Here is a 110,919-nt window from a genome sequence, read left to right on the forward strand (position 1 = left end):
GCATATTAAATTCTAGGAAATGCATTCTCACCTATAGTTGCAGAAAGCCAAGCAGTGGTTGCTTAAGGAAGAAGTAAGGTGGGAAGGGTGGCTATGGTCATAATTTGATTGTGATGATGGTTACACAGTTGAGTACATATGCCAAAGCTAATCCAATTGAACGCTTTAAATATGTGTCATTTATTGAATGTCAATGATACATCAATAAAGCTGTTATTTTAAAAGAAGAAGAAGGAGGAATCCAATAGATTTGAATATAGAGGGAAAAGTCAGAGGGTAGGGATTAAAATGAGGCCACAAAAACTTCTTGCTGATTCTCACAGCAGTTCTGCTAATGAAATCAGGGTGAAAGCTAGAGTGCCAGAGTAAAGGAGCAAGACGGGGCTGATAGATGTGTAGAAGAGTGTGTGTTTATTGCTCTTGTATGAGTCTGCTAGGGCTGTCATAACAAAATACCATGGACTAAGTGGTAGAAATTTATTTTCTCCCAGTTCTGGAGGCTGGAGGTCTGAGATCAGGGTGCCAGCATGGTTGTTTTCTGGTGAGGGCTCTCTTTCTGGCCTGTACATGGCTGCTTTACACTGTGTGCTCACACTAAAGGATGGATGGGTGGGAAGCAAGTGAAGGAGAGCCCCAGTGTCTCTTCCTCTTTTATAAGCGCAGTGCCATGTCAGACTAAGGCCCTACCCTTACGACCTCATTTCAACTTTATTACTTCCCAAAGGCCCCATCTCCAAACGCTATCACTTTGGGGTTAGAACTTCAACATATGACTTTTGGAGGGACACAAACATTCAGGCCATAGTAGCTCTTTAAGAATTGAGGAAGAAACTTGAAGGGGTAGGAAGATTAAAGAATAAAAAACGAAGTGAACACATTTGTAGGAAGGGACTTGGACAAGAGGAAGCAACTGAGGATAGAGGTGAGTATGAATACTGGGCATGGTTGGAATGGAGAGTGTAGGTGGGGGGTCAGGGAGTTAATGATTTAATTCAGCAGCTTCTGTGGCCCAGGCAGGCAGGAAGCTAGGCAATAGAAGTAGGTGGACTCATCGAGTCCTCTCACAGCCCCATGTGATTGGTGTGGGATGGGGGGGCGTTACCTTCTTTTTCCGGGTGAGGAAACAGGTTCTGAGAGGTTAAGAAAAAGAGACAAGATGAGCAGCTCAGTGTCAGCATCAGGATCTGATTGCAGAGCGTGTGCTTTCTTCCTTCTCCCTTCACTCATGACCTTGCAAGACCTCCCTGATCCCCTGAACTACAGATGCTCTTATTTCCAAGAGACTGGGATACCTCAAGGGTCTTCAGAAAAAAATCTGGTTGAAAACTTTAGATTTTTTTACCTAGGATCTTTTTTCTTTTTCTCCTTATGTCTCCTGTGGTAATTCTGCTATGGGTAACTCCTTGTGTCTTTCATTGAAGAATGATCTTTCCTTCAAAGCTTTAACCTTTTTCTTTTAGTTAGTAGTTTAGAAAAATATAAATGAGTTCCATCCATCATGCCCTGCAGCTCCATAGCCAATGGAGCTGGAGTATTGGAAGACATGAATTTCCCTTTTATTTCCCCATTCCTCATTCCCTTTTCCCTCCTTCTCCTCTTTTTCTCCCTCTCCCTTCTCCCTCCCTTCTTTGTCATTATTTTGTGCATGGCAGCATATACAACCCACCTCCCTCTGCCTAGGTGCCCTGTGGGAACTTTTCAGATCTTATAGCCATGAAAACTATTATTGGTATTCCTTGAAAGACCGCTATATACAGAGCACACTATCTAGCCACTTTGTAGAATGGAGATTTTTTTCTCAGAGCGTTTTAGACAACTGCACTCTCTTCTGAAAATAATCACACTTAGTGCCTCACCTCTTATTTGAGCAAAATGGTCTCTCTCCTCCTCCACTCCACTCTTTTCCCTTTCCGTCTTCTCTCCTCCTCTTCTCTTCTTTCTACTCCCCTGTCACATGTACCCAGGTCTTTTCTTGCGCTGGGGATCAGTTGTAGCTGTGAGATCATTTTACAGCAGTACTTCAGGACTTACATGTCCAACAAATTTTATTTACTTTGTTTTAAAATATTTTAGGAAATAAGTTCAAATCTGAGAAATCATGGTGGAATGGGCCCAACCAGAAGAAGACATTCCAGAATTGTGAATGGCATAGACGGCTCACTGATAGCCCCAACTCCGGAAGTCCCAGATACTCTTACTCATTCTCCAGAAAGATTTCAGGCTACCAAAAGGTACTGTACCTGGTGAGATGGAAGGAGGGATACTGCTTAGAATAACAAAAGTGTTCTCTTTTAAGTCAATTAATAAATAGTATTGGGGGGATTGAAGGAGTCTAAACTCTCGGAGTGACTAGCATCTTATATAAAGATCTTGTATAAATACTGAGAGGGCTCAACTCCTTCCAATATACTCCAGTCAATAAAGGACAGTGAACAGTTCCTCAATTTAACCACTTCTCTTTTTCCTCCCCTCTTCTCTTTTCTCTTTCACTTCCATTCTTCTCTCTCTGTATATTTTTTAGACTCCAAAGAGTGTATATCACAAGGAAGGCCTTCCCAAATTTTCCAAATCTATTTAAATTGAGAAGCACAGAACTGTCCTCACTATTTTTTTTTTTTTTTTTTTTTTGGAGTCTCGCTCTGTCGCCAGGCTGGAGTGTGCAGTGGTGTGTTCTCAGCTCACTGCAACCTCCACCTCCTGGGTTCAAGTGATTCTCCTGCCTCAGCCTCCCAAGTAGCTGGGATAATAGGCAAGTGTCACCACACCCAGCTAAATTTTTTGTGTTTTTATTAGAGATGGGGTTTCACCATGTTGGCCAGGATGATCTCGTTCTCCTGACCTCATGATCCACCAGGCTAGGCCTCCCAAAGTGCTGGGATTATAGGTATGAGCCACCACACCTGGCCTTTTTTTTTTTTAGATGGAGTCTTGCTCTGTCACCTAGGCTGGAAGGCTGGAGTGCAGTGGCCTGATCTCAGTGCACTGCATCCTCCACCTCCCGTGTTCAAACAGTTCTCCTGCCTCAGCCTCCCGAGTAGCTAGGACTATAGTCATGCACCATCACACCTGGCTAATTTTTGCATTTTTAGTAGAGATGGCGTTTCACCATGTTGGCCAGGCTGGTCTTGAACTCCTGACCTCAAGTAATCTGCCTGCCTCAGCCTCCCAAAGGGCTAGGATTACAGGCACGAGCCACTGTGCCCAGCCTGTCCTCACTGTTCTAACAAAGGTTCTAACATTGCTTAGAATAATAGGATGGTGAATTGTTGTCAGAGAAGCACGGCCTCTCCAGAGACATGTCTATAAATCAGAGATACCCTATTCTGTGTGGATCTCTTTTCACCATGACAGAGAAAGAGAGACATTCATACTCTATAGTATGAATTACTTTGTAATACTCTGTATGATACTCTGTCTGAATATTCTGTAAATCATACTCTGTAGTACGATTAGTCTGAGTATTTTATCACGGCCTACCAATGATACTCTAATTGAATTCTGGCAAATTTAGAATAAAAAATAATAACAGGCAAAGCAGCTCTGCTACTCAAGATGCTGTTAATCTGATACATGGCCAGAGTTCAAGTGCATTAAAGTCCACATTTCCAACGAGTAGATGGAAGATTTAAGACCAATATGTCAAGTCAAGAGGACCCTTGGGAGTTCACTTCAATCTAAATATCCCTACAGTCAAGGCTAGGAGAATGCAAAGGGAGATGGGTAGTACAAACACTGGGCTTAGGACTGAGAAAGGACTGCTGAAGCACGTTTCAGGCACATGGGGTCCCCAAGCAGGATGTGACACATCTGCATCCCTGGTGAATAATCAGAAACACCTCAAGAAGGCAAGAACCATGGAGACACAGCCACCTGCCCTCCTGCTGCAATGCCCGGTATACACATTGTCTTTCTGATTCATGTCCACATACCTCCTGCCTTGGGCTCCCATGTTTCTGTTCACTTGTCAGGGCTCCAGAGGCCTTTGTGTCTATTCAACTGGAAAAGGTGGGGCTGCGGGACATGATGCTGAATGCCTTCCTCCTGAGGAAACAAGCCATGGCTGACAGAATGAAGATTGCTGTGAGTGTGGAGTGACAAATGCTGCCTAAAGCTCCGGTCCTCTTGTATTTGAGCAAATGAAAATTCTTCACTTGGAATCTGTTGATCTGATGCTTTCAACCTATTTGACTAGGACCATTAAAAATATATCGTAAAGAAGTGAAAAGGGAAGTTGAATAAGGAGTAGAAAGGAATCAGTTCAAGTGGATTACAGTCATGCTTTAAAAATGTATGCATTTTCCCAATGCCACATTTTGTTTTGTCACTTTCTAAATGAACTAGTTTCAGCACCTGCACTGGAACGTTAGCCTACTCTTGAGTGAACCACAGTGGTTCGGGGATTAGACAAGGTAAACAATGGCTCTTACCCATCTGGTCACCTGATAACCATATGGTTATCTTGATTTTTCAGACACTACCACAATGTTTGTGTTTAAAGGTTTTTATATTAGCCTAATCTATTGAAAAATACTAAAACTAAAAACTTCAATCAGTAAAAAGTCTTCCTTAATTCTGCAAATATCATTTCATTATTAATTTTTTGATAAGAAAATCATTATGGTAATACATAGTTATTTAGGAGGAAAATGACAAGATTTATAATTCTAGACTTTCTTCCCTACTTGTGACTTTAAAGGAAAAACTTAAATTTACCTAATCTAGTTCTACAGATGGGGTATGACAAGGGTCAGCAATTACTGCTCAGCCATAATAGAAGCAAAGGGTCCCTTCTAATAAGCAATTCTCAAAAAATATTGACCAAGTGGAAAAAATATAATCATTCATGAACTGACCTTCAGGATTGTTCAACACCTATCAGATCAGAAAGAGCTCAGGCAATATAATTACCTGTATTAATTTTGTCAGGGTCTGGGGACTACTTACTGGCTAATAAGTTAACCTGTTACTGTTCCATGGATGCTGGCAGAAGGCATACAAGACTCTTTTGTCAGAGACAAAGAATTTTATTATGCACAGCAGAGTAGGCAATATGATCTTCATGTTTGTGTCAGTCCCACGGGGACAGTGTGGAGGAGCCTACATGCAGGTAGTGGCTTGTGTCACAGTGAAAATCAGTGAGCTTGGGGAACCTACCGCTTTTATAATAAGCCGGCTCTTTTTCCTGGAGAGAGACATTACCTTATCACTCAAGACTGCTCTCTGCAAACACAACCCTGAGAAATGGTTGTGAGGTAAAGTGTGATCAGAGCCTTGCATCCTTGGTATACTCAGCAAGATGGGTAGGAGTGGGAGAGAGACACAGAGCAGTGCCTCCCAACAAGCTTAACCTAGAAAGAATGTCTCAGCTCTGTAGCCTTTTCCTGCTTGAAATTTGCTTTAAGTTTGTACACATGTACTAGGGTGGGGAGTTCTTATAGCCAACTGTCTACTAAGAATATCATTCTCCTTTATCACAGGATGAAATTGGAAAAGTCAAGAGAGATGTTATAGTTGAATATTGTCAGAAGTAAGTATACTATATGTGAATAACACATGCTGATTTCTCTGACTCTGAATGTAATAACTAGCAGTTTTATTGGGTAAAAGCAAGTTAAACTGTCCTTTGACATGCATAAAAGCATCGAAAGTGAAGGATGGGGTCATTATGAAGGGGTTCATGCCTCTGCCTTCAGGCCATAGCCACCTGACCCAAATGGAAATTTCTTCTTGATAGAAGTACTCTTTCTCTTTGAAAAGTCCTCCAGGGATGTAGATCCTGGAGCTTCTGTGAGAGGTGGAAGAATTTGGATTCTCCTTCTGGACATCCTGTCTTCTGACTTTCAGGTTTAACCACCGCATGTCTCACTATGCTCTTCGGGGTCAGATCATGGCATACTGCAATAGCCTGAGAGATCTTCTGGAAGATTTTCCTACCATCAGGGACACCTTTTTCATGGGAGGGCAACCACAAGAGAAGAAGGGGTTGAGCGACTCCAAGGAGGGCCTCAAGGCTGACCCCAGGTGCGTAATTTCCTTCAGTGTTTATTACTCTCCTTCCCTGGCCCTACTTCTCCCTGGGGAGAGGCATGTTAAGTTTAATATTAAACCTTTGCTCCCTTTACTGCACTTGACCTTGATCTTCTTGTCCAAAAGGGTAAAAGGAAGAGTTAATACTTCAAGAATAAGAGTACCTTTGTATTTGAACCCAGAAGGGGTTCCTTGTTTATGGGCTGTTTGACTGCTTTTTCAATCTATGCAGTTTTGTTTTCACTGGGGAGCCCAGAGATTTTAATCAGTCACAACCCTTTACATAGCCAGCATCTAAAATAATCAAACAAATAAGTAAACTTGATCTTGAGCTGTCCTGGCTTCAAATATTCTGCTCAACGGAGTAGAAGAAATATTCAGAAAAAAATGATATACCAATGCTTTGGATAAATCAGTCCTTCTGTTTATAATGTGTGTGTGTATATATATATAATGTATATATTATATATATATACACACACACATTATATTAGTGATATTAAGAGCAGAGCTGCTTCCATACATACCATGCATTATCCAGTTTTCCAGATTTTCTGAACTCAGCCTACCTAGAGTTCACCTACCTGGATGGAGGAGTTAGCATATCTGTGCAATCAGTAACCACACTTTCTTAAAAAAAAAAAAAAAGAGAGGCTGCTATATGGTTATGTAGCCTCCAAACAGAAGCAAAAACACCCTGTAGGGTGAGCTTACCTCATTCCTCACTCTTCCCCTTGTAGCATGGAACTTGAGTAACAGTAATACTTAATACATATGATCATAAACTGGATAGATGGAAGGGAATTGAAAGATCATTTGTATCAGACCACTTTCCCTCATTCATTCATGCAGGTTTTACTCAACCATCATTTATTCAATGCCTAGTTAGCATTAGGCACTTTGTTATGTGCTAGATTTACAAAGGTAAATAAGTCATTGACTCTGGAAATAAATTCAGTCTAGTGGGGGAGAAAGCTCTATAAACAAACACGTAACTTCAAGAATAACATGTGAGAGGTATGCGAAGAGGTCTGTGAGGACACAAAAGAGGCAGTGTTTTATTCTACCCCAGGGTTACAGAGAGGAATTCAAAGACAAAGTGATAGGAAAGTTGGAGTTCACCAGGAAAATGGGGCTGATAGAACAGGTTAGGGAATGCAAGAAGTCCTTATGCCCTTGACTGACTGATGGCTAACTACCAAAATAGTGGCCAGTCCCACCTTGATACTTATGAAATGCCAAGTTTATGGATACCAGTGTTTGGTTTCATGAGCTCAGCCATGCTTTCACTTGGGTAGATGTCAGTATTTGCCGAATGGAAAAATGCATCTGAGAGAAGAGTGGAGGCAAAGGTACTTCAGTAGACTATTTTGCTGAAGGGCTTGACTGGACACCTGTTGCCCAGTGAGGCCACAGTGTATCCTTCTCTCATCACAGGAGAATCCTCTAAGACTTCTTAGTGCCATTTTGTCACCCATCCTCTAGCCAAGTTAACTATTTATTAGCCCATTCTACAGTTGAGATTGAACTTTAAAAATAGTTTAGCCAGGCGCTGGAGCGCATTCCTGTGGTCCCACCTAGTTGGGAGGCTGAGGTGGGAGGATCAGTTGAGCCCAGAAATTCAGGGCTGTACCACACTATGATCATGCCTGTGAATTGTGACTGCAGTCTAGCCTGGGCAACATAGGAGACACCATCTCTAAAAAATTCAATAAATAAGTTTTTAAAATTAAAATAAGTTTCCAGAAGTCTAACCATGAACTTGCCAACATTTGTGTTTTGGATAAAATGTATTCAGGGAGTCCATTTTTATTTCTGATCTGTTTCATTTGCAGCAACCAAGTAAGTTGATCCGGATATAGAGAGGAGGGAAAAATCTAACTTACAGGTCTTGCTCTATTCCTTTATTATTTCTTGTAGATGCTGTGTGTTTTCTAAAGATTAAGGGAAACGGTGAAGCCTAGACCCCTCAATCATCTTGTCAGTTAATGTGTGATAACTTCAGGGTAGGGTTTTGGGCCAGTAAAGTATGAGCAAAGTGAGTGCCCAATGAGAGCCTGAGTCACACAGTCAGCCAGCAGATGAGCTGCAACTGATATAGGCTCAGTGTTTCTCTCCTACACGAATCTCCTGCTTCCTAAACTCTCTAGATGTTAACATAACCCTTTTAAAACACTCATGTAAAAGGGAGTGTAGAGAAAGGAAATTCTATCTTATGTGAAAGTTTGGAAAAGTACTGTATAAGACTCTTCTAACTCCAAAGTCAGTGGTTCCATGCACTGAGGAATGACTAATGAAAATTAAATATCAGCCACAAGAAGATGTGGTGGAGAGAGACATGGTCTGGGAGTCAGAATATTTGGACTTTGCCCAGCTCAGTCATACGTTGCCCTGAGGTCTTGGGCAAATCACTTGTCTTCAATTTCTGGTCCTCAATCTCTTCATCTAATGACTGAGGAAATTGAAGAAGCAGCTCTCTGAAGTTAAACATGTTATGATTCTTGGTGGTAAGTTATCTAGAGCATGATTCCAAGGAATAGGACTGCTGAAGAAATACTTTATGGAAAGTGACCATTTTTAAGACTGCTCAGGACATGGCAAATAGGAATCTTCCCAAGCCAGAGTTAACTAGAGATGAAGGGACAGAGTTGAGGAGTGAGGACCATAGAGGAAAGAGGTCCTCATCTGATTCATAAAATAAGGGGTTGAGTTAGAATGAGGATAAGAAATAAGGTTTATTCTAAATGTCAGTTCAAACAATGCATTAATGGCCCTGCTGAGGATTCTGAGGCATCTCAAGTTTGTGAGAGTAATTGTAATTGATTGGCAATGTCTGCCATGCTCAAGGAAAGGCAGAAAGGTAATTTCCATGCTATGGGTTTACCATATTTGACTAGAAGAACCCGTAAAATTCTACAATCCTACTTAATTCTGCAAAGGCTGTAATGTACTGTGTTTGGTTTAGCAAAGACACCCCTGTCCCAGTAGAGGAGGAGCCAAGGGGAACCCTCTTCCTAAGCAGGAAGTCCCTTGAGGCTTCCATTCCCTTCATGGCCCTAGAGGAGACTGGAGTCTGGAGCCTAGGATGACACTCCAATCCACTCCAGGAGCAGCTGCATTTGCTGATGAGCACAGAGAGGATGCTAACATTAATTCAGCCCTTACTTTGTGACAAGTAGAGCCACTGTCATCCCATACAGCTACTTTATGCAAATTAGAAGGCAGCACCCCTTCATCTGGGCAGCTGTAGTCTCATACCAGGGAAAAGCATCTAGTAAGTAAAGTACAGGTTGGATCTTGGCCATCGCTTGTTGCCTCAGGGTACAACCTGAACAACAGTATATGGCAGCCTTGGTATCAAGTGCTGGTCCTTCCCCAGCAACAGGAAATAGGTAATTACAGTACACTGTGATAAAGAATAAAGTAAAATAAATGTTTAATGAAAGCACCCACCAAGAAATAGTATTATCTGAAGGATTGGGTTCATGGGAATGGGGAGCAAAAAAGGCTCCAGGGAAGAGGGGATGCTTAACCTGGGTCTTGAATGACAACTAGTGCTCCAGGGAGACAGGGAAAAGAAATTCAGCTCAAGCTGGGACAATCGCATGTACAAAGGAACAGAGGTGTGAGACAGCATGTGGACTTGTGTGGGACTCATATCCAGAGTTTGTGAGGGCAGCAATGGGAAGTAGAATGTATCAAGGGGTGAGGAAAGGGCCAGAAGTCTGTGTTTGTCCTTCAGGTCATTGGGAAAAGTGGAGCAAGATGATTGTCAGTGACATTATGTAGGAAGCTACTAAAATTGTAGAGACAAGAGATGTTTAGAAGGTGAAATCAGCTAGGCCAGATGGTGGATATAATATGAAGCTGAGTGAGACGGAGGAATCTAAGATGTCACTCAGAATCTGTGGCTTGGGTGAATGAGAAGACAGCAGTGCCCTTATTGCTAATGGACACAGACTTTCAGTTTTCGAAGACGAAAAAAGCTCTGGAGATGGATGGTAGTGACAGTTGCACAACACTGTGAATGCACTCAGTTCCACGGAACTATACACTTAAAAATGGCTAAAATGACTGAGAGGTGGGCCCTGGGGTGGCCAGTTGGGCTCGGAGCCAAGGAGGGTCAGGATGGACGAGGACGTGCTGACCACCCTGAAGATCCTCATCATCGGCGAGAGTGGGGTGGGCCAGTTCAGCCTCCACTTGAGGCTCACAGATGATACTTTTGATCCAGAACTTGCAGCAACAATAATATGATTAGCCAACAGTATAATTAGAACGTATGCCAGGTGAAACAAAGGGATCATTGTCATAGAAGTTGCCTCAAATTCCAGTTGTCTGGAAAGCAATGTAAAGTGGGCCACCTGCCACAAAAATATACTCAGTGAGCTACAAGCAAGTTTTGGGGACTTCCCAAAACCAGTGAAAACTTCAACTAAAAGTAGAATTTCAAAGTACTGTAATTTGGTTGGAAACCAACCCTCCAAATCAAACATGAACATCAATGTTTATACTGAACAGCCTCATGTAGTAGACACAAGATGTATGTTATCGACTTGAATGTCACCAAGGGTTCACGATTTCTGGCATCCGTTGGTGTTATTTATTTATTTACTTATTTATTTATTTATTTTGAGATGGAGTTTCGCTCTTGTTCCCAAGCTGGAGTGCAATGGTACGATCTCGGCTCGCTGCAACATATACCTCCTGGGTTCAAGCAATTCTTCTGCCTCAGCCTCCAGAATAGCTGAGATTACAGGCATGCGACACCATGCCTGGCTAATTTTTTTTTTAATTTTTAGTAGAAACAGGGTTTCACCATGTTAGCCAGGCTGGTCTCGAACTCCTGACCTCAGATAATCCACCTGCCTTGGCCTCCCAAAGTGCTGGGACTACTGTGTGAGGTACCATGCCCGGCCCCAATAGTGTTAATTTAAGGAAGTTCGATTGGCCAGGTGTGGTGACTCATGTCTGTAATCTCAGCACGTTGGGAGGCCATGGCAGGTGGATCACCTGAGGTCAGGAGTTCGAGACCAGCCTGGTCAACATGGTGAAACTCTGTCTCTACTAAAAATGCAAAAATTAGCTGGGCATGGTTGTGGGCACCTGTAATCCCAGCTGCTTGGGAGGCTGAGGCAGGAGAACAGCTTGAACCTGGGAGGCGGAGGTTGCAGTGAGCCGAGATCATGCCACTACACTGCAGCCTGGGTGACAGAGCAAAACTCGCCTTAAAAAAAAAAAAAAAAAAAAAAAAAAGAAAAGAAAGAAAAAAAAAGAGAGAGTCGGATTAAGTAGAGCAAACCCAGCTGTGAGGCAAGGACCCCGTCAAGTAGTCATGCAGTGCTTTTGTTTGGGTTCTCGGAGCAAGTCTTCCTCATCCCTCCCACCTTCTCCTGACCTCCCTGTAAACCTGAACTACCAGGTACCTCAATTTGCTTCAAGGCCAGAGTGTTCTTAATGTTGCTAAATTGGTTGAGGAAATGGGTTGAGCCACTCTTGCTCTGCATGTTGTCCTTAGGGTGCTCTTCAGGCAGTTCAGCAGCCACTTGGCTTTGGCCTGCAGGAGTAACTGGCCCATTACCTAGGCCAGTTACATTTCAAAATGTGTCCTCCAAAGAAGCCGATCAGACAGAGGGATGCTCACTGTGGTTGTAACTCAGGTCGAATGTTTTGTCCACTTGCCAGGCATCCGGGAACGGGTTGGGGGGCACACAGAGCCTCTTGTACCTCACGCACACCTACTCGAACTGGATCTGGCTTCCATTTCCCTGTGCCACACGTAGATCCTGCATCGTGCTGTCCAATTTACTGACTTCGCAAAGATGTCCGGTTCCGGCAGTGGGTTGCTGTGGGAGCCCACCAGAATCCAGGTGAAACTGGCCTGGGTGCACCTCCTGGAGGCGGAGAGGCGGTAGGAATCGTTGGTGGTGAAATAGCCCCTGCACAAAGCGTCTCTCCGCCTTGGCCCGGCTCCGCACCGGTGCATTGCTCCTCCAGATCTTCCTCTTCGTCCTTGGGCAGGTGAAGGAAGCCGGTGCCCAGCGCGGCCATCAGCATCATGGGCGCCAGCAGGACGATCCAGTGGTGCGCGTCCACCTGCCACCCCGGCCACTGGAAGAAGAGCGGCGCCTCCGGGCAGTCAGTGTGGTCGCCAGCAGACCGGATCCCCGGGGTTTCCACCTCTGGCAGGGGAGCGTCGTCCCCCTCCAACGCCCGGGATGGCTACGGCCCCTGCCCCTGCACCAGCGACGGTCACCGCTCTGAGGGCTGCCCTGAAGCCCCGCCCAGCAGCGATTCCGGTTCCTGATCCGACTCCGGGACCTCCCTGGCCCGGAACCTTGTGGCGTCGAGCTCTGTCTGGGACCCCTGCAGCCCCTTGGAGCCTGGCCCCGGCTTCCCCTCTGACTCGGACCCCGGTTTCGGCTCTGACCCCGGCCAGACCCCAGCCTTGTTGCCCAGTCCCGCTTCCTGGGCGGCCGACTCAGTCTCGGGGTCCAGCTGCGCCACGACCTTAGAGGAGCTCAAGCCTATTTCCGGGAAGCACAGGCGGCGCTCTCACTCGGCACAGCGGGTGAAGAAGCAGCCGTCGGCGGAGCTGCCACCTCTGGCCTACCCAACGGCTTCCTGGAGAAATTCTAGGGGAGCCTGTGTGAGTGCCCCTGGAGCGCAGGCGGCGTGGGGAGCACATGGTTGGCCCTGTCGCCCAACTAATCTGAAATGTATTGGTGGCGTGCCTGGCCTCTCAGGAGGTTCAGCAAATACAACGAACACTTCCTCAAGGCCATCAAATGCGTGCCTGTCCTACGGGACTTGCAATGTATTGAGAGAATTTGAATGTTTCTCCCCCCAACACATAAACAGCACAGAAATTCCACGTGTCCTGAGTTACAGATTTTACCTTTCTTGGAGTTCACCCAGTAGCAGTTTGAGGTCAGACAGGTTGTGTGATGACGTTGTACCAAGGTTCGAGAGTAGCACATCTCACACACATGTGTGAACACCCAATTGTCAGGCTCATGAACTACAAAAGAATCCTAAAATCTTTTAAATAAACTTCCACTCCTGTTCTGAAAAAAAAACAAAAACAAAAAAAGGCTAAAATGGTAAATTTTGTGTGATGTATATTTTACCACAATTTTTTTAATGGAGGGGAAAAGATGGCGATGTCATTGGGACAAAGAGATGTGGAGGGAGATAAGAAGTCATAGCTCAGAAGCCTCAGCTGTGAATTTCTTCCACCAGCCTCTCAACAAGGCTCAGGTGCTTCTTGTTGGACATCCTCTGCACTATGGTACACTTCCATTAGCCGTGCTGCTACCACAGTGTCATGGTTCCCAGCTGCCTCTGGAAGGTAAGAGCATGGAGGGCAGAGGATGTCTTCATTTTGTATCCCAGGTGTGCACCTCTGACTTTGACACTGGTTGAAAGGGAGGGTGTATGTGTATTAGGGGTGAGGGTTGGGGAAATAGGCCATCAGGAAGGGGAGGGAGTTCCAGCAGTGGCCTTTAATTTGATCATGAAATAGCAGACCGTGTCATCATCTGCTGGCAGGAATTTGGTATGGGGGCCTTAAAGAAGGCTTGGAAATATGAAACAAGAAAATGGGCACTAGAGCTGATCAAAGGAAAGGAAAAGGATTGTTCCAGGGTGACATAGCTCAGGCTGGAAACCATTTCCATCAGTATAATTAGCAGTGTGATTTCCTCCAGCTGTGCTCAGCGGTATGCCATCAGAAACAGCAAGCTGAGTAGTTGGAGGGACCCAGAACTGGGGCTTTGATAGGTAGATGGGTTGTGAGTACAAAGCAGCAGAGAATTGAAGGTGCGGGGGAGAGAGTGCTTCGTGTGCTTGACTGTGAGATCCAGTCTGGGTAGGGAAGGGAGTGAGGTCAGAAAGGAGCTGACAGATGGAAGGGGAGACCAGAGGACTGGATGATGTCAAGGAACCTATTTTGGAATAAAGGAAGGAAAGTTTAGTGAGAGTGGATGACTCAGAAAACTGTAGGAATAAAATATGGGACTGGGAAAGTTAAGACTTTGGAGGTGATATGGTTTCAGAAGATAATAAAGTCTTGGGTGTGGCCCAGAAGTGGTCAGCTGAAGGGGAATTAAAGGGGACAATGTTGAACAGGTTGGGGAACTGCCAGGCCAGATAATTGGCAGGCCATCCACAAGGGGCAGGGGCAAGTCTCCTTGTGGGTCTGAGAACCAGGCTATGCTTCATGTACTGAGTACCTAAAGCTTTCTGCAGTCATCTCTGCTCTTCTCAGCCAATGGCTGCTCACTGCAGGCAGGACTGGAAATGGCAGGAAATAACAGGTAAGAAGTAAAGGATAGCACTTGGTAGAGGGCCCAGTGGCTCCAGGGACACATGTGCTTCTCAGAGGCCAAGGAAGGAGATGCAGACCCTGCAACTTTTTAGTTTTGATATTCATTGTTACCTCTAGGCAGGAATGAGCACGGTGAACTGAATAATAGAGATGAGACTGGATTACGCTGGTTTTGGTCTGTTTCAGGACAGGAATTGTTTGACTTTGTGGTTGCTAAAAGACAGGCAATTCTCCAAACTAAGACCATACTTTATTCCTGAGCTGAGAATTAACTGATTAAAATCCTGAGACTTATGTTTATTGTAGCACTATTCACAACAACCAAGATATGGAATCAACCTAATAACCCACAAATCAGTCACTTGCAGCAGCACAGATGCACCAAGGATTTTCCATCAGAAAAAACAAGGCATTGATTGATGTAAAATTCAGGATGGAGGTTCATCTAGGGGCCACCAGGGAAGTGCACATCAGGCTTCAACATTCCTTTTCACAGGCCAGGTGGTGGGTACCTGGGCTTGTGTGAATCCTTAAACCAGACATATATGGACAATACGTTTGTATATAAACCTGCAACAAAGAGCCGACTAAACGAAGAGATGACTAACCTTATTAAGAAATAATAAGGTATTTGGAGGAGGAGGAGAAAGGAGGAAAAGAAGACCAGAAGCTGGAGAACCTGGCAAGAAATGTGGTGGCAAGGCAAGAGAAACAGAGCCTGGTTCTGGAGCCCAGATTCTACAGCTGGACAGATAGATGTGCATTTGAATTCTCTCTTTTTCTGAGACGGAGTCTCACTCTGTCGCCCAGACTGGAGTGCAGTGGTGCGATCTCTGCTCACTGCAAGCTCCGCCTCCCAGGTTCAGGTTCATGCTGTTCTCCTGCCTCAGCCTCCCAAGTAGCTGGGACTACAGGTGCCCGTCACTGCGCCTGGCTAATTTTTTGTATTTTTAGTAGAGATGGGGTTTCACCATGTTAGTCAGGATGGTCTTGATCTCCTGACCCTCATGATCCACCTCCTCGGCCTCCCAAAGAGATGTGCATTTGAATTCTAACTTCATCTTTTAGGAGCTGGGTAGATCTCCATAACCTCTCAGGGCATCAATTTCCTCAGCTGTGAAAGAGGAACAAAAATAGATCCATCCTGAGGTTGCCAGATGAATTAAGTGACATAAAATATGTACCACCTAGTGTGGTGCTGGCCATCTAATTCATGGCCTTCCTGTCTTTTCTCACCACGCCTTTCCCTCCCTCCACCCCCACTCCTTCCCCCACACAGCTCTGGCTAAAATCAGACTAACTGCTCTTCTTCCTGTTGAGTTATTTATGAACTGGCCACCTGGGAGCGACATGAAAAGGGCTGCTGCCCTGGGGCGTGGATGCTGGGCCTGTGGTGACAGGCCTGTGTGACAGAGGGCAGTGATTCAACAGGGTCATTCATGACGCCTCTTGTTTAGAGGGAAATGCGTGCTATGGGTCCTTTTTTCTAACACTTGCAGAAGATTTCAGCCCCGGCCACGATGTTTGCTGTCAGCGGATAGAAAAGTCTTCCTCAATTTATGGTTCATACCCCATTCTTCTGAAGTGCTGATTATGTTCAAAACTCTGCCAAAAAAGGTTTGTATTTTTTTGTATGTGTGCCAGAATGGAAACTGGCTGGGTTTTGTCTCACAGTTAAACGTATCAATTCCAGAGAACATCCCTTGTTTTATTCAGACATCTAACTACAGAAATCTTTTTCACAGCAGCCTTTTCTGCTTTATTATAATTTGTCTTGGGCCTCACTATGCTATGATTTCTCTCTCTCGCTGGTCACTAATAAACCCTAATTCAAGCCTCTGACATTTCTTATTAATCTTCAATATCCTTCCAACCCTTCCAAAAAACCCCACTGATGCTCTGAAGCTAATGAGAGGTTGAGATCCCACTTGTAACTCAGGGTTACTGTTTTCTGAGGGGTGCTCTGTGTACCTCACTTACTGATCAAGGGCAATGTTGGTAACAATTTTTTAAAAAAGAAAACATAGAAACACATAAAACATAAGTATTTGCTAAAGAAATAAATTGCAATGTTGAAAATGGCATTTGGGGAATATTCTGATTTTTCTTTGTAAGTGAAATCCTGTTTAGCAACCTTGGTTTCTTACCCCTACTTTCACTGAAGAAGTTTCAGATTTTTATTTTTAAAAATATGGAAATACTACCTTCTGCAGTTAGATCATAATTTTTCACTTTTCCTCCACTTGGACATTGATATATAAGATCCATGGTTTAATTTTCGGTCATGTGTTGGTTTAAACAATGTTGATAAATATCTATACCTTGCTTACAGGTATTCCCTCAAGATAATGTTGTCTGAATATGAGTCTCTTCTATGAATTGATTTGTGACCCTTGTAATTCATTGGTGGCCATACAAACATTTTGATGTGTTCATGGCCTTCAGTGACTTTAAACAAAGAAACACTTTGCTTTAACCCCTCACAGGCGCTCCGTTGTCCAAGGGCATGTAACCCTGGTTCATGAATAGATTTATTGTTCCTTTTCTGATATTATCCGGTATATACTGTGCCAATGTTTATTGAAATATTCTTGTTTAAAGATATCATCCCCATTCAGTGTTCATATGTTTTTATATGCCTCTTAGAAATGTCCTAAAATGTATTTCCTTGTATTGATTTTATCCACAGGCAGCTTTTAAAGCCTTAAAGTGAACTCTACAGCTGATAGCTCCTCTGCATGATATCGTGGCCTACACTGTCAGTTTTGCTAAGCTTGGCAATTGTGCAGCATGTTTTGAATTTCCTCTAAGTCCCAACCCTTTGAGAGGAGACTGGGGAGGAACTAAGGGCATTGGTGAGTGATTAAAGGTGATTCAAATCACCTTCAGTATTCACTGGAAGTTCTATGAAGCTCTTAATAGTCGGAAAGACAGAACTACAATATACTCTCACAAATGAGAGCAATCAGAAGGGCGAAGGAAAAGTCCGGACTGTCTTATAGACTGTCTCCACACTGCACAGCTATCTGCTTGATTCCACATTCACGGGCTATACCACAAAGTGCACCAAGTCAGGAGTCGGGAGGCCTGGGTCTTACTCTGCCTCTGCCACTTGGTTACTGAAAGCTGGGTACTTTACTCTCTGGGTCTCTGCTTGTCTATCTATAAAATGGGGTGATAGTATCTGTCTCATATAGATGTTCTGTGGATTGAAATTTATGTCAAAATTCTAGGATATACAAGCCCCCATTAAATATTAGTTTTCTTTTGTTCCCATTTCCTTCCTGGCCTTCATAAACTCACATGGCAAGGTCAGAGCCAATCACTCCCTATTAAGAATCTTGTAAACAGTCCTTGGTTAGCTATCAATGACCTAAAAGTCTTTGTGGTAAGAATGATTGAGGCTTTAGATTTATACGCCCAGTGCTCATCAGCACGGGTTATATTATAAGATAAACACATGAGGTGAATTAAAAACACAGAAATGAAATGTTTACTAAGCTATGTTTATCAGAATCAGGGAAAGTAATCTTGCCTTAATAACATGACTACCATCCAAATAATGTCACTGGTCATGTAAATATCAATTAATAGCAAAATACTATAGTAGCCAGGGATTTAAAAGAACAAGAAGAGCCTACGAAATGAGGCAACGTGCCTGTTTAAACCTAATGCTCTTAAAACAAATGTCAGAGAATCTGAGGATATTCCCCTGTGGCTGGTTGGTGCATAAAGGAAACACATTTGTAGGAGACCTTGGAGCTGGTGGCAGGTATACTTGCATTGTGCTAAGGAACACTGAAGGGCTCTGTAAACATTTAGATGTGGACATAGGGAAGGGCATGCATGCTGATCTGGGAGGAGGATAATACTTGTGTCTAGGAGCAGCAGGATAAAGACAGAGTGGTAGTGGTGCCACCTCAGCAGAAGGCACAGAATTGTTGCAGAGTAATGAGCTCTCAGGGTGACTCACAAGTCTTCAACATAAGCATCCGATTAGAGAAGCTCCAAGCACTCTTAGGTCCTTTCCTGTTACTAGTTTGGGGACTGTTGTAAGTGGGGCTTACTCAGAAAATAAGCTAACACACTCTTAGCAGAGCTGTTGGATGTCGGGAGGGTGTGGGGGCTGAGCTTTAGCTAAGGCACAGGAAGAAGGAGTGTGGCCAAGAGAAATGTTCTGCCTGCCCTTGAGATGGGGAGGCAGTTGTTACATGGAGATGAGATAGAAACCGAGAGAGCCAGAGCCATATTTCCTGGTGAAGTCACTACACAGGCAGTCCTATAGCAGCTGGGAGTAAAGGGTGCCCCCGGGCAAAACCTCCCCAGATCAGGGAAGTGATCTAGGGTGCTTCCCAGACTGGAGAGGAGCGGACTTGGATCAGTGTAGAAAATAGGAGGGACAGTCCTAGCAACATAAGAAAAGGACACTGGCAAAAGCAGCAGGCAGAACTGCACGTGGCCAGTCCAGAGAAGTGAACCTGCCCATGAACGAACCCATGAGTATGGCTCTGAGGAATAATGGGAAACGAGGCCCAAGTTGAGGACCTAGAATTCAGGAAGAAGGAAATTGTTTTCTTGCCATTTCTGCACTGTGAACCCAGAAACCATTGAGATATGTGGGGCCCAGGCTTTCTGAAGCATGCAGAGAGGCACGCATTGTCATGTTGCACATTTGTGCTCCAGGGAGAATGTACAGTTTTGCATGCCCTGCTTTGCTCAAAATAAAGAACAAACTTAAAAAAAAAAAAAAAAGATCCCCTCCAAGATAATCATCTTTTTAAAAAGACTAGGCCGTTTAGTTCCTGGCCTGTTTCCCAGAGGAGGCAAGAAGAACTAAGGGGAAAGATGAAATGAGAGTCTGTTCCTTTAAGCCATCTCAGAACAATTTAGAGTTAGTTCTAAATTGTTAGTTCTAATTGTTAGTTCAAATTACTTTTGTGGACTTATATGCTTTAAAGTATTTTTAAAACAAATCTTGAGGGAAATTCAAGATTTCAGCTTTTGGTCCTCCCCTTGACTGAAGAAAACAGCTCTTAGATACTGTGGACCAGCTCTGTGGATGCAGCCAAATTCTCTTCTTCCCCAAAAGCCAGTAACTCCCTTTGAAGTCCCCGTGAAGCAGAGGATGTAATCAGAATGTGAACGTTTACATTGTGACTGCCTTTGTAAAGGATAAGTAGGCCAATTAAAGCCCAAATACTTCACACTGAACTCAGGGAAACCAGGAATGAAGTGTATGAGCTCTGAGTCTTCATGCAGAGACGGGGCCACTGTGACTCCTCTCTCTCTCCCTCTCTCTCTGGCTGTCTGTCTGTCTGTCTTCTCTGATTTCCCAACGGGACCCTCCTGGGAAAGGCATAAGCAAAGGCTCCTTTCCTGATGTTTCCTGGCACAGGGTTCACCCCAGCCTCACCACCATCGCTGCCTGCACAACCCTCTGCCCTTTCCCCACCGCCAGGCCACCTGTCCTGCCACCTCCCCTCCCACCAAGCCTCTTGACTCTATAAAGGAAGGAAAGTCAGAACGAGGATTTAAAGATCAGTAAAATAACAAAGGAAAGGCAGTCTTGCCTCCACATCTGTATTTTAATGATAATACTACATATCAACATACAACAATTTTGCTGGGAAGTGATCACATGCCAAGTGTACAACCAGTAGTATATAAACGATGGAAATGACAGAAAAAAAATCCTCTGTAAGCCAGCCACTCTAACAAGTGAAATAATTTTATTTATCTTTACTCCCTTCTAGCCCCTGCCCAAATATATTCCATATTTATATTTTACAGAGCTTTAACCATAGGGTATGTGTAATTTTATATTCTCCTTTTTTCATTGTCATTGCAGAGGATTAGAAAATTTTCCTCTGGTTACAGCATAGCCTGATAGAGTATATTGCTTGTAGACCGAACACACTAGGCCTTGAACAAATGAGGCTCCCTGACCACCTCTCCTCCCTCCAATCACCACAAAGGTTCTTGTACAATTCGCTCTAATATGACTCATCTTCTGGTGAACTCTTCAGCCCAGTAGGACTATCACATTTAGAGGAGTCATAAAAAGTTTGCTGATTGGACTCAATTATTTGGGGCTGGAAACAAAAATAAAACAAATTTTGTATTGTATAAAACAGCAAATGGATATGAAATCTGGACTGCTCATCTGTTCTTAAAGCCAAGAGCACATATTACACATGTTAGCAACTATTCTCAGCCCTGGATCTGCCTGATCAAGCTCTCATGGACAGCTTCCCCCTCCCACAACTCTCTGCTTTCTCAGTCAGTAGATGCTGGAGCCCAGTACTGGGCTAGGGAGGAAAGAAGGCTGCTTGCATGTGGACCAGCTGTCAAGATACAGCATCTCCAGAAATGCCCTGTGGGCTTCCTGTCTCACTCCTGCCTTGGACTGTATCAGTTTTCACAATCCTTCTTCTAATAATAGAGATGTCCTCTCAGGATAGAAAACCATCACTATGTTCACAGGGATATTTCAGACCAGCTGACATTCTGGTAGCCCCGAAAGTGTGAGCCCAAGCATGTTCCCCAAAGGCTCATCACTTTCCACTGTGCTATCCTGTTCTGACTAGCTCCTTCTCTATGCCAATAACTAGGATATATATACCTAGATGCTAGGATGGTCATCCAGACTCAGGCTGGGTTCCACATCCTGGCACTGAGTGCCCCACAGGGCCCCAAGTTGAATTTTCACCCAAAATGAATATGAACCTGTGTATACGTAGCCTACTCTTACAGTAAGGGTCTAAGAAATAAAGCAAATATGGATCCTCCACATTTACTCCTAAAATGACTAGAATCTCCTAGAAGGATATGTATGCATATGTATACACATATGTGTATGTATACATATGTTGCATATCTTTATATATACATATATGCACTTGTGCTTTTTACTTGCTTTAGATGGTCTTGAATCTTCTTTAATCCATGAGCCAGTGACAGGCAGGGCTGATTTGGATATAACATGGCAATAAGAGATGAGTGCTGATTCATAATCTCTGATCGCTTCAAGTACCTAACAGATATACTGAGAACTAGACTTTCCTATTCCTTGTCATTTCTCCTTTTTGTTCTATTTCAAGACCATAGCTTTATAAATTTTAAAACTTTCTTTCCTGGCCTGTTCTTATTGTACTGAAAAGCAAAGCAAATTTTTATCTTCCTGAGGAAGAAAGGAGACATAAATCAGACCTTAGATTCTAGAGCATAAGACTTTGCTGGTCTTGCAAAACATATAATTAGTATACCCACAAACAAAACACGGGAAGTCTGATTAGGTGATAAGTATGGGACAAAATGTTGGTTTACTGGTTTAGCTATAGTAGCCTATATTTCACATTGTCAGACTAAAATATTGTCCATCTTCTAGGATCTGAGCTTCAAGAGCTGCAGAACATGATTGACAGCCTCCAGAGCCCCCAAGACCCTACCCAGGTGGCCCAGGCACTTCTCCTCCGGAGGGAGGTTATATTCTTGCAGTTTGACTCTGCAGTGAGGCATCTCATCCGGTAAGGGCTGGAGCACTAATCCTGTCTAGTAAATTCTGCTGTGGAGGTGTTTGCTGAGTGACCATCTAGGGAGGCCACTCTTGGCAAGGTTAGATAATGAGCTTAAAATAGTCATGGGCACAAGCAGATCCAGAACGCCATGGCTACCAAACATGACCTGTCACAAAAGCTGTCTGTGAGAATATGTTCTTGCTGGCTAATAACACTCTTGATTTTAGCAAATGTAATTTCAGAACAGTTCATGTAATGATTGCTGCTTTCAATGTACAGGGGGTTCTGCTGGGAATAACATTTTTATACTTCTAAAGATGATTATTTCTAGGGTTTTTTTTTTCAACATTTGTTTACCTTTCAAAAAGACAGAATTTTTACTGAACTTCTCAAGCTAACAGAATTGGCTACCAGCGTTAAATTTATAAATAAATCAATCTACATCTAGCCTTGTAGGTACCATTGTATTAAGTGCTCCACATGCAAAAGGAATGTTTTATTTGGGTAATTAATCATGATGCTGATGGGAAAATTAGCTTGGATTAAGATTCATAATGTTTCCAGAATAAGTTTTGTATGAGAGGGAAAGAGGGTTAGCCCTGAAGATCTCTGCTTACTTTTTAATTGTCAAAATTAATTTTTTTAGGTTAGTTCCCCATGTAATTAGTTAGTTCCCCATGTAATTAATTCCTCAATTTAGCCACTGAGAGGGCCTCAGAGGGCTGTGCTCTTACCTGTAGGTTGCAGTTGCTTTCCACTGCACTTGCAGGCATCCATGGAGAATGAAAAGGTGGGGGCTGCACTGAACTGTCTTGTTCGTTTTCTACTGTCAATCTTCTTTACTCTGACATCAGAGGACTCTTGGATTTAGAATGTAAATTCAGCAGGACAAAAATCAGGCTAATTTATTTTCTTTATATTGACAAATAGCTTCCTGAGCTGTAGCTTAGTCAAGCAGGTAAGATGTAAAGCCTCAGACAATTGTCAGGATGGCCATTTGTTAGTCCTCTGGGCTCTGAAAGCCCAAGGTCAGAATTTGCAAGGATTTTACATACTGGTGAAGAAACAGAAATATCCCCCAGAAGTCCTTCTTGAATTTCAGCTATGAAGGATTCCATTTGGTACTGCTCTCCCAGGGGAACCACTCTGCTTCCAGGAAACCCCCTGGAATTGCTTTGCCAGGGCTTTCTTTGTCCTCACACTCCATCTGCAGGAATGGAGGGCATTGTGTCCTATTTCTAGTTTTATATATTTTTCTGCGACCCTCTGGAGAGAATCACCCAGATGGTTCACCCCACTGTGTCCTCCACTGGTTACATTTCTCCAGCCTTTTTTCTTCAGAGCTGTTCAGGTTGTGTATGTTTGGAATTATACAGCTAGTAAGTGGCAGACCAGATTTAGAACCTAGGTGTGTTTGACTCCAAAACCCAAGAGCTGTTATGGAGACCAAGTGGCAGCGTGGACAGAGAAGAGGATGCTAAAGAGAAGGCAAGATCATCTTGGGTAGTGGCTATGTGTGTGCTTCTAGGCACAAAACATTTCACTCTGCCCCTCTCAACCCCCCTCCAGTAGCCAAAGGGTTGATGGAAATTGGTAGCTGTCCTCTGATGGGTTGGATCATGCTGACCAGGGCCCAGCATTCATCTCTGGACATGTCCACCAACTTGCAGGAGTTATTGATTAGCCAATTCAAGAAATGCCCGAGGATTAAGCTTATCTTTAATGCCAGGTGAATTAATCATGTGCATTGAAGGTAAACGTTTGGGCGACAAAGCAGTTCTATCCAATCTCATCTATTTAAGTCAGGAGTTGGCAAACTACTGCTGGAGGTCTCTGCCGATTTTTGTATGGCCTGCGGGCCAAGGATGGCCTTCCTATCTTTAAATGGTTGGGAAAAAAAATGTATAGAAGAATAGTATTTTGTGACCCATGAATATGATATGGAGTTCATATTTCCATGTCCATAAATGAAACACTGTTGGAACACAGTCATGCCCATTCACTTAGGGATTGCCACCCCTTTCACACTACAACCATGGAGCTGAACAGTTGCCACAGAGTCCGTGGGGTCTGCAAAGATGAAAACATTTACTGTCTGGTCCTTTACGAAAAAGTTGAGTTTTTCACCCCCTGATTTAAAGAATAGAATTCCTTTGCACTTCAGGTTTGGAAGGAAGCAAAGAAGTCCCTCAAAGGTGCTCTATAGCACAGTATAAAATATATAACATGAAAAGTGCCGCTAGTCTGAATGTATTGTTGATGTTCAGGGTGATTAGGGTAAAAAGGAGAAAGCTGAAGAGATATCTTGATGATACAGCCCTTCCTGCAGCAAGCCTGCTTTAGGGATACATCAAGGAATTTCTAAAGAAAGCAACTCCAGCCTCTCATTCCTTGAATGTTTGTTGGTTTTCTCTTCATTTTTGTTTTTGAGACAGAGTCTCACTCTGTCTCCCAGGCTGGAGTGCAGTGGTATGACCTCAGCTCACTGCAACCTCTGCCTCCCAGATTTAAGTGACTCTCATGCCTCAGCCTCCCGAGTTGCTGGGATTACAGATGTGTGCAACCACACCCAGCTAATTTTTGTATTTTTCATAGAGACAGGGTTTCACCATGTTGGCCAGGCTAGTCTCGAACTCCTGACCTCAAGAGATCTGAGTGCTGGGAGTATAGGTGTGAGCCACTGCACCTGGCCTTCTGTTCATTTTTGAATGTATTTTTATTTTCATGATCACCTACTTAACTCTCTCTAAACATGCAGATATTTAAGTGTGCTTTGATAGCTGGGTGTGGTGGCTCACTCCTTTCATCCCAGCACTTTGGGAGGCCTATGTGGGAGGATCCCCTGAGCCCAGGAATTTGAGACTGTTGTGAGCTATGGTTGCACTGCTGCACTCCATCCTGGGCAACAGGGATCCTGTCTGTAAAAACAAAAAGAAATAAAAATTTAAAAATAAATTGTGCTTTGGGTTGTCTGGGGATTCCTGGGAGACACATAGGAGCCTGGGCCCTCACGTGAGCAGTGCTGAACGAGGCCACGGCCCTCATTTTTGGCATCTGAGAAGCAAAGAGCTTTTGTCTGGCCTCCTCCGGGCCACTTTGCAGGTTTCATTATGTTCTTACCTGGAGGAAAACTCTAGCATGTGCCCTGCGAGTTCCCTGTGGTTCAAAATAGCTTTTACTGATGGCAAGAAGATTAAACTTTCTAATGCCACATTACTGAGTCACACTTGGAGTTTAAAAGTGATCCATTTGAGATTTAAAATCAGTTAATTCAAGATTCTCCCTCTTCCCCTTTGTTTTAATCACCTCCTCTTCACTTGCTGGAGAGGGAAGGGTCCTGCCCTAGGGTCATGGGGATGGCCAAACACCTGACCCTGGACAGATGGGGTGAATGACAGATGGGGTGAGTGATAATTCATTACTCATAGACACAATCCAGAGGAAGAGGACACTGTCCCCCCATACAGGGCCACTTGGGAACAGAGTGAATAAGCAAGGGCTGTGGGAGGCAGGTTTTGTAATATCAGGAGGGAGTGATGTTCCGTGCTTCACACAGGAAGGGGTGATTGATTTGAATAATGCTGTGGTCTGGCAGGGAACTGAAACCGCTACTCAGGGATAAGCAGGAATTGCACCTGGTTCCTTTGATAAGGAGGGTCGTTAAACCTGGAGACCTTATCTGTGAGAACAGAGTGGGGAGTGGGGGACCTTGTGGCTAAGCTATTTAAGGCCTCCCGATTTTGCCAGAAGTCAAGGCAGCACAAATTTTGGGTTTTAAGTTTAGGCCTCACACAACACTCTTCTCATTCTTCCATCCTCTCAGAGGTGATCTAAGTTTCTATCAGTGCTTTCAAATCTTCCTGGCAGCTGGGAAGACATAGCCACTTCCTTTATCTCTGCTGTGGGTGAGCTGGCCCACCCCAGGCCTCTTCTGTTTAGCCTGCTGTTCAGCATCTCTCCGGATACCCACGTGTGAGGGTCTTTCTCCCCACTTTGAGGGGCTGCTAGTCTTCCTGGGAGGCCACCTCACAGAGAATCCAAGCAAAAGGGACCTTCTGCTCTGGGATACCCTCCTCCAACTTATCCAGCATCTTTCCTTAGGCATCCACTAGAACTAAGCTCTAGTAGTCTTTCCTTGTTTAACTCTTATTTCCTTTTAGGCAAGAAAAATCATTCTAATTTATCATGCATACTTCCTTCTCTCTGACTTATGGTATAAATTTCATGCTCCAGTCTTCAGGGTTTGTGGTTCTTGATATACAAAGCCAAGTTTTGTTTAAAACCAAACAAGAACTTTTCTCCTCCAAACCCCCAGGAGGCTTAAAATTTTAAATTTAGTTTTTATAAAGAAATGTTGTCTCAGCTTTTGGTCTTAAAATAATTCATTCAATAAACAATTGATAGCTTTTTTTCTAGAGCTACAGCTGCACTATTCAGTTCAGTAGCCACATGTGGCTATTTAATTTAATTAAAATTATTATTAATTTAAATGAAAGAAAATTAAAAATTCAGGCTGGTCTGAGTGCAGTCGTTTTTACAACTAATTGATCACAACCAGTTACAAATTGCTTTATTCTTTCTTCACTCACACTGCTTCGCTTGACTAGCCTTTAAAAAAAGAAAAAGAAGAAAAAGAAAATTAAAAATTCATTCCCTCAGTCACAGTAGTCACATTTCAAGTGTACAACGCCACACATGGCCAGAGGCTACTCTATTGGATAGTGCAGATATAGGACATTTCCACCATTGCAGACTGTTCTGCTAGACAGTGCTAGTCGAGAGTATGCCAACCCTCCCCATGAGGGCTACGAACTGTGAAAGTCAAGGGTAATGGGCACGGGGGTTGATGTGGCTGAAGAAGGAACCTGTTAATATCTCAAAATGTTTTCTTGCTTCTGTAACTTTGAGGAAAGTTTTGAACTTTAGAAATGTAAGTAACTGCTTTTAATGAAATGCCCCCCCGACCCCATGTTTTGGTAGAAGAACGTTTTTGGCAGCTGGAAATATTCCTGCCTACCAGTCTGTCACAGACGGCATGTGCCATGGGCTACCAGCACTGAGCAACTGTCTCAGGAAGAGCATTTTTGCCTCGCAGCTCAGCCTGCCCCAGCCACTGAATCCACGGAGCCTCCAGGTGTGTTTCCGACGTATTTTTATACTGTAAATGGTGTACTGTGTGTAGGGAATTTAGTCTGTTTGTTTCCATTTGGTTTAGATTCTGCAGGGACTTTCAAGACTTTAATGCCCTCTGTCTTCACTGGCTCTGCTTCACTTGCACAGTGGAACAGTCTGGGCCCCAGGGCCAGCTGTGATTCCCAGTCAGGGTCTTGACCTCCAAACACTCAACAGGCTGATCGGGGCAACAGCTTGTCTGTTCACAGTTGATAGCAAAACAAACACTTAATCTTCTCCACGTAATAAATAGTCGTGATAGCAATTGCAATGCATAAATGAAGTCAGCAGCTGGGTTTTCAATAGCCCTGGGTATAGCACCTGTTGTTGAAGGTAATCCTGGCAACTATTGTTGCTCCTAGGCAGGAACAATATTACCCACCTTCTACAACCAAAGAGTTCAAGATTCAGGAAGGCCAGAGATCGGACTATTCCAGAGTCATGGCAGCACCAGGTTGCAAGCTGTATTAATTACTTATTGATGCATAATGATTTACCCTAAAGTTTGGCAGATTAAAGCAATAGACATTCATTATCTCACATAGTTTCTGAGGATCAGGAATCTGGGAGCAGCTTAGGTGGGTAGTTCTGGCTCAGGGTCTCTCATGAGTCAAGATGTTGGCCAGGACTGTAATCATCTCAAGGTTCGACTGGAGGACAACCTGCCTCCAAGCCCACTCCTATGGCTGCTGGTGGGCACCAGAAGATCCACTTCCAGGCTTATTCACATATGCTTCTCCACCGAGCTTCCTTGCAACACAGTAGATGGCTTCCCCCAGCACAAACAGTCCAAGAGAGAACCCAAGATGGAAGTCACAGTGTTTTTATTACCAGATTTCAGAAGTGACTCTCATCACTTCTGTCATATTCTTTTCATTGGAAGTGAGTCACTAAGTCCAGCACACATTCAAGTGGGGGGGATGGTACGGAATTAAGCTCCACCTCTTTACAGGAGGAGTATCAAAGAACTAGTGGATATCTCTTTCAAACTACCTCACAATCCCTGGTCTTTCGACTCCAAAATTTCCAACTTAATATTCTGATCTTATAATGCTAAGCCAAGGGACACTAACATTTCTACCTACAGTGGCTGCAAGACAGTGACTTTTAGCCCAAGCCTTGGCCCTCATTTAGACCCAGAAGACAGGGCTGGACCGTGACTCTTGCTACCTTTGGGTGTTGCCTGGGGTTAGGTGGATACAGGAGTCCTGGCTCCTTGCTGTCAGAATCAACTGCAACTCCAGGACTTGACTAAAACCAGAACCAGGTCTGGAAGTGTAGAATGGGGTCAGATAGGCAGGCTCACTGGTTCCAGGGCTGCACATGGTATCACAAGGGACAGAGGATGCCTTAGCTATTGGTTAGTGATATGGAGGAGACAGAGACTCACATGTAATAATTTGTGACGCTGGTCTTGAGTTGTTACCTAGAACTGGAGCACAATAGTGATGAAGGACAACTTTTTAAGGTTCGTGATATGGAGAGCATTTGAGTAAATGTATTTTTATTGATTTTAAATGCGTACCATTGGTGTTATACTGCTCTGGAACTTCTGAACACTGGTGCTGATTAATTACACTGAAATCTTAAGTACTCTTCTGTGTTTCACCATCTGCTGAGAAAACTATTTAAAAAATAGATTGGCCGGGCGCGGTGGCTCAAGCCTGTAATCCCAGCACTTTGGGAGGCCGAGACAGGTGGATCACGAGGTCAGAAGATCAAGACCATTCTGGCTAACACGGTGAAACCCCGTCTCTACTAAAATATACAAAAAATTAGCCGGGCGAGATGGCGGGCGCCTGTAGTCCCAGCTACTCGGGAGGCTGAGGCGAGAGAATGGCGTAAACCCGGGAGGCGGAGCTTGCAGTGAGCTGAGATCCGGCCACTGCACTCCAGCCTGGGCGACAGAGCGAGACTCCGTCTCAAAAAAAATAAAAAAATAAAAATAAAAAAATAAAAAAATAAAAAATAGATTATTACTCTCTCCTATATCACTAGGAAGTTTCAAGAAATACTTCCATGTAATAAATAAGTCATCCAAAATTGTTTTGGGGTGCAGACACAGATATCCTATTCATATACAGATATCTATTAATTTTGAACACAAAGTACAGCATTATCATGTTTATTATTTTGTTCTCTTAGGCACTTGAACTGTTTCCTTGGAGAGCATTTCTGGAAGATGGAGGACTATTCCCAGTTATGAGTAGCAGCCCAGATACCCTAGAATATAATATGCAGGTAGGATAGGTCTTCTCCATTGTTACAGAGAGAACTGAGTGCAGACTGCAAAGATGGTTGCCATTGGGTCCACAGGTCAGATCCTCCTACTCTCACCCATGATGAATAATGTGTGAGATAAGCGGGGTGTTTGATTTTGAAGCTGTAAACCTGGGGCCACTAGGTGAGTCACATTTTCTTATGATAGAAGGGAAGCATGCTCCCAACTGGCATGGGCCTGGGTTGTAGACTCAGCTGCAGTTCTCGTAACAGTAGTGATCTGGGAGAATGGACAGTCATCTTCAGTCATGGGCTGGGCCTCCTGGAGAAACTCTGTGGTTCAGAGATGTGTGACTCCTGACCTGTCCATAAACAGTGGTGGGAAGGGAACTTTTTAAAGCAGGACTCATAGGGAGAATTTCTTTTCATTGTTTTCCTTTCCGCTATTAACTTCTTTTAAATTGTTAGATTCTTTTCATTATTAAATGTTTTCCCCTGATTAAGTAAATATTGTTTTTATTTAAAAAATAGAAAGCATAGAAAAGTATTAAGAACAACATGAAAATTAACCATAAATATACTTCAAAACAATATGGAGGTGGGGAGTGGGTGGGATGGGGTGGGACTGGCCATGGGTTGATGGTTCTTGGGGCTGTGTGATAGGAACTTTTCTGTTTGATTTTTATATATTCAAAATTATCCATAAGTAGAACAGGTTTTTTAAGTAAAATAGTAAAAATGGTCTTAAAAAATTAACCATATGGCTGGGTGTGGCTCACACCTGTAATCCCAGCACTTTGGGAGGCCAAGGTGGGCAGATCACTTGAGCTCAGGAGTTCAAGACCAGCCTGGGCAACAAGGTGAAAGCCCATCTCTACTGAAAATACAAAAATTATCTGGGTGTGATGGCACACACCTATAGTCCCAGCTACTCAGGAGGCTGAAGCATGAGAATCACTTGAACCCAGGAGATGGAGGTTGCAGTGAGCTGAGATCGTACCACTGCACTCCAGCCTGGTGACAGTGTGAGACTCTCTTAAAAAATAAAATAAATAAAATAAAATGGTAAAATAAAAATCAACCATCGTCCCACAACTAAGAGACAATTACAGTTCACATTTTATTTCCCTGGTATTTTCTCTCTGCATATGTGTGTTTATATCTGTACTTTTAAGGAAAAATTGATATCACACTATACATTCACCATGTCAGATCTGCTGTAAGGGCTGGAAACTTGGCATTTTCATACAGAGCCAAAAGTTTGATGTGCTCAAAGAAAACTTTAAGTTAGAAATATTACTCTCGTTTTTATGAATTTTCTAGCAGTTGAGAGAATGGGTTCTTGTAAATACAGTTACTCCTAGTTCTCTTCCTGAAAACCATATGTAAAATATATATATGGTCTTCAAATGGAAGGTTTTTTTGTTTTTTTAGCTGTGCCTCTGTGGGTTGAGTGACTGTGACCGCAAGGTGGCTCATGGAGAACTGGTGGGTGTGCAACTGCTACTGGAAGATGTTCTGAGTAGCTATCATGTGACCATGGAGGCCCCCCCCAAGACAGCAAGCCACACTGGGCAAAAATGCACAGGTATTCTTGGGGAATCGTTTCCATATTGACCAGTACTGTATTGGGCTGAAGGACCTCTCTGCTGGGGAGATGGTCCAGGGAGCCACATGTTCCCATAGCCTCTCTCAGTAGGTCCCAGGACTGTGCCAACACCACCTGGGAGCAACAGTGGAGCAGGGATAGCCACTGCAAAGCATTTTCTAAGTTCCATGATTATGGTCTATCCAACTATTTTAATTTTAAAAATGGGACAAAAGTTGTAGGAGGTCTATTGAAACAAACGAAACAAAAACGCCAACTGAATGCTTTCTTTGTGAGTCACACATCTAGGACTAGAGTTGGAAGGGCCAGAGGGGTCTGATAGAAGCCCCAGGTGGACATCTCAGGCCTGGGCTCTTGTCCTCACACTCAACTACTGGCCTATGGACTACTGGGCAGACACTGCCTCCTCTGGATTTATCACTCTGAAGCTCTAAGGTGCAAGAGCCACTAGCTCTCCTAGCATCATGACTTTAAACAATTTTGCATGTATCCGGGAACCAGGCAGAGACATGTTTGGATGCCAGACAAACTAGCTGGTGTCCCCACTTGAAGACTTTTTCTGTCTGAGCCAAACTTTCTGAGCAATGCCTAAATCCGTCATCTTCATTTTCTTACCTTCCTGCCACCCCTTGCAGCACTACAGTCTGTCTTCCCAATCTTGCTACTGAAACGTGTCTCATCAAGAGATGGTCCTTGTCACTAAATCCCCTGGGTACTTTCAGTCACCTTCCTACCTAACCCCTTGGCAGCATTTGACACACAGTCCTTCTCAAAGCCTTTCTGCCCTTGGCTTCCACAGCATGAGTCTCTCCTACCTCTCCTCTGACATTGCTGAGCCCTCCTTCTCAGACCCTTCTGTAGGGTCCTCTACCTCTGCCAACCTTAAAATGTTTTTTATAATCTATCCTACCACTGCTACCAGGGCCACATTTTGACTTCCACAGGCCCTAACACTTTTGCCTTTGTGGGCTCCTCCCTCTGCCATGAAAAACCATTAAAAGCTATATTTTAACATGGTGCTAGTACAAAGAAAAAGATATTAAAATCATATATTAAAGTATTTTCTTTAGCCTAAAAGGTCTTTTTTTCTGATTAAAAAAAATAAGGCATTTTGTGAGCCCTAGGCACTGTGCCTCCTCTGCCCAAGCCATTAAGTCAGCCCTGAATGCTACTAATACCACTACTATTATTGCCTACAAGTTGAGGTCTGTTCAGATTGCTTTTGATGTATTCATTTATTTAGTCCTCACAATAATTCCATGAGATAGGTGGTTTCATTGTTCTCATTTTATAGTTAAGAATACTAAGGCTTAAAAAAATTAAGTAACATGGCCAAAGTCACATGGGTAATGAGGAGACAAGCTCAGATTCCAACCCAACGTTCTGGTCCTAGAGCTCCCTCATCCTCTTCTCTACTAGGTTGCTCCATTCCTCACCCTCTCCCTAGGAAAACCCATCCACTTTCACAACTTTGATGACGTTCACATGCCATGATCCAAATCTATATGTCTAGCCCAAATATCAATCCTATCAGACTCACATGTTCAATTGCCTGCTGGATATCTCCACTTATTCCATCTCAGAGACAGCGTGTCCTAAGCTAAGGTCATCTTACGCCCTAAATCTTGCCTCTCCCCCGTAGTCTCTGTCAGTTTACCACTACCTGCCCAGATGGTCAAGCCAAAAACTCTGGGCACCATCTTTGACTTCTGTCCCACACCCCACAACCGGTCACCAAGTTTTACTATCAATTATTTTAATGTCTTTCAAGTTTGTCTTCTTTCTCCATTCCCCCACAGTACCCACTTCTACGAGTCCAAACCATCATCATCCCTGATCACTAGGCTATGATCATGACCTCCAGTTGGATTCCGTACACTTACTCTCACCTCTTTCCAATCCATTCACCAGGGTAATATTTTTAAATGCAAGCCTGATTATGTCACTTCCTTCATTACAACTCTTCAATGGATTCCAGATGCCCTAAGAAAAGTCCAAATGCTTTCATCAGCCCCTCGTGACTTGACTCCTGCCAATATTTCTACCCTCAGTGTCTTTCGATTTGTCAAATGCACCATGCTCTCCTCTGTACTTCTCCCAAGCTGGTCCCTCTAGTGGAAAACTTCCCTCTCCTTCCTTTTTCTGCTTCATCACCTGATTAACTCTTATCCTTACTTAGTTATCCTTCAGATTTCCAATTCAAAATCACTCTCTTTAGGAAGCTTTTTCTAATCATCCACCCTTACCCCCGATGCTTCTCTGTGCCAATTAGAGTGCTTCTGGTGCAAGTAACAGGTTGTCCCATTAGCTATAACTTAAATTAGGGAAGCATATTAATTCTCCATAATAAGAAGTCTAGAAGGAGACAGTTCAGGTTGGTGTAGCCCCTCAACAGTGACTTCAAGGACTCAGCTGCCGTGTAGCTGTGTCGGCAAACATCCCCCTCATTTTTGTAAGATAAAAACAGGAGCAAAAAAGCTTTCTCCTTGGAGATCTATCTTTTTATCAAGGAGGGGAATATTTTCTAGAAGCCCCCCAGTAGATTTTCCTTGTGTCTTTTTGGCTAAACTGAGTCACAAGTCCACTTCAGGCCAATTGTAGAAAAAGAAGTGGTTTTATATGTGCCATCTACATTTCCACAACATAGTTAGATCTTCACCCAGTGTGATCATTTGCAAAGTTGGGTATAGACCAAATTGTGCCAAGATCAAAAAACATGCTGGGCCCTCAGGTCCTTCTGTTTGCCATTTTTTGGCCCTGTCTGTGATGGATTACCATCTTTTCCTGACATTCCCCACCATCCTCCACCGTGTTATTTATCTTGGTTCCTGTTCCTTCTTTTGTCTTTTAAATTAAAGCACGTAGGTAGAAAAGACTTCTCATCATATGAACATATAAACAAACAAGTTTGCTTTAAAATTATTATTTAATTTTATTTCATGTGTTTTTATTTAGGAGTATTTAGCTGTTCATAGACAATAGGAAGCAGCAGAATTTATACTGCCCTGAGAGTCAGGACTCCTGAGTTCCTGCCCCAGTTATGCCACAAGTTTTTTGATCTCACTAGGCCTCAGTCTCCAAAGCTCCAAAGTAAAGGTGATGAATTGGCTCAGGGCTTTTAAAATTGTAGTCCAAGAAGCCCTGGGGTTCCTAAGAGACACCTTGGGGCTTCTTGAGCTGGGGGTGGGGTGCAATTACATGGCCTCCAGGCTGTCCCCTTCATGTCACCATGCTTGTCCTTGGTCTGTTGAATATTTGGGCCAGTGCATAAGAGTTCATTTGATGAAAGAGCTCTGAGAATAAAATGAAATCTGGAAATCCATGCACTAGCTGATTGTTGGGGGGGCAGGCTACAAGACTGAGGAGTTACCAGCAATCTACAGGAACTCACTCTCCCCTGGGTCTTGCTTATCAATTCTTCCTTGGACAATTTGACCAACGCTCTTCCTGGCAGGCAGGCTTTTCCTTATGTATGTTAATACCACTGCTCTAGGATCCAATTATACCAGGTTGTTCTTCCTGTTTCTAGCCAGGAAACTTGAGTGTCTCGGGTGCTGTCACCTAAATGCTCTTTAAGCCCCTTTTTATCATAACATCATGGGATTTGCCATCCTGGTCTGCCAAGAAGAGCTCCTTTTTCTATGACTGAGACACTGTGGACAGGCAGTGGGCCTGAATCTGGTCCTCATTTTGTTCCTCACTCTGGGTGACCTTGGCCCTCAAGACTGCTGGCTGCAGGACAGCAGGACAAACAAGGACCTGAATACCTTGTTTCCTCTATGTCCTGCAGGGTTCATAGCAGCCCCTCCACAATTATTTACTTAAGGAAAGCACCAATGAATAAATGAAGAAATCATAATTTTAAAGTAATCTTTCTTATTAAATGATAAAAATTCTAATTAAGAGAAATGTTTCCTGCCTAACTTCTAAAAGATGAGAAGAAACAGGAGGTAGGATAAATTTAAATTTCCATGTCTTTACCCATAAGATGGGTAAAATCCTCAAAGGAAAGTTACTTCATGGCTCCACCATGATGGGAACCTTTAATCTCAGGTGTATTGAAGAGTACTTTCCAGAATGCAGAGGGAAAACACAAAAGGCTCAGTTTTTCAAAGGTGGATAAAATGTTAGTATGCAAGTAAGAGAGTTTTCAAAATGAATGGTTCCAGACCCAAGCAGAAAGCTGCAGTTGATACATTCCTATCCTTTCCATAAACTGTTCATGAAGGATGGTCAACCTCCCTCAACTCTCCATGTGCTGTAGGCCTGTAAACCATTCCTCCTGGGGAAAAAGTTAAGTCTCCAAAGACTTTGTTTTGCACAAGCTGCATGTAAAATGTTAGCCTGTGTCGGTTCATGATCAATAAAGAAGGATTTCCATAATGCTTTCAGCAAGATTTTTCCAAAGTGCCAGGATTCAGAAGTCAGTTCCGAAACAGCCCAAAGGTCTCCAAGTTGCTGGAGGGCCCGTGCGATGCGGTGATGTCCCTTGCTTTGCTGAGATCATTTCTGATACTGTGGAAGCAGCTGGAAGTGCTAAAGGAGCACTGGGGCCGACTCAAGCTGCAAGGCCAGGATATCAACTCTGTCTCTCTCCACAAACAGTTTTCAGAGCTCTACGAGTGAGTGTTGCTGAGGCTGAAATTCATGGCCATGACTAGAACCTTGGGGATGGCAGATTCCTGCCCCTTTATCTGAGGGCGAGATTTGGTCCATGAATCCTAACATGACCCATTAGACCCATGGGCTGAATCTCTGAGTGCTTGTGGCATTGCAGCCAGAGATATACAGATGGCACATGGGGCACAGGTCTGGGGAATGGGAGGCATACTAGCAGCTGCAGGCCCTGGCTCGAATGACGTAGCTGGCTGGGAAGGCGTGTTGCTTCTGCCTTGTGTCTGTTAACAAACATTTACTAAGCACCCCCATACACCCTGGGCCTTACCAAGCTTAAGAATGTTTGCTTTAGGCCGGCGTGGTGGCTCACGGCTGTAATCCCAGCACTTTGGGAGGTTGAGGTGGGTGGATTACCTGAGGTCAGAAGTTTGAGACCAGCCTGGCCAACATGGTGAAACCCTGTCTCTACTGAAAATACAAAAAATTAGCCGGGTGTGATGGTGGGTACCTGTAATCCTAGCTACTCGGGAGGCTGAGGCAGGAGAATGGTTTGAACCCAGGAGGCAGAGGTTGCAGTGAGCTGAGATCGAACCATTGCATTCCAGCCTGGGCAACAAGAATGAAACTCTTTCTCAAAAAACAGAAACAACAACAGAAAGTTCACTTTGGTATAGCCATATTGTTTATCTTGTGAAATTATTATAGTCAGTGTCCCTGATAACTAGAAAATGTGAAGACTTGTCAATATTTTGAAGAGTGAGGACTGAGATTGTATGCACCCAATGGGAAAAAGCCTCACGATTTCACGTGGCTAAGAAATGATAACTGTGGTGAATTTAGATGTTGATATATCTGTGAATGGGTTAGGATACTGATGATAGGAAAGATAAAATGAATGAAAATAATTATCAAAGAATTAAAATGAGAAAAAATATGTTTGCTAATTTCTGTCTTTCTTCTTTAATAGAACTGACATTCTCTACCCCAGCATGAAAGATATAGCTAGGCAGATGGGGAAAGAAGATGAATTTAAAGGATTTATAGTAAATAATCAGTCTGTTCTTCCCCCCAGTGGAGCCTCAGAAATTGAAATAAAAACTCACCAGGTATGCAGGATATATTTTAAATTTGCCTTTGAAAATGTCCTTTATGGCATTAGCATGAAAACTACAGACATACCCAAATGGTATTTTTTCTAAGAAGCTAAGTGTAAATTGCAGGGTTACAAATCATTGAATGGGCTGGAGGGAGGGCAGGACTAAGGGTTTAAAGGCATGCGGGGCTTTGATGAAGCAAATTACTACCCTTAATATCCCAGTTCTATAAGTTTGGATTTTTATCATTTTGATTTTCCTCAAATTGATGTGTACCTTCATAAGAATGATGATAGAAAACATAACCACTGTCTTAAGCATAAAATTTAGCGTGCAGGTAGCCACATGGAAATAAAATATTTTTAAAAGCTCCCTGTAATTGTTTTTCTGAGAATAAGAAAATGCCCACTCGATATGTGTAAGATGATCTGTGCGGAGAAGTTGTTTTCTTGAGTCTTTGTTCAGCTTGGTCCTTCCTGGGACTCAAGCTTTCTGTGGCTGGGCTTATTGTACCAGGCAAGCAAAGCCTCGGCTGTTTGGTTGTCAATGCAGAGATGCTCATCCACTGAACAACAAAGAGAAGTCAGCCCCTGTCAGGCCCCAGTGCCAAGCTCACTGCTTACCCTTCTACGCCCTATTCCTTTCCAGCACCTGGGTGTCCGGAGCCATGAGGCCCGGAATTAGCCGACCTCTGTTGTTGATCTCCGCAAAGCGGAAACAAGATGGCACATTTCCGGGTTCTTCATTAACAACCTTTCCCGCGCACGCCTAAACTGTTCCCGCGCGCGCACCAACCTTTCCGGCGCGCGCGCAAACTTTTTCGCGCCCAGGAAGATATGCAGCCTACTGCGCAGGCACGATCCCGCGCCCGGGAACATTACCAACCAACGGCGCATGCGCGATTGTAATTTGAGAAAACCTGGCCCCCCGTTAACACCCAGGCCCAACCTCTTCCCCTGCCAGCCTATATAAGGCATTGCACTGCCACCATTAAACGAGACTTGATCAGGCTATTTGTCTTGTCTCCATTTCTCGTGTTTTCTTGTCTCCTCCATTCCCACTCCCCCTTCCAGGGCCCGTTCGACTGTCCTGCGGGTCGGGACACCTGGGGGCCTTCCACGGGGAGAAACATGCACTCTGCAAGTGTAATAGATTGAGTAAGGGCTCACAGTTTTTGGAAGACTTTTCTGTTGGTCCTACATGGAGTTTTAAATCTTGTGAAATCTTCCTTGGTATCTAAATCAAGTTTTATACCTGAGGGCTTCTTCTTTCTTTCTTTTCTTTTTTTTTTTTTTGAGATGGAGGCCTGCTCTGTTGCTCAGGCTAGAGTGCAGTGGCACGATCTCGGCTCACTGCAACCTCTGCCTCTCAGGTTCAAGCAATTCTGCCTCAGCCTCCCAAGTAGCTGGGATTATAGGCGCCCAGCTAATTTTTTTATTTTTAGTAGAGATGGGGTTTCACCATCTTGGCTAGGCTGGTCTTGAATTCCTGACCTTGTGATCCACCCGCCTTGGCCTCCCAAACTCCTGACCTCGTGATCTAACCGTCTCGGCCTCCCAAAGTACTGGGATTACAGGCGTGAGATATCGCGCCCAGCTGAGAGCTTCTCTTAAAATGAGAACTCAAAATCCTAGCCACATTTAGAGACTCCAAAAGACATGAGGTCACCCCAGGTATTGAACACTTTGCAATTTAGCAAAACTTGGTTTGAAAAAAAGATTATATTTTATCAATGAGGATGTGAACCAGGAAGAACAGGTGTTGTTCTCCAGAGAGGTACATCTGTGCCCCTAGAAGCACTTGGGAGACCTAGAAGGGAAGTGTTCCTTCTTTCTTGGGAGAGTGGCTGAGGGGCAGGCCCTAGCTCAAAGCCCTTCTGCAGGAATGTGACACGGGACCCAAAATATAAGCTGAATGTAGAGAGTGACCCTCAACCTATGCTTACTCTAGCTTCAAAAACTTCTGGAAAATTTTGAAATTCATATGATCCAAGAGGTACTAAGAAAAGTTAACAGAGAGATGACACTGCTTTTATCAGAAAAGTCCAAGAAGGAGTGTTCTCTCCCTACAGGTAAAGTACATTTATTTTGTTACTTCACAAAATAATTTCCTATTTACGAAAGCAATTCATGTATTGACATTTGTTGTAAAAACAAGCAAAAACCAAAAAATCAGTGCAATGCCCAGAAAATGATATAAAAATGACTTTTTATACCTTGACCCTGTGCAATGAAAGGGCAAGCCTCTCCCCAGCTGGACGTCTGTAAATGCTGCCAGAGAGCTGAGTGTGGCTGAGCTCTAGTTATAGAACTTGCAACAAGACACAAAGCACTTTGGTATATTTCTTTCCCTGTACAAAGGCTTTTTTAAAAAAAAATAGAAAACATAGTTTCAACTGTACTGATTAACTCGTAACTGAAATAAAGTTGAAATGAAGGGAAAACCCAAAGCCTTTCTTATTTGTAACATACATAAGTTATGATGTGTCAAATTCGTAAATTTAGGGTGTGAAGGCAATCAGAATGGTTTCCTTCCATCTGAGGCCCAAACTTGAGGCCACTGCATGGGCATGTGATGCGCAGGATGCAGAGGGGCACTTGGGGTTTCATGTTCTGTGGTCACCGTCCTGAAACTTTTAATGGTTTAACTTTGAATTTGTTCAAAGTTACAATTCCAGGTACCTAAGGTAGGCAGGAGGCTTGTCCTCACTGAGCTACCCGTTGAACACATGGTGTTGCTACCAGCCTGGGACCCCTGAGATGCTGCTGGGTGCACAGGCCTGACCTTGACCCTCCCCGCACCCAGAGGGGAGGGGAACCTTGGCACCGGGAGGGTCAAGGTCAGGCCTGTACACCCAGCAGCATCTCAGGGGTCTTAGGCTGGCAGCACTGCCATATGTTCAATGGGTAGCTCAGTGAGGGCAAGCCTCCTGCCCACCTTGGGTACCTAGAATCTCCCAGGACAGAGGTTGCAGTACTCTTGGGGGTTACCTTTCCACGGTGGATTGGGGTGGTGGGAAGGGGAGATGCCTGACTCAACCTCTCATCCCCAGGCAGGGCCTAGTGCCTCAGTCTGGTAACTGGTGGGTCATGCATATTCACACACTGAGTCACAGGCGGGGCCACTGGATGCTTATGGGGGTCTCATTTGCCCTGCACGTATTCCCATGACCAAGAGATCGCAATGTTAAAAGCGAATAAAAACACCATGACAGGTGAAGAGAGAGACTGCAGAAGAAAGGGAAAAGGTTTATCTTTTAATATCTGTGTGACACTTTTTCCTGCTTTTTGAACAAGAGGTCCTACATTTTTATTTTGCACCAGGCCCCTGCATTATGTAGCTAGTCCTGTCTGAACTATAATATCTATTCCTAACTTTGAATATTCTGTAGGAAATTCATAACCTTTGAGCTAGGGAGGAGTTGTCTGACTACGAACTTAAATTAGGTTTTCCTTTTGAGACAAAGTCCACAGACATTGTAATGTTAATTAATAACCTCTGTCCTCACCTAAGATACAGTCATTTTATTAGTGCTTCGAGTAACTGAATTCTGTAAACAGGGCACTGTGCAATGAAAATGCGAGCCCCTCCCCAGCTGGGTGTCTCTAATGCCACCAGAGAGCTGAGTGTGGTTGAGCTCTAGTTACAGAACATTCAACAAGACACAAAGTGCCTGTTGTTTGTGCTGTGTTTGCTGCATCCAGGCGGCTCCCTTCCGATTCCTTGGAGAAAATCTACAAGCCTGCAGCAGGTGCAACCATCTGCACATGTTGGAGCCATGGTTCCTATGAGACACCCGGGGTGAGGGGCTGTGGGGAAGCATCTTTGCTTTGTGGTTGTGCTGCCATGTGCAGGGTGCCTGTCAGCTGTGCTTGCAAAAGGGCCTTCAATGCAGTGGGGGGGAGGCAGAGGGGAGGGGTAGAGTTATTTTTAACAGTGGCAAGGTTGATATTACAAAGCCTCACCTTGGATGGAGTGCACTGGCCAATTCTAAACTCTTGTTTGATTCTATACTTATAAAACTTTTAAACTCCATGCCAATATCGAAGGGGAAGGGTTGTTGTTTCTGGTTCCATTTTGTTTTGTTCTTTGGTCTGTCAGGCATGACTTGGTGTGGAGACCTGGATCTCCACCTCTACTGAGTTCTCCTAATTCAAGCGATTGAGTCCTCACTGTGTGCCAAGGTGCTTTGGTATACATTTCTTCAGTGTCATCTTCCTGAGACCGCCGTGGGCTTGGTGCCTTCAAAGAAGGCAATAACATATTGGAATCCCCACCTACCTACTGTTTATCTTGGCAGCAAGAAGTAGCCATAGTGAGCAGGGCTTCCAAGCAGGGGCCGCCTCTTCATGCAGAGATCACCCTTTGTGGTCAGGGTTAGCTTGGGACTGGAGGTTTCTCCAGAGGAAGTTAGGAATGGAGAGTATTGAGAACCAGGGGGACAGCAAAAGCCCTTATCCTTTTCCTCAGGGTCTTCTCCTTCCCTATAGGCTGACTGACTGTAGTGTTGACATTTATATCTGCCAAAAAGAAACCCTGAGCCAGGTATGGTGGCACACTCCTGGAGCCCAGAAGCACCTGGGAGGCCGAGGCAGGTGGATCACTTGAGCTCAGGAATTTGAGACCAGCCTGAGCAACATGGTAAAACCCTGACTCTACAAAAAATGAAAAAAAATTAGCTGGGTGTGGCGGTGCACACCTGTAGTCCCAGCTACTCGGGATGCTGAGGTGGGAGGATTGCTTGAGCCTGGGATGTTGAGGCTGCAGTGAGCCAAGATTGTGCCACTATACTCCAGCCTGAGTGACAGAGCAAGACTCTGTACAAAAAGAAAAAAAAAAAAGGAACCTGGAATACTTCTCTCCCTCTCCCTCCTTCCTTCCCCCTCACCTTGTTTTGGAGCTTGATCATACAGCTTCTGAATGAGTTTCCGGTTTGTCATTGAGCCTCTGAGGATGTGGCATCCAGACCTGGCCCTGGTGCTAGGTCTCGGTAGCTGAACTAGTAGCCCCCTGAAAACTATCTAAAGTAGCTCCAGACATCTTTGTTCAGCCCTGGGGCTTATCTTAGCAGAGATGGCCCCATTGGTTCACAAAGATTCTGCCATCCCTCATCTTTGATGTTTTGGCATTGAAGTGATTTTTAGTTGATTTTCTAATTTTCTCTGAGCAGTTATAAGGCCAACAGTCTCCAAAGTGGAGTGCATATATCACAGGGGTGTGGGAAGAAAATACTAGAACTTCTAAATAGATTAGAGCCATATGTAAGGAGTCACATGCCACACTCTACATTGAGGTGTCCTGAAGTGACCATGGGCAGGCAATCCACAAGTAATGAGAAAATAGTAGAGGTGACACTTCTAATCCTAGGCATGCTTATCCTCAGCCACATTATGAGGTCAGAAAAGATAATCTAATCATATCTGATAGGAAGATAGACAACAAATTTTTCTTTTTTTTTTTTGAGACAGGATCTCACGCTGCCACCCAGGCTGGAGTTCAGTGATGCCACCATAGCTCACTGCAGCCTTGAACTCCTGGGCTCAAACGATCCTCCTACCTCAGCCTTCCAAGGCGCTAGAATCACCAGTGCACACCACCATGCCCAACTAAATTTTAAAAATTTTTTGTAGAGCTATTCTCTTGCTGTGTTACCCAGGCTGGTCTTGAACTCTTCGAGTGATCTTCCCACCTCTGCCTCCCAAAGTGCTGAGATTATAGGTGTAAGCCATCTGCCTGGCAGACAAAAAAAATTGTAAAAGGTCAAAGAAACTATTGGGAATGTGGATTGAGATCCATTCTCATTGTTGATGAATCCTGCCCTAAGTATATCATGCTTTGTGATATTCACTATTGGTAGTATTGTAGATAGTTATAAATACACATAAATAAAATAAAATATAAAATATATTAAAATAATAATATAGGATAATAAATATAATCAAAATGTAAGTATACATATATTATTAAAGGTGAGATATCAACAATGTTTTGCTTCAAGAGAGCATAATCAAAACAGTTCTTAGAAGAGCATCGTGTCAGCCAGCATTTCCCCAGCTGTGCCGTGGAACACAAGTTCCTCAAGATATTAAAGCAGTAGTTCTCCCAGCCCTTCTTTGCTAACAGGCTTCTGGGTGACCTGACGCTTTCCATTCTCCTGGTAACATGAACCAGCAAAGTGCTCACTAATCACAGTTTTTGGGTTGCATGTGTTTTACCTAGCATCACGGATCACTGTTTGATCCAAACCTGTTTGTGCCTGTTTTAACTGTCATTGTGTTGAGATAATTTAATTAAAAACTATGTAAACCAATGTAATAGGAATACAAAAAGAAAGAGATCTGTTAATTCTAGAAAAACTAAATTGAAATTGGTCATCTGTAGCACATCTAGTCAGTGAAACATTATTAAGCATTAAAAAGAAATGAGCTGTCAAGCCATGAAAAGACATGGAAGAGGCTTAAATGCATATTACTAAGTGAAAGAAGCCAATTTGAAAAGGCAACATATTGTATGATTCCAAATATGACATTCTGGAAAAGGTGAAACTATGGAGAGAGTAAAAAGATCAGTGCCTGCCCCCGTTTAGGGGGGTAGGAAGGAGGAAGAGGCAGAACACAGAGGATTTGGGGGCAGTGAAACTATTCTGTGTGATACTAACATGGTGTATCCATGTCATTATAGATTGTCCAAGCCCATAGGATGTAGGACACTAGGAGTAAACCATAATGCAAACTATAGGCTTTGGATGATAATGACATGTCAATGTAGGTTCACTGATGGTAACACATGCACCCTCTGGGGCAGGACATTGATGGTAGAGAATGTGTGTGAGGACTGGGAGCTTATGGGCCCTCTCAATACATTCCCTCCATTTTGCTATGAACCTAAAATTGCTCTTAAAAAATTAAATGTATTTGAAAAAGAAAATAAAGTAAAATGCCCAGGCATGGTGGCTCACACCTGTGATCCCAGCACTTTGTCTTGGCCAGCATGGTGAAACTCTGTCTACTCAAAATACAAAAATTAGCCAGGTGTGGTGGTGGGCACCTGTAATCCCAGCTACTCAAGAGGCTGAGGCAGTGGGCCGAGACTGTGTCGTTGTACTCCAGCCTGGGCAACAAGAGCAAAACTCCATGTCAAAAAAAAAAAGAAGAAAAAGAAAAAGAAAAGAAAGTAAAAAAAAAAATTATGTTGAAAGGATTTGGAAAACCTAAATAAAAGGCTAGTTGTGTAGAAAAAAGAAAAGTTATCAAATTGGTTATGAGACAGATGACTGAAAAGACTAGGTAAAATTGTGAAATTGTGTAAAATGATGTGTTTGGATTTCCATGGTCTTTAAGTTTTCTCTCTCTAAAATCAAACAAACAAAACTAGAAACTATCAACCAAGATTTATAGAAGAAAGATGGTGCAGAACTTCAGTCAGTGGGTACTTACAGTGAAGAGGCCTAGGCTGTATGTTAGATGACTGGCAGATGTTTGTAAATTTACGTATTTTTTAAATAAAATGTTTTAGATAGTACATGTTATTTGTAAAGCATTCTCTGCTTTAACTGACTTTTTTTTTTTTTTTTAACTAACCAACTAACTCTTAGACTTGATTGCATTGGATAGGAGAATTTCTACCATGTTTTTCAGGGTTGGTGGAGAAGGGTTTTGTTCATTTGTCTTTTGTTCAAAATAATTTTGGGAAACTCAGGGTAAATAACGCTAAACAGTTTCCTCTACTCTAGAGCCTTTACTATCCAACTATGCACGGTGTATCTCCAAAGGAGAGAGAATATGCAATTTTTAAAATTTTTTATTTTATTTACTTCTTTATTTATTTGACCATAAAACCCTTTTCTCTCCTTGGAAACATTTGTTATCAACGCAAAGAATTAGTGCTTTGGGGAGCAGTTTGAAAACCACAGGAGTACAAGATGCATACATACACTGCAATAAGGCTTTCAACGTACCCAGTTATTAGGGCACCCCAGCTGGTTGGAGAACAGCCTTGATTGGCAGTTGTATGCCTTCAAGTTTCAGTTCTGCCTTGGTTTGGGACCCAGGAACCACTGAGGCACCAAAGGCTAGTGGTTGTAGGCACCAAAGGTTAGGGAAGTAGAATGTTACCCAGCCAAGCTGTCCTTCCTAGAGGGAGGAGGCTGGGGGGTGGTGTGCAGAGAGGGAGAGAGGGGAAGTGGTTTGGCTAACAGGAAGTCAAAGTTTCCTCTAGTCAAATGACCTGAACAGAGTGAGAGGAGAAAATGGAGTCCTAATTCAACCTCCAGTGTGCTGTCTCCTTCCTACTTCCATGCTTCTGTCAAAAACTACTGCCTCCTCTTAAAGAAGCCATGACCAAACCCACACTGAAAATGAGACCCATTTGGAGACAGCCAGCTCCTCTTTGCCAGGAATTGTTTCTTATGGATTCCGCTTTCCCTGGCTCCCTGACTTCTGCCTGGAGATGCAAATGCATGTCTGAACCTGAATTCACGAGCAAGGAGAGAGTGCGGCCCAGCGCTCTGCTAAGTTTTCCCGTCCGTCAGCTGAGTGCAGAGCTAAACCCCAAACCAGCTCACTGGGGATTTTCCAGGTGAGGGTCCCCAAACTAGAAGTGTGCAACAGATGTGGTCTCTCACCAGGTTTATCTGTGAGCTGGAGACCTGCCACAACAGCACCCTGGAAAGATATCCAACTTGTCATCTGAAATACACGAGCCCTGAATTGCCATAGCTTAGACTTTTAAAAAGTCTTAAACATCTTAAAAAGTGTCAATTGCTGGGCACATTAACTCTTGGATTTTGCATTTCATCTGTACTGGGACAGTGGCGATATGTCTTCTGGCCTTTATTTCCTAAAGGAAAAGCAAAAACAGATTTATATGTTTATTATGGAAAGTAGTCAGTTGTTGAAGAAACGTAGAATCCCATTTTCAAAACCAGGACTTGGCTGTAAATAGCATAGGTACAAATACCAGAGCTTCTGACTCTGTTGTGCCCACATTTCTGGGTGGACTGTGCTAGGTGTTTCGTCTTGGGGGCACTGAGCCTCCTGTCAGTAAATTGAGTGTGCAGGTAGGAAGTCTTATCTGAAATTAGAAACAGCTGGGGTGGGAGCAGGCTGGCAGGTATCCTGCTGATGACCAGCACCCCCCATTAACAGAAAACGGAACGAGGTGGAGCGTGGCTCCTAAGTCCAATTCCATAGATCTCTTCCCTTCAGTATCCCCCGGGACCACCACGAGGAGGTAGGCCCTATCCAGCCAGTTCTTACCAATATAATTAACATGTACATGTGCTTTTGCTCTTCCATGTGGATGGAAGTCAAGCAGTGCTGACATTCTCACATCGTTCCACCACTGTAATGTTATTTCTAAATATCTTATTTTTAACAGATAATATATGCACATGGTTCCAAACTCAAAATGATGAAAAATATACATTTAGAGTCTTATTGTCACCACGAACCCCCCTTGCACCCTAGTCTGCTGCCTGTATGTAACCACTTTCATTAGTTTTCTATATGTCCTTTCAGTGCTGCTTTGTGCATATATTCATTCTTTCATTCAATGACTATTCAATAAATATTTACATTCTTTCATTATAGGAACTATTCCATGTCCTAGGCTACTATATTTTAGGAAATATTTTAGGAATATATTCTTCCTTTCATTAAGCAAAAATTCTTACTTTCATTGAGTTTCTAATCTAGGAAGGGGTAGACAACAAGCGATAACATAAGAAAGAAAAAAATAATGGAGTAAGGAAGGGTGGTGTTGCGGAGGTTTGAAGGGGGCCCATTGCAATTTTAAGTAGGGTGATTAGGGTAGACCTCACTGAGTGATGTTTTGAGCAAAAGTTTGTAATAAGGTGAGGAATTGAGCTATGAGGGTATCTAAAGGAAGAGCATTTCAGACAGAAGGAACAAGCCATACAAAGGCCCTATGCAGAGCATGCCTATTATATTCAAGGAATAGCAAGGACCTAAGTGTGGCTGGAGTGGAGACCTTGAGGGAGAGAAAGTAGTAAGCATTGAAGTCAGAGAGGGAGGGGGAAGGAGGCAGACCATGCAAGGCCTTTTGAGGCTTTTGTGTTTAACTCCAAATGCAGTGGGGACATAGTTTCAGATTTTGAACATCATGATCTGGCTTATATTTTGACAGAATGTCTCTGGCTAAGGTGTGGAGAATAGGCTGTGAAGGAAGAAAGGGTGAAAGAAGAAAGAAGCTGGTGTGGAGGTTATTGCAATTACTGAAGAAAGGAGTGATGGTGGCTCAAAGTTGGGAGCAATGGAAATAGTGAGTGGTCAGACTCTGGGCTTGTTGTGAAGTAGGCACTAATGGGTTGGGTATTATTAGGTGTGTGAGAAAGAGAAGAGCCAGTTATGACTCCAGTGTTTTCAATTGGGAAGATAGAATTTCTATCAACTGAGAGGAAAACTGTGAAACAAGTTAGGAAGGGAAGATTGGGAATTTGATTATGCACAAATTAAGTTTTAAATGCCTTTTAGACATTCAAGAAGACATGCCAAGTGAGTATTGGATCTAAATTTGCGAGTTGTCAGGATATGAATCCTATTTAGCTGTGAGACGAGATGAGAACAGCAAGGGAATGAATATATATAGAAGTGAGGAGGTGGACCACGGCTGAAACCTGGGACACTCTAATGTTAACAGCTGGGGGTGGCAAGGGAGGAGAAATAGCAAAAGACATCTAGAAGGAATAGAAGGAACAAGCAGTGAGTTAGGAAAACTAGGGCACCGCAGTGTCCCAATGCCTAGTGAAGGAGATTTCTCAAGCAGGAGGAAGTGACAAATTGTGTGAAATGCTGTTGGTAGTTGAGTAAAACCACTGGCTTTAGCCACATGAAGATCACTGGTGTTGGTGACAAAATCAGTTTCAGTAAGTGGTAGAAGTGAAAACCAGGTAAGTGAGGTTAAGAGGGAATTAGTAAGACATCAAGGGCAGTTTAAGTGTAGACTTCTCTTTCTGGGAGTTTTGCTACAAAAGGATGCAAAGAAATGAGGCAATAGCTGATGGGTGAAGTGGGGTCAAGAGAAAGGTTTTTGTGAGATGGGAGAAATCAGCTGTACTATTGTGAGTGATCCAGGAAAGAGGGGAGAAATGATGATAGAGAAGAAAGGGGAGTTTCTGGAGTAGTAATCCTAGTAGGTTTGAGGGGATGTCCTCCCCCTTTATTATCATCGTAGTTATCTTTCTTATAAAATGTGTCACTTTATGGCCACTGTTCTGCACCTTGCCTTTTTCATTTAACAATCTGTGCTTCTTTTCATAACAGTATATGGATACTTTTTCTTTTTTCCACAACTGCATACTATTTCATTGGAAGGGTAGGCCATAGTTTAAATAACTACGCCCTGAAGGGTGGACACTTGTGTGCTTCCAAGCTTTTGCTGCCATAACCAATGTTCCTCTGAATAACTGGTTATTTTCTTTAATTTTTTATTTTATTTTAATTTTATTTAATTTATTTTTTGTTTTTTGCAGAGACAAGTGAACATTTACTTTTGTGAGTTTCTTCCTATGTGTATTTCAAGTCTTTTTCAAAACAAGGCCCCAGGAATCTTCAGAATCAATTATGTCTCTGGGCTTGGTCGACTGCTGTGGGAAGTCTTAGGGAGCCTTGTACAGATGCTACAGTTACTCATTTACCAACATTAAATCCTAGGATAGAAGATGCAGCAAAGCAGGACTCCTTCCTCCATGGAATGTGCTGATTTCAGATGGGGCAGCAGCCAATGCAGAAAACACTAAAAATTTCTTGGAGCTTGATTGTGATGAGAGGTGCTTGCCATGAACATAAGCTACCGTCTTTTGTTTTTTGGGTTGTTTTTTTTTGTTGTTGTTGTTTTGTTTTTCTGAGATGGAGTTTCGCTCTTATTGCCAAGGCTGGAGTGCAGTGGCGCGATCCTGACTCACAGCAACCTCTGCCTCCCGGGTTCAAGTGATTCTCCTGCCTCAGCCTCCCGAGTAGCTGGAATTATAGGTATACGCCATCATGCCCAGCTAATTTTCATGTTTTTAATAGAGACAGGGTTTCTTCCTGTTGGTCAGGCTGATGTTGAACTCCTGACCTCAGGTGATCTGCCTGCCTCAGTCTCCCAAAGTGTTGGAATTACAGGCGTGAGCCACCGTGCCCGGCCAGCTACTGTCTTTTCTTTGGTGCTTCCTTTCCAGTTTTGAAGATAAAGCAGGAAATAATCTTATCTGAAGATACTTGATAAAAATTCCCAAAAAACAAAAACACATGCTCCCACTTCATTGACAAAAATTTACTGCAGTTTGACACCTGGGTCTAGTTCAGCTGGCAGATGAGCTGATTGATGTGTTCATCTCAATAGCCAGGTGTACCCATCTCCTTGAGAAAGCCCACTCTATTTTAGGTAGCATTACAGGCCACTGAGAGGTGGAAATGGTGCAAGAACCATGAGATCTCCTGGAAATGCTTCCCTACGAAGGCAATTTCATGAATGGGGTCTTCCAAGCAAATGACGCCAAACTTCCCCAGGTGCTCCTCAATCCCTGTGTTGCCTGTCAGAGGGATGGTCTTATTCTTGACCTCGGATTGTCCATGTTTCAAAATGAATTCTCGGACAGACTTCAGATTTGAAATCCCCAGATCACATAAGGTTCCACTATACACAGCATTTTTAGGTTCTGGGAGGTTACTTTTACAAAGACACCACTGAAAATTTTCTTTAGGCGAAGTATTGCAATGGTTCTCTGTACCAGTAAACTCACACCATTAATCCTTTCGATGCATTCAACAAAGGCCAAGGAATGTTTATCTGGCAATTCCAAGGCGTGAAGTTTCACTTCTAGTTGTCTGAGATGCACCTTGTCACGTTTCTGCCGCCAGGAATCATGTAGGAATGATTCCAGTCGTTTAAACCTGAGCCCTTTTCCTTTCCTCTGCTCCTTCTTTGCCAAAAGTGCCTGCTTTGACTGGGTGGCTTTTGAGGGCTTGATAAGCCTTCCTCTTTTTCAGGAGATTTTCTGGAACCAAAAGGATTTTTCTTTGCTCTTGTTCTGCCATCTTTCTAGTGTTGCAGCTACTGATCACATACAACCCCTTTAAATTTTTCTTTTATAGCAAGGGTCTCAACCTGTTTCCCAGACTGGAGTGCAGTGATGTAATCATGTTTCACTGTAACCTTGACCTCCTGGGCTTAAGGGATTCTCCCACCTCAACTTCCCAAGTAGCTAGGACTATAGGCATGGACCACCTCGCCTGTCTATTTTAAATGTTTTGTGGAGATGGAGTCTCACTATGTTGCCCTGGCTGACCTCCTGGTCTCAGGGGAACTTTGTACATGCCTCATCCCATCTGTGTCAGCCATATTGCTGCTTTAATCTTGGAGCTAAAGTTCAGTCTGTCAACATTTCTAACCTGTAACTCTATCTTCTCTCTTCTAAAAAAGGAGAATTTCCTCTCCTTTTTTATTACTATGTATTCAAGTTAATTTTGCCCTCTAGCATTAGGAACTTAAGCAGATAAATAGCTCTTCATTTATTTCTGATCATTGTTTTAGACCAAAATAATTGGCAGATACATAGAAGGCCTTAGTAAAAATAAACATCATGTAGGATTAATACTAATATTTTGATTTGGGGTTTTTAGTTATGGTAATGGAATATTGTTCCCTGGATTTCATAGGTGCTCTTCCAAATCTTTGCATTAGGAGTCAGGTGAGAGATCTTCCTAGTTCCCATGTTCTCGAGGGTCCTGGATCCCCAGTTACCCAACCCCCACTAGTTTTTGCATACAGTTGACCTTTGAACAGCATGGTTTGAACTGTGCAGGTCCACTGATACACAGATTTTTTTCGACCAGACAAGGATAGAAAATATAGCATTTGGGATGTGAAAACCATGTGTGCAGAGGGCAGATATTTGTATCCACGAGTTCCCCAGGGCTGACGGCAGGACTTGAATATGCATGGATTCAGGATCTGAGGGTGTTCCTGGAAACAATCCCCAGTCCCCTGCATGTATCAAGGGGCAGCTGAGTTTGGAAACAGCTTATTGTGTCCCGTGTTCTGTCTCAGAGTCGCCATTTTAGAGCCATTAATGACAGCACAATGTTTGTCATACTAGTGCCGGTATGTTTTTCCCCCTAGATCTCTGGAAACACCAAGTCATGAAAGAAAACTTTTCAGTCTCAAGACCACAAATCGTTGAAAAATTTAGACAGAGATTAATGCAGAATTATCAGGATGATGGAGTAGAGGTATGTATTGAGAATTAGTCATTCTGTTGGTTTTTATAACATCATCCCAAACAAGGAAAACTTTCTCATTTAACTGCTCTCCTAATGCTTCCCTTATTCCCTAAGAGTGATTATATGAATACTGAGGCTAAGCCCAAAATAAAACAATTGTTAGTTGTTTGTTTTTTTCTTTATTATTATTATTATTTTTTTGAGACAGAGTCTCCCAGGCTTGAGTATAGTGGCACAATCTCGGCTCACTGCAACCTCCGCCTCCCAGGTTCAAGCGATTCTCCTGCCTCGGCCTCCTGAGTAGCTGGGACCACAGGCATGTGCCACCACACCTGGCTAATTTTTGTGTATTTTTTGTAGAGACGAGGTTTCACCAAGTTGGCCAGACTGGTCTCGAACTCCTGACCTCAGATGATCCACCTGCCTTGGCCTACTAAAGTGCTGGGATTACAGGTGTGAGCCACCATGCCCAGCTATAATCATTAGTTTTTAATTTTGGGAAAAAATTGATTTCTAGTAAAGATCTGAGTCATTAGAATATATATGTTGGCAAATTTCAAATTTGGTCAATTTTTTAAAGTAACTTTGGAGTTTACGAATGAGTTGATTTTTAGCGACATATTCTGTTGTTGATTTGTTAGTATGAAAAGCCTAAGTGAGGAAAACCAAAATAGCCTGTAATGCAGTTGCCTAGAAAACATTAAAATGTAGCATATGAAAAAAAGCCAACAGCACAGAAAGGCATCATTTTCACCCATCCCCATGCCACCATCTCCAGCCTCCTCTCTGCAAAGGAAGCCAGCTTCAGCAATCTGTGTGTGTCCTTCCAGAAAAAATATTCAAATCCGTAACAACTCTATATATTATATTAAATAATAATATACATTTAATACATGCACACATGCATATACACAGTCCTTGGGTTTTGAAACATGTTTATTCTTGGCAGGAAGTGCCTTGCTAAATCAAAGCAATCCACTGAAAAGACAGGATAAGAGAGTAGACATGGATATTTGACTGTAACAGAGTTTTGAGGAGTGTTAACAAGTGCTTTTAAGTAACTGTGAATCCAGTTTCCTTTGAAACTCAACCATTTAAAGAAATTTGACTTGACAAAACGTACTTCATTTTTTAAAATGCCTTCTCCAAATTTATATTTTTCCAAGTTCTTCAGGTGTTCTCCATTATTTTCTAATACACATCTCAGTTCTTATGAGGTAGAGAATTCACAAGCTTGGTTGGGGATACATTTTTCCTCACAACTTGATGACTTACATGTATTAGTTTAAGCTTTCAATCATAAACAAACATGGTACTGGGTACTCTGAGTGGGTGAAGTAGTTTCCCATCCTTGAGACAAGGAAGTGGTTAGGGTGGGACCTATCAGAAAAAAGGATGGAAAAAATTTGTGGCTCACCTTACAAAGAAAGGAAATTCTGGCCGGATGCGGTGGCTCATGCCTGTAATCCCAGCACTTTGGGAGGCCGAGGTGGGCAGATCACTTGAGGCCAGGAGTTTGAGACCAGCCTGGCCAACATGGTGAAACCCCATCTCTACTAAAAATGCAAAAATTAGCCGGGTGTGGTGGCATGCGCCTGTAGTCCTAGCTATTTGGGAGACTGAGGCAAGAGAATTGCTTGAACCCGGGAGGTGGAAGTTGCAGTGAGCCGAGATTGTGCCATGGCACTCCAGCCTGGGCGATAGGGTGAGAATCCATCTTTAAAAAAAAAAAGGAAATTCTGATACATTGATACATGCTACAGTGTGGATGAACCTTGCGGACATTATTGCTAAGTGAAATCAGCCCCTCACAAAAGCACAAATACTCTATGATTCTACTTATATGGGGTACCTAGAGTAGCCAAATTCAGAGAGACAGAAAGGATGGTGGTTGCCAGGGGCTGAGAGGAAAGAATAGGTAATTATTGTTTATTGGGTACAGCGTTTTTGTTTTACAAGATGAAGAGTTCTGGCAGTGGATGGTGGTGATGGTTGCACAGCAATGTGAATATACTTAATGCCATTGAACTGTACCTTTAAAAATGATATAATGACAAATTTTGTGTTTAACACAATAAAGACAACAGTTTTGTAGCTCAAGTCCCTCTCATTTCTTATCTGTATGCTTCACCCCAACATTGAGGTCTTGTGGGAAAGAAGCATGGATGTCAGTAGGCAGGGCAAACCCATATCAGGTACACCCCACACTCTGGGCACACTTGAAGAGGATGGTGTCAGCCTACTAGTGTCTTGAAGTCAGGGTCCTCAGGATGCTCCAGCCCCTCCAAAGTCTGTGCCTGGTAGGCTTCTATCCTCTTCTGGACCATCTGCAGTGACAGTGAACTTACTCTTCCAGCCACGCCCCCGTCTCCATCATAGAGATAGTGTAATCTTGGCTCACTGCATCCTCTGCCTCCTGTGTTCAAATGATGCTCCTGCTTCATGAAGCCTCCCAAGTAGCTAGGATTACAGGCACATGCCACCGCACCTGGCTAATTTTTGTATTTTTAGTAGAGTTGGGGTTTCACCATGTTGCTCAGGCTGGTCTTGAATTCCTGACCTCCAGTGATCTGCCTGCCTCGGCTTCCCACAGCGCTGGGATTACGGGTGTGAGCCACTGCTCCCCAGCCCACTGAAGTGTTTTGTCAGCAGAGGTGGGTATTTTAGAAACATCTTCAAAATACCTCGTGTGTGCCTGATATTTAACAAATTGTTGGCCGGGCGCGGTGGCTCAAGCCTGTAATCCCAGCACTTTGGGAGGCCGAGACGGGCGGATCACGAGGTCAGGAGATCGAGACCATCCTGGCTAACACGGTGAAACCCCGTCTCTACTAAAAATACAAAAACTAGCCGGGCGACGTGGTGGGCGCCTGTAGTCCCAGCTACTCGGGAGGCTGAGGCAGGAGAATGGCGTAAACCCGGGAGGCGGAGCTTGCAGTGAGCTGAGATCCGGCCACTGCACTCCAGCCTGGGCGACAGAGCGAGACTCCGCCTCAAAAAAAAAAAAAAAAAAAACAAATTGTTACACGGGATTCCAAGATGAAGCAAACCACAGAAACTCAATTGCTGCTGGCAGGCTTCAGGGCTAGACTTTGGCCATAGCAAGGCCCAGTGCTTGCCATGCTGCATTCCAGGCTGGTTCTCTTGAAGAATCCCTGGGGCAATCTGCTGCTCTTCCACCCAGTGCCATCCATCGTGGTTCAGGTTTGAATGGTGGTGACAGAACAGCCCAGTGGAAGGCGGTGCTGCTTACTGGGCAGAACTGGGCCAATAATCTGAGTCTGCAGCTCTTATGCCAGCCAGGGTTTCAGAGAAGAAACTGGCCAATGGTACCCACTCACGCTGCATTTTGACACAAGCACAGCTGACATTTACACTGACCCAGGGAGGCAGGGGTAAGTTGCAGAGCAGGTTTTAGGAAACAAATTGCCCTGAGAGCCCAGAGAAGCCTGAGCCCACAGAAGCCACAACGGCTGCTTCATGGGCTGCTTCCAGAAGGCCGAGTGCACAGGGCTGGCATCAATGGCAGATGGCCAGGGAGCAGGAGCTGGCCTGACCCCAGAAGTGTCACAGATAAAATTCACGTTACAGTGTAGGCTGGGTCCTAGACTTGGCCCCATAAACTTTCTCACCCCCCATCCCTGCAGATAGATACACACGCAGAGACACACTCATTGATGCACAGAGGGACAAACACACTCGCGTAGATATGCAGGTCCTAGTTGGGTAAGTCTGTCCTACCTTCCAAATATTAGCTCCCATTTCTCTCCAGAACCTAAATCTAAGCCTGCCTTGGAAAGTTGGGCTATTCCTTAATTGCCAACTCTTCAAAAAGCATGCCCAATCTCCTGGAGAAAGGGAGTGAGTGGAATTGCCTAGAGAATGAGCTGTGTGGCCCTTAGACTAGAGCAAGAGAAGCCCCTGCCAGATACCCATATAGCAGAGGGCCCCTCTCTGGCCTTTCTCCAGCTATGACCTTCGTCACAAGGTAAGAAATCCCCTGGGCCATAGGGACATGTCCACTCAGAGCCCTCACCTTCATTTTAGAACAGGCTCCAAGTACCTGGGACCTGGAATTCCCTGAGTCCATGGCCTGAATGGGCATCTTCCCTGGATCACCTTCCCCAGAGTGAGAGTGGACCTCATCACTAGTGTGCACACCCCTGGCCTGGAAGTGACCAAGGAGCAACTGGGAGTGTGGATGGAGTTTGGACATGCAGGTTAGGATGTCCGCTCACAGGCATGTGAAGACCTGACAGCATGACATGAGGCGAGAGCTGGGAAGAGAAGGGGGCCACACAGTAAACCATAGGTTGGGGACCAGCTCTCGCCATGTGTCCCTACTTCAGCATAGAACTGAGAGTAGTCGACTGGGCGTGGTGGCTCCACCTGTAATCCCAGCACTTTGGGAGGCCGAGGTGGGTGGATCACCTGAGGTCAGGAGTTTGAGACTGGCCTGGCCAACATGGAGAAACCCCGTCTCTACTAAAAATACAAAAATTAGCCGGGCATGGTGGTCCACCCCTATAATCCCAGCTACTTGGAAGGCTAAGGTGGGAGAATTGCTTGAACTTGGGAGGCCAAGTCTGCAGTGAGCTGAGATTGCGCCACTGCCCTCCAGCCTGGGCGACAGAGCAAGACCCCATCTAGGGGCGGAGCAAGATGGCCGAATAGGAACAGCTCCAGTCTCCAACTCCCAGCGTGAGCGACACAGAAGACCGGTGATTTCTGCATTTTCAACTGAGGTACTGGGGTCATCTCACTGGGGAGTGCCGGACAATCGGTGCTGGTCAGCTGCTGCAGCCGGACCAGCGAGAGCTGAAGCAGGGCGAGGCATCGCCTCACCTGGGAAGCGCAAGGGGGAAGGGAATCCCTTTTCCTAGCCAGGGGAACTGAGATACACAACACCTGGAAAATCGGGTAACTCCCACCCCAAAACTGTGCTTTAAGCAAACTGGCACACCAGGAGCATATATCCCACACCTGGCCGGGAGGGTCCCACGCCCACGGAGCCTCCCTCATTGCTAACACAGCGGACTGTGGCGATCTAACCGCAAGGCAGCAGCGAGGCTGGGGGAGGGGCGCCTGCCATTGCTGAGGCTTAAGTAGGTAAACAAAGCCGCTGGGAAGCTCGAACTGGGTGGAGCTCACAGCAGCTCAAGGAAACCTGCCTGTCTCTGTAGACTCCACCTCTGGGTGGAGCTCAGGGCACAGCTAAAAAAACAACAGGGGAAGCAGCAGAGGCCTATGCAGACGCGAACGACTCTGTCTGACAGCTTTGAAGAGAGCAGTGGATCTCCCCACACGGAGGTTGAGATCTGAGAATGGACAGGCTGCCTGCTCAAGTGGGTCCCTGACCCCTGAGTAGCCTAACTGGGAGACATCCCCCACTAGGGGCAGTCTGACACCCCACACCTCACAGGGTGGAGTACACCCCTGAGAGGAAGCTTCCAAAGTAAGAATCAGAGAGGTACACTTGCTGTTCAGCAATATTCTATCTTCTGCAACCTCTGCTGCTGATACCCAGGCAAACAGGGTCTGGAGTGGACCTCAAGCAATCTCCAACAGACCTATAGCTGAGGGTCCTGACTGTCAGAAGGAAAACTATCAAACAGGAAGGACACCTATACCAAAACCCCATCAGTACGTCACCATCATCAAAGACCAGAGACAGATAAAACCACAAAGATGGGGAAAAAGCAGGGCAGAAAAGCTGGAAATTCAAAAAATAAGAGTGCATCTCCCCCTGCAAAGGAGCGCAGCCCATCGCCAGCAACGGATCAAAGCTGGTCAGAGAATGACTTTGACGAGATGAGAGAAGAAGGCTTCAGTCCATCAAACTTCTCAGAGCTAAAGGAGGAATTATGTACCCAGCGCAAAGAAACTAAAAACCTTGAAAAAAGAGTGGAAGAATTGACAGCTAGACTAATTAATGCAGAGAAGATCATAAACAAAATGACAGAGATGAAAACCATGACATGAGAAATACGTGACAAATGCACAAGCTTCAGTAACCGACTCGATCAACTGGAAGAAAGAGTATCAGCGATTGAGGATCAAATGAATGAAATGAAGCGAGAAGAGAAACCAAAAGAAAAAGAAGAAAAAGAAATGAACAAAGCCTGCAAGAAGTATGGGATTATGTAAAAAGACCAAATCTACATCTGATTGGGGTGCCTGAAAGTGAGGGGGAAAATGGAACCAAGTTGGAAAACACTCTTCAGGATATCATCCAGGAGAACTCCCCCAACCTAGTAGGGCAGGCCAACATTCAAATTCAGGAAATACAGAGAACGCCACAAAGATACTCCTCCAGAAGAGCAACTCCAAGACACATAATTGCCAGATTCACCAAAGTTGAAATGAAGGAAAAAATCTTAAGGGCAGCCAGAGAGAAAGGTCGGGTTACCCACAAAGGGAAGCCCATCAGACTAACAGCAGATCTCTCGGCAGAAACTCTACAAGCCAGAAGAGAGTGGGGGCCAATATTCAACGTTCTTAAGAAAAGAATTTTCAACCCAGAATTTCATATCCAGCCAAACTAAGTTTCATCAGTGAAGGAGAAATAAAATCCTTTACAGATAAGCAAATGCTTAGAGATTTTGTCACCACCAGGCCTGCCTTACAAGAGACCCTGAAGGAAGCCCTAAACATGGAAAGGAACAACCGGTACCAGCCATTGCAAAAACATGCCAAAATGTAAAGACCATCGAGGCTAGGAAGAAACTGCATCAACTAACGAACAAAATAACCAGTTAATATCATAATGGCAGGATCAAGTTCACACATAACAATATAACCTTAATGTTAATGGACTAAATGCTCCAATTAAAAGACACAGACTGGCAAACTGGATAAAGAGTCAAGACCCATCAGTCTGCTGTATTCAGGAGACCCATCTCACATGCAGAGACATACATAGGCTCAAAATAAAGGGATGGAGGAAGATCTACCAAGCAAATGGAGAACAAAAAAAAAAAGCAGGGGTTGCAATCCTAGTCTCTGATAAAACAGACTTTAAACCATCAAAGATCAAAAGAGACAAAGAAGGCCATTACATCATGGTAAAGGGATCAATTCAACAGGAAGAGCTAACTATCCTAAATATATATGCATCCAATACAGGAGCACCCAGATTCATAAAGCAAGTCCTTAGAGACTTACAAAGAGACTTAGACTCCCATACAATAATAATGGGAGACTTCAACACTCCCCTGTCAACATTAGACAGATCAACGAGACAGAAACTTAACAAGGATATCCAGGAATTGAACTCATCTCTGCACCAAGTGGACCTAATAGACATCTATAGAATTCTTCACCACAAATCAACAGAATATACATTCTTCTCAGCACCACATCACACTTATTCCAAAACTGACCACATAATTGGAAGTAAAGCACTCCTCAGCAAATGTAAAAGAACAGAAATTATAACAAACTGTCTCTCAGACCACAGTGCAATCAAACTAGAACTCAGGACTAAGAAACTCAATCAAAACCGCTCAACTACATGGAAACTGAACAACCTGCTCCTGAATGACTACTGGGTACATCACGAAATGAAAGCAGAAATAAAGATGTTCTTTGAAACCAATGAGAACAAAGACACAACGTACCAGAATCTCTGGGACACATTTAAAGCAGTGTGTAGAGGGAAATTTATAGCACTAAATGCCCACAAGAGAAAGCAGGAAAGATCTAAAATTGACACTCTAACATCACAATTAAAAGAACTAGAGAGGCAAGAGCAAACACATTCAAAAGTTAGCAGAAGGCAAGAAATGACTAAGATCAGAGCAGAACTGAAGGAGATAGAGACACAAAAAACTCTCCAAAAAATCAATAAATCCAGGAGTTGGTTTTTTGAAAAGATCAACAAAATTGACAGACCGCTAGCAAGACTAATAAAGAAGAAAAGCGAGAGGAATCAAATAGACGCAATAAAAAATGATAAAGGGGATATCACCACCGATGCCACAGAAATACAAACTACCATCAGAGAATACTATAAACACCTCTACCCAATTAAACTAGAAAATCTAGAAGAAATGGATAAATTCCTGGACACATACACCCTCCCAAGACTAAACCAGGAAGAAGTTGAATCCCTGAATAGACCAATAGCAGGCTCTGAAATTGAGGCAACAATCAATAGCCTACCCACCAAAAAAAGTCCAGGACCAGATGGATTCACAGCTGAATTCTACCAGAGGTATAAGGAGGAGCTGGTACCATTCCTTCTGAAACTATTCCAATCAATAGAAAAAAAGGGAATCCTCCCTAACTCATTTTATGAGGCCAACATCATCCTGATACCAAAGCCTGGCAGAGACACAACAAAAAAGAGAATTTTAGACCAATATCCCTGATGAACATCGATGCAAAAATCCTCAATAAAATACTGGCAAACCGGATTCAGCGGCACATCAAAAAGCTTATCCACCATGATCAAGTGGGCTTCATCCCTGGGATGCAAGGCTGGTTCAACATATGCAAATCAATAAACGTAATCCAGCATATAAACAGAACCAAAGACAAGAACCACATGATTATCTCAATAGATGCAGAAAAGGCTTTTGACAAAATTCAGCAGCCCTTCATGTTAAAAACGCTCAGTAAATTCGGTATTGATGGAACGTACCTCAAAATAATAAGAGCTATTTATGACAAACCCACAGCTAATATCATACTGAATGGGCAAAAACTGGAAAAATTCCCTTTGAAAACTGGCACAAGACAGGGATGCCCTCTCTCACCACTCCTATTCAACATAGTGTTGGAAGTTCTGGCTAGGGCAATCAGGCAAGAGAAAGAAATCAAGGGTATTCAGTCAGGAAAAGAAGAAGTCAACTTGTCCCTGTTTGCAGATGACATGATTGTATATTTAGAAAACCCCATTGTCTCAGCCCAGAATCTCCTTAAGCTGATAAGCAACTTCAGCAGAGTCTCAGGATACAAAATTAATGTGCAAAAATCACAAGCATTCTTATACACCAGTAACAGACAAACAGAGAGCCAAATCAGGAATGAACTTCCATTCACAATTGCTTCAAAGAGAATAAAATACCTAGGAATCCAACTTACAAGGGATGTCAAGGACCTCTTCAAGGAGAACTACAAACCACTGCTCAGTGAAATCAAAGAGGACACAAACAAATGGAAGAACATACCATGCTCATGGATAGGAAGAATCAATATCGTGAAAATGGCCATACTGCCCAAGGTTATTTATAGATTCAATGCCATCCCCATCAAGCTACCAATGAGTTTCTTCACAGAATTGGAAAAAACTACTTTAAAGTTCATATGGAACCGAAAAAGAGCCCACATTGCCAAGACAATCCTAAGTCAAAAGGACAAAGCTGGAGGCGTCACGCTACCTGACTTCAAACTATACTACAAGGCTACAGTAACCAAAGCAGCACAGTACTGGTACCAAAACAGAGATATAGACCAATGGAACAGAACAGAGTCCTCAGAAATAATACCACACATCTACAGCCATCTGATCTTTGACAAACCTGAGAGAAACAAGAAATGGGGAAAGGATTCCCTATTTAATAAATGGTGCTGGGAAAATTGGCTAGCCATAAGTAGAAAGCTGAAACTGGATCCTTTCCTTACTCCTTATACGCAGATTAATTCAAGATGGATTAGAGACTTAAATGTTAGACCTAATCCCATAAAAACCCTAGAAGAAAATCTAGGTAGTACCATTCAGGACATAGGCATGGGCAAGGACTTCATGTCTAAAACACCAAAAGCAACGGCAGCAAAAGCCAAAATTGACAAATGGGATCTAATTAAACTAAAGAGCTTCTGCACAGCAAAATAAACTACCATCAGAGTGAACAGGCAACCTACAGAATGGGAGAAAATTTTTGCAATCTACTCATCTGACAAAGGGCTAATATCCAGAATCTACAAAGAACTCAAACAAATATACAAGAAAAAAACAAACAACCCCATCAAAAAGTGGGCAAAGGATATGAACAGACATTTCTCAAAAGAAGACATTCATACAGCCAACAGACACATGAAAAAATGCTCATCATCACTCGCCATCAGAGAAATGCAAATCAAAACCACAATGAGATACCATCTCACACCAGTTAGAATGGCAATCATTAAGAAGTCAGGAAACAACAGGTGTTGGAGAGGATGTGGAGAAATAGGAACACTTTTACACTGTTGGTGGGATTGTAAACTAGTTCAACCATTATGGAAAACAGTATGGCAATTCCTCAAGGATCTAGAACTAGATGTACCATATGACCCAGCCATCCCACTACTGGGTATATATCCAAAGGATTATAAATTATTCTAGTACAAAGACACATGCACACGTATGTTTATTGCGGCACTATTCACAATAGCAAAGACTTGGAATCAACCCAAGTGTCCATCTGTGACAGACTGGATTAAGAAAATGTGGCACATATACACCGTGGGATACTATGCAGCCATAAAAAAGGATGAGTTTGCATCCTTTGTAGGGACATGGATGCAGCTGGAAACCATCATTCTTAGCAAACTATCACAAGAAGAGAAAACCAAACACCGCATGTTCTCACTCATAGGTGGGAACTGAACAATGAGATCACTTGGACTCGGGAAGGGGAACATCACACACTGGGGCCTATCATGGGGAGGGGGGAGGGGGGAGGGATTGCATTGGGGAATTATACATGATATAAATGATGAATTGATGGGTGCTGACGAGTTGATGGGTGCAGCACACCAACATGGCACAAGTATACATATGTAACAAACCTGCAAGTTATGCACATGTACCCTAGAACTTGAAGTATAATAAAAATAAAAAATAAAAATTAAAAAAAAAAAGACCCCATGTAAAACTCAAACAAACAAACAAACAGTAGTCCAGGAATAATAAATTCAAATCTGGCTTTCCAGGTCAGTTTTCAGGTCTCTTTTTCAAGGTAAGAGAATTAAACATTTCATTCTGATAGTTTGTTAGTTTGATTTATAACTTTTCAATGTTTCACCACATGCTATGTGGGCTTCCACTGTCCTCGTGCCCCTACAAATGTTCAAAGCCGACCTGAAAGAGAGGCTTGCAAGGCTACAGCCCATGGTTGGATACAGAGGAGAAACAAAAGTGGGTCCGTGAGCCAAGGCAAAGAGTGCCTGGGGCCCTGGCATGGTGAGGCTGCCCTGCTGGAGTGGCTGTGAATAATGAATGCCTCTTTCCTTTCAGATCACTTTCAGGAAAGATCACCTTGAGGCCTGCCTCCTTTCCCTGGGTTGTGATGTGATGGCAAGAGAACGCAGCAACTTTGAGACCTACTCCACGTGCTATGAGAATGTGTTGCATCACGCTAGGCAGAGGCTCAGCCAGAAAGAGCAAGTAGGCTCCCAGAGAGACGAGAACTGCAGTGGGGAATGGGCGTGGGCAGGGAGGCTCAGGAGGCACTCGGAAGAGAAAAGTAAAACTGAGAGGGCTGAGGTGAATCTAGTGGTTCTTATGCCAGAATTGAGGGTGAATGGTGCCCTCAAATCTCTCTGCTCATTGGCTCATTCCCTTGGGCTCTGGTATTCTCAGTTGCACACTAGGTTATGTGCTTTGGAGGTGTCCAGCGGGGAAATACAAAAGGTGAGCAACAAAGGGGCTGGCCCTGCAGGGGAAGGTGCACAGCTGACCTTTCCACCCTCAGCAAACACAAGGCACCGTGTGCTGTTCCTGGTCTGGGAAAGAAGCCAGGATCCTTGAGTAAACTCTCCCTTCAGGATGGATGTCATGGGTCAGTCTCACTGGGAGACTTCCTTAACATATGAGCCCACTGGTGGGACAGAAGAGTCAGTCCACCTGCTCTGGGCTGCCCACTATTGTGAAGGTAGATTGCATCAGAGGTTTAGTGTGATTTTACTTTATACCTTAGAAAGTTCAAAAGTCTAAAAGACTAGCCAAAACACCAAATGAAGTATTAAAATGTCAAATAATGAACCTTGGAGCCACCCCCATTTTGGCCTATCCCCATTACTCAGTTCTTGGCATCAGTGTGGGTACCTGGAAGTCGATGTTGTCTTTTGAGGCTGTGTTAAGCATCCTGAAGTCCAGTGGGGCAACACATACAGTCTCAGCTCCAGGCACAGCCTAAGGTTCTCAAAATGGGGCTCCATTAACACAAATAGGAAGTGTTTGGAATGCGTTGTGCTGACCTGAGCCGTGGTTGGAAGACGAAATGTTTGAGTTTGGTTGTGTACTGCTTTCTCCTGCTCAGGAATTAGATGCTGCACGAAGAGGCCAGGGTCCACCTGAAGACAGTGCTGGCCAGGTAGGTCATTTCCTATTAAAAAGGTTCTCTTCTCCATTTCTCACATCCACACTCTCAGGGTTAGTCAGCTTTGGGACACCTTAGTGTCATTTGCTTGTGCCACCTGTAGAAGCCCCGTCAGTGAAGGTCCACTGCAGGAACACCAAGGAGTATGCTTTCACTTTTGGCAAGCAACCCTCCTTAAGGTGCATTTTTTTTCCCTTGAGTTTTTTGGTCACTTTTGTTATTTTGTACTAGTCTTGTTTTGTTCTGTTTTTGTTGTTACTTTGGGGAGTTTTGTTGTTATTGTTTGTTTTCTTTTGATGCCACTTAAGGTGCATTCCAGGCCGGGCGCGGTGACTCATGCCCGTAATCCCAGCACTTTGGGAGGCCGAGGCGGGTAAATCACCTGAGGTCAGAAGTTCAAGACCAACCTGACCAACATGGAGAAACCCCGTCTCTACTAAAAATACAAAAGTTGCCAGGTGTGCTACTGCATGCCTGTAATCCCAGCTACTCAGGAGGCTGAGGCAGGAGCATCGCTTGAGCCCGGGAGGTGGAGGTTGCGGTGAGCCAAGATCACGCCACTGCACTCCAGCCTGGGCAGCAAGGGCGAAACTCCATCTCAAAAATAAATTAATTAAATAGATTAAATAAAGTGTATTCCAAAAAAGAAAAGGGATGTTTGGGCTGAGGTGTCAAGGGGAGGCCAGTTTGGAGATGGAGGCCAAGACAGTTGAAGTATTTTTCTCTAACTGAAAAGGGCCTATGTACTAGCTTTTCTGGGGTCACTTCTTCACCAACCAGTGTCTGGCACTGTTCTGGGACCTTTGAATTGTCCTTAAATTCTTCTGCCCACATTTATGCAGCAGAATGTTCACTCTCTTCATTAGGTTTAAAATAGAAGTGAAATTCAATACTGATCTATAAGAAACTATTTTGTAGGAGCAGTTTGAAACTCCTAAATTGTTTTTCACACACACACACACACACACACATTTTCTCTTGCTTCTAGGTTGCAGAGCTCAGTCATGATATGATCATGGAAATCACTGCTCTGAGAGCCCAACTCACAGACTTGGAAGAGGTGAATCTGAATCTCGAGAAGCAGATTAGAAAAGAAGTCCAAGAAGAATATGAGGCATTAGTCCGAGCTTTGTTTCAGACCTGTTTACACATAAAAGTAAGTGTCCTGTGTCAAACATCTGGGCCACCCATTGGGGAGCCTAGTGTAACGGATTCCCACGGTGGCTGCACACCCAGGGATCGATGACAGAATAATGGGCTTTGTGGTAACAAGAGATTCTTAGGCCCTAAGAATTTTCTAGCTCTAAGCTTTCACTGCAGAAAGAGAGTCATCAATGGGTTGTCATTAACCATGATAGACACTGAATTTGGGGATAATACAGAAGTCTGTCTTTTACCGTCTATTGACAACTGCCGCTGTCACTGTCTGATTGCTGTTGGGAGAAGAGAGTTCTGCTGCTCCAAATTCCCCACCTCCCCAGTTTCTATCACCATTTTATCTGTTAGTGTGACTTTCCAGAGTACAGTGCCTGGGCCAGGACAGACCTTATGTAGGTAGCAGCAGGTGCCTCTGGAGAACTCCCTGGGCACATTCAGAATTTGAATCAGCTTCCAGAATTTTTTCAAACCTTCAAAATGCCTGCCAGCTTCACTCTCACATTCAATGTCAGCAAGCTGCTGACCTGTCAGCAAAGATCCATTGCAGAGGAGAAGTGATGGGGTGCGCGTGCACCTGCAGCATTGTGGAAGCCAATCGCTTTCATCTGATGTTTGCGCAGCCGTAAGATAGATGCCCCACGCCTAAAACAGGCCATCAGGGAGACTGGTCCAGCTGACTCGCCAGTGTGAATTTCAGTACAACCTACCACCTGCAAGTCCACAGCGTCCCCCAACCCTGTCCCCTTCCCTGCTATTGGATACACCCCAAAGCCAGCCCCATTTGGGTCCTTGCATCTCTCCCCAGGGATTGCAGAGTGGCCCCCAGGGTTATTAGGTTAACAGCAGCTTCCACCGGTGCTCACGTTGGCCTGGTCATTCCAGCAAGAATTTCTTCTTACCTACAGTGTAAATGATTACATGTATTAAAGGATCAAACCCAAAATGTATTGGGTCTGGTGTTGCAAGGGAGGAATGGGCAGACAGTGACAGCTGGAATTTGCTAAGCCATCTTTCAGGTGTGAGATTGTTGAGAAATGTCTTAAGTTCCTTTTAGCTTCTGCCAAATTCCTAGTTAAAAAGTGGATTCTCTCTGTTTCCCAGGCTGAAGTGGTTCCACCAAGCCTCCCTACAGTAGGGAATTCCTGTTATATCCCAGCATCCCATGAAGTTGCTAAAGCTTCTACTGTGTGGCCAGAGCCAGGCTTCCTTCCGTGGCTCCCAGCTGGGCAGCTTCCTCCTGCCTTCCTCTCTAGGGAAGTGGTTTAGAAGTGAGAGGACAGCCCTACCCTACCTCTCACCCCAAAGACACTAGGTGTCTTAGTCTGCTCAGGCTGCCATAACAAAATACGATAGGCTGCACAGCTTAAACAACAGAAAGTATATTTCTCACAGTTCTGGAAGTCAGAAGTCTGAGATCAGGGTGCCAGCGTAGTCTGCTTCTGGCTGAGGGCATGCTTCCTGGCTTGCAGGTAGCTGCCTTCTCACTGTGCCCTCACATGGCAGAGATGGAGAAAAAGAAAGGTCTCTCTCCCTCTTCCTATAAGGCCACAGTCTTATTGCAATAGGGCCTCACCCTTATGTCCTCAGTTTAATCTTAATTACCTCCTAAAGATCCTATCTCTAGATACTGTCACACTGCTGGTTAGGGTTTCAACATATGAATCTGGGGAAGACACAATTCAGTCCCTAGCACTGGGTCTTCAGTTGTACTTACCATTGATCAAGCTGTTTCCTCACAAGGCATTTAGCCATAAGCCATTCAGAACAGAGTATTTCCTAATGAGGTTTCTGTTAGATCCTAAATAGGAAGGCAGTCGGCTGGACTCCCTCCTCCAGTTTATCTATATTTAACAGAGCTCCTCAGGAGTGGCTCAATTACAGTGTCTTGTCTGGTCACATTCTGCTGTGAGTCAACATAGCAGCAAAAATCTTTGGTTCAGCTTCCCAAGTAACTCTTACCAGGGGCAGTTTGCTCAGCAGATTTTCTACCTGTGAGCTTCCACTGTCCTACTGGCTCAACCTGCCTTGGTGTTGACAAGGAAGGCACAGTCTAAGATGTGCTGGTGTCCGGATGATGAAGCCCTGTGGATAAAAGACAGCACTCGGGGCCGCTAGTGTGACTTCCTTATAGTACATGTCAGAATAATTGTCTGAGTAGGTGACATCTTAATGTGAAATTACTTACAAAAGTTAAGTTGTAGAAGGCAAAATGGCTTTTCTGCAACTGCCCTTCACACTACGCAAATCCATTTTACTTCCTTGACTTGAGTCTGCAATTTGCAGGAGAAGCTGGATGAGAATCAGCTTAATTTGATCCAGAAAGTGTGTGAGCTCATCGGTGAAGTGAGAACAGAAGGGATTGACAATATGAAGGACCTAAAGAAAAAATGGGGCTCTGCCAGCCCTGATGAAGGAATGAAAGAAAACCCAGCCAAAGTATGTGATTTCATTTAGCAATGGGCTATCAGTGTTTCATCCTAGCATCTGACCCCACCATTCACCCCGTTAGCATTCCAGCCTGATTTCCCTGAGAAAGCATTGCATCAGGCATTTTAAAGGGAACACGAGGATGCACTGCACAATTGTGTCATCTTCTGGAAGTCATGTTAGTGATGTTAGGGTTTGTGCCCTTCCTATGAAAATGTTGGGGGCAGACTTTTCTGAAAATGAGCCTTCTTAGCAGGAACAGCTGTGGGCCTTGGAGCAGGACAACTGCAGCCTGGCCACCCTGGTGTGCAAAGTGAGGAGCCTGGGCCGCTGGAGGCTGGCTGTGCAGCAGGCGCGCTTCCAGGCCCAGCTGAGCAGGGCAGAGAAGGTGAGCTCTGGTGGGGGAGGTCCAGACAGTCCCCAGGATGGCTGATCCCAAGCCTCTATGGCTGCAGCTGCCATGGTGTCACTGTAGCTATGAGTGGCAGTGGTGTCAGGTGGCAGGGTCAGCCATCCTGAAGGATCTAACAGTTGGCGATTTTTCCTGGGAACAGGCCATGTGAGAACTTCAGGAGAAATAGAAAGGGGGCAGAAGCAAAGGGGGCAAGAAAGAACAGATCAGAGAATTCCGCATAAGGGAAGGAAGTGAAAAGATGGAGGAAAGGCTTCACCAAGGGCTTGAGGCTGCTTTGTCAAAATACTGCATATCTTTGGGTTTCATACATGATTATCTGAGGAAAATGAAGTCACAAAATAATAAGTGAGAAATCTGCTTTAAGGCAAATTGAATCCAAAGTGCATATTGATGGCTATTTGGAAACTTTCACATCCTGTTTCTGAAAGTATTTACTCTGATATGTTACCCTCTTCTGAATTAAAATCATGGAAGTGGGCTGGGCATGGTGGCTTATGCCTATAATCCCAGCACTTTGAGAGACCAAGGTGGGTGGATCACCTGAGGTCAGGAGTTTGAGAGCAGCCTGGCCAACATGATGAAACCCAATCTCTACTAAAAATACAAAAAATTAGCTGGGTGTGGTGGTGGGCACCTGTAGTCTCAGCTACTCAGGAGGCTGAGGCAGGAGAATTGCTTGAACCTGGGAGGTAGAGGTTGCAGTGAGCCAAGATTGTACCACTGTACTCCAGGCTGGGTTGACAGAGCAAGACTCCATCTCTAAACAAATAAATAATAAAATAAAATAAAATCATGGAAGCAGTGACTAGTAGGAGCTCCTTTCTACCAGAAGTTTGAAAGAAGAATGGATGGGAAAGTGGTTTAGATACTGCTTTTGAAACTAAAAATCTGGAAAGGAAACCTATTTCCTTTCTTACTGTGTTTGGGATGTTTACAGGAATCTATTCAAAGTAAAAAAGAGTGTTTGCGCATCAAACTGATGGCAGAGCGAGAAGTGGGTTTATTTCGTCAGCAGATCCTGGCTCTCAGGCAGGCCCTGGCCAGGGCACAGGCCGACAGCGTGAGGATGTGGAAGCAGCAGGACAGCCAGGTATCCGAGCCTCAGAGCCTCTTCCTCATTCCCTTTGCAGTTCACTCTGCAAAGTTGAACGTGGCCACCAGACTTGGTGCTGTGGCTGCCAGGAGCAGTCACCAGAGCACCACAGCCTGAAGCCACACAGATGGTACAACCAGGAAAAGATAGCCTGGACCTGGACTTCCCTTCTCCTCCCTCCTCTCCAGCCCAGAAACCAAGGGCGGTGGCCAAAAGGCTCTTGTTCTTACTCATATGTGGCTAAAATGAGAAAATACTACTCATAAGCAAGATCATTATCATATATGTGTGTGTGTGTGTGTGTGTGTGTGTGTGTCCATTTCTCTGAGGATCTTTTTGCTAGAGGCTGTCCTGGGATCCTGTGATCTAGGCCTCTTCCTTGAACACAGGCTTTCATGGGGCAAGCACGCTTCCACTTGACAACAATCCTCGGCAAGTAGAGTGTGGTCCAGCCTGTAGTGTTATCCCCACATGAGACTCTGTCCTGTCCCAATGGTCCGTACCATGTCTCACTTTCAGAAGTTACTGCTGTGCGACAGGGGCTGGCACCAAAATAAAGGCACTCTAAGCCTAAGCATGTCCTAACTGTGCCAACCCTCTGGGCATGAATGAAGCAGGGGGACTGTAGGTTTAGAGTGAGAACAGTTGAGCTGAAGTTACAGCCTGGGAAAGCTAGGCATATTTAAAGCATGAAATTTAATTTGTTCATCTTGGACCCTAATTCTTCCATGATTCTGCATCAGATGAGTTAATTATGGTAACTCATATGAGTTATCATGAGCTACATGACAAACTGTAACGTCATCATACAGATATGAATAATAATATTATGATTAAGGATTGACCATCTAGTACTTAGGATAATACTTACTAGAAAAACTTTGGAACAGAACCAAATTATTTCTACACTTACCCTCCTTTAACCATCTAGAATCTGACTTCCCCAGATTTTTGGAGAAAAAATCAGAACCTCCTTTCCTCGCCCATTGCGTGCATGGCATGGCCCCGTCTCTTTGGTGTTAAACGCTTCCACGGCTACCTCCTGACAAAGGCTCCACAACAATGTAAATGTTGTTTGTGCTAGATATGATTATCTGGTTAGTAAGCTAACATACATATTATCAAATCTGGGTATTAAAAGACCAAATTGTTTGCCCTGGCACTGCTGTACAGTGGCATGATCGTGTGCCTGGCTTTTAGTGTCTGTTCTGCTTCCCTCTGTCACTGCAGGGCTCACAGTGTAAATGCCAGGCTAGGGTAGATCCTGGTGCTCTTGCTAGCACAGGACTGAATCATTGGGCCACGTTTTCTAGAGTCCAGGAATACACCATGTAGTTGTGTCCCTGAGCCCCAAAGGAGGGGTGGTTATTATGCCGTCCAATGTGTCCCCACTTCTGCTGGGAGGAAAGGCTCCCTGCCTCCTCCTTTCTTGTGGCATTTTCTTGCCACAGGCTCAACTGCTGAAGGAGTTAGAACACAGAGTGACCCAGGAAGCTCTCATCCAGGAGCAGCTGCACTTCATGAAAACATCCAGGGTGGAGAAGCTCTTGAAAGATGTGGGGCAGAAAGAACAGCAATTGCAGCTCCTTAGTAAAGAGGCTGAGAGGGCTTCTAAGCTGGGCCAGCTGCAGCAGAAAAAAATGAAGAGAGACCTCCACCAGGTAAACCTCAGTAAGAGGGGGTGTCCACCCAGAGTGCACCTGGTGCCCCAGCGAGGGCTGCTGCATCCTTCCCCCGTGTGCCCATGCCTCTCTCCTGTCCCCCACAGCAGTGTTTCTCAACCTCTGTCACTTATAGGCAGCCCAGGAGAATGGTGGCATCTCTCCCCACAGTGTCTCCCGACACCACGAAGATTGCTGGGCAGGCCATGGTGGCTTGGCTGCCTCAGGGCTCGGAATCTCAGCACCCCTGTAACCTACTGGAAAAACCTGTTTCTATCCAGCTCTCATCTTTGAACTAGGAATCTTTTAGAAAATTCCAAGCAGTAACCTGGAAAAGCAGCAAGTGTTAATGGAGGCTATGACAAGAAGATTTTATTCAAGTGTTTCAGGAACTGCAGAGATAAAAATGAACGGCAAAAGTGGTTTGCAGATCCAACGTATTTTGTTGACTATACCCAACAACAAAGAAATAGAATAGAATACTAGAATGTAGATGTGGATTAATACAAGTTTCAACAAAGCAGAAAACAATATAATTCAATAAAAAACGAAAAAGTAACTTCCAAAGCAGGCACCTCACACATATCCATTGAATGAGCAGATCACTGAATTCATTCAGCAGAGATAGAAAGAGATGGAAATTGAAAGGCAAATTATTGGTCAAGTGTTTTTTTTTTTTTCTTTTTTCTTTTTTTGAGATGGAGTCTCACTCTCACCCAGACTGGAGTACAGTGGCATAATCTTGGCTCACTGCAACCTCCGCCTCCCAGGTTCAAGCAATTCTCCCACCTCAGCCTCCTTTGCAGCTGGGGCTACAGGCATGAACTACACCCGGCTAATTTTTGTATTTTCAGTAGAGACGAGGTTTTTACCACATTGGCCAGGCTGGTCTCGAACTCCTGATCTCAGGTGATCCACCCACCTCGGCCTTCCAAAGTGCTGGGATTACAGGCGTAAGCCACCACACCCGGCCCCTGGTCAAGTGTTTTAAGTGCTCAAGAAAGAGATCAATAAGGAGAATTCTATCTACAAAAATGACCCAAAAAAAATTAAAATTTGAATTGAGGAAAAGCGAAAGAAAATATTTATATAAAAGTGGAGAGAGAAAATGAGTAGTTTTAGAATAAAAGAAAATTAGAATTTCATATTTATTGCATGAAAAGTAAACAAAAATATGACCGAACCTATAAGAAAACTTTGGCATCCCAATTTTGTGTTACAAATTATGCTTTTCTAAACGCCACCACAAAAATAGGGAAGTTCGTAGATTCGTTTCTTCAAGGTTTTCTCTAGTTAATTATTTGTTTCATGGCAGAGATTCTAGAGGTGATCAAAACAAATATTTTGAGGTTTCGCTCAACAAATGTGCACTTTACCATATGTATGTATAAGCCATTGGCCCTTTGTAGAGTACACCTCCAGCTCTCCTGACAGCTCAAGTGTCCCTACGCCTACCTACTCTAAACAGCAATCCTCAGCCAGCAAGACCCGAGCCCCCCACCCACACCCCCGGCCCCTTCCAGCCAGAAGTGGCTTTTTTAATCTATCTCCAGCCTCTGACTCCATGGGCAGATATTCACTGTCTGACCTCGGAGAGCCTCAGTGTCCTAGCCTGTTGCCTGCGCCTGGTTGAGGTCACTTATAGAAGGGGTTCCCAATCCCCTAGATGTGGGCTGGTAGGAGTCCATAGCCTGTGGAACTGGGCCGCACAGCAGGGGATGAGCAGCTGACAGTATAACCGCCTGAGCTCCGCCTCCTGTCAGACCAACGGAGGCGTTGGATTCTCATAGGAGCACCAACCCTACTGTGAACTGCACATGTGAGGGATCTAGGTTGCCTGCTCCTTATGAGAATCTAGCTAATGGCTGATGATCTGAGGTAGAACAGCTTCATCCTGAAACCATTTGCCCCCACCTCATGGAAGAATTGTCTTCCATGAAACCGGTACCTGGTGCCAAAAAGTTGGGAACCAGTGATTTAGAGCACAGGCCCTGGAGTGGAACTGAGTGGTTCATACTGCCGGCCCTCCAGCGGTGTGGCTTTGGGCAAGGTCTGTGGCCAATCTGTGCTTTGGTTTCTTCATCATTACAATGGAAACAATGTACTCACTTCACTAAATTTGGGGGGTGATTAAATTAGGAAATTAAGTAATTAAAATAAAGGCCTTAAAACCGGGCCTAAAACAGGCATGCCTGTAGTCCCAGCTACTTGGGAGGTTGAGGCAGGAGGATCATTTGAGCCCAGGAGTTCAAGGGTGCAGTAAACTAAGATTATGCCACTGTAATCCAGCCTGGGTTAGTAAGACAGAGTAAGACCCTGTCTCTAAAAAATAAAAAGTAAAAATTAAAAAGTAAAAAGTTAACAAAAATAAACAGGCCAGGTGTGGTGGCTCATTCCTGTAATCCCAGCACTTTGGGAGGCCAAGGTAGGAGGATTGCTTGGGCAACATGGTGAAACCCTGTTTCTACAAAAAATACAAAATCAGCCAGGGGTGGGGGTGTGCATCTGTGGTCCCAGCTACTCAGAGGGCTGAGGTGGGAAGATCACTTGAACCTGGTTGCAGTGAGCCAAGATTGCGCCAATGCACTCCAGCCTGGGTGACAGAGTGAGACTTCGTCTCAAAACAAACAACAGCAAAACCAGGGTGTGATACATAGCTCTCAGTAAATGTTGGCTGTTTATATTTTTGTTGGGAATGTGAAGGTAGACAGCCTTGGAAACAGGTAGATAGACCTGGACTCAAATCCTGGCTGTGTGGCCTTGGGCAAGTCACTTCACGGGCCTCTGTGACGTGGGGGCGAGTGACCTAACACAAGGAGGTCCTGAGGAAGCATGCTTCCTTGATGGTATTTCTCAAGTTTCCTAGTGCCAGCCTGGCTCAGAAAATCTTGATATGTTTCCTTGGCACCAGCCCATAGGGAATAAGGATCCTGCACAAATCCCTATAGTATGGAGAGGGACTTTGGACCTAGTTTATATTAGGATGTTTTCCTAACTCTGGAGCTCTGATAATCTTCTGAAATTTAAACAATGCTTGGGGGTCCCCCGACATAAGGAAGAGCCCCCTTTAACGTTTAGGGCAAGACTCTGTGGGAGCCTTCTGGCCAGGTCTGTGCAGACAGAGTGGGATATACAACACACGCAGCTGAATGCTTGAGACTAGCATGCGTATTCAGTCCCTAGGGTTGCCTGACTAAATTATCACAAACTGGGTGGCTTAATAGAATAAAAACGTATTCCTTCACAGCTCGGGAGGCCGGAAGCCTGAAACCAATGTGCTGGCAAGGCTGTTCCTTTGGAGGCTCTGAGGAAGAATCTGTTTCGTGTCTCTTCTTAGTCACATTTTGGTCTCTGGCATTCCTCGGCTTGTAGCTACCTCACTCCAGTCCTGCCTCTGTCATCACGGAGCCTTCTTCCTATGTGCTTCTCTGAGTGTCTGTATCCTTATCCTGTCTTCTTTATAAGGACAACAGTCATTAGATTCAGGGCTTGCCCTAAATCCAGTATGACCTCATCCTAACAAGTCTATCTACAAAGACCCTATTTCCAAATAAGGTCACAGTCTGAGGTTCCAGGTAGACATGAAGTTCGGGGGGTGCTCTTCCAACCACTACAGTATGTATTACTTTTCTACAAGTAAAAACAATTAGGGGATTATAAGTTGAAAAAGCAAAACCACCTGTGATCTGGGCAGATGAGATACACTTTGGCCCCGGGCACTGTCTGGCTGGGGAGTGTGGGCTGGCTGTGCACGGGGAGAGCCACACAAGTCAATACAAAGGTTGCTTCTGGAAATGGGCTTCTGTCTGACCAGGGCATTCCTGGCAGATGCTGAACAGAGAGCAGAGATCTAGGAGAGAGATCAAGTCTTTCCTCTGTTTGAAACTGTCCAGGGGCTCTGACAGGTCCTCAGTGTAGATGCAGTGGCTGGGCCTCCAAGGCCATGTGTGCACTGGGCCCTCACTCCCCTCTTCCTCTACCTATCTGATGAAATAGACATGAAAGATATAACCTTGTGAATAAGCTCCTAGCTATTATAAGGTATAAGGGATTCCACAGACTGTTCCTTTTTGGTTAAGTTCCTGGTCTTCCTGAAGTTCTTGATTCTCAGAAGGCTGAGTTCAGCCTAATCAGGACTTTAAGAGCCAGTTCTCTTTGCAGGGTAGCCTGGGACATCCATTTTCCCTAGGAACCCCATGTGAACTGAGGAAACGAAAGTGAGCACAAAGCATCTCTGCTTCTCATTTTCCCCTCAGATGAGAAGCCGGCTTGCCCAGGAGCGCAGTGTGAAGCTGGATGCTCTCCAGCGTGTGGAGGAGCTGCAGAGTCAGCTTCATGATGCCCAGCAGTCAGCTGTCCCCACGGGCTCATCAGGCGGTAAGGATACCCCCTGCTCTGGCTAGAAAATCTCCCAGTCTCTGGGGTCTGAACTGGGGAGGGTCTCAGGGACTCAGGGAGGACCCAGTCACTAAGTATCCAGTAGTTATTGAATGGGTCCTCTACAATGTTTGTTGAATGACACATAAATGGATAAATCTTAATTCTGATTTACAGTCAAAACTTCCTACTTTAGCACCTTGGAGTGCTGACATCCAACACTAAAAGGTTTCAGTCATAAAAAACTGGTCTTGGCAGGGTGCTGTGGCTCACACCTGTAATCCTAGCACTTTGGGAGGCTGAGGCGGGCGGATCACGAGGTCAGGAGATTGAGACCATCCTGGCCAACATGGTGAAACCCCGTCTCTACTAAAAATATAAAAATTAGGTGGGCGTGGTGGCATATGCCTATAATTCCAGCTACTCGGGAGGCTGAGGCAGGAGAATTGCTTGAACCCAGGAGTTGGAGGTTACAGTGAGCTGAGATGGCGCCATTGCACTCCAGCCTGGTGACAGAGCGAGACTCCATCTCACACACACACACACACACACACACAAAACCCAGTTCATTGGATTTTGAGACAATGCTTTGGGATACCAATGACCCCATTTCTCAGAGTTATTCATGAAGTACATTATGATTCTTGGGTGCTGGGGGCTTGGGGTGTCCTTGAAAATAACAATCAAAATAGCTCTCTGAGCAGTGCAGTCAGCAGGCAGCATGGAGCTGAGGCCAGACCCCAGGATGTCCCTAAACCACCTTCCTCCTCTATAAGATGAGGACTAAATACATTCTAAATTATCTTCTAGATCTGACTATCAGAAATATCACCAAATATCACTAGCCATGATTGGCCTGTTGTTATGATTGGCCATGTCTCTTCTTTCCTGTTCTGCACATAGCCTGGTAGTTGAGTATGTGGGCTTTGGAGTGAAGCAGCCAGAATTCAGGCCCTGGCTCTGTCACTGCTAGCTGCGTGACCTTAGACAGACCTTAATTAGCCTCTCTGTAAAATGGGAATATTCAGCTCAAAGGCTTGCTCTGAGATGAAATGAAAAAATCCCTGTCTGGGCCGGGCGCGGTGGCTCAAGCCTGTAATCCCAGCACTTTGGGAGGCCGAGACGGGCGGATCACGAGGTCAGGAGATCGAGACCATCCTGGCTAACACAGTGAAACCCCGTCTCTACTAAAAATACAAAAACTAGCCGGGCGAGGTGGCGGGCGCCTGTAGTCCCAGCTACTCGGGAGGCTGAGGCAGGAGAATGGCGGGAACCCGGGAGGCGGAGCTTGCAGTGAGCTGAGATCTGGCCACTGCACTCCAGTTCGGGCGACAGAGCGAGACTCCGCCTCAAAAAAAAAATAAAAAAAAATAAAAAAAAATAAAAAAAAGAAAAAATAAAAAAAAAAAAAAAAAAAAGAAAAAATCCCTGTCTGACATTTAGCATAGTGGCACTTAGTAATTGTGCAAGTGTTGGTTACTATACTTGCATACATGTGTTTAGCCCTTTATCTGTGTTTCCTTTTGGCTACTTTCCAGCGTGAATGAGCTGAGGAAACACAGCCTTTCAGGAGCACAAAGTCACAGACGAAGTTACTTTGGGTTTACTAACAGCAGAGCTGGGCTTGGCAGTGAAGCTCACAGGGCCCTCCGTCCTGCCTCTGGGTTGCTGTCTGGACCTGACATTGGGAGCTGGTGTCCCTCACCCCAGCTACTGGTTGTTGCTGCTGCCCCAGCCCCAACACAAAGGGCATCAAGAGCGCCCAAGGGCCCTACCTTGACGCCTGACCCTACTTAGTTCTGTACCTTACACTGTCTTCTCCATGTGCCAGGGGATTTTTTCCTTCTCTCCCTTTCCCCTCTGCCCGTAACCTAGCCAGGAATCTTTCTAATCCCTTCCTGGGATAATGCGTCCTAGTGAACTGCCATCCTTGTCCTCCAACACCTGCCTATTGTGAAGGAGAACCAGAGTGAGGCACAAGGCAGGTGGGGGAGACCCTAATTCCCAGGATTGGGGTGGGAGCAGGAGTGGAAAGGAAGCTTCTTTCCCAGGAAGTAGAGGTAGAGGTTACTCCCGGGCCTCAGCCCCCTTCTGTTCCCCTGTGCAGGGAGAGGAGGGGTTTGAGGGCACAGCCAGCTATTACCCATACTGTTAACGCTAAGCAGTGAAAGTCAGCCATACTCCCACTCCTCCTTCCTTTGCTGTTGTCCAGCTGGAGTCTCAACATGACCCAGGGGTCTTCTGCAGCAGCAGCCACGGCAGCATCCCTGCCTCCCACGTTGGAAGCATAGATGTGCTCGAAGGGCGAGCTCTCTTTCCTTGCCATTAACGTGATTCCCCTAGGATTTTGCAACACCTAAGAAACCATGATTTTTTTCTAAATCAATTATTTTAGAAATGCTTAAGGAAAAAATGAAATCGCTTGGCTCATAAAACTGTAAAATGTTGAGAGGAGGCCTGGCTAAATGTAGCTTCATCTAGGTTTGAACTACTTCATCAGGACTGCTTTCACTCTCTCCATCTCTGGCTCTGAGGAGGCTGGGAGCAGAAAGGAAGCAAGGCTCCTTGGAAGCAACATGGCAGCCACCTCTGTAGCTTCCATCTCTATTCATGCTCAGCACGGCAGGAGTAGGGCGTGGAGATGGGACAGTTAAAAAGAACTGGGCTCTGCCTGGACTGACTTGGGTCCTGTTGCCGATTTTGAACAAATCGATGGAGCCACAGACTAAGACTTATGCCTGGATGGCTTAGACCCAGCTTACCTGCTCCTCCACTGGAGCTAAGGGTCGGGTCAGCTCACTCTTGCCTCCTGTCTGCAGCAACTGTTTTAAATCTGCCTTGTCTCTTCAGACCTTCATCCACTCTCCTCACCCCCTCATCCTTTCATTTCCCACTTCACAGAGGAATTAGAAACCCTCAGACAGGAATGCCATTTTCTCCCTGTCTCCCAGCCCACCTACATCTGTACTCTGCTGCTTCTCCTTCCCTCCTGTGAACATGGAAAGGGCGTCCCTTTTCTTCCCCAGGCCAATCCCTACGTAAAGGGCCCCATCTGCTGCTACCTTCTCAGGGGCCTTGAACTATCTGCTTCTTTCTACATACTTGGATTTCCCGTCCATGCATCCCTCTAATACATACATACATGTATGTGCCAGGATCATAAAATCCACTGTAAAATAACGCCCCCTACCCCCGCTGCCTTGACGACATATTCCTTCCCCTGCCGCTGGTCTTTCTCTTCCCAGTCAGACTTCTTAAAAGAGCTGCCTATACTCACTTTCGTGATTCACCTCACTTAATTTCTCTCAGGTTTTGCCATTTTCAACTTGTGGCTTCCAAATGTTGCTCACCACTTCATGGTCCGAGATGACTGCTTAAGCCTTCTGGCCAATAGGAAGGAGGAAAGCAACAAGAAGGGCCCACACCTCCCCTGAAGCTTGAAGAATGGTTCCTGGAAGTCACTTGTGACACTTTGGCATACATCCCATTGGCCAGCACTTAGCCCAAGACCACACAAAGTAGACTGGGAAATGTAGTTTTTATTCTAGGATGCTGTGTGAACATAAAATGTGAGGTCTATTTCCAAGAAGAGATGGGAGATTCGCAATTGGGGGCCAAGAATAGGTCTCTACCACACCACCAGCAATCTGATTTTTCTCACCACCATTTCATTGCAGTTGCTCTTGCCAAGATCACCTTCACTTCTGTCTCCAAGTCCAAAGGACACTGCTGAGTTCTCACTCATTTCATGTCTCAGCAGCATTTGACACAGCTGACCACATCCTTCTCCTAATTATTCCCTTGGCACTGCTCCTTGTGGTTTTTCTCTTCCTCTGACTGCTTTTTCTGTCTTCTTTTCTAGTTCGTCCTACTGTATTCAACCTCTAAACGTTGAAGTTGTTCAGGGATCTTTCTGGCCCCTTCTCCTCTCACCTCACATTGTCTCCAGATAATTGCATATTTCCCACAGCTTTAATCATTGTTTGCTAGGTCTGCATCTGCAGCTCAAAACTCTCTTCTGAGCTGTAAACCCATATATCCAATAACCCATATATCTAGTGAATAATGTCTACATTCATGTGTCTCAGGCTCACAAGTTCAATAGGAATGGAACCCGTCTTCCTATCCTCCTCCCTTCCTACTTTTGGGGTGGGGAAGATGCTGTTTCAGCAAATGGTAGTGCCAAATATCCAGTTGCTTAAGCCAGAAATTTGGGAGCTATTCTTTGTCACCCTGCAAATCTGGTTAATTCCCAACTCCGACTAATTTGAGTAGCTCTCAGCCTATCCTCTTCTACCTACCACAGTCCAAGTCTCTCATCACCTCCTTCACTTTTACTTGGTCATATGACTATCAGGCAAAAAACACCAAGTTTTGACATATTTGCTCAAAATTGATGAAGCCGAAAAACAATTGATTAAGCTGAGTTAGATGCCAATTTTAAGCCCTAAATTTTATGAATTAAATCTAGATGCATAAATTTGAGGTGATAGTGAGCTGTGATCGTGCCACTGCACTCCAGCCTGGGCAACAGAGTGAGGCCCCCCTCTCAAAAAATAAAAAATCAAAAGATAATCTGGGTTTATCCATTGCAACCAGAGATATAATTTAACATTTCTAACTTTACAGACCTTATATCCCAGGCTCAATACTCCCCAACTTCTGCCTCCGTATCATCCAGATACTCCCAGCAACGCTTTTTAAAGACTAATCTCAAAGGCAGTAAAATAACAAGATGGATTCAAAGGTCATAGACTGTAAGTAATGATAAGATTGATTACATGCATTAAATAATAAAGCCTTACAATTTGATTTTATGGTTTTGGGGTCACTTCAGACTTACATTAGAAAAATGAAATATCAGGATCTTATGTAGATGCCTTGAATCTGGATAAGAAAGTTCTGATGTTGAAATAATCCTATAATAGTACCTTCTAAATTACAAGTCAATAAATGGGTATGGAATCAGTACCAACACCTTGCTGTGTTCCATCTCTGAATTTCTTTTTTCCCCCAATCATCTTCAACAATTAACTAGCAGCATCAGACTCCTTATCTGAGTTCCCCAACAGAGCAGAAATAGTTTCGGAAGTCATTTTAAAACACGTGAGAAATCTACCCTCCAAGAAAATTCTTGGGGTGCAGATTAGCACGTATTTGAAGAACTCGTAAAATGTTTCAGTTTTTAGTTTATGTAAAACAACATATGCTTCCTCTTCCACTGTCTCCTCTCTACTGCTTTAATAAGTATTCTACTCTTTGCTCCATTTTCTTTCAGAATCCCTTCTAGAGATTCACATATCTAATCAACACTTTTAAGAATTCCTGGGGCCGGGCGCGGTGGCTCAAGCCTGTAATCCCAGCACTTTGGGAGGCCGAGACGGGCGGATCACGAGGTCAGGAGATCGAGACCATCCTGGCTAATACGGTGAAACCCCGTCTCTACTAAAAAAATACAAAAAAAAAACTAGCTGGGCGCGTTGGCGGGCGCCTGTAGTCCCAGCTACTTGGGAGGCTGAGGCAGGAGAATGGCGGGAACCCGGGAGGCGGAGCTTGCAGTGAGCTGAAATCCGGCCACTGCACTCCAGCCTGGGCGACAGAGCGAGACTCCGTCTCAAAAAAAAAAAAAAAAAAAGAATTCCTGGCTGGGAACGGTGGCTCACGCCTGCAATCCTAGCACTTTGGGAGGCCGAAGCAGGCAGATCACCTGAGGTCAGGAGTTTGAGACCAGCATGGCCAACATGGTGAAACCCTGTCTCTATGGAAAATACAAAAATCAGCCAGGCGTGGTGGCAGTTGCCTGTAATCCCAGCTACTCAGGAGGCTGAGGCAGGAGAATCACTTGAGCCTGGGAGGCAGAGGTTGCAGTGAGCTGAGATCACGCCATTGCAATTGCACTCCAGCCTGGGTGACCAGGGTGAGACTTTGTCTCAAAAAATAAAAAAATAATAAAAAAAGAATTCTTAGGCCGGGCGCGGTGGCTCAAGTCCGTAATCCCAGCACTTTGGGAGGCCGAGACGGGCGGATCACGAGGTCAGGAGATCGAGACCATCCTGGCTAACACGGTGAAACCCCGTCTCTGCTAAAAACTACAAAAAAACTAGCCGGGCGAGGTGGCGGCGCCTGTAGTCCCAGCTACCTGGGAGGCTGAGGCAGGAGAATGGCGTGAACCCAGGAGGTGGAGCTTGCAGTGAGCTGAGATCCGGCCATTGCACTCCAGCCTGGGCGACAGAGCGAGACTCCGTCTCAAAAAAAAAAAAAAAAAAGAATTCTTCCCCATTACCTGAAGAAAAATTAAGAGGAAAAGATTTAATCATTCCTTTGGAGAAAAGTATGCCATTCCAAGTCATTTGATGGTGTAATTCTGCAGCTGATGGTCTAGTTATAAGGACCAAAAGTTTCAAGATTTCTAAACATGCAGTTAAGAAGGGGGAAAGACAGGTTGGGAAGATACCCAAACACCATCTTGACCAAGTCAGGGCCACATTATTAATGTCCACCATTCGCTTGACTCACCAATCTGTGTGCAGTCATCTTTCTTGAAAATGTGAACTTTTATTATATGTCTATGCTTCTGCAAAAGCCTTTTGCAAAAAGAAGCAAAGTTCACTTTGTATGTGTGGGATCACAAGGACTTTCAAGAATCACTTCATCTCCATTTCACCCTGAAAGGTGCAAGTACCATGGGGGTGTTGGTGGTCGCGACTTGTTGAAAAGACTGCTAAGCAGCTAAGTGCATTAGTGAAGATTTATTATATTTGAGAGATTCAGAAGGGTGATGGTCTAAGGCTAATTGATGAACATTGCCCTACCAAATAAATAAACCCTATAGTGAAGCGTCCTGTGGGCCCATTGGCCCAGTGGCTATGTACAATATGGGAAGCTCAAGCAAAAAACCTCAAGGCCAGGGAAGGTACACAGTTAGCTAGAACTTCTTCAGATCTCAGGTCTGACTTCTTAAGGCCTATGAGACAAGTCAGATAAATACTGATTGAAGAGGAATTTATACATGGCTGAAATGTAAGAGTACAGTTAATTTTCTAAAAGCCCTACACTAATACAAATGATAAAAAAAATTAAGGAATTTTAGATTACTCGAAATATGAGCTGTGTTATCTTCCTTAACTGGAAATGGCTTTCCATTGATGAATTCATTCTTGACCAATTCCCTTCAGGACAAGTGGCAAATACAGACAAGAAGGCATACTAACTATATGGCCTAACCCAGACCAAATCAATGATCTAGGTCTCATTAATAACAGTGACTTTTTATGATGCTATAACAAGAATTATTCACTGTGTTCTTAACAAACACCAATATCTACTTATATTACAGGTACCTATCAAACACAAAAAAAGGATTGATGATGTTTTCCTACCCAATATGGCAGAAAATGTTCAACTGACAGCTTTTCAGGTTCAAATAGCTCCATCCAGATTCCCATTTAGAGCTGACTGGTGATCATATCTTCTTTTTCCAACCTTTATTTCTATGAGTATTTGAATGAATAAAAATGACTCCAAATGCCATTAAACCTCTTATTTAATTTTATGTATGAAATTTTCTTATCTGTACTTGGAAGACAGGGTTTGAAGGAATGAGATGATCACATCTTGAACCAACCCCAGGTGAAGTAGGGGTTGGTCCTAGACTTTAAAACCTAAGCATTGATTTGCATTCCTGCAAGTTAGCCTTTGCCACTGGTCAACCAGCAGCCTCTCAATATGAATTCTAGAGTTAGTAGGTAGGAAGGACAGTTAAGATAGAGGCCCTCACTTTTTTTTTTTTTTTTTTTTTGAGACGGAGTCTCGCTCTGTCGCCCAGGCTGGAGTGCAGTGGCCGGATCTCAGCTCACTGCAAGCTCCACCTCCGGGTTCACGCCATTCTCCTGCCTCAGCCTCCCGAGTAGCTGGGACTACAGGCACCCACCACCTCGCCCGGCTAGTTTTTTATATTTTTTAGTAGAGACGGGGTTTCACCGTGTTAGCCAGGATGGTCTCGATCTCCTGACCTTGTGATCCGCCCGTCTCGGCCTCCCAAAGTGCTGGGATTACAGGCTTGAGCCACCACGCCCGGCCGAGGCCCTCACTTCTAAGCAGTGTTTACTAACAAGTGAAAAACCAAAGTATGTTAATAGAGATGAACACAAATGAACGTCAAACCATTTGTTTCACTTAGAAAACAAACTTGCCGTCCTCTATTAACAATCTTTTCATTCTTCCTACAAATGCCAAAGACTTCCTCAGACTTTAGTAAAGTCCTAATCCAAGTCCTTTTTGTTCAGACAAGAAAATCTATCTTGTGTAAAGCAATTAATAGATGAACAGAGCAGAGAAACATTTACATGCATAAATTTATATATGATACATGTGGCTTTTCAAATTAAAGAGAACATGGAGGCTATCTGTAATAAAATCATCACCTTACCCCATACACTATAAATTCCAAATGGATTAAAGATCTAAAGCACGTACATACACATGCACACACACAGACACACATGACACATGCACAAACTGATTTTTTAAACAATATTAAAGCCAAGAGGAAAATCGATAACTTTGATATCAGAACTAAAACTTCAGTATGATAAAATACCGTATCAGTTATCAACTGATATCTCAGCTCCAAATTCATTCTTTATTGTCTGTTCTGCAATAACAAATATGGACCCTATAAACATTTCCTCTTTGCCAACTGGCAAGATGTTAAGCTTTGTCAGTAGAGGGTGCTGGAGGGACCCTGTAGGAGGTGGCAGGGTTTTTTTCCAGGTTACCGTGTGCTCCTCTAGGCAGGCTCTTGCAGTGTGCATTGCTTCTGCAGCACCAGGTTCTTGTAGCATATACAGCTTCTGTGGTGCCTGGCTCCAGTGATGCATGTAGCTCCATGGTAGAGTGCCGCCTGCATGGCACCTCCTGTGATGGGTGCCCTCCAGCATCCCTTTGAATAGCTTTGCAGTCTCAGTGAATTTCTCAGCCATCCAATAAGCTTTGGCCAGATCCCCTCCAATGAGGTCTAGATCTCAGCCCTGAAGGGTAGTGGCTGGTCCCTACATCTGCTATCCTTGTATTCTTTCGAGTTCTCTTTATTGCTTACAAGCAGTATGCCAATCCTTTGATATAGTTAGTAATTTTTTATATCAGACTTTCCCTGTTTGAATTACTGTGTGTTTTCTGTCTCCTGATTGGCCCATCACTGATATAGAACTGGTACCAGAAGCAAGTGTTCCCAAAGGATACACCTGCTATGGTTTGAATGTTTGTCCTCTCCAAAACTCATGTTAAAATTTAATCCCCAATGTGGCAGTACTGAAAGGTGAGACCTTTAAGAGGTGATTGGGTTATGAGGACTCTGCCCTTATGAGTGGATTAATCCATTCAATCCACAAATCAATGGATTTGTGGGTTGTTAAATTAACGGAGTATCATGGGAGTGGGACTGGTGGCTTTATAAGAAAGGAAAACTTGGGTTAGCATGTTCAGCTCCTTCACCATGTGATGCCCTGTGCTGCCTCAGGTCTCTGTGGAGGGTCCCCACCAGCAAGAAGGCTCTTACCAGATGTGCCTCCTCAACCTTGGACTTCCCACCCTCCATAACTTTAAGAAATAAATTCCTTTTGTTTACAAATTTCCCAGTTTCAGGTATTATGTTATAAACAATAGAAAATGTATTGAAACAGAACACAGATGGAACTTGGGATTTGTTCAGTGCTGAGCCAATAGGAAATTGGAATGTTAGTATTATTTGCATGCAGTGGCATCACAATCATGTTGTTACCGGTAGTAGATTGTGCTAAAGTACCTACTGAAGTATGTGCCTTTAGGAGCCTCAATTGCTACTATACTGACTATCATGGTAGTCATGTTGACTGTAGAGACTGTGGTGTGAGGTGGATTTTTCTGAATGCACTTCACCACTTCTGGAAGAAAATGACAAGCTCATGACCTTTAATTCTAGGCTTAATTCATGGTCTGAGACCAGAAAGCTTCCATGATACCCCTAAAATTATCTCTTATTTCTCATAGTCACAGGGATGATATTGCTAAAAATCAAGCACAAATTTTTATTATTGGCATGCTAAATTACAATGACAGTTGTATTTACAAGCTCATCAAGTTTCTCATTGCCATTGAGATGGGCCCTGTGATTTCAATGAAGAAAATGCAATTCCAAAGTGGAAGAGCCAAGTGGCAGGCTTTAACTGGCAAAAGACAAGGTAGGCACATCCATTATAAAGGGCAATAGGGATGTATCAGTAGTCAGAATCCCTTGGCCTGCAGAGTTCTTTGGTAGTTAATGTGTCCCCAAGTATGAAATCATATGAAATCATAGATTGCTTAATGTATATAACAGAAATTGCTTAATGTATATAACAGAATTGCAGTTATATTGCTTAATGTATGTAACAGAATTGCTTAATGTATATGACAGAAAATTGCTTAATGTATATAACAGAGACATCTATAGGTCTAGTAGCCAAAACTTGAGTCACCACAGTGAGGAGTCACAGCCTCTGACCCAGGTTCCAGATTTGAGTCAATTCACAGACCAGAGGCCCCTGACCAAAGGGGAGGCTGGATCTCCTTGAGGAAGGACCCTTCACTGCTGCAGGTTCATGTTATAAATCTTCCTCCAAACCATTCCCCAAGGGACCTGCAATCGTTTTCTTACATTACTGTTCTTCAGAGAAAAGAAAACACCCAGACATTTTGGTGGTTACTAGACCCCGGGCCTAAATTAATGCTAATTCTTGGGTACCCAAAACACCACTGTGGCTTACCAGTCAAAATGAAGGCTTACAGTAAGATGATATAGAAAGAGTCATAGCTCGGGTCCGAATTACAATGGACCAAATAGGTACATGGACCCACCCTGTGACTACTTCCCCAGTTCCTGAGGGAATAATTAGAATAAATACAATTAACAATATGAAGAATTTCCGTATTGGTTTTTTGACATATGAGCTAAGAATCAATTATGGTAGGATCACTGGAAGTCCCTGGAACTTTCCCTATCAAAAAAGCAAACCAGAAGCAATACTATAACCCTGGGGAAATGGCCCTGGGCATTAATGCCACCATCAAAGACTTGAAAGAAGCAAGGGTGATGATACCCATCCCTTCATCATTTAACTCACCACTCTGGCCTGTGCAGAAGACAGATCTTAGAAATAGCCAGGGAGTATCAGTTCCACATCTTAATGAGGTAGTGATTTCAATTGCAGCTGCTCTCACAGACTTAGCATCTTTACTGAAACAAATTAGTATGCTCCTGGGACTTGACATGCAGTTATTTCCTTAAAGCCTTTTGTACCATGAGAGGCAGTTTGCTTTTACCTGGCAAAGCCACAGTATATCTTTATAGTCTTGCCTCAAAGCTTTGTCAGTTCTCCTTCTCTCTGCCATGATATAGTCCACAGAGACCTTGTTCATCATGATATTCCACACAATATCACATTGGTCCACTACACCGATGACATTATGCTGACTAGAAATAATGAGCAGGATGTGGCAAGTACTTAGGTGCTTAATAAAACAAATAAAAACTAAAAGGTGAAAGAAAAATCCCATAATTCAGAAACTCAGTGAAGTTTCTAGGGGTTCAATGATTTGGAACAAGTTAAAATATCCCCCTCCAAAATGAAAAATAAGTTGCTGCACTTCACACTGTGCACCACGATTAAAGAGACATGATGCTTGGTAGGTCATTTTGAATTCCGAAGGCAACATATACTTTGCATGTGCTATTTCAGCCCATCTAGAGTCACTCATAAGATTATCATTTTTGAGTGGCTACCAGAGCAAGAAAAGGCTCTATTGCAAGTTTGAGTTATAGCACAAGCTGCTCTACCATGTGGGTCTTATGATCCAGCAGATCCAATGATACTGAAAGTAGCACGGCCTACAGGGATATTGTGTGAAGCCTCTGCCAAGCACCAGTAGGAGAATCATGGGGAAGCAAACCTATGTCTTCTGAAGATTATACTCTCCTTTTAAGAAAGTTTCTGTCTTCCTACTGTGCTTTGGTAGAGACTGAATACCTAACCATGGGATGGCAGGGGATCATGTGGCCTGAGCTTCCCATCATAATGTGGATGTTGTTAGCTAGCCTAGTCATGAACTTAGACTTGCAAAGCAGCAATCTATCAACAGACAGCAATGGTACACAACAGACTTAGCTTGTTTTAGCAGGTCTGAAGGCAGAAGTAGCATAGCTTGCTTGAACAGTTGGCTCAGACTCTTTCAACACCAACTCCTGTTTCACTGTCTTCTCTCCCTCAACCCATACCTATGGTCTACTGGGGGTTGTTCTAACAACCAATTGACCAAGAAAGAAAAAAAATAAAGTCTGGTTTACAGATTGGTTTGCATGTTTGTTTCATCCAAAAATGGATACCTAAAGCAATATAGCCCCACCTGAGGGCAACCCTGAATGGCAGTGGTCCAAAAAAAAAAAACTCCTCCCAATGAACAGAACTTCAAGTAGTACCTTTGGTTGGCCACTTGTCTGAACTGAGATGGCCAGAAGAACAGACCTACACTAATTCATGGGTAGTTGCTGATGGTTTGGCTAGATGGAGAGTTGGAAGAAACAGGTCTGGAAGGCTGGTGACAAGGAAGTCTGGAATTATCTGTGCATGGACCTCTGGGAATGGGCACAGACGAAAGATATTTGTGTCCTAGGTTAATGCCCATTGATATGGTTTGGCTCTGTGTCCCCACCCAAATCCCATCTTGTAGCTCCCGTAATTCTCACGTGCTGTAGGAGGGACCCAGTGGGAGATGACTGAATCATGGGGGTACCTCTTTCCCATGCTGTTCTTGTGATACTGAATAAGTCTCATGAGATCTGATGGTTTTAAAAACGGGAGTTTCTCTGCACAAGCTCTCTTTGCCCGCTGCCATCCATGTAAGACGTGATTTGTTCTTCCTTGCCTTCCACCATGATTGTGAGGCCTCCCCAGCCATGTGGAACAACTGTAAGCCCATTAAATTTCTTTCTTTTGTAAAGTGCCCAGTCTCAGGTATGTCTTTATCAGCAGCGTCAGACTACTACACCCACCAAAGGGCATCCATAGCAGAGGAGACTCTTACTAATCAAGTTGACAAAATAATGTGCTGAGGTTATCAGTTAGTTACATTAATTATAATCTCAGAGCACATTCCCCAGCTACTATACCACTTGCTCAATGGGTCCATAAATAATGCAGCCACAGGGATAGAGGCTATGTGTGGGCTCAACATCAGGGGATCCCCCTTACCAAGGCTGACAGGCACTACTGCCAGCTGTCCAATCTGTCAAGAGCCAAGACCAATATTGAGGCTGCAATATGGCACCAATTCCATGGGTAGTTGCTCATCAGTTGCTCCTGGTGGCAGGTTGACTACATCACATCTTTTCCATCATGTAGGGGGCAGAGATTCATCTTCACTGGAATAGACACATATTCTGGATATGGATTGCTTCCCTGCCCATAATGCTTCTGCCAGTACTACTATCCAATCCGCATACTCACAAAATGCCTTGTCCACCATCATGGCATTTCCCATAGCATTGCTTCTAAGCATGGAATCAGTTTCACAGCAAATGAAATACTGCAATGAGTTCATGCCTATGAAATTAACATACCCCAATACCCAGAAGTGGTTAATCTAATTGAAAGGTGGAATGGTTCACTGAATACCCATTTATGATGATAGCTGGGAGATACCACAGTGAAAGTATGCAGTTCCACATCACAGTATATGCTTTGAGCCAGAGTATAGTTCTAGGAATCACAGGGTGGACGTGGGAATGGCTCCTTTCATGATTATACTTCTTACTTTAGCAAACTCAAGCTTGCTGGTTTGGTGGTCTTAGTTCCCAGGGGATCCTTCAATCAGAGACACAACAATGGTTCCACTGATGCAGGATCTAAGATGAGATTGCCATGTGGGTTTCTGACGCCACTGAACCAGTAAGAAACAAAGGGTGTAATTATACTGGGCAGGAATGATCAATCCTGATTACCAAAGTAAGTGTATTGCTGGCACACAATGGAGGCAAAAAGGACTATTTTTGGAACAAGGAGATTCTCTGGGTGACGCAGTACTTCCACATCGAATAGTAAAGGCTCCTGAAAAATTACAGCAACCAAAACAGGTAGCACAGGACTCAAGATTCTTCAGTAATGAGTATTTGGGCCACTCCACCAGGTAAAGAACTCTGACCAGCTGAGGTTCTGGCCAAGGGCAAAATAAATCTCAAATAGGGAGTTAAAGGAGGTTGAAGGTTTGTAGAAATGACGGCTATAGTAGCTTTGAATATTTTCCATTTTCTTCTTGTATGTATCCGTATGTTCTAACCATTTTCATTTTCTCCTTCCATTTTAAATATACACATTTTTGGAGGTTAAATTTACAATTCGGTTTTTTTGAGACAGAATCTTGCTCTATCGCCCAGGCTGGAATGCAGTGGCATAATCTCAGCTCACTGCAACCTCCGCCTACCAGGTTCAAGTGATTCTCCTAAGCCTCCTGAGTAGCTGAGATTACAGGTGTCTGTCACCATGCCCAGCTAAATTTTCATATTTTTAGTAGCGATGGGATTTCACCACGTTGGCCAGGCTGGTCTCAAACTCCCTACCTTCAGTGATCTGCCCAAGACAGACTGGTCTGGATGTGGGGCTGTAGCGTTTTAGTTTTCCACCTTTGGATGAAACCAATGTTGCAGACCAATCCATCTTGACCTCCCAAAGTGCTGGGATTACAGGCGTGAGGCACCACACTGGCCACAAATTGGTCTTTTGATAACAGAGCATTTGGTGAAACAGTGACAGAACTTGAGTAATTCATATAGCCAACAATGGATACAATGACTGCTGGTACTGGGCTTCTCGTGTTGGGGAAAGGGAGCAAACATGACTTGTAAGGAAGTATAGCTGTATCTTGTTAGGTGGAAATGTAAAGCTGTTCCACGGTTGTTCAGAAGTGTCAAAGTGTGTAGATTGGCAAATGTGGAAGCTAAGTAGCCAAAGGGGTGGACTGTGACTATTACCAATTTTCTGCCTCAGCTCCCAATCCACCTATCATTGCCTGCTCTGTGATAATGACGCTGGACCATATGACTATTTCTCCTTTTATACACAAGGCTGGGGAAAAGGTTTAGAGAAAACAGTACTTGGAGGTCACACAAAGTTAGGAATCAAGCCTGGTCCTTCCTTAAGACACACTAGAAAGCCTTCTCAGAGGAGTCCGGCCTCAGTATTGGGGAAGCAGCATGATGTTTTGTAAGGGCACTGGCAGGATGCTGGAGGGGTTTCTTTTCCTGGCTCTGGTTTGCTCCACTAGGCAGACACCCTCAGTGCCCGGCTCCAGCAGCTCACAGCTTAACAGTGGAATACCACTGTTGGATGACTTCCCAGAAGACTGCCACTGGTGTGACAAACATGGATGGCTTCCTTGGCACTCTCTCAGATTATGCACTACCATGAGCTTTCCACCCGGAGGGCCAGGACTGCACGCTTGCTAAGAGTTCTGAAATTCAGCTTGAGGGAGAGTGGGTGGTGACTGCTTCCTATATCTGCTATCTCTGTATTTTTTAAAGTTCTTTTTTGGCTGGGTGCGGTGACTCATGCCTGTAATCCCCGCACTTTGTGAGGCCGAGGTGGGTGGATCACTTGAGGTCAGGAGTTTGAGACCAGTCTGGCCAACATGGTGAAACCCCGTCTCTACTAAAAATACAAAAACATTAGCCGGGCGTGGTGGCTCATGCCTATAATACCAGCTACTCGGGGGGCTGAGGCAGGAAAATGGCTTGAACCTGGGAGGCAGAGGTTGCAGTGAGCTGTGATTGTGCCACTGCACTCCAGTCTCCAGCCTGGGCAACAGAGCAAGACTCTATCTCATAAAAAATAAGAAAGTTCTTTTTACTGCTTCACAAATTTCTTAAAATTATGCAGGTAATATGCCTCATCACTTCAATCCACTGTTATAGCTAATTTCTCTTCAGACCAACTTTTCCTGTTTATACTGTATGGCTTCTGTCTCCTGATTATACACTGGTTGACACAAACCACTATAAGAGACACAAACTTGAAAAAAAAAATTTTTTTTTTTGAGACAGAGTCTCGCTCTGTCGCCCTGGCTAGAGTGTAGTGGCTCGATCTCTGCTCACTGCAAGCTCCGCCACTCCAGTTCACACCATTCTCCTGCCTCAGCCTCCCCAACAGCTGACACTACAGAGTGCATGCTGCCACGCCCAGCTAATTTTCTGTATTTTTAGTAGAGATGGGATTTCACTGTGTTAGTAAGGATGGTCTCAATCTCCTGACCTTGTGATCCGCCCGCCTTGGCCTCCCAAAGTGCTGGGATTACAGGCGTGAGCCACCGTGCCCAGCCAAGAAAATATTTTTAAAAATCTATTCACCATAGATTAGCGGCCAGCGTATTTTCAGATTAAAACAAAAACCCCTACAAATTGATAAAAAAAAAAAAAAAAAGAAAAAAAAATAGACGATTCACCAAGAAAATCATTCCACTCACCAGAATATTAAAATTTAAAAACTGTTTGGTTATCAAGTGCTCTGCTGCCAGTGATAAGTGGAAAGCAATCCCTGTGAACGTCCTCAGTGTGGAAACCCTCTGAAGACTTCCACGCCTCCATTTCTACTCCAGAGGAAGTCACGCATAAACAAGGTGGCAGATACAAACATGCTCTGTAAAATTGTTGCTATGAACTAAAAACTGCAAAAAGCTTGTCTTTCAATAGGTAAATACCTGTGTCAATTATGGTATCCATACTACATATACCAACACAGAAATTAAGAATTTGGTTTAGCCCATTCAGGACATAGGCATGGGCAAAGACTTCATGTCTAAAACACCAAAAGCAATGGTAACAAAAGCCAAAATAGACAAATGAGATCTAACTGAAGAGCTTCTGCATAGCAAAAGAAACTATCATCAGAGTGAACCGGCAATCTACAGAATGGAAGAAAATTTTTGCAATCTGTCCATCTGACCAAGGGCTAATATCCAGAATCTACTAAGAACTTAAATAAATTTACAAGAAAAAAAAAACCCCCATCAAAAAGTGGGCAGAGGATATGAACAGACACTTCTCAAAATAAGACATTTCTGCAGCCAACAGACACATGAAAAAATGTTCATCACTGGTCATTAGAGAAATGCAAATCAAAATCACAATGACATACCATCTCACGCCAGTTAGAATGGCAATCACTAAAAAGTCAGGAAACATGCTGGAGAGGATGTGGAGAAATATGAACGCTTTTACACTGTTGGTAGGAGTGTAAATTAGTTCAACCATTGTGGAAGACAGTGTGGCAATTCCTCAAGGATCTAGAACTAGAAATACCATTTGACCCAGCCATCCCATTACTGGGTATATACTCAAAGGATTATAAATTATGATACTATAAAGACACATGCACACGTATGTTTATTGTGACACTATTCACAATAGCAAAGACTTGGAACCAACCCAAATGTCCATCAATAATAGACTGGATAAAGAAAATGTAGCACATATATACCATGGAATACTATGCAGCCATTAAAAAAGGATGAGTTCACGTCCTTTGCAGGGACATGGATGAAGCTGGAAACCATCATTCTCGGCAAAACAGAAAATAAGAAAAGAAAACCAAACACCACATGTTCTCATAAGCTGGAGTTGAACAATGAGAACACATGGACACAGGGAGGGGAACATCACACACTGGGGCCTGTTGGGGGTGGGGAGCTGGGGGAGGGATAGCATTAGGAGAAACACCTAATATAAATGACAAGTTGATGGGTGCACCAAACCAACATAGCACATGTATACCTATGTAACAAACCTGCATGTTGTGCACATGTACCCTGGGGGAAAAAAAAAATTTGGTATAGCCACATACACTACATTTGAAAGATCTCCAAAAAGTGAGTCAACATTACAGGATGGTAAAATAAAAATCTATATTACATATTTTCCAAAGGCACATACAATTATGTGATTATAAATCCATTAATTGTAAACCAGTTACAGTGATTACCTCCATATCACCATTCTGGTAAGTGGAGGAAGGCAAGAGGAGAAAAGGGCTGGGGATGGTCAAAGAAGGCTGATACCATATCTGTAATATTTAAATGCAATTTGTTTTATAAGAAGTATATTTAAGAAAATCTACTAATTGAAAATTTTAAAAATAATACATTATAAACCCTATCTTGAACTTTTTCTTCCAGCTGCGATGAAATGAGGCTGGATTCTGGAATGACTAAAAAACACTGGACAAGGCCAGGCATGATGGCTCACGCCTATAATCCCAGCACTTTGGGAGGCCAAGGCAGGTGGATCACCCGAGGCCAGGAGTTCGAGACCAGCCTGGCCAACATGGCGAAACTCAATCTCTACTAAAAAAAAATACAAAAATTAGCTGGCCATGGTGGTGCGCGCCTGTAATGCCAGCCACTCAGGAGGCTGAGGCAGGAGAATCGCTTGAACGTGGGAGGTGGAGGCTGCAGTGAGCTGAGGTCGCACCACTGCACTCCAGTCTGGGTGACAAGAGTGAGACTCCACATCAAAAAAAAAAAAAAAAAAAAATTTGTTTCTAATGTTTACCAGAGTAATTAAGCTTAGCATCAAGTTTTGTATTACTTAAGTCAAATGTGACCATGTGTAAGGTTAATACAAAACCCAAAATTCATGATTTCTAAAGCGAATTATTCAGTCCACCCTTACAGGTTTTAAGGCTTACAGAGGGGTAAATTCTTAGTTCAAGTCCAGTGATTTAAACTAGAACATAATTTTGCCCACAAAATAACAAGAACCACATTTTGAAGTCACAGCACGTGGCTTGGTAGGTAGTAATTTATACCAAATAGTACTTGGTTTTTACTTTATATGCAATATGAACTAAAATGGCAGAAAGTCACAAACTAGCTTTCAGATATATAAAAACAAAATCTAACTAATTTTATATTACGCTTGTTGTTAGAGCAGTGCTCAAAATTACAGAACCTTCAAATTGTTACATTTTCACAAAATTTGCTACATATGTTGACATTAATATGTGTCAGGGAATTCATACCCAGGTAAAGGACAATTACATAGTATTCCTCTCAAATTATTGGAAAACTACAGCATAATTTCTATTGATTTGTGGAAGATCAACTTGCAAATCACTCCCACAGGTGTACCAAGTCCTCCCTCCACCTATTACTTCCAAGGCTCTGCTTTCTATTGATACGAACATGCGCCTTAGTTACTATCTGCTGGTCTAGAGGAGCAATAAAAATTGAGTAGAAAACCCACCCCAAGCGGACTAAGATAAATTTAGCAAGCATTAAATTTTATAAGCAAAACGCAGTAACACACTATTAATTCAATAAACATGTAGATTTATTTTAAGTCAGTTTGGTACATGATACAGATTGGTTTTGCAGTTTTTAATGAACTGAAATAGAAATGTCTAAATACAGCAGTATCTGCCTGTGCAACAAATATCTGTAAGGTAAAATAAGGTATCTGATAGAAGAACATCTGCAAGAACAAATCAGATGAAAAATCTGAAAAGGTTTCTATTCCCTTCTGGATTTTAAAAAAAAAAACCCAAAAATTATTAATGGCTCAAGATACTACATTGCTAAAGTTAGGGGAAAAAGTAAAAAGGCTGTGAGTTCTGTTGCAAGAGCTCATCTGTAGACCTGCAAAATCTAACTAATTTTATATTATGCTTCTTGTTGTTAGAGCAGTGCTCAAAATTACAGACCCTTCAAATTGTTACATTTTCATAAAATTTGCTACATACGTTGACATTAATGTGTGTCAGGGAATTCACACCCAGGTAAAGGACAATTACATCATCGTAGCTAATTTTTGCCACCTTGGAGGAATGGAATTCTGCCTATTTTCAAATTAATCCTATAGCACTCACTAAAAACTAACAGCCATGGCACCATAATACATTTTGTGAGGTACCTAGAATACTACTAATGGAAACAAAAAATGTGAGGTAAACCTACCTTTCCCCAAGAAACTTTGAAGCCAGAGATTTTAAACAATTAAGGCACTTGAAAACATTAGGTATATGTACAAATGTGCAAGTAAAACAAACAGCTGTACCGAGTAACAAAGAAACAGTCAATCTTCATCTTAACAACCTTTAACAGTTATCTAAATGCAGAGTTTCAGTTTATGAAATGAACCCAAGCAATCTGTCATTTCTTACTATAAAATACTCAAAATCAAGTGCGACACTCAGCCACTACTGGCTAAAGAAACTAAATAAAAACCATTAATGACCTAGAAAAGCAAAAGTCCATTTTAAACTACTTAAAGCCTCTGAACTAGTCCAATGAGTCAAAGGCAAGGGAGAAATAATTCTCTAAAACTGAAGATCCTCTAAACGAGAAAACTATAGAAGTTAAAGTATGCATGCTTATTATACTATGGGAAACCAAGAAGAAAGGAAGAGAAAGAAAAAGCACAGTCTATTTACCTAGGACAATCAGAAAAAATCTACAGTAACCTGATCAACCAAAAAATCCTTAGGTGTTTTGAAATTACATTGGTCACTTCTGTCTTAAAACTTAAAATGATTGTCTCATTTAAATAAATGATTCTAAAATAGTAAGACTGTCTCATTTAAATAGTAAATGATTCTAAAATAATGTATTTCCTTCTTGCCTCACCAAAGAAGTCACTTCTCAAGAAAGTCTGGTGGAAATCCTTTCAAGGTACAATAGTGCTAGCATACTTTTTAAAGTACCAAGGAAAGTATAATTAAATCAATTTAGCTCTATACTTTTCAACAGCCATAAGAAAAACGTTGGGAGGTTCAATATACGAAGGCTTTCAATTTTGTATAACAGCCTTTAGCTTAAGTTTCTCTGCTCTGAAATAAATTTTCAATTAAATATTAACAGTATGGTATCTAAAACAGGTTTACTTGCTCACATCAAGTTACATCTGCTGACCAATCCTTCCCTTCTTTAATGTGAAAGAACAAATCATAATAGCTAGAGCTTACCTTTCACTGTCTTCTAAGGCACTGTTCTTTATTTTCTCAATGACATAAGGTGCTTTACAAGTATGAACAATAACCTGTTATACACTAATGGTATCCTTTCATTTCTTTAAATCTGGAATGTAATTCCTTGTGTGGCATCTTATTTCTAATGTAGAAAAAATAGCTGTTATCAAGCACAAAATTTTACTCTAAGGATACCATTTGTACTACTTAATTTATAAATTTATTCCACTTTTGAAATGACAGCCAAAAATCCACCTAATTGATTCTCATTTGGCATGTTCTTCTCAATTCTGCTCACTAAATTAAAATTACTAAATTTAAACTGCCAAGAGTCATGATGTTGTCTGCACAAGACAACATTTTCCATCACATACAGAAAGTTACATTTGGCATGTTAAGGAAAAAAAAATGTATAATCCCACAGCAGCAGCTATTTAGAACAAAAGAAGACAGCCACAGGATTCATGCAGAGTATTTTAAGTATTCCTGTTGAACACAATGATTTAATTGATTTTTTTCTTCACGGATGATGCTCCCAAACATCCTATATGCATCCATGGAAATTTAAAGATCCTGGAATAGCGTCTTCCATGTGGGACATCTTGAAAGATAGTATTTTGGTTTCAGTGAGTTACACAAATGAATCACCAGTCCTTATTAATTCAACGGGTCTGTTTACAGAGTGTGGTAATTTCGTTCTTTAGATTTGCAGAATTTATAAAGAAAGAAAATTACAGCCTGCACACCCAAGACCAGGACAATTCCTCCAATGAAACTGGCTGCATCAAAGGTAGACTTTCGCACAGGCTGTGAGGTTGGAGTCACAGTGGTATTTGTTGTACCTGTTAGATAAGACAAGAGAAGCAACATTCCTAAGTTTCATGGTCCTCTATTTAATTTAAAGACTCACCTGAGCCTCTATTTTGCCATGTGTTAAATTCTATAAATTATTTCCTCCAGTCAAGTCTTTACAGCTAGAATTTATCCCTAATTGAGGAAGACAACCATATCCCATTTTTCATTCCACCGAAGGATACAAAGTGGTCAATGTTGTCGTACTACTACAAATTTAAAAACAATGGGAAAAATTCTCCTGGTATGTAAATTGTGCCCTGGGAATATATCAAACACTTCTAAAATATGCAACAATTTCTTCAGACTATGTACTTTTAGTTAATTGTGACTGTAAACATCAATAGTACTGAAAATTCACATGAATTGTGAATTTACTAGTATTAGGTCAAAAATATGGTTGCAATTTTTCATGTTACAAAAATAATCTTAATGATATGCAAATTATAATTTCAACAAGTAAAATAATTTGTTTTTAAAGGCATATCCTGCCAACAAATTTCACGTGAGAAAGTTATTATCAAGTAATAAGGAAAAAACAAAAATCTGAATTTCTTTCCAGGCAGTAAAATGTTTCAAGAGGAAACAGAAAAAGCAATTTCCCATTTAAAATAACTGTTACTTTTTTCTTAGTATAGTGGCTGTACAAGTTGGTTACTTTAAAATTAATCAAAACTGTTCTGTATTCCTTCTTGTGAAGACTGAGTGACTTCACTGAAACTGAGAAAAAGGTGGCGTAAGCATGAAGCCAAAGAAATCACAAAAAGCAGGTGGAAGATTCATTAGCATCAGTTTTTTAAAAATATGGATGGAGGAAAGGATTCCTAACCTGTGTACCTACAGTATCCTGTGGCATAATCTAAATATGACTTAAATTAGATTATGTCAAATCATCATTTAATAACAAGCTAATATTCACATTACTGAGCAATGTTAAGAAATGGTTAAGTAAGTGAGGTGCACATCTGGTAGTGATTCAGACTTTTTAGACCTTTCTCAGTGAAAAGGACGGATATATTATCTTCCCTCAAATCGCCATGCTCTCTCATACAGCACATAACCAATCCGATTTTACATACAAGTTGTACTGCAATGTTTGGAAAAACATTATTACTTAATTCTAAAGTGTCACGTCAAATATGATTACAGTTAAAAATGAGAAGAGGAATCTCAGCAAAGCTATCATTATTGTGTTAACAAAACACTACCTTGATCCTCCCTAAATGTAAGAGCAGTTCCATAACCATTAATGAAGAAACCTGGAAAATGATGGTAGAAATTGTAAAGGGCAACATCATACACACATCCTACATCACTGTTAATCTAAAAAGCCTCAATTACCTGATGTAGTAACTGTCTTGGAAGTTGTAGAAGGGGAGGGCTGAACTGTGGGTTTAGCTGGAATGAAAACAAAATGTCTTTTTAAGAAACCTTAAATTTCTAGCTTCCCAGTTATCTAATAGCTTCAAAAAATAATGCTGCCAACCTCAACATGCTTTCAATTTTTTGAGACCAAAAGCCAAATTTCAGTTAATGGTTCACTAATATAACTATGCAGCCAAGAATACTAGGATTTAAGTGTATTTTAAAACATTAAGCAATCATAAAATTGTTAATATCTATGTATGTATCTTGTATAAAATCTACGTATACATCTGGATAAAATTTGCCAAAACGTTTTTATCTTGCTCACAGCCAAGGCCAAGAATATATTTAGGGGAGGAAACTATCGGTTCTTCATAATCTTTCTCCTAAGACAAAAACTATTGAAGTCGTAAGTTCTCTCTTACAAGGGTACTGAGATTTGCCTATCTTCTTCACTTCAGAGGTTGGCAAACTTTTCTTAAACAGGTTGAAAGCAAATATTTTACTCTTTGGGCACTGTGTAACGCAAAAGCAGCCAAAGTCACTCTGCATATGAATGGGCATGGTATGTTCCCAATGAAGCTTTATAACAGGGGCCCTGGGCCTGCAGTTCCCCAACGTAAGATTCTAAGAGCCCAAGTGTAAGCTCTAATCCACCACGTAGCATGGGGACAAAATACTACTTGAGTTGCCATTACTTTTATTGGCAAGAAATGCAATTACTTTCGCACCAACCTAAGAGTTGATGATACCGCTAAAGAAACGCACATTCTGAGAAGGATCAGTTTGAATGTAAAATCATTTTAGGGACTAAAGCACTCTTTTTCTTTTTTTGAGACGGAGTCTTGCTCTGTCACCCAGGCTGGAGTCTAATGGCGCATTCTTGGCTCACTGCAACCTCCGCCTCCCGGGTTCAAACAATTCTCCTCCCTCAGACTCCTGTGTAGCTGGGATTACAGGCACGTGCCACCACACCCGGCTAATTTTTTATTTTTAAGAGAGACGGGGTTTCACCACATTGAGGATGCTGGTCTTGAACTCTGACCTCAGGTGATCCGCCCGCCTCAGCCTCCCAAAGTGCTGGGATTACAGGCGTGAGCCACCGCACCCAGCCTAAAGCACTCTTAAGAAGGGAACACTGAACAATGTGTATTACAAGTTGTCATCTGTAAGAGTTTTCATATATGTGGTTATAGTTTATACAAATTAACATTTTTCCTAGCATCCAAAGCGCTACTAAATAATTAGTATATAATTTTTTTTTTTTTTTTTTTTTTTGAGACAGTCTCTCACTCTGTTGCCCAGGCTGGAGTGCAATGGTGCGATCTCGGCTCACCGCAACCTCTGCTTCCTGGGTTCAAGTGATTCTCCTGCCTCAGCCTCCCAAGTAGCTGGGATTACAGGCATCCGCCACTGCTCCCAACTAACTTTTGTAATTTTAGTAGAGACAGGGTTTCACCATGTTGCCCAAGCTGGTTTCGAACTCCTGAACTCAAGTGATCTGCCCGCCTTGGCCTTCCAAAGTGCTGGGATAACAGGCATGACTCACTGTGTCCAGCCAGTATATTACCTATTAAATTTCTACTAGTAGTATCAATACTAATAGAAGTCTGACCAAGGCTTTCAGAAAGGAAGGATGTGAATATAGTTTATACAAATTAACATTTTTTCTAACATCCAAATGGCTACAAAATAAATTCAAAGTTTGCTGGAGCGTTTGAGAAAGGTTTCATTAAGAGGTGGTCCTAAGGGTAGGGTTCAAATTTTTGGAACGTGCACTATAGGAGTCACTAGCTAAGAGAGCTTCTTTTGTCTTAGGAAATAATTAGGTAAGTCAGGCTTCAGAGTGCAAGGGCTTCAATATGAGGATCTGCTTATGCTGGTGGGCAGCTAGGGATGCTTTGGGGAAAGATGAAGATTAATCTGAGATTTATATTTTTATAAAAATGTAAAGTGCTACGCAAACATTCATTTTTGTACTGTTTCAGAAAAAAGGATTTGAGGGCTAAAGAGAATCTGGAAAACAAATGTTACTTCTGTTTAAAGTACATAACTGAATAGACTTCAAAGTGATATGCTTAACCCACAAAAGACAGGGAAAGGGTGCCAAATACCTATTGATGAAGCACAGAAATGAGGTAATCTTTTCACTGTATTAGACTTTCAATCAAAATAAAAACCTCAATAGGAATCAGCATCCTCCCAAATTCTACTAATATAAAAGAGGAAGTTCTGTGCTTTAACAGTAAATATACACTGAAAGAGCAGGGCTTGACGGTTTTCAGATATTGCTAAATATCTGAATACTGCTAAAAGTAGATCTTTAAAGACGAGGACTCTCGTAACAGGCAGACTACCCATGTCCCAAAGTTGACAGAATCCTAGGAAACTAAAGTATTCTAATTTTTACATGACAATGAGCAAACAGAGGGCTTAAGACTCCTTTTATTAGTATTGATACTACTTAGAAGCTAATAGGTGATATACAAATAATACTGATGGATATGTTCAGACCTATTTGCTTTCTTTTCCCTCTTACTTCAAGCATTGTTGTACATGCTTTCATCCATTCTGCTGTTGATTAAACAGTTCTCTCATCTCTCCACGCTGGGAAAATCTTAGGGGAAAATATTTGACCTTATCTCTGATAAGACTGGTCCTTACACAGAATTCCTAGATTAGAGGCTGTGATTACGTTAAAGCTCATTATTCCTATCAAGGTTTTTACTGCTTCTACGTAACAACAAAAAATAACTTTACAAGTTAAATACATCAAATTCTGTTCAATCTCAAAACACTAATACTAATTGTTTGACAATGTTAGGAAAAAAAATTCTGCAAATTTGCAATTTGATTCTCACTACCCAGCCTCAGAACAAGGTAAAAACTAGTTCTTTTTTATAAGTAGGCAAAATATTTTATTTTCAATTTTGAAAAAAATATTACATTGACAGTATTTTCAAAATAAAACCACCACTTAGGGAATATACCTCTGTTGACCTACTGTTTCTTTTACCAAAAAAAAAAAAAAATCATTAGGAAAGGTAACAAAAAATATCTTAAGTTATAAAAGCTGCTATTAGTGGTAAGAAAATCTAGAAAATGCCATAAAAATACTGAATTAGTCCCATCCGAGTAAAAGGTTACTTCCTGCCATTTTTCTAGGCACGTACACAACAAAAGCTACAATTGTACTACAATTGCTTAATACAGTTTATCTTCCACTTCGTATAAACATTTTCCACTCTATCTGACATATTTTGGCTATTCTATTATTTGTACTGAAGGAGGGCCATTATAATTAACCTCATTATACACCCTTGTATATAAATTAGATTCTCTTTGCATTGTTTAACTGCCCCTTCATTTCTCACTTGCTCTCTTTGGCAGAAGGTACACATGCCAGGAAAAGCAACCGCCTAAAGGTTTGTTCTTCAACTAGTGTCAATTGATGCATTTTCTGCAGATAAGCCCTTGCCACTTTCCACCTTTACAGCACCAAAGAGAGCTATAGCACAAAAGACTCATGGCAATTCACAGGAGGACCCAGGGTGGAGAAAGCTGCAGAGAACTACATCAAGAGTGAACCCAGTTCTGAAGAAATGAACAACAGTTCTGAAGAAATTGTTCCCCCACTCTCTGCACCCCATTTTCTTTTCATAACCAACCTTCTGAAAATTACTTTTCTCCAAACACCTCTGGTTTCAGCAACCTTCAACATCCTACTTAGTCAATGTCTTCTAATGAGTGTTAAACATTTACAAGCACACCACCATATAATCATCAGCTCAAAGTTTTGTATCATTTGCAGACTTCCATGGCATGACTATTTCCACGGTAACCAGTTTCAAGTTACCCACATGGTATCACTGAACACGCTGGTAAGAGCTACTCATAACTGGCTAGCAAAAGTCTGTCCAAGCCAGCTCCACACGCCGCCGCCCAAGTGTTTCAAGATTGAGTTCTTGTCCTTGTTATAGCACTTGACTACTTTTTCCTTTGAAAAACGACACCCACAACCACATACGGTTAGTTGCTTGCACATACTTCTCTGGGCTTTTTAACTACCCTACCCATCCCTATTTCCTCCCCTGTCCTCTTCCTAGCCCTTAGACATTACTGTTTCCTAGAGTCGGGTCCTCAAGCCCCATCCCTTCTTTCTATATGCTCCTCCAGTGCCTATACTACTATCTATGCCAATTTATATTTTTAACCAAGAGCTCTTGCCTGACTTGCAGTTTCCTAAATACTGAACAGATCCCACTTAAACGGATTCTAGGCATCTTAAACTAAAATCCCAAATGACAGCCCCAACCATCAATGACTGCTCTTCCTCTTTCTTGCTTACTTTGGTGAAAATTCCTCCCCTTCTCCCTATCACTCTACCTCTCCTCCTCTCAGTCATTAAGTCCTACCCCTTCTACTTTCTAAACCTATTTGCAAACATCTGCACCCCACCTCTATCCTCTAGAATTACTGTAACTGGCTATCTAATCTCCTGAGTTCCTTCTGGCATCGTTCCAACCTAGTCTCCACAATGCCAAAATAAGTTCTCTTATTAAAATGCAAGTCTGACCATATGACCTACATACTTTAAAACCTTTCAGAATAACATCCAAGTCTACCATCAAGGCATACAAAGGTGCTTCCCCATTCTGCTCTTGCCCTGGTGACAGACCAACTTAACTCCTTCTCACCTTGCACAGGATGGGACACTCTGTGACCTCACTGTACTACTTCACATCTCCTCCACATGTGCTGACCTGCAGCTCCACCTGGGAGGCTCTCTCCAAGTTTTACCAGTGCCGTTTCACTACCAAGCTATCACCACATCTGCATCCCACCCAATACACATACCTACCTACAAATTTCCCAACCTGCTGTGCTGAGATCTTTCACTGTTCCTACAGTAGACAAAATGCTGGCTTATCCCTACCATCTACCCTAGTACTTGTCTTGGAATAGATGCATTTAATATTGGTAAAATGTTAAGTATTTAATATTTACTTTTCCTATCAAGTTAGTAAATTTTAAGGAGTTCTTATCCATGCTGTTGAGGGCATGATAAAAACTTTCTAGGTTGACAGGAATGAAAATAATAAATCTTTCGGGAAAGTCTTAAAATAATCATACCCTCTGACCTAGAAATTCTGTTGACTCAATCCTATCAGAGATAAATACAAATGCAATTCCATATAAGATGTTCACTGCATGGAGAGTGAGAGACGTCCTAACTCTCCAATCAAGAGCAGGATGGGTTAAGTGTATACCATAATGTTTACATTAAGAGAGAAAATACAGGCTGGGCACGGTGGCTCACACCTGTAATCCCAGCTCTTTGGGAGTCTGAGGTGGGCGGATCACTTGAAGTTAGGATTTCAAAACCAGCCTGGCCAGCGTGGTGAAACCGTGTCTCTACTAAAAATACAAAAATCAGTTGGGCATGATGGCAGGTGCCTGTAATCCCCGTGACTCAGGAGTCTGAAGCAGGAGAATCACTTGAACTTAAGAGGTGAAGGTTGCAGTGAGCCAAGATTGCACCACTGCACTCCAGCCTGGGCAACAGAGCAAGACTTCGCCTCCAATAAAAAAAGAAAAAAGAAAAAAAAAAAAAAGAAATACAAAGATGCATGAGCATTATCGTACAATTTCACAAAAAGTGTATTTAGTTAGATACACATAAAAAAAAAAGATACACATATAAAAAAGACTAGAAGAAATTAATCACTGAAAACATTTTGGGGTGCTCTGGATGATAATAATTATAATTTGCTTTAAGCTTCTGTATTTCCCAAGATTTCCACTAAATCTATAAAAAGTACTTTATAGACTCAATGTACACAGCCTCAGCAAATCTGCTCATACTCACCGAATATAAAACACTGGAGCTATGTGTCACTGTCACAAAAGGTAGAGATTAACATTAACTGCTGTGGTCTAAGACTTTAAGTTTTTACTCATCTTTAAAATTATACTAACAACTTTTACATAATTATTTAAAATTAATCCATCAAGAGCTTAAAAATACTGAAGGAAAAGGAAGAAAATGGTCATCTTGAATTACCTGTAAAATTGGCTGTTGGCACCAGAGTGGCTGTGGGCACTACTAAAAAAAGAAAAAAGAAAAACCATATACCTCAAAGCTATTTAAAATATCACAATCTGTAACACTACTTCCTGACCTGCAATCATTTGAGTACCACTTTTTACAATTTTTACAACACTTAAGTACTACCTGTGGAAGAGACTGACAGTTGCCCCCAAATACCAGTCTCCTCTTCTTTAGAAATAGAATCACCAATTTTTATCAACACCTCCCTTCCTCCTGAAAAGACATTTCCTAGTCTTCAGTGTATCTAGGTCATCATGCGTAACCTCTAGGAAACATCCTTAAAGTAAGATACAAGCCTCTTTCATTCCCTTCTTCATCCTGCTGGCAGGAAAAAAATCAATGTGATGGCTGGAACATAAGCACCCACCTTGGACAGTAGGGTCAAAGCCATTTTTAAGAAGTGAAAGAGTGAAAACCTAAAGAAGCCTCAGTCCCTAATGGTTGCAGAGCTGAACTGAACTCTACTCCAGACTTCCTTTACATGAGAGAAAAGTAAATCAGTCCATTGCTTAAACCATTGTAATTTGGGGGTTTATGTCCTTCATAGCTGAAACTATTTCTAACTGGTATAATTAGAACTCATTCTAACTGGTACATCATCAAATAAGCAGCATTATAAATTCAGTTTTCCTTTAAATCAGTGTTTTCAAAAACGTTCTAATACTAACAAAATCTTCATCACTTAATCTTGTCTCTAAGCAGTATCACAAAACCACAGGTCTGACAGTTATTAGTTTATCTCACACATTTTAAAATAAATAACTATTAAAAATGTTTGGGCCAGGTCTGGTGGCTCAAGCATGTAATTCCACCACTCTGAGAAGCTAACGTGGGAAGACTGCTTGAGCCCAGGAGTTCAAGATCAGCCTGGGCAACATAGTGAGACACCATCTCTACAAAAACTTTTTAAGTTAGCCAGTTATGGTGGCATGCACCCGTAATCCCAGCTTCTGGGGAGGTTGAGGCAGGAGGATTGCTTCAGCCCAGGAATACGAAGTGGCAATGAGTTATGATTGCACCACTGCACTCCAACCCGGGCAACAAAGAGACTGTCTCAAAAAAAGTTTGTTCTTGTACCACCAAACTATATTATGCACCCCGTGTAAAGTTAAACTGATCTAATACTAATGAAATCTTCAGTTACCAAATCCACAATGGGATGGGGCAACCCCTACCAAAATTAAACAGTCAACAGTAGTCTTCCGAGGTTAGACACACTCCACAGAAATCTTTTTCTATTAAATTATTACCTATGCATCAAATTAGGAACATGCCTTTCCCACTGATTTACAATCTCATTAGAAAAATCGGCAGCTTGCCGGGCGCGGTGGCTCAAGCCTGTAATCCCAGCACTTTGGGAGGCCGAGACGGGCGGATCACGAGGTCAGGAGATCAAGACCATCCTGGCTAACATGGTGAAACCCCGTCTCTACTAAAAAATACAAAAAACTAGCCGGGCGGGGTGGCAGGCGCCTGTAGTCCCAGCTTACTCGGGAGGCTGAGGCAGGAGAATGGCGTAAACCCGGGAGGCGGAGCTTGCAGTGAGCTGAGATCCGGCCACTACACTCCAGCCTGGGCGACAGAGGGAGACTCCGTCTCAAAAAAAAAAAAAAAAAAAAAAAAAGAAAAATCGGCAGCTTCAAGTAGAATTTTAACATTTTGCTGGACGAATAGTAAAGGTTAAAGAGCAATCAAGTTACCCAGATTAAAATACAGAAAACTGATGGGTATAGAAAAGCTCATTTAACCATAGCACCAACTATGTTGCAGACTAAATGTAACAATCAACAATCCCCAGTATCATAACACAAAAAGTGCCAGAATGAGGTTTTCCAGACCTCCAAGATACATAGGGTCTAAACTGTGATGAATTCCTAGAAAAGCTTAAAAAAAAAAAAAAGTGTGGGGGCAGAAAATGCATCTACACTTACAGCATCCACACTGTAGCTAAATCACGCTTCAAATAGCATCCTTTAATCAATCAACATGAATATGTTATTCATATTCCAATTCTAACAAGATGAGAATTATGGCAATGCTTCAAACAAAGCACTGAAACAAGGTTTTCTGAGGCCACGATCTTCCTCACCTCTCTGTGGTCAGCTTCCAAGCAGCCAATATGAATACTCACCAGAACAGAAGTCTGTCGTGTTTCCCACTTGACAATCACTAACTGTTGAGTTATGTGAACAATAGCTCTCATCTGATGGGGGGGAGGGGAGGTGGAAAAAAGAGACAAACAGCATCAACCACCCATTTGTATTATCTTTGACTTTGCTACTAAGCTCTAGGAAATCAAACCCAAACACTTTAGAAGTTGGGGGGGGGGGGCGAAACAACAACCAACTTTAGAGGTGTTTTGACCCAAAGTTAAACTCACAGATAAAATCCTGTCATTCTCCTTTTCCCATTAACTTAGAGATTACACAGGATCCCTCTTTTATCCATTAAAAATCCACATTAATATACGGAACAAATAAATCTGCAACACTTAGATCTCAGAATTGTGGAAAGACGACTGTACAATCAAGAAAGGCAACCATCATCTAAAAAGAGGGCAGGTGGCTCATCCCTATAATCTCAGCACTTTGGGAGGCCAAGGCGGGAGGATCACCTGAGATCAGGAGTTCAAGACCAGCCTGACCAGTATTGGGAGACCTTGTCTCTACTAAGAATACAGAACTCCTATTAAAAAAAAAAAAAAAAAAGGGCAGAAACAGTAAGTTGAAGTGGTCAGGGTTTTTATTAAGAGGTTTAGTAAACAGAAGAGGCACCCCATAACACTGTAGAAACTCTATTCCAGATCTCACTGCTTTAGTCTTCTATACTTTCTAAAATAACTTTCCTGGATAGGTAGACTTGGAGCAAGAGTTAAGGGGAGAACCTTTCCCAACAAATCTTAAAGTAGAGCATTCCATCTCCAAAATTCACCAACTCTTGCATACTCTCACATAAAGTTGAAGAGAACACCCTTAAATCCCATTCTATGACCTAAAAAGGAGACACTTCTATAATTAAAAAGTTAATTTAGCCCAATTTAGTTCATACCTTAAAGAGCCTTTTGAAATTTATGTAGTGATATAATTTCTAGAACTATTAAAATTTTTACCAAATAAAAAAACTTATGTAGCTTTGGTTTTTCTACTTAAAAACAAACAAAAAACCACCAAAACAACTAGATTGGTTTACTGATAAGAAAGTACAACCACTTTACATTAAAAAAAACAGAATTAAAATACTTTATGCAGTAATCTCATGGTTCTACTAAGAACCTTACTGAATTTCAATGTACTTCCTGCTAGTTCTCCACCTCTTGTATTAACAAAAGCACAGAAGACTCAACTCTCCCCCACTCATTCTTCTCTATACCTAAGCATCCAACAGTTTCAACAGGTCTCTTCGTATTTCACGTTGCAGGACATCTGTAGATCAATGTCTCAAACAGTTTTCAGCATAATCTTCATTCACAGTTAATTTCAGTTTATTAAAGTACTCTTCTTAATCCTTAAAACAGCCTTTTAAAAAAGCCAGGTGAGGAAGCACGCACCTGTAGTCTTGGCTACTAGGGAGGCCAAGCTACGAGGATTGCTTGAGCCTAGGATTTCAAGACCAACCTGGGCAACACAGGAGACTCCATCTCATAAAAAAACAAAAGTACTGAGCTTTAGTTATCAAGTATTCAGGAATCTAAAGGGGGGATGGGAGACAAAAAGAGATTTTCAGGAGGAGTGCTAGGCAACTGGCACTTTAAAGGAGTACTGGATTTGCAAAATAAATAGTGCACAATATCCTAAGTGTCCTACATAACTTCCAAGTGTTCAAGAGTTAATTGTATTTTAAAATGTTATAACAAAACAGTTCTGCATCCCCAAAGTTTCTTACCTTTACATTCTATCCAAAAGCAGGTAGTATTAACAGTGCTAGCATTAAAACAGGAAACGCAGCTGTTTCGACCTTCACAGGTTTCTGGGGAGTTGGGGGAAGAGATGCATGAAATCAATGATTTTATTGGTATCTTATCTGAATCTGTATTACTTATCTTTTTAAACAGTATTACATACAGCATCAAAATTACTAATTCAAAGAAACGATAAAACTTTATAAACTGGTTTACTAAGAAATTCCAATCATTACAAAGCTGTAAGTAAACGCATTAGAAAACCAAACAAGCTAGTGGTCACTCTTAGTATAGTGCCTGATGGTATCTATCTAACCAATCCTTTTTCACAGGACAACTAGTTGAAAGACAAACACAGCCATTAAGGATTTAGGCATTTCAAAGCATCCTTAATACATAAAAATATTGAGAAAAAGGCTTTGCTGTAAGACCAACACTACATATGAGAAAACCACTACCCTCAAACATCAGATAAAACCCTGAGATTTTTAATAGTAACAGTAGTAGTTTAACAGGTTCAACCCAAGCCCTGATGATGCCCGTTCTGCTGCAAAAAAAGATCATTTCCCAGGGATTCTCGATTCATAAATGATCCACTCTTGACAGGATCCTCTACAACTGGAGACAACATCTACAAGGCCATATTCACGTGCATATAATTCAAGTTAACAAGGTATCTGTCAATAGTTCATCCTAGGCCAAACAGTCCAGAAACAAGTACTCATCACTATAATTCAATTTCTGGAGAAGAACGGACTATAAAATTGGGCTCTATTTTCCAGTGAGTAAAAGCAGCAAAATGAAAAGAAAAAAGAATTGGGCTCTATTCATTTTCCTAGAAACTAGATGCCTCCAAACATTTTCATTTGCTTTGCTCCTGCCTAAAAAATAGTTCTGCAGAGGCACTGCTTTCAATACTTCACCATTAGTACTTATGAAAGACTGGGACATGTACGGTTGGAGGGGGGAGGGTTCATAAAGTAGAAATAAATTTTAAGTTTGTCTACATAAAACATGCTGTTTAAAAACCTTTGTGCTTGATGATGGGTGTAGCGGAGTGAAATGTCTCAAATGTTCTTTACAATGAACTAAACTTCTACCTTTCACACCACACCACACCCACTTATGATTTCCAGAAAATACGTACCTCCTTTGCACGCACTTCAATTACACAAAAGCAATTAATTTGATACTTCCAACCTTCTCTTACACACACACTACAATTCTGAAAGGAAACTGCTAAATTAAGTCGGAGACAAACATATTCTGCTTTATCATCTTAAAAATAGTGCGGTTAGAATTCCCAGTATTATAATGCAATTTACTTCCCTCGTTTTGAAATGTTACCATTACATCTTCCTGAAACTAACAAAACATTAAGTTTACTATGTACTTTATCAAACTTTTATAAAAATACTAAAACTAGAGGAGAATTTGTAGACTATGAATGCCGTGATAAAAATCATTACACTTCGGCATTCTTCGGCCGAAAAACCAATGTTAACTACATAAACATTACTTAACTAATGTTAACTAGAATAACCAATCATACGAGACTGCAGGTTTTAAACCTCTGGTGTTTCTCCTGCTTAATACCTCAAACTTATCTTTCTTCTCTCTTTTGCGTTGTCACGGTATGTGCTAATTTCTGCTTTAAAATGTATGTACATCTTAACCAGCCCTATTCGACTGTACATAACAAAAGACATGCTCCTGATCAGGTTTTAGAAAACCCACAGACCTGGGCACAAATCCCAATTCCACAACCTACTAATACGCTGTCTGAGCACAAGACATAGTGAAGACAATTTTTAAAACAATTGAAAAAACGATAAACATACACTGTCAGGAGAGTTTACTCATCTCTATCTCTGTCTTTGCACCTACCTCCTACGTTTCACTATCTACCTTCCAGTTTAGCCTTAGGATATGTACGCAAAACACCCGGTACATACATGGGTACTTTTCTTCCTTTTCGCATACCATGAAGTGTGAAGTTTTCACTAACTACGTGCTCAAACCTTAGTTACATTCTATTCCTATCTGCAGAATCAATGTAATTAAATCTCAAGCGACTTTCTCAGATTCAAGTTTGAGACACCAACGAGCATTACCGTCTTTAAGTTTCTCTTTCCCGGACTTCCGGAGAAGGCTACCTCCGGAGAGAGGCGACCGGCCGCAGTGAGAGGCAGCTCGGTCCCACCGCCAACCGACGCCCGGCCCCATCCTCAACCCCACCGCTGCCCCCGCGAAAAAAAGCCACGTCCTCACTTCCGACCCCAAGTGAGGCTAAGGATTACGAAGCACTTTTAAAAGGCACCTCGACTTGCAACACTTCGAGGTGGGCCCCAGCCCCGCACCCACGGGGAACCGCGCGTCCCCTGCCCCCCAGCGCGCTCCCCACCCGGCTCGGCCGCGAGTGGACTCCAAGCGGGCCGCCATGTTGCCGGAGACGCCACCGCACCCCAAGCGCGGCCGGCCCGCCCGACCCTGGCCCGAGCCCGGGCCCGGGCCCCGACCGCAAGGCGGGCAGGCAGTGCGGCTCGGCGGGGCAGGCGAGCGCGGGAAGCCCATAGGGCCCGGGCCCGCGCCCACCTGGTGCCGGAGTGGTGACCAGCGGGAGGGACGTCACCGGCGCCGAGGTTATGTTGGAGGGCGCTAAAGTCGTCACGTTCAGGTGCGAGCTTGTGTTCTTGTCCGCAGACAGCACGCAGAGCACGGCCAGGCAGGTGGCGGCCCAAAGCAGCGAGCCGGAGAGCCGCGACATCGTGTCCTCAGCGCTGACGTCCGGGCGAAAGCTGCGGCGCGCAAAGCTCGGTCAACTCCTCAGCCTCCTGCGGCGCCGCCTCCGAGACTATGTTTCCCCGCGGGAGCGCGCTGGGGTCACGTGAGGGGCCCCCGTTTTCAGTGTGCGGGGGCGAAGCGGAGGGAGGTGGGGCTCGGGCGATACCAACGGGAATTCTACGGGGGGAACCAGGGGAGTTGGGAGGAAACCGAAGGAACCTGGCCCTCAAAGAGACTGTGCCACAGCCAAGAAAACTAGGGAACCCTGCAAATCATTCTTCTTGCCCTCCGATTACCACTCACGACGCAGCTGGACTTGTCTCATACCTGCGATAGGGACGGCCCTCACCCTGACGTGCATGGAACAGCCGACATGACGTGGCCTACGGCGTCCACCTGACCGCCCCGTCAGGCCGTAATTCCGCGGCCCCACGTGACCTCCAGGGCCGCGCCTTCCGGACGCAACTTCGCTGGGGCGGAAGTTGGTTTTGTGCGGCTCGCAAGAACGAAGTTTGTGCTGTGCTGCCGGATCCCCAGAGTGTTTCCTTGTATTCTCGGCAGGACCCCTTCCTTTTTTCTTGAAGATTGATTTTGCTGGAAGTTATCCTATGATGGGACTCCCTAGGAGAATGGAGGCAC

General features: G+C 43.2%; 3 protein-coding genes, 1 non-coding gene and 1 pseudogene across 14 annotated transcripts; 2 read left to right on the forward strand and 3 right to left on the reverse strand.

The window, feature by feature from the left end:
- Positions 1-10,155: 10,155 nt before the first annotated feature.
- On the forward strand, positions 10,156-29,768 carry LOC117097374. The gene is given in 7 exon segments (XM_033235243.1): positions 10,156-10,209; positions 12,049-12,278; positions 12,400-12,676; positions 17,046-17,211; positions 21,744-21,882; positions 26,854-27,007; positions 29,191-29,768. Coding segments are annotated over 7 exon segments (1,125 nt in total). The 3' UTR covers positions 29,296-29,768.
- Positions 12,957-13,060, reverse strand: LOC117098190. Its single transcript, XR_004443241.1, has one exon. It is a non-coding gene; the product is annotated as a small nucleolar RNA U13 (small nucleolar RNA).
- A 17,213-nt stretch (positions 29,769-46,981) lies between the features above and the next one.
- LOC117097190 (coiled-coil domain-containing protein 162) lies at positions 46,982-81,779 on the forward strand. Of its 6 annotated transcripts, none has more exons than XM_033234828.1 (12): positions 46,982-47,494; positions 50,710-50,819; positions 62,035-62,184; positions 63,059-63,112; positions 64,107-64,178; positions 66,560-66,712; positions 66,957-67,091; positions 68,056-68,208; positions 69,663-69,872; positions 74,129-74,249; positions 78,879-79,006; positions 81,586-81,779. In XM_033234828.1, the coding sequence occupies exons 2-11, from the start codon at positions 50,730-50,732 to the stop codon at positions 79,001-79,003; spliced, it is 1,263 nt and encodes a 420-aa protein (XP_033090719.1). In that variant the 5' UTR covers positions 46,982-47,494; positions 50,710-50,729; the 3' UTR covers positions 79,004-79,006; positions 81,586-81,779. The 6 variants fall into 6 exon arrangements, with proteins under 6 accessions (XP_033090719.1, XP_033090722.1, XP_033090721.1 ...); XM_033234827.1 differs by having other exon boundaries at positions 46,987-47,494; positions 64,107-64,274; positions 66,960-67,091; XM_033234826.1 differs by having other exon boundaries at positions 46,988-47,494; positions 64,107-64,274.
- Positions 48,885-49,646, reverse strand: LOC117097191 (annotated as a pseudogene).
- Positions 81,780-93,614: 11,835 nt separating the features above from the next.
- Positions 93,615-110,697, reverse strand: CD164 (CD164 molecule). Of its 6 annotated transcripts, none has more exons than XM_033234837.1 (7): positions 110,092-110,697; positions 107,481-107,564; positions 105,730-105,801; positions 103,551-103,589; positions 103,356-103,384; positions 97,463-97,519; positions 93,615-96,111 (listed from the first exon to the last, which is right to left on the reverse strand). In XM_033234837.1, exons 1-7 carry the CDS (start codon positions 110,261-110,263, stop codon positions 96,091-96,093), a joined length of 474 nt encoding a protein of 157 aa, XP_033090728.1. In that variant the 5' UTR covers positions 110,264-110,697; the 3' UTR covers positions 93,615-96,090. The 6 variants fall into 6 exon arrangements, with proteins under 6 accessions (XP_033090728.1, XP_033090727.1, XP_033090725.1 ...); XM_033234836.1 differs by having other exon boundaries at positions 103,551-103,592; positions 110,092-110,655; XM_033234834.1 differs by lacking the exon at positions 103,356-103,384.
- Between the last annotated feature and the right edge of the window lie 222 nt (positions 110,698-110,919).

The sequence above is a fragment of the Trachypithecus francoisi genome, unplaced genomic scaffold, assembly GCF_009764315.1.
Source record: "Trachypithecus francoisi isolate TF-2019V2 unplaced genomic scaffold, Tfra_2.0 Lachesis_group15, whole genome shotgun sequence".
In the NCBI taxonomy this organism is placed as follows: Eukaryota; Metazoa; Chordata; class Mammalia; order Primates; family Cercopithecidae; genus Trachypithecus; species Trachypithecus francoisi.

Coding starts and splice junctions, on each gene's coding strand:
- LOC117097190 (XM_033234826.1), top strand. CDS start 50,730: ATGAAAGAAAACTTTTCAGTCTCAAGACCACAAATCGTTGAAAAATTT. Junction 66,713..66,956: donor TGAAAGAAAACCCAGCCAAA/GTATGTGATTTC, acceptor GAGCCTTCTTAG/CAGGAACAGCTGTGGGCCTT. Junction 69,873..74,128: donor TGAAGAGAGACCTCCACCAG/GTAAACCTCAGT, acceptor TTTTCCCCTCAG/ATGAGAAGCCGGCTTGCCCA.
- CD164 (XM_033234833.1), bottom strand. CDS start 110,263: ATGTCGCGGCTCTCCGGCTCGCTGCTTTGGGCCGCCACCTGCCTGGCC. Junction 107,565..110,091: donor GGTCACCACTCCGGCACCAG/GTGGGCGCGGGC, acceptor CCAACTCCCCAG/AAACCTGTGAAGGTCGAAAC. Junction 105,802..107,480: donor CTTTTGGATAGAATGTAAAG/GTAAGAAACTTT, acceptor CCCCCCCATCAG/ATGAGAGCTATTGTTCACAT.